This window comes from Hemitrygon akajei, chromosome 8 (assembly GCF_048418815.1).
Source record: "Hemitrygon akajei chromosome 8, sHemAka1.3, whole genome shotgun sequence".
Classification (NCBI taxonomy): Eukaryota; Metazoa; Chordata; class Chondrichthyes; order Myliobatiformes; family Dasyatidae; genus Hemitrygon; species Hemitrygon akajei.
The window spans coordinates 21,570,501-21,714,679 of NC_133131.1; the positions used below are offsets into that span (position 1 = coordinate 21,570,501).

Here is a 144,179-nt window from a genome sequence, read left to right on the forward strand (position 1 = left end):
CATGGTCACAAAAGGAGTATTATCTAAGTCCCTAGTCATGCACAACAAAAACATTTTTCCTTGCTTTCAAAGATATATTTGAACCAACAATGAGAAAGTGATCAATCACATGCACATTTCTGCATTGCAAGAAGCCAATTATTTTATATTCTAGAGGTAATTTTCCACCACTGTGAGCTTCTAATTAAGAAATCATACATTTACTTGGCTGCTTTCTAATTAACCTGGCCATCCGCTTTAGAACAATTAGCTCCTAATTGACTCTGCAATTAGACCTTATGATCTTAGTGGGACACAAAGGTAAACATTGCTTCATTTTTAGAAGATTAATATATTATAAAGTACATGATATGACGACAATTGTCATTAAACGTGATTCTTCAATCCCTGATGACTACACTGCAAGAAGTGCATCTAGCTGTAGCTTCTAATGGACCATGTTAAGGACTTGGAACTGGATGAACTCCAGATCATTTGTGATGCTGAGGTCTTGATAGACAGGACATAGAGATAGGTTATTACACCCAAGGTGCAGGATACAGGTGACTGTCTGGAGTGGGTTAAGGAGATAGGTAGCCAGTACTGAGTACCCCTGTGGCATTTCCCTTCAACAGTAGGTATACCTTTGGATACTATTGGGGGAATGACCTAGCAGAGGAAAGTCACAGTGGTCAAGTCTCTGGCACTGAGTCGGGCTGTGTGGCTCGGAAGGGAAGTGGGGAGAAGGGGAGAGCTGTAGTGATAGGGGATTTGTTGTTTAGGGGTACAGAAAGTTCTGTGGATGAGAACAAAATTCCTGGATGCCAGGGTCAGGGACATCTCAGATCGAGTCCACAGCTTTCTTAAGTGGGAGGGTGAAGGAGAGCAGCCAGAGGTCATGGTCCATGTTGGTACCAATGAATTGGGTAGGAGGAGTGGCAAGCTGCTGCAAAGTAAATTCCAGGAGTTAGGTCCGAAGATAAAGGGCAGGACATCCAGGGCTGTGTTCTCAAGAATGCTACCGATGCCACATGCTAGTGGGGTCAGAAATAGGAGGATCATTCAGTATAACATGTGGCTAAGGAGTTGGTGCAGGAGAGAGGGCTTCAGATTTTTGATCTTTGGGTTCTCTTCCTTAGAAGGTGGGACCTCTACAGAAAAGAAGTTTTGCACCTGAATTGTGGAGAACTAATATCCCAACAAGAAGTTTGCTCGTGCTGCATGGAGAGATTTAAACTAGAGCTGGAGGGCGGTGGGAACCAGCGTACCAGAACAGATGGTGGAGTGGTTGTGGAGAAGTATGTTGTTAAGCCTACATACAAAGTCAGGAATCAAAAAGTTGAGTGTGGTGAGACTGATGTTCTGAGCTGTGTATCATTCAATGCAAGGAGTATTGTGGGAAAGACTGATGAGCTTAATGGCATAGATCAGCACTTGGAATTACAACACTGCAGCCATTAGTGAGACTTGGTTGCAGGAGAAGCTGGACTGGCAGCTCAGTGTTTCATTATTTAAGGTGTGATAGATTGAGAAGGATCAAAGGGCATGACAAATCTGGGAAAATATCACCACAGTACTCAGTCAGGACAGACTGGGGAGCTTGTTTAGTGAGGCTTTATGTGTAGAACTGAGGAATAAGAAAGGTATGACTACATTAATGGGATTATATTATGGACCACCTAACAGTCCATGGGATTTAGAGGAGCAAATTTGTTGAGGGATCACAGACTGTTGTAAGAAACACAAGGTTGGGATAGTAGGTGATTTTAAGTTTCCACATATTGGCTGGGACTCCCATACTGTAAAACGGCTGGATGAGAAAGTTTGTCAAATATGTTCAGAAAAGTTTCCTTAATCATTACACAAGTCCCAACTAAAGAATGTGTGATACTAGATCTCCCATTTGGGAATGAAACAGGGTAGGTTATAAAAGTCTGTGTGGGAGAGCACTTTGCATCTAATGATCATAATCCCCTTGTTTCAAGGTAATAATGGAAAGGGATAGGTCCAGTCCTTGGGTTGACACACTAAATTGAAGAAAGGCCAATTTTGATAGTATTAGAAAATATCTGACATCTGATTTTAAAACCAAACTTAATGCGCCTATTTCATCAGAAGAAATATCTTTTGCAATTTCTGCATTGTCTTCAGGGAAATCTCCTGGAACTGATGGGTTCCCCATAGAATTTTATAAATCATTCTCTTCACTTCTTTCCCCTTAGCTATTCTCAGTATTATCTCACTCGTTTAATTACGGTAAATTGCCACCCTCTTTTAATGAGGCATCTATTATTCTTTTATTAAAAAAGGGTCAAGACCCAACAGAAAGTTCCTCATATAGGCCGATTTCTTTGCTCAATGTTGATGTTAAAATCTTGGCCAAAGTTTTGGCTTGTAGATTAGAAACTATTATCCCCTCTATTATTTCTGATGATCAAACTGGTTTTATTAAAAACCGTCTTCCTTTTTTTAGCATTCGGCATTTATTTAACATTTTATATTCACCTCCAACTGGGATTCGTGAATGTGTTATTTCCCTCGATGCGGAGAAAGCACTTGATCGTATAGAGTGGAACTACCTTTTTGCAGTTTTAGAAAAATTTGACTTTGGTCAAAGTTTTATCTCTTGGATCAAATTGCTGTATTTGTGTCCTACTGCCTCTGTTTTGACTAATTTTCAGAAATCCCAGTTATTTAACTTCAAACGTGGCACCCGCCAGGGATGCCCTTTAAGTCCCTTTCTCTTTGATTTGGCTATAGAACCTTTGGCGATAGCATTTCGAAATTGTCCTGAATTGACCGGGATTTGGAGAGGGGGTGTTGAGCATAGAGTTTCAAGTTTCATGACTTATTACTTTTTCTTTCAAATCCGTCTACATCCTTACCTCCAATGTTTTCACTTCTTGATCAGTTTAGCCAGTTCTCTGGCTATAAACTTAATTTACATAAGAGCGAACTTTTCCCAATTAATAAAGAAGCACAAGAATTAACATTTTGTGATCTCCCTTTTAAAGTAGTTCATAATCAATTTACTTATCTTGGGATTACAGTCACAAGGAAGTTTAAAGATCGCTTTCGTGAAAATTTTGCCAATCTTTCATATACTATTGGTAGGTCGTATCAATGTTGTTAAAATGTATGTTCTCCCTAAACTTTTATATTTATTTCAATCAATCCCAATTTTTATTCCTAAATCTTTTTTTGATTCCTTAGACTATTATTTTGTCATATCTGTGGAAGAATAAGCGCTCTAGAATTAATAAAGTTTATCTCCAAAAATCTAAAAAAGAGGGTGGCATGGCTTTACCTAACCTTTGTTTATATTATTGGGCAGCCAATATACGTTGTGCTACCTTTTGGTCTTTTTTCCATGGCCAACCCGAGTGCCCTAATTGGGTGGCAATGGAGTTGAGTTCCACTAAAGATTTATCTATCCCTGCACTTCTTGGCTCTGTACTCCCTAGTAGTTTGTCCAGATTAATTGTTAATCCTCTTGTTAGACACACTTTGCGTATATGGGCTCAGTTTAGGAAGTTTTATGGTTTCCATGGTTTTTCCTTTTCTAGCCCTATCTTACATAATCACCTTTTTTTACCTACTACGTATGATTCAGCATTCCATGATTGGTATAGGAAGGGCATTAGACATTTTGAAGATCTTTTTATTGATAATCGCTTCGCATCTTTTCAACAGCTCTCTGCTAAGTTCAATCTGCCCAAAGCTCATTTTTTTAGATATCTCCAAATTAGACACTTTATTAATCCTTTAATTCCTAACTTCCCTGAAATGCCTGAGAAAAATGTTATGGATTTCTTTCTTTCTATTAATCCACTAGGTAAAGGTTTAATATAATTTATTCATGATAAATTAGCATCCTTACGGCGTGCCCCTGTGGATAAAATTAGAATGGCTTGGGAGCATGATTTAAATATCTCCTTATCTGATGAGTCTTGGGATTCGATTCTCAAATCAGTTAATTCAACCTCTCTTTGTGCTCGCCATTGCCTTTTACAGTTTAAGATTGTTCATAGAGCCCATATGTCTAAATCTAAACTATCTCGATTTTACCCTAACATTAGTCCTCTCTGTGATAAATGCAAAAGGGGCGAGGCCTCTCTCATTCATATGTACTGGTTTAGTTCTAGCTTGGAGAAATTTTGGAAAGACATCTTCATAACATTATCTTGTATTCTGAATCACCACCTAGAACCTAACCCTTTAATTGCTTTGTTCGGTTTTTTGGGTGAGACAGATTTACGTCTGAGTTCGACGAAGTGTCGAATATTATCTTTTGCTTCTCTCCTGGCTAGACGTTTAATCCTCCTTAGATGAAGGGATGTTGCCCCACCCACGCATGCTCAATGGCTTAATGATATTATGTCCTGCTTAGACCTTAAAAAAATTCATTATTCAGTTCCTAATTCGGATACAAAGTTCCATAAGGTCTGGGGACCTTTTATTGAGTATTTTCATAACCTTCCACTTAACTAAGGTTTTTTTTTCGGTCCCTTGCTTTCAACTCCTTTTTTGTTGGTAGTAGGCATTAATATCTTCTGTTGCTAAGTGTATTTACAGTTTTGGAGGTTTGAATGTCCTGATGTATACTCTCTAGATTGTGTTGTGGTTGGTCTGGAGTTCTTTTTTGTTGCGGGGCTTGGGGAGGATACTAATTTTACATATCTTCAATTTGGGTGCTTTCTCAATTATCTTCTTTTGTATTATATTATTATTGTATGTTTATTTTTGCACTGTATTAATGTTCTTCATTTTGATCTGGTTTTTTTAAATCTGTAGCGATGTAGAAAATGTATTAAAAAATTTTTTAAAAAAAGAAAAGATCTGACAATTCTGAATTGGGATAGATTGTTTTCTGACAAAGGAGTACTTGGTATGTGGGAGGTCTTCAAAAGTGAAATTTTGAGAGTACAGAATTTGTATATTCCTGTCAAAATAAAAGGCAATGATAACAGGTTTAAGGAATGTTGGTTTGGGAGATATTGAGGCCCTGGTTTAGAAATAAGAACTGCATAACAGGTACAGGCAGACAGGAACAATTGAGGTACTCCAATAGTATAAGAAATGCAAGGAGATTGAGAGGGCTTAATGAAGGCATGAGGTTACCCAAGCAGACAAGGTGAATGAGAATCTGAAAGGCTTCTACAAGTATATTCAGAGCAAAAGGATAGCAAGGGACAAAACTGGTCCTTTGGAAGATCAGAGTTGCAATTTACGAGTGGAGCCAAAAGAGATGGGGGAGATTTTAAACTGATTTTTTGCATCCATATGCACTTGGGAGATGGACACAGATTCTATAGATGTGAGGCAATGCAGCAGTGAGGTCATTGACCTTATACAATTACAGAGGAGGTGGTGTTTGCCGTCTTGAGGCAAATTAGGGTGGGTAAATCCCCAGGGCCTGACAGTGTGTTCCCTTGGACTGTGTGTGATGCAAAACCTGAAATTACAGGGACCCTATCAGAGATATTTTAAACATCCTTAGCCATGGGTGAGGTGCTGGAGGATTGAAGGATAGTTAATGTTGTTCCATTGTTTAAGAAAGATTCTAAGAATAAGCCAGGAAATTATAGGCCAGTGACCCACATGGAAAGATAGTAAAGAAGGTTCAATCGCTTGGTAGTAAATTGGATTCGATCTTGGCTCCACAGAACAAACTGAAGAGTGATTGTAGACCTGTGACTAGTGGTTTACCACAGGGGTCGGTGCTGGATCCGTTGTTGTTTGGCATCTGTATCAATGACCTGGATGATAATGTGGTAAACTGAGTCAGTAGATTTGTGGATGACAGCAAGATTGGGGGTGTAGTGGACAGTGAGGAAGACTATCAAAGTTTGCAGTGAGATCTGGACCAACTGGTGAAATGGGCTGAAAAATGGCAATTATTATTTAATGCAGATGAGTGTGAGGTGTACTTTGGGAGGAGCAACAGGATAGGTCCTACACAGTGAGCAATATAGCAATGAGGGTGGTGGTAGAACAGAGGGAACTGGGAATACAGATCCTTAATTCCTTGAAAGTGGCATGACAGATAGGGACATAAAAAAAGCTGTTGGCACATTGGCCTTCATAAATTATATACTGAGTGCAGGAGTTGGGCTGCTATGTTGAAATTGTTATATTGGTGAGTCCTAATTTGGAGTGTTGTGTTCAGTTTTGGACACCTATTTGCTTGGAAAGATGTACAGTAAATAAGATTGAAAGAGTGCAGAGAAAATTTACAAGGGTGTTGCTGGGACTTGAGGACCTGGATTATCAGGAAAGGCTGAATAGGTTGGGACATTATTTATTAGAATGTAGAAGATTGAAGAAGCATTTGATAGAGGTATACAAAATTATGAGGAGTATAAATAGGGTAAATGTAAGCAGGCTTTTACCACTGAGGTTGGGTGAGACTACCAGTACATCTAGAAGTCATGAATTAAGGGTGAGAGGTGAAATGTTTAAGTGGAACATGAGGGAAAACTTCACTCAGAGGGTGGTGAGAGTGCAGAATGAGTTGCCAGTGCAAGTGGTGGATGCAGGGTTGATTTCAACATTTAAGAGAAATTTGGATCGGTACATGGATGGGAAGGGAATGGAGGACTATAGTTCAGGTGCAGACTGATAGGGTTAGGCAGATTAATGGTTCAGCTTGGACTTGATAGGCCAAATGTCCTGTTCTGTGCTGTAGCGGTCTATGGCTATGATTCTATTCATTTGTACACAGCAGGAGGGATGTTCTACTGTAATTATGAACAACTTTGATGAGAATGACCACACCTTCAGTATTGTATGCAGTTTTGAGTCCTCAACTGAGGAGGGATGGTTTTGCTATGAAGGAAGGGGAAAAATTGTTCAGCAGAATAACTGCTACAATGCAGGACTGATTAGTGAAGAGATATGAAATTACCTCAATGAGAATTGAAAACAATGAGAGGGAATTACTGGATACACGAGATGTGGGAAACATGTTCCTGATGGTGATAGAAATCAAGACCAGAAGCCAGAGTCCAGGGATAAATGGTAAACTATTTTTGACTGAACTTAGGGAAAATTTCTTTATTCATAATGTTGTGAACCTGTGAAATCTTCTGCTGGAGAAGGCAATTGGAATTATATCATTAAATCTATTCAAGGAGTTAGTTCCAGTTCTTAAGGCTAAGGTCAAGGGAAAAGTGAATACAGCAGGAATAGCCTGGTGAATTTGGATGATCAGACTTGATTGTGTTGAATAGCTTTTGTTTCGCCTAATTTTATGTTGCTTCCAGTGAGCAATGTTACAGGGGAAATCTGATTTATAAAAAATTCTCTCAGCACATCTTTGACAAGCTATGAGTTTTCCAAATTGATTTACTATAAACAAATGTTAAGGGTGGTCTGAAGAGTTAGTTAATCATAATTGTAGCTCTGCTCTTGCTTATTGAGGGGATCTCATTGAAACCTATTGAATATTCGAAGACCCAGATAGAATGGATGTGGAAGGTATGTTTCCTATAGCGGGAGAGTCTAGGACCAGAGGACACAGTCTCAGAACACAAGGACATCCCTTTTAAAACAGAGATGAAGAGGAATTTCTTTAGCTAGAGGAGGCGAATCTTTGGAATCAGTAATGTGGAAACTAAGTCATAAGACACAGGAGCAGAATTGGGCGATTTGGCTCATCGAGTCTGCTCTGCCATTCTATCATGGCTGATCTTTTTCTCCCATCCTCAGCCCCATTCCACAGCCTTCTCCTGTGGTAACAAGTTCCATAAATTCACCACCCTCTGGCTAAAGAAATTTCTCCACATCTCTGTTATAAATGAACCCCTCTCTATCCTGAGGCTGTGCCCCCTTGTCCTAGACTCACCCACCATGGGAAACACCCTTTCCACATTTACTCTGTCTAGGCCTTTCACCATTCTAAAGGTTTCAATGAGATCTCCCTTCATCCTTATAAATTCCAGTGATTACAGATCCAGAACAATCAAACGTTCCTCATATGATAGCACTTTCATTCCCAAAATCATCATTGTGAACTTCCTCTGAACCCTTTCCAATGCCAGCACATCTTTTCTTAGATGAAGAGCCCAAAATTGTTCACAATACTCAAGGTGAGGCCTCACCAGTGCCTTATAGAGCCTCAGCATCACATCCTTGCTCTTGTATTCTAGACCTCTTGAAATGAATACTATAATTATCCTAGGGCGTTCTGCACAAAAGACTCCCAAGTCCCTTTGCATCTCAGATTTTTGGATTTTCTCCCTACTTATAAAATAGTCTGCACAGTTATTTCTACTACCAAAGTGCATGACCATGCATTTTGAACATTGTATTTCATTTGCCACTTTCTTGTCCACTCTCCTAATCTGTCCTTATGTAGCCTACCTGTTTCCTCAAATTTACCTGCCCCTCCACCAACCTTCATATCTGCAAACTTGGCAACAAAGCCATCTTTCCCATCATCTAAATCATTGAAATAGATCATAAAAAGTTGTCTCAACACTGACCCCTGTGGAACACCACTAGTCACTGGCGCCAACCAGAAAAGGATCCTTTTATTCCCACTCGCTGCCTCCTACCAATCAGCCATTGCTCTAAGTTACATGCTAGTAACTCTTCTGTAATACCATGGGCTCTTCACTTGGTAAGCAGCCTCATGTGTGGCAACATATTAATGGCCTTCTGAAAATCCAAACATACAGCATCCACTGCATTCCTTTTATCTATCCCACATGTAATCTCCTCAAAGATTTCCAATAGGTTTATCAGGCAAGATTTTCCTTCAAGGAAATCATGCTGACTTTGTCCCATCTTGTCCTGTGCCACCGATTACCCAATAACCTCATCCTTAACAATTGCCTCCAACATCTTCCCAACCACTGAGGTCAGGCTAACTGGTCTATAATTTCCTTTCTGCTGCCTTCCTCCTTTCTTAAAGAATGGAGTTAAATTTGCAATTTTCCATTCCTCTGGCCATGCCAGGGACCAATGATTCTTGAAAGATCATTACTAATGCCTCCACAATCTTTACCGCTACTTCTTTCAGAACTCTAGGGTGCAGTTCATCTGGTCTGAGTGACTTGTGTACCCTTAGGTCTTTCAGCTTTTTTGAGCACCTTCTTCCTTGTAATAGTAATTGCACTCACTTCTCTTCCCTCACACACTTCAAAAGTTATATGTAAAAACAGATTGATTAATAAGGGGGTCAAAGATTATGTCAAGGCAGGAGAATGGGGTTGAGAGGGATGATAAATCAGCCACGATGGAATGGCAAAGCAGACTCTCAGGGCTGAAGGAGCAGAATTAGGCCATATGTCTTATGGTCTTAAATCAGAAAAACTGACAATGTAGACTCAACATTTTCTCCTCTGCTTCCTTTGCTGTTTTAGAACAATTGACTTTGCTATCAGAAAATTTAGTAGTTAGATTTTCCATTTTATGGCAAGTTAAAGGAGGTCTGCAAAGGCCTACTGTTCTCTAAAGTATGTACGTCCCCTCCTCCTGAGATCAACTCATGCCAGCTGTCAATTCTACAAGATCTCTGGTGGCCAGCAACCATAATATGATTAAGGTGTCATGGGGGCAATCACATTGAGCAGCAAACAATAATTAATGCAGCAAACTGAGGCAATAAAGAAAGTTCTTAACTAATACCCTAAACATTTTACAGAGGACAGATACAAAGATTGATGTTGAAGCTGAAATACAATGTTAAGGTCCCTTAAGGTTGTTATATCCTGGAGTGGTAATGGGGACAAGCTCCCACTATCTATTAAATGCTTCCAATAGCGTGCATCTCAAATTGCCTCTGACAACCAAGTCTAGCTCCTGGCCTTCACGTGTGGCTTAGCTACTAAGCCCAGCGGAACCATTTCTACTGACAGAAGGGGCAAGGACAGGTGACTAGTGCCTTAAAACCAATCACTTCTGGCAGATGGGGCTCCTCTGCTATGGTTGACAGCTCATCGATGAGAAGGAAAACTCTAATCTTGAATCTGCTGTCTTGCAGCTGTACCCATTCATTGTGAAGGGTTCGGGAGTACATCCTGAGAAAAAAATCTGGAGCTGGAGTCCCTAAGACAGTCCTACATTGATTTTAACACTGATTGGCAACTCCTGTGACATCGCCATTGCTTTGGATTCATCAGTTGTGTGTAGAAGGGGAAGCTGCTACATGAGCAACAATTTGCTCTCCATATCACACTAGCCTGGTTTGTGTATCATGTAGACAGCTAGGGTGCAACATTCATGTTCAATCCTGACTGAAGGCCTCAGAACAATATTAAATATATTTAATTATTTTTTTTAGGTAATTGTATTCCATGTGCAAGAAATGAATTTTAGTAGAGATCGAAGGTTTGCTAAGATCTAGTTATAGCTAGAAATACAAAATATTGTCATGTACACCTTATGAAACATTTTCAGGGTATTTAGAGCAAAACAATTAAGGCAAGGATCACATAAATTCAGCAGATGCAGGAAGTCTTAAGAAACACACACAGAATGCTGGAGGAACTTGGCAGTTCAGGCAGCATCTATGGATAGGACTGATGTAGGGTGTAGGCTCAAAGCACCGAGTTTATTCCTCGCCATAGACGCTGCCTGACCTGTGAGTTCCTTCAGCATTTAGTGTGCATTACTAAAGCAAGGATAAGTAAATGCCTAAATCTCTTCAGATTACCAATATTCTTCTATTATCTTAGAGAAGGATGCAGAACAGCAGCAGCCTACAAGTAGAGCTCTGAATCATTGACAGCAATTTTGGCATCTGACGAAACAATACAAATTAAAACTTAAATTGCTGCCAATTTTACCATGATGACAGTGAAGACTGCAATTGTAATGACAGTGAAACTGTCGAAGTATTGGCCAATTTATAGTTTACAAGTTCCTAAAAATAAGGTAGTTGTCATGCGTTTCCTCCCTTGTTGATAGAATTATCACAGATAAGAAACAAGCTTCATGAATATTTCTGTTTCTAATATGTGACACTAGCAGACACTCTGCAGGTAGTTCATTCACCTTTCACCACTCTGAATATCACAGGGTTACTAAACAGTTCAAGAAATATTGATCTAAAATCTCAAGTTTCCCTGTTAAACATAACACTGGTAAGATGAAGCTCAGCAAGAAACCCAAACATATGGATCTATTGGACCATCATTATGATATTATGTTAAATCCTAACTTTACTTGCAAGGAAAAATTAACTCCCATTATAGTGGTATGCACTGCATGACTAACAGAATATTCTATGGAAGAACAAGAATATTTGACATTACATGCAATTCTCAATATTGCAAAACTGTTCTGACCACTTTTTGCAGAGGCCAAATGTCGTCTTTCAGTACGTTGCTGTCATTGTAAAAAAGTTATTCCCAGTGAACAAGAGCTGTGTCAGCTGTCCACTCTCTTAACTGTGCAACAAGCACTTCAAAGCATCATCTCCAGTGAGTGTTAACCCTCTGCTTCTCCCCTACGGTTCTTCTCTCAGCAGAATGTGACTTTCTGTTGTTTAGGCATCAGGCAGTTTTGAAAAATCTGCATACATCATGGTGAGAGAGAGCTGATAGATCTTCTGTGTTCCCTCTACCCACCACTAATTCTTTACATCACAAATCTTTTGACCTAATGTGGGAGTAGCATTGTTCTATTTCCACCCACCCCCATGCAAATCTTGAAATCCTTTTTCATTGCAACATTGCACATTATCTCTTTCTGGCTGGACTGGATTTGGTTTAAATGACTCATGGAAACTCTTCAACTTGTACCACACCACTTCAGAACCAATGCTACCCCAATTTCAATGCCATATGACGTTTGCTCAAACATGCATTCTGTGGACAAACTCCAATTCAACATTCACTGCCAGGTGGAAGTCTTACATTCTGTATGTGCAAAGTAAGCATTGTTTATAAACCTAGGACCCTTGTACAATAGCATCATCCAAAATTAATTGCCTAGTGCAAGAATATGGGTGACATGGATCATTTAGGAGCCACCTTCCAGCACAACTAAACATTAAAGATGAAATTCCCCATCACCTCCAGTCCCCCTGCACAGCCTTTGACTATCTGAGCTGAAGGGTATATGAATATCAAGATCTCAAACCCTATGCTAAGCTCAGTGTCAATTGGGCAGCAACATCACTGCTTTCCTATGTGCTTCCATGACTTTTGGACTACTTAGAGCTGGCATCTCAAAGCATTGGACAGATATTACCAATGCTGCTTCTGCAAAATCCTCCAAATTCACTCTCAGGCTAAGGAAACCAACATCAACATCCACTCCCAGGCCAACATTCCCAGCTCTGTTAGGAAGGATATTGTAGTGGTTACTTGTAAACAAAGCAAAACCACTGAGAGACTAAGTCAGGGTAACTGATACCGTATGACGCACTCCCAAATAATGAATATAGAAATTGAGATAGGTACATTTGATCGTTTATTATGAAGCCGAAGACAATTGATTTTGCAGTGATGTAAAACAAACAAAAGTAATGGTATAACAATCTAATTAGCAGTCTAATAGCGATATTAGCGATACTAAGCAGTACAATAGTGTAAATACCATAACTAAGTGAAATTAGCATAATTAGCAGTCAACAAGAAAAATCATTAGTTTGCAATTAACTCCCCTTCTTCACTTGACTAAACTGAGACAAAGCGTGAATATGTAACTGTGCTCATTTACTTTTACCGCACCCCCAATCCATGTGACAGATTACCATTATGAAAGTGCCACAAAGTACAATATAGACAGAAAATAGGTAACTGGCTCCTACATGATGTTGCTTGCTTGACCAACATTGAGCCTCCCTAAACAGGTACACTATTCTGAGACTTGTCACAGTAAGAGACTACCAAATGGACAGAGAGGAAAAAGAACTCAAGGGAGTCCTGAAAAACATGCAACGTCCCTACTGATTCAATTGCTCTAGGTGGCAAAGGGATATTTGTCATGGCACAGAGAACCTCAAGTCCATGCACTGGGAGTTCAAGTTTGACATATAAATGCCAGAAAGAGCCCTCCTACCAACAAATATCTTGTGCCTCATTTGTAGCAAAACCTATGGTTCCATGTTGGTCACGGACACCCACTGAATTGGTGTAAAAGGCAAAGCATCCTGATGCTTAGGTATTGCCACCCCAGAAAAGTCAGATAAACAAGATACTAGATGTGGAACCAACAGAAAAGAAACTTAGAGGTCAATTCAAAATATCCAAATGAGAACATAAGAACATAAGAGATAGGAGCAGGAGTAGGCCAATCGGCCCCTCAAGCCTGCTCTGCCATTCAACAAGATCATGGCTGATCCAATCTTAACTCTAATTTTCACCGAATCCCACAAGGCAACAGTGCCAACCAACAGGGCACCATGCCGCCCATTTTATTTTATTATTCATCCCACCCAAATCCATGTGATCACCCGGGGGAAAAAAAACCAAGTTGCCAATTGAGGAGAAAAAGTCTGGAAAATTCCTCTCCGACCCATCCAGGCTATCGAAAACTGGTCCAGGAGATCACATGGCGAATCTAAACCTAGCCTCATGTCCACTTACCTGCTCGCTCACCGTATTCCCTAATGCTATTTTTATCCAGGAAAATGTCTATCTCCGTTTTGAATTTATTGAGTGTAGTAGCTTCCACAGCTCTCTGGGGCAGTAAATTCCACAGCCCCACTACCCTCTGAGTGAAGAAATTTCTCCGCATCTCAATCCTGGAACGGCATCCCCTTATTTTAAGATTATGCCCCCTAGTCCTAGTTTCACCCATCATTGGGAACATTCTCCCCACATCCACCCGATCAAGCCCCTTCACAATCTTATATGTTTCAATAAGATCGCCTCTCATTCTTCGTAACTCCAATGAGTAGAGTCCCAATCTACTCAACCTCTCATCATACATCAAGGAAATTTTCAGAACTAATTCTAACTTTGCTTTGTGTCTGTAACATTAGCTTGTTTAAATTAACACAGGATAAAAAGTTCATCATTTAAAAACAATATAAATTGCTTGTGTGTCTACTACAATGAATTAGAACTGTTTGCCACCCAACAGTGTATTAACTGTTGCCAGACTGAATTAAAAAAAACCTAATACAAACAAATTCCATTTGAGTAGCTGAACTTAATAATATTTGAAACACTATGGCTGACTTACCCAGTGGACTGCTGGTGAATTTTATCAACACATAACACCCGGAAGCCTTGCACCATGCCAACCTTGCATATCCTTTTACTTCAAACAATAAAATACCAATAAATGATAATCAGCTCAATTATCTAATTTATAATGCTGTTTAAATTCCAGCCATTTTGATTTAACCTCTTTAAGTAACTGTTTCTTCTGTGAGATTTCCAGAAAAGAATTACATACACACTCTATTTCCTGATCAGAATTTTTACCTTGCACTGTTATTTTTATTGATAAAATAATTTCTCCATTAAAATTATTATACAAATCTTTATCATTGTCTTAAAGCAAAGATTTTAATGAGAAGCGATTAATTTTGAAAGGAGAAAGATCATAGGATGGTTTCTTCCCAATACAGAGCTCAGAGAGGACTTTTCCAACCACTGGGGCAAGCTTGAAACCATGCCCTAAAAAAAAGCAAAATATGACCCATAATTAAAGATTAAAAAGCTGATAAATAAAATTGACTCTCTTTCAAATTCCAGGACTGCTAAATTATCAGAGTAAATATCAAAAATAAATCTGTTGCCATGCTGCCCAGATTAAATTTATTTAAATCACATAAAATCAATGAAACTGCTCTTCCAGACCAAGTAACTGATGATAATTGTCCTCGAGAGCTGCCATCCCAAATGCAACAAAAGCACTGACAGCATCTCAGTCTCCTCCTTCTCCTGGACCCACTAAAGGAAGTAGAAGCATTATTTCTTCCAGCATTTTGTGTGTGTTGTTTTGGATATCCAGCATCTGCAGACTTTCTTGTGTTTATTATGTGTTTGGATATTCTGACCAGGGAGATCAAGTAATTAGCTGTGAATATTTTACAGAATGACTTAAATAATCTTAAGACATTATATATCATTTTACAACAAATCACTACTCAAATTTAGTCATTTTACAATGTAAGCTTGCTAAAATATTTAACTCATTTCAAACTTCATTTCAAAAGCAATGAATATCTAAACATTCAACTGAGATATTGGTTAAGGGATAATCATCGCCCAGGGCATGGGGAGAATCTTTTTTTTCTAAGATAACAGGTTACTTACTTGTGATGATATTCTCAAAGTCATTGAAGTCTTTGTTTCAATATTCAGATCATACTCAGTTTTGATTAACATCTTTGGACCACAACTATACTTCAACCCAGACCTATATTTCTTTGTCCTGCTCAGAAGATGCAAACAAAATAAAGTTTTTACTTACTTTGTGGGTCCAAAAAAGGCAGGACATTCAGGCAAATATCTTTCAATAATGTCAAGGAAACTTTTAAGTTAACCTTTAGTGGCAGAATAGGACTTGTCTTCAAGTTCCTTCTTAAGAAGAGAACCTCCCTATGGTGCAGCATAAGATGCAGCTGTCACTCAATTCCACATAAAGTATCAGCCCAAATCTCTGCACTGGAATTTGGATTCACAACTTTGATAAAGAGTGTCAAAAAACAGGGCCGTGACAGTTGTGCCCAATTTAATTGGTCATCTGCCTTGTTTACACCACTACAGAGCATCTTTAAATTTTCTAGGCTCAGTCTTGTTCTTTGCTTTTTTCAATGTACTGCCCACACCAAATGCATAAAATAGTATATCAAATTATACAAGCTTAGCAACTTGCAGTAAAGACGTACTTCACAGTACTGAAAAAGAACACAGAATTAGCATGTAATTTGTTTTAAATAGAATAACATTTGGTAGGCAGTGAGTCACAGATTGTAAGAATGAAGTGCGATCATCAAAAAAGAAATCTCTAATCATGTTACTATATCAGGCTTCATTTACACTGTGGCCTAGATGTGCAACTATTATTCAGAGAGTTCAATTTGCAGCCTCCACAACTCTACTCTATTATTCTGTTCTCATCACAAATCAAGCCCTAAATGCCAAGAGGGAGCTCTGTAGTGTGTTTGTTTGTGCTTGATCATGTTCACACGCACATACAACTATGTTTTGAGCCTAAAATGTTTACTAACATTTAATGTTCTCACTGAATGGTCAGAACATTCAAAAGAAGTATTTTGATCCAGTTTATGGAAAGATAAATAAGGAGTATTTTTTAAACCCACCTTATATAATATGTAGTGGGACTCCCCAGGTAGTAAGATGACCAAGCATTTTTCCTTAGTTGATTTATAAAGCCACAAGACATAATAGCAGAATTAAGCATTTGATCCATCGAGTCTGCTCCCCTATTCCATCATGGCTGATCAATTATCTGACTCAACCCCTTTCTCTCACCTTCTCTTCTTAACCTTTAACGCCCTGACTAATCAAGAACCTGTCAAGTTCTGCTTGACTTAGCCTCCACAGCCGCTGATGGCAATGAATTTCCACAGATCCTCCAAACTCTTGCTGAAGAAATTACTACTCATCTCTGTTCTAAATGGATGCCGCTCTATTCTGAAACTGTACCCTGTGGTCCTAGACTCACCCACCATAGGAAATATCCTGTCCACATCCAATCTGTCTCGGCCTTTCAATGTTTGATAGGTTTCAACGAAATCCTCCCTCATTCTTCTAAACTCCAGTGAGTACAAGTCTAGAGCCATTAAATGTTCCTCGTATGTTAACTCTCCCATTCCCAGAATCATTCTCGTAAACCTTCTCCAGACCCTCTCTGTTATTTGGAAACATTTGCATTCTAATTGCAGCTTTTCAACTTATCTCAAGATGTTTATCAGAATTTAATCCAGATTTTTCTTTTTTATTCAGTCAATTGATTTCAACTCTGAGGCAATAAGGCCAAAGGAGAATAAATCCGAAGTCTTAATCACTTGCCAAGGCAGTGTCAGCTAGATCTATTCAGTGGGGAGGCCGGTCAAGATGATGGTGTAGAGGTAGATGGTACAGAAGGACTTATGCTTGGGTAGTTCTCAGAAATACACTCAACAGCCACTTTATAAGGTCCACCTGCTCGCTAATGCAGATATCTAATCAGCCCACAGCAACGCAATGCATAAAAGCACGCAGGCATAATCAAGATGATCAGTTGTTGTTCAGACCAAACATCAGAATGGGGAAGAATTGTCAACTAAGTGACTGACTGTGGAATGACTGTTGGTGCCTGACAGGGTGGTTTGAGAATCTCAGAAATTGCTGATCTCCTGGAATTCTCATGCCCAACAGTTTCTAGAGTTTAGAGAGAATGGTGCAAAAAACATAAAATACCTAGTGAGCGGCAGTTCTGGGAGTGAAAATGCCTTGTAAGTGAGAGAGGTCGGAGGAGAATCAGCAGACTGTTACAAGCTGACAGGAACACAACATAGCTCAAATGACCACGCATTACAACAGTGGTGTGCAGAAGACCACATCTGAATACACAACATGTCGAACCTTGAAGAGGCTTACTGCAGAAGGCCATGAATGTATAAAAACACACTCAGTAGCCACTTTATTATGTGTCTACTGTACCTAATAAAGTGGCCACTAAGTGTACAATACTTCAATATGTTGTAGTGTGATGACAGCATAAAATCATCAGATTACTAAAATGTTGCCAAGATTAGTTATTTTCAGTTTCTCCCACAATGTGTAGGTTTTCCTTGTCACAGATAGAGGGAGCTTGTGCTGCTTTAACCACACACCCTTTATCTCCCACTCTAACCCAAGTCCTGAAGTTCATTCAAATTTGTGTGGAGCAATATTACCATTCCTCAATGACCCAGACAGCTATGTTGATTGAAGTCAGGGCTTTATGATTTTTTGGCTCTCAGTAGGGTCACCCATGCTAAAGGGATCAAATGTTAGAGGCCAGACTAAGAGTGGTTCACTGGTCCTCCAGGTTTGGGGGAGTTCAGCTTAGAGCTAACAAGCCTACCAGTAAAACAAAATAGTTATGGAACTAGCAATGAAGAAGCCTTCTACATCTGAGTGCAACAGTATTCCTGAGTCTCCACCTGGGACTTACATGACAGTAATAAAAACCAAGACGAAGCTATTGACATGATGAAGGAAGCCCGGAAGATTAACAGAGATGGAAGATCTTAATTGCCATCCTAAACGCTAGCAACATAATAGGAAGTAATATTACAATTACTACCAGGCACATTCAATTTGTTTTTCCCCCAAAGGACCACTGATTATTGAAGAATTCATCTCTCTTGCATATTAAGTATTGAAAATTCTACACTTTACCCTCACTTGCTTCCAGCAGACTTGAGTTCTGACAGATTTTGGCCTACAAAATTTTCAGATCCCCATTTCAGTCCAATTGGATCCCTGAGCACTTTTGAAGCTTCCCTTCTCATATTCCATAAGTCTTCCTTCACCCTTAACAGGTTCCAAATTACATTCCATATGCTCCAAATCTTCCAGATTTTAAGATTTCTATCCTTTGTTGTTACGCCCCAAGCATCTAGAAAATTCTCATTTTTTTCCATTTTAGGGGTCCCTTGAGTAATCCCAGACCTTACATGCCCAACTTACTACTCTGGCAGGTAAGACTTATGGAATTTCACTATTTCAGAAATTAAAACTCAGACCAATTAGTTTTTTTTTCAGTAGTTAATGAAAATCGGAATAACTGCAGATACTGGGAATCTAAAACACTGGAAACACTCAGACCAACACAAAACCTCAAAATCCTGGAGAAACTCAACAAATCAGGCAGCATCTATGGGGAGAAATAAACAGTTAACATTTTGGGCCACTCCATTTTGTGTACATTGCTCAAGATTTCCAGCATCTGCAGAATCTCTAATGTGTTGGAAACACTCAGCAGGTCAGGCAATATCTATTGAGAGTTAGCACTTCAAGGAAAGACATATCTGCTCAGCAGCAACGTCTGGAAATCATTTGAAACCATTAAAACAAAAGCTGTGATACAGATTGAAATGGCTACATACAGGTCATGTTGTTCTAAATTATACCAGTAATGTCTCATTGGAATGGAATTTATAGCTGCTCTTTAAGTGCCTATAAAATTTGTCAAAGAAATGGTCACAATTTCTTGAACAATCATTTATTATTTCCCAATGCAATGTAATTTATAAATCCATTAGAGCTGGTTGGTCAGCACAGCAAGAAAATATATTGTTATATACAGTAGCTTTGCTGGACCCAACTGGTAGAGCCCTGATGGGCATTAAAAAAAATAGCCTGGAAGGGAAACCTTCAATCGAAAGTAGCTTTTACATTCATGATGGTTTTACCTTTATTTAAATTATAAATTGGCTGCAGATTGGATTTGTGGCTTGGGGGCTCGTTTTGCATTTGCCCTGACATGGTAACAAATTAGAAATGAACTTCAGGACGAACAATAAGTTACAAACCTACAGTCACTTACTTAGGGATGGTATGTTTAAAAAAAGAGGGCTACTCCATGTAGTGTTAAAGGAAAGTTTTATATAATGAACTAAAGTCAATTTAAATCCTGGCTACTTTTGATAAGTAATCTTTCTGCAACATATTTACTACATACACATCTGGCCTCCAATAAAGTGCTGGACAGAATAATTTATTTGCATCATTACAGAAAGCTTATACCCCACTAATGACTCTTTCCCTTATGTCATTGGTACATATTTTGGGTTTAATTTTGCCTTATTCCTCCATTCCATGCATATCGGACATCAAGTTATTTCTTATATAATTGTGCAAGTTTCATCTTAATCAAGTTCCAAATGATTCTGTAGGAAAAATGCAAAGACCTGCAGGTTATGGAAATTTGGAATAAAAACAGAAATTATCAGAAATTCACATCAAGTCAGGCAACCTTTATGGAGACAGAAAAAATGAGTTAAAGTAATAGCTGTTATGTATTTACTATTTCTATAATATTTGAATAATAGTGTAAATATATTGTTTGATTAAGCCTTGTTTGTTATGTAATTCATTATGGGTTATACGTACAAAGTACGTGAATGGCATATGTCATTACGTCACCACGTCATATGTGCACACTTCACCAATGTAAAACTAAAAATTCCGAGTTATCCCTGGCCTTCGTGTTTTTCTTTCAATTAGTTTTGTGTTTTGGAGTTACAAAACCTAACAGTGGCAATAGGGAAGTTTTAAAACAAATCTGAGACACCTACCTACCTGTTCTTCAGAAGGGGAGAGTAAGATGTTTGAGTTAACGAAAAGCTCAGCACATTTTTCTTTCTTCAGTAAGGAAAAGAGATGATCAAGTTTTAAAAAAGACAGAAAACAGGCAAAATTATGGGTTTTTTGAACAGTGAGTACCGGGTGATTATAATTTTTTTTTAAAGCGGAAATGGCTAGCTACATTGGAAAGACAGGTGTGTTTGATTGCACAACAGATAACTGAACAAATTGAGCAGTATTTTGAAGCAAATGAAATAGCCAATGAGAAACAAATGCCAGTTTTTCTGAGTGCAATATATGCAAGAGCATATAGTTTGCTTAGATAAAACCAGCAGCTATGAGCTTTGCTGATATCACAAAAGTAATGCAGGAAACATTTAGAACAAAACATTGTTGATTGCAGAATACATCAGCAGAATTAAATTGCAGGGGACTCCATTACAACCCATGTGCCTGAATTGAAAAGATTATCTGAGCATTATCAGTTCAGTAATGGGCTTCATGATGCACTGAAAGTTTGTTTACTTTGTGGAATCTTACAAGAAATCATTCAAAAATTGCTCCTAACTGAAGCAAATTCAGGTTTAAAAGAGCAGTTGAAATCACTGTATCAATGGAAACATCAATGCTAAAGTAGCCAGCGAGCTGGTTTGCATGGAGATTGAAGCAACTCTTTCCAAGGCTGAGTGGATCTCATGTGCAGATCCAGTGGTCCCAATAGCCAAGACTGATGGGTCTGTCAGGATCTCTCATGATTTTAAGAACACCATCAACCCAGTATGCCCCGGATAGAGGATATTTTTGCAAACATTTCTGGAGGAAAAGCCTTTGGCAAGTGGACTTAGCTGAAGCCTACCTACAGATGGAGATGGAAGAAGAGTCCAAAGTGTTTCTCACCATAAGGATCCACAAAGGTCTTTGTCACTATAATAGGCTTATTTTTGAAGTAGCACGTGCACCTGCACCCTGGCAGAAAGCTACAGACCAGGTGCTGCAAGGCTACCCAGGCACTATGTTACCTGGATTACATAATTGTTGCTGGTGAGGCTGACAAGAATTACCTCCAAAATCTCAAGACAGTGTTAAAAAAGATTAGGTTATGGACTCAAAGAATGATTCAACAAGTGTCCATTTTCAATTCACAGAAAGATGTTCCACTAACAGCAGCAGCACGAATGCAGAGATGGACTCTGTCTCTTGGAGGACATAATTTCAAGAGGACAACTAATCATGGAAATGCTGATAGATTGTCCAGTTTGCACTTAGAAAAGGAAATACCTGAAAAATTTACAAAAGGGGTCATGCCCGTTAACATATTCTCCCCAATGCAAATCAAAAGTATCTCTTTTACAACAGGGATGATTGAAAGGGAAACCAGAAATGATCCCATACTGTCTCAAGTCTGCATGACCACCCAAAGTAATTGAATAGTATTTTGTAGCAAATTAAATAGCCAATGAAAAAAGTGTACCGATTTTGCTGAGTGTATTGGCTTTAAGGACATACAGTTTGCTCCAACCAAACCAGCCGAAATGAACCAGTTACCTACCGAGCAATCAAATGCGTCTATCTTTCCAATGTCTATCTTTTCGCTTTGTTTTAATTGATTATTATCACTCAGTACTCACTGTTTATGTACCCATGAATTCATCTGTTTACTGTCTTTTTAAAAAAAACTATCATGTCTCCCCTTCCGAAGAAACACATGCTGCACCTCTTTTTCCTTTTAAACTCAAACATCTCACTGCACTTCAACAGGTTAGTAGCCACCTCAGGTTCATTTTTAAAAACCACCGTGTCACCACTGTTATGTTTTGTAACTTTAAAACATTAAAATAATTCAAAGGATAAACAAGAGAGCTGAGGGATTTGAGTTTAACTTCATCTTTTACTTTGAGAGGTGCCGCGTATCACGCGATAGTGTCCTGATGTATAGAATACATATTTTTTACATATAATCATAATGAATTATATAAACAACAAAGAATGATTACTCAAGTGAAACCCCCTGGTTTCCTTGGCTGTGGAAGTCTAGGGAAGACAACCTCTGACCCCATCAAACTCGTGAGACTGAGGTGCTGTCCCTGTTTGTATGGATGCTGTGCAATTTTCTAGCCTGTTCCAAATTAGTGCCACAAAATAACTGTATATGATTAAAAGGTTATATTTATGAATTTTAATTCAACTAAAGGGTTAGAAAAGAACAAAAAAAAGAAAAAGGCCCATTTTAATGGAATAGTCAAATGGGCACAAGTTGGAGCTCAAAGTTTCTCCATAGTCACCAATCCTCAATTGATCTCGCCCCTGGCTTCGTCGAATCACGGTCCTGCTCCGGGTCGAATCCTGCATCTTCCCTCCTCATCTCCTCTTGAACAAAAGCCCCAAGCCCAGCCTTGGTATCCCTCACTTAATTTGACCATCCTAATCGGATGGCACACATTTCTCTTCATCTCTTACCTTCAACAATAACCCAAACAAGCTGAAAACAGAACTGCTAAATGAAATACATACAGCATAACAGTAAAAATATGAACCAGAGCATTACAAAAGCAATATTTCTATAAGGTAGAGATGAGCAGAGACTTAGAGATGAGCAGGCAGGGTTCAGGAAAAAGAGATCATGCATTGACCAGATAGCTACACTTAGAGTCATTGTGGAGCAGACAATAGAATGGCAAACTCCACTATATGTGTGTTTTATTGATTCTGAGAAGGCATTTGACAGCCTGGACAGAAAGTCAATGTGGAGCATCTTACGACACTATGGTGTACCGGAAGAGATGGTGAATATCATCAAGCAGCTTTATGATGGCTTCTCATGCAGGGTCATCCATGATGGGAGACTGTCCAAAGAGTTCCTGGTCACTACTGGAGTCAGACAGGGATGCCTGCTGTCGCCTCTACTTTTTCTTGTGGTACTCGACTGGGCTACAAGAACAGCCTATGCTGGCTCAGAGAGAGGCATCCAGTGGATGTTAACAGGGAAATTGGAAGACCTGGCATTTGCAGATGATCTCGCTCTTCTCTCACACTGGCTTCAAGATATGCAGAAGAAAGTAGATTCCTTGGGAGAGACCTCACAGCGAGTAGGCCTTAAGATCAGTCAGGAGAAGACCAAAGTTCTACGCATTAATAACAAACAAGAGGAGCCATTATGGAATGAAGGACAAATAGTTGAAGATGTAGACAAATTCACCTACCTCGGAAGCAAAATCAGTAAATCAGGAGGTACAGATGAGGACATCAGAGCAAGGATCGGAAAAGCCCAACATGCCTTCACAACCCTGCGACCTGTTTGGAGATCTACGGCCATCTCTGTCAAAACTAAGCTCCATATATTCAGCTCCAATGTGAAAGCCATCCTGCTATATGGATCCGAAACATGGAGAATCACTAACACCAGCTGCAACAAGATCCAGACCTTTCTCAACAAATGCCTCCGGCAGATCCTCCGCCTCAAGTGGTACGACAGAGTGTCAAACCTGGACCTATGGAAGAGAGCAAACCAAGAGCCCACTGTATTCCAGATAAGGAGGAGGAAGTGGAGATGGGTCAGCCACACCTTGAGGAAGAGCCAGTCGAATGTCACTCGACAATCACTCGAATGGAATCCACAAGGGAAGAGAAGAAGAGGTCGCCCAAAGCAAACCTGGAGGCGTAGGCTTTTGGATGAACTGAAAGCCGCCGGCCAAACTTGGGAGACTGCAAAAACATCTGCTAGAGATCGCAGAAAGTGGAGGACTTTTGTTAAGGCCCTATGCTCCATAAGGAGTGAAAAGGATTAAATAATAATAATAATATCTATAAGGTTACTCAAATATTACTTAAATATTAAATACACAACAGAGGGGATTCTAGTTAATTGGGTCATCAGATAATAGAGGCAGCCACTTATTTGAGACAACTCTTAAAGAACAAAAACAAATTGAGAAAATAGCTAAATTCCATTCATTTATTTGGGACACATTGCCACTTAATTGGGACAGTAAACCATTGCGGAACATTTTCTCAGTAGTGTCAGTCACGTGCGTGTCATGTAGCTGTTAGACACTCTACTGTGTTTTGAGCGAACAGTTTTTAAATCGTATCAGCTGCGTGTGTTCTTTGTTCAAAAAGCAGTGAGTTTTGACACTGATAGTTGGGGAGCAATAAACATTAAGTTAATTCAGAACTATTTTGCTCACTGTGGTTTCAAGCATTCAGGCTTCAGATGCCAGAAACGGCCAGCAGTGAAAATTAAATGATTGCACTTATTCAACAAGTTAGGTAAAATGAAGCATGTGAAGGTACTGATAATCATCTTCAATATTACAGTGAAAATGAAGATCTGGAGGATGCAATTTTCAAAAGCACTGCATGAAGGCAGTCCACTATCTAGACTAGGTCTCTCTGATGATTTTGTTCATTTACAGTTAATAAAAATTACACATCAGCATACACTGAATGATTTCCTCTATCAATAACAATTACGATCTAATACACAGTTTTATCGAACTGTAGTAGTTTTGGTAGGATTGTAATTTGTTCTGTGTTTCATTTAAATACATAATTTGTTACTTAGTTAAATGATAGTTTGTCTTTCCATGAAACTTTGGTTAATTGGGCCAAAATGCATTGGTCCTAATATGTCCCAATTAACCAGATTCCACTGTATTCCCAAGACTCCCAAAGCTATCTTGACTACATTTCCTTCCATTCAACATTCCCCTTTTCATTCTCCTGGGTTTGCCTGACTACATCGTTCTTGTTCTGAAGATGCAATTTTCCACACAAGACATTTTATTAACCTAATAATAGCTGCTCTTCACTTAAGGGCTCCCAATCACATCTCACCTGTCCCATTTCCTTCATTCCTGTTCTCAACCCCTCTCCTGAAACACAGGATAAGGATAGGGTCCCATGGTCCTATCCTTCTGCCCCACCAGCCTCCATGGTCAATGGATCATTATCTCCACCACCTTCAAAGCCAAGTCACCACTAGACACAGTTTCACTCTTTTCCCTTTCCCAACAAACAGGACTCTTCAATCAACGCACACTCAACCTCTTCCTCTCACCATCTCCTACATAATATGGGAGGCAATATCTGAACTTTCACCTCTTCTATTCCTTCCATTTAGGGACCCAATTATCCTTCAAGGTGAAACAACAAGTAACCTGTACTTGATCCAATCCAGTGCTCCCAATGTGATGTCTTCTGCACTGTGAAATCCAAATACAGATTTGCAAACACTTTAAAAACAGCTCTGCTCAGTTTTCAAGACCAACCCCAAGTGTCCAGGTGCTCAGCCCTTTAATTCTCCATCGCAATCCTGTTCTGAACTCTTCCTTCAGCCTCACAGTCCATGAGCAATGCCCAACATAAGCCCAAAGAATATTAGCTCATCTTTCAACTCAGTGCACTACAGCGCAAAAGGTTCAACAGTTTCAGATAAACATTTATTGACCTAGCTGGTTCTGATTAAATGCTCATTATTGTACAAGGTTAACCATTTTTCTCACTTCATGGACGCTGCAGACCTGTTGTGCATTTCCAGCATTTTTTAAGATTCAGATTTCTGGCAACAGTATTGTTCAGTGCCTGACAGTTCCAGCTCTCTTATTTTGCTTCTCCTCTCCCTTCATTCCTCATTCAGTTCCTCACTTTACATGAGCTATGATTAACAAGCCTTCACTATTTTCTCTCTCTCTGTGACTCATACGCAGATAAGCACATACACTCGACAATCTGCACTGTTCCTTCTCACTTGATCCTGACACCATCATAGATTCTCTTGCATATTTCTCCAGCCCTCTCCATTCTCAACAGCGTTTAAACGTGCTTGTTTTCCTCACTTTTCCGAGTACTGATGAGAGGTCATCCGGCTGAAACATAAAATGGTTTTACTCTCATGGACGCTGCCCGGGCTGCTGAAATCACTTTGGATGTTGGGTTTGCCTTCATTTAAATTTAACAGTACTTTGTGACTTACCCAGTCAGGATGAAAATAAATCCAGACCACTGAATATTAGTTTCTCCTTCAACCCCACCACACTTTCTGCACATATTTTCCAAATGTATATTTAATGTTCATGAAAATTAAAATCATTTGTTTCTTGGGTGTGCAGCTATTGTTCACTATCTCCGTTTCCCAAGTCCCTTTCACAGAACACTCCTTTTTTTTTTAGAAATGCCTGCAAAATCATCAATTAAAAAAATTCTACCCTTAGACTCTCTGAAGATGTTTGTTTCTCCAAATTAAGGATAAATAATTCTGCTCTGATAGGTACATATTATTTAAAAAGTAACAGAATTAATCCTTTCCATTTTAGTAAGTCCACATTACTGTACAGCAAGAATTCACGTAAGAAATGTACTGAGATCACCACTGTAATAGCACCAACCTGAGAATCCAGTTCCAATAATAATGTTCCTGTGATGGGGGTGATGATCCAGAATGAAATCTAGGTCTGGAGTACTCTGTAAATAAAGAGATGGGATTCACCATGTGAAAAACATAGTTTTGAGTGCTATTTCTCCAGTAGATCCAACCTTGCCCAATGTGTTATCTGATAAAGGAATCAACTTTACTGAAGTTTGAGATTGGAAACTTAAATGCCAAGGTGAATGAGTAAAGTGCCCTTCCCTCCTCAATAAGTGCCTTGTCAAACTTCACTCTGCAGGTTTCAAAAAACTGCCTGATGTCAGATCTCCCTCTGAACCTGGCAAATACGCAAGCTGCCTATGGAAGTGAGATCTTGGGGAACACGATGAACAAGCAACCTCGAACATTTTAATTGTCATCTCCCCTGTTTCTTCCAGACTGTGGGAGTAAGGATACATCACCACCTTGCATAACAAGTTTCATCGAATCCAAGGTTTACATTTCTCACGCTTGCAGTTGGAGATAAATTTCAAAGTCATTTTTCATATACAAGTTTTTATATCAAAGCTATTGTTCTATTGACTTCATTCATAAGAAGCGTAACAAGTCACATTATATTTTTACTTTATGTTGTGAACAAGGACACACTCAGGAATAAGTACTATAACGACACAGTAATCGAAGATCGGAGGGAACATGTCAACCATAAAATGAACTGGTTTAGATGATGGTGGGACAGTGAGGATAGAGGCTACTTTAGGACCTCATCACCTCATCTCTTACCTACACCTGTCCCTACACCTCATCTCTTACCACCATTCAGGGCCCCAAACAGTCCTTCTAGGTGAGGCAACACTTCACTTGTGAGTCTGTTGGGGTAATCTATTGCATTCAGTGCTCCCAGTGCGGCCTACTCTACATCGGCGAGACCCGACGCAGATTGGGGGATTGCTTTGTTGAGCACCTACGCCACAACAGACAGGATCTCCCGGTTGCCACTCACTTCAACTCTCCCTCTCATTCCCATTCGGATATGTCCATACATGGACATATAATGTCTACATATAATCTCTACTGCCATAATGAAGCCAAACTTCGGTTGAAGGAACAACATCTCATATACCGTCTGGGTAGTCTCCAGCCCCTTGGTATGAACATCGAATTCTCCAACTTCCGGTAATTCCCTCCCTCTCCCTTCCCCATCCCACCATCACTCTGTCTCCTCTTCTAGCTGCCTATCACCTCTCATGACTCTGCCTTCTTCTACTACCCATAGTGCTTTCCCCTTAGATTCCTTCTTCACCTCTCCTGCCTATCCCCTCCCTGCTTCCCCTCCCCCAACCCTTGATCTTTCCTCTGATTGGTTTTCCACCCTCCCCCCACCTTCTTTATAGGGCCCCTGCCCCCTCCTTCTTTAGTCCTGATGAAGGGTTTCGACCCGAAACGTTGACTGCTTCTTTCAACAGATGCTGCCCGACCTGCTGAGTTCATCCAGCTTTTTTGTACGTCTTGGCTACTTTAGGATGTTTTTTGGTTTCTTGAGGAGCAATCCTGAATTTTATTCCAATAGCCCCTCTCATAGAGACATTAAAAATATAATAGAGGATATACATCTCAATGACATTCCTGATCCTAGTTCCTATTCCCAGCAACTTGGACTTGGCAGGGAATTACAATGGTTTCCTTGTACATGGCCCAATAATCATCAGAGTGTCACATCCACATAAAAGATTGACTCTTCTGTCTAGCTGCTAGAAAGAGCATGTTTAATGTTGGGACACAATTGAAGACAGCGTGACCAAAGGACAAATTGGGCTATTGTATTTCAGATGCCCACCTGATGCAGAGTGCTAAGTATTTCTCCCCTTTGCTCAGCCCATTCTGCTTACATTGTTTTAACCTAAAAATTTAAACTACTTTCTAAAAATGTTTTTGATATCAAATAGTTGATTCATTTATTCAACCAAAGCATATCAAATCATCAATAAGCTCTGTGAGTCTGAATGGTAGCCAACTTTAAAATATGAACTACTAGACAAAGACTGCTTCTTAGCGAAACAGACAGCAGATTCAGTTTCCAAATTAAGTGATGTTATGAAATGAGAGAGGGTAATAATGGTGGAAAATGGGTCTTCGACATGATTTCCTGGGTGTTTTTCTTAAAATTCATATCTATCATTGCTGTTTGCCAGAGAAATATGTCTATTTGGTTCAAAATATAGCCTCAAGAAACAAAATGTGAGTCTATATGTATTAAATTTGAGTTAGACTCTAAGCTAAGGCTCTGTCTGCTCTCTCGGGTGGACAGATAAGATCCCACAGCAATAAAGCACAGGCAACCTACCCATAGAGTCTTGGCCAGTTCTTCAATCAGTTGCACTAACACTGATTATTTAGTCATTATCTTGTTGTTAGTGAGGCTTCGCTTTGCACAGACTGCCTGCCAAGTTTTCAACAGTGACTATACTGCAGAAATATTTCATTAGCAATAAAGCATGGCAAGGCTGTGAAAGGCAGAAAATAATTACAATTCCTTCTTCCTCAGAAGAAAATAGTACCTCCATGAATCATTATTTTAAGTTTTAAGTTTTCCCTAGTGCTCAAATTGAATAAATATTTCATTGTTCTACAATATCTTGCTTGTGGCACTTGATATGCTGTAAAAATGAAGTGCAGCCATTGAATCAATGCTAGCAAGCATCACCGTGCTGCTATGCAATGGCAATGGTATCAGTAGAAACAACTGATGAGACAGTACTATTTTACAAAACATTCTTCAGAACATCTTTGGAACTCTGAAACTAAATCAGTCTTCTTACTCACCTACTTCCAATTTGTTTTCAGTATATATTTCAAAGGACAACAAAGATAATTATCAGATGTGATGCTAAAATTGTATTATTACGCAGTCTTAGCAAACATTAAGATTACTAGTTCAGGGGAATAATAAGAAGGGAAGCGAGATTTTAGCAGTGCTGTTAGAAATGTAGTCATTAGAATCAGATTCTAATGGGCATAATACTGATCCATGGATAAAAGCAGATATCTATAGTGTAAGTGATACACAGGTTCAAACGAATACTTGCAGTGGCCAGATTATTAAGTACCTCCTGTACCTAATAAACTGTCCATAGCCTTCTGCTGCTGTAGCCCATCCACTTCCATGTTTCAACATGTCATGGATTCAGAGATGCTCTTCTGCACACCACTATTGTTATACTTGGTTATTTGAGTTAAAATCACCTTCCTGTCAGCTTGACCAGTCTGGCCACTCTCCTCCGACTTCTCTCATTAACAATGCATTTTCACCCACAGAACTGCCACTCTCTGGATTTTTTCTTTGGTTTTTGCATCATTCTCTGTAAACCCTAGGGACCATTGTGCATGAAAATCCCAGGAGATCAGCAGTTTCTGAGATCCTCAAACCATCCCATCTAGCACCAACGTGAAAGTCACTTAGATTTCTTTCCCATTGTGATGTTTGGTCTGAACAACATCAATCTCTTGACCATGTCTGCATGCTTTTATGCATTCAGTTGCATAATGAGCAGTTGTACGAGTATACCTAATAAAGTGGCCACTGAGTGCAAGTTCAAATCTGTGGCTCAAATAATTATACTTTAGACAAATATGTGAGGCACAAAGGGCAAAATGAAAATAAATACAGGGACAATTCAATATAGAAGGTAAAACAAGGTCAGTATAATTGAGAACAACATTGCACTTGATGAGATGAGCCATATTTCGTTCCGATCCAAGAGGTATTTCAATTGAAGTCCAACATATGGATATGGAAGTCAAAAGCAAAAATGTTCCCTTCAGTAGTGTCTGCATTAGAAATAAGAGTGTAGACATCATGGGTATTTTAAATAATTACTATGCACCACTATTTGTATAAAATGATCTTAAAGGAATTCATTGAGTGTTCAGCATAACTATTATTTCCCAAAGTTTGATTGATTCAGGATTGGTTTCTTTATTTTAGAAAACAATCCCACTTTCTAAGGAAGGTAACAAGGAATTGCCACTCAGCTAACTTTTCATCTGTTGTCAGGAATTCACTCATGGGTATAATTAAGGACAGATTGACTGCTGGACCTGAAAACCTCTGAAAGATCATAGAGAGCCAGAAATGATTTGTACAGTGTAGTTGTGTCTGATGGGTTTGATGGAATTGTTTAAAGATTGGCTAGAACATGTTTTTAAAATCAATGTTGTTTTTATAGGGAGTATTTCATAAAGCTCCTCAGTTACAGTTGAAGCCTATAAACGCTATGTAAATTATTGTCCTGACCAAGAAATTGGTTGAAAACTCTGAAACTGAGATCAGGAATAAAGAGCAACTAATCAAACAGGTTGAGTGCAACCACTTCTGCATCAGAAGGGGCCATAATCATTCATTATTAATAAACATCTTGAATGGCAGGACTGAAAGGTGCATGTACCCAGGTGTGCCAATGGCACAAAGGTAGATCGCATTTTAAGCATAGTGGGCAAAAGCAATCTATTATAAAGATATTGATAAATTAGTTCAATTGGGCAAAACTATGGCAAATGAATTTCAATTTGGGATGTACAAAACAATTAATTTTTGATTCAAAGACTGAAAAGAACACTTTCTAAACTGGAAATGTGATGGAAACAGTGCAGGTCAGAAGATACATTGGGATCTTAGTACATCATGGGATTCACGATCCACCTGAAGGACAAATTCAGAAAATTATCTGGAACACCACAACGGACATTAGTTATGTAATACAGTCTTGAGTACAGCCACTTTGGGATAATACTCTAGTGGCCATTTTATTAGGTACACCTGCTTGTTAACGCAAATATCTCATCAGATAATCATATAGCATAGACTCAATGCATAAAAGCATGCAAACATGGACAAGGGGTTCAGTTGTTGTTCAGACCAAACATCAGAATGGGGAAGAAATGTGATCTAAGTGACTTTGACTATGGAATGATTGTTTGAGCCAGATAAGGTGCTTTGAATATCTCAGAAACTGATCTCCTGGGATTTTCATACACAACCATCTCTATGGTTTACAGAAATTGGGATGAAAAACGAAAAGCAAGGAAGTTATCCAGGGAGCAGAAGTTCTGTCAGCAAAAATGCCTTGCTCATGAGAGAGGTCAGAGGAGAATGGCCAGACTGGTCCAAGCTTCTCAGATTACCACATGTTACAGCTCTGCAACAGTGGGGTGTAGAAGTGCATCTCTAAATGCACAACATGTCGAACCTTGAAGCAGATGGGCTGCAGGCGCTTTATCTAATAGGTGTGCCTAATAAAATGGCCACTGCGTGTACACTGACCTTGAGGAAGAGAAGATTTACCAGAAAGATACCTGAATTCTAAGAACTAAACTATGAGGGAAGGTTACACAAATCAACATCCTCTTCTCTAATCAAAAATGGTGTTTCAATTATATGTTCATGACATTAAGGAAATGATAACATAGAAGAGAGAAACACTCTCATGTTTAGAAAGCTGAGGGTGAGGAGCCATGGTCTACAAATTAGACCCTTGCCTTTCAGGAATTGGCATGAAACATAGACATATGTAAGTTTGGAACTCCTGCAAAAGGCACGTAATGCTTTTTCAGTTGTTAATTCTGTTGCCGTAAATATTTATTTCTAACCATGTTGGATATACAAAGTTAGGCTATGATCTGGCTAAATGGAGGAACAAGGTCAGAATAAACAACTGCTACTCCTACTCTACTGGAAAGAAGCAATTGATTTTTTTTCCCCAATCATCCTTGTGGACTAATATAAATAAAACGACTGTATTTGCATATTAATTGCAGCTTTAATACAGCATATTGAAAAAAAGGAATTGCATTGTTTTTGAAGAAGTAATAAGGCAGGATGCAGTTCAAAACTTGAAATCAGCAATGATCCAAATGCCAACATTTCATGCGCTGATTTTAGTCATAGATGGAATTTAAAGTTCTTTGATGAAGGCTTCAAAAGAGTCCAAACCACCAGTACCTGGCTTTAGAGAGTAATTTTTACATTAATATTTATAAGGAATTATTCTTGCTTTTGCAATTCAAAGAAATGTAGATTCTTAGAATCACAAAGCAACACAGATGTCTACTTATTTTTTTTTAAAGTCATTCCGGCTACTTATAGTTAAGGAAATGGATACGTTACTGTGTACATGCAGTATTCAATAACAGCAGGCTTGGGATCCAAACCGGGGAACTCTTTAGATAAGAAGTCACTTAAAAGGTTCACATCCTGGGAAGGCAGTCGAAAAGCAATGTCACGTTCATCCGGGTCAGCATCATTTCCATTGTGGTAGCATACCTGAAAAGGAGGATTTTTTTAATAGTCAAGGTTATCTGAAATACTTAATTAGCCTTTGATAAGAACGTGCGTGTGTACAGAGTATATTCCTCATTTTCTCTTTCAAGCCAAACCACCATGATGCCACTTTTTTGGACTAACCGTTGCTCTAAGTCACATGTAGTGTAAATAAGGTACAGTTAATAGCTACACCATCTGAATTCCCTCCGGGCTCTTCAAGCTAACAGATGGCAGCAATTTTTATCCCATGAATGATTGCTGCACTCATGTGTCTGGCCTAGGAATGAGACAATGGCATTCTCATTCTCTGTGCAACCCTGTTTACCGTCAGGAATGATGTCTTCCGAAAGGCAGTAAAAACACAGCTCCGCATCAAAAATGTGTACAATTATCAAGGAAACACACAAGATCCAATTGCAGTCCTCCACCCAACACAATTTGATGGGAGAAGCTATCCATACTGGACTCTCAACTTGTTAAAACTAATGTCACTTAGTGGTTCTTTTGACAGATAGCTGCACAACAAGCGAGCTCAGCTGTCAGATATGAGCAAGGTGAGAAGTCTCACCCAACAACCAGGCTGTAAAAGAACTTCACTCAATCACTGTCGCTGTGGAGACTCCAGCTCATTACCACAGATGCAGAAAACGAATCAGATTCAGGCTGCTATATGTATGGGCAATTTTTCCTGAAACGGGAAGTTTACTGGGAATGTATCCAACCATAGCAGAGGTGGAGCTGCTTTGTATTTTGGCTAAATACAGTATTTGAACATTTCTCTGTCATACAGAAATAGTTACTGCAACGAATTCCAGCAGCAAGGGCAAATGTTCAAGTCGATTTTGATTGCTGATGTAAAATGATGTAATGTGTGATAATCAAATCGACAGAGGAGCTATTAACTCTTCGCATACCAGAGGTTTCAAGCATTCGCAGAATTTATTTTTGAATTAATAATTCTACCTTCCTCATGAAACAGGTTTAGATACCCTTTCATCTTGGGTGCTTCATTGCCAAGTTGCCTCTGTCTATTTTTAGCCTGTGAATTATGTAAAAACATTTATTTTTTACAAGCTATGTGTGAGTATTGAAATGGTTTATAAAGAATGAATGCCTTGGCATGCTTCCTGCAGTCAAGGTGGTATTTCGTTGAACATTTCCTTACCAATATTATACACAGCAAATCTTCTCCAACAAGCCTTAATTCCAACCTCAGAGAAAAGTGTAGAACACTAACACTTTTATTTCCCACACCAATTACATTTATTGCTTTTCTGAGTAAAACAGTCAATTTGGTGTCTCACTGTGGAGAAGAAATCTGTAGTCTGGGTCTACCCCAGCAATGAAATGAGTTGAGGCTTCCCACCCCATTTACATTCAGGCTCCTTTCAGCTCGCAGAACGTGAATCTTCCATCTTATTCATCAGGAATGGATTTAAATATTAATCTCAGAAGAAAGTGTGTTCAAAGCCACTGCCATTAACTCTCTAACGTCCAATGACAATTCATAAATACTTCAAACTTGCTTGCGCAACGTGCTCAACTTGGGCTGGCACGGCAGTGTAACACTATCACAGCGACAATGGCCAGGGTTCAATTCCGCCACTGTCTGCAAGGAGTTCCCACGTACTCCCTGTGACCGTGTGGGTATCCTACAGGTACCTCAGTGTCCTCCCACATTCCAAGGATGTACGGTTTAGTAGGCTAATTGGTCAAATGGGTGTAATTGAGCAGTGCAGGCTCATTGGGCCAGAAGGGCCTGATACTGTGCTGTATCTCTAAACAAGTTAGTAAAATGCTCACACACACAACTACACACTTGATTTCTTGGGGGATTGCATACAGACACCCAAACCAGTAGTCAGTACTGTTTTGCAAAACTGAGGTCAACTGAGATCCTGTTTTCAATAATAACTTTTCTTCTAGTTATCGGAATACTTACTTTTAAACATTTACGGCTAGATTGCAGAATCTGTAGCAATTTAAAAATCAGAGGAAAGCTGGCTGGGGTGAAAAATTCATCAGCAGCAGCATTAGGTGATGCAAAATCAAGTTGCTACAGCACCTCTCTAGCAACAGCTGTACTGAAGCATGAGAGGATCACTGGGGTCTACCATTTCCATTACAAACATGGCCTGAAGAACTGATTGTAGAAAAGCAGTACTGGCAACAATGTGTCATAAGTAATAATTTTGTAAACAACCAAAGATTTTTATTTCTCCCTTTACATGACATACATGATAAGGAAATTAGGTATTGGCAATATAAAAGCTGGATTTTGTTTTTATTTAGTGCGTGTGCACAGATGCGTGCAGGTAGGCGTGAGTGTGCACACACGTGTTTCGTGAATCTCCACATATAATTTTTCAAAAATATCCTAATTTTACTGTATAGGGCGCTGATATCATACGGCTATGACCATCTGGAAGGACAAGAACAGCAGATACCTAGGAACACCACCACTTGAAAATCCCCCTCCAAGTCACTCACCATTCTGAGTTGGAAACATATCACTGTTCCTTCATTGTCACTGGATCAAAATCATGGAATTCCCTCCCTATCAGCACTGTGGGTGTACCTACACCTCAGGGACTGCAGTGGTTCAAGAAGGCAGCTCATCACCACCTTCTCAAGGGCAATAAGGAATGCGCAATAAATGCTGGCACCACCAACATCCTGTAAATGAATAAATTTAAAAAATCCTTCTTCCTTAATATCTACACAATTATATTTAGAGAAAATTTCAATGTATATTCTTTAAAACAAACAAAAACATCAGGAGCATAAGCTGAACATTGGATAGCAATATTCAGTGGAATTATCCTTCCAGCTCTAGATGGTTATACAAGAAGTGGGCAGTGTGGTGGCGTAGTGGTTAGTACAACACTTTGCTGTTCAGGTTCAATTCCCGCTTCTGTCCTGAAAGGAGTTTGTACGTTCTCTCTGTGACTGCATGGGTTTCCCCCGGGTGCTCTGGTTTCCTTCCACAGCCCAAAGACATACTGGTTGGTAGGTTAATTAGTCATTGTACATTGTCCCATAATTAGGCTAGGATTAAATCAGGGGATTGCTGGTCAGTGTGGCTTGAAGGGCTATTCCACATTGTATTGTGACGACCCACTTCCTAGCACACTTGAACTGGCTCACAATTAGCCAGCGTGCAGGCACAAAGGCTAGGTCCGCAACAAAGGGAGAAAAGCCTGCGGGGGTTTGTGAGTACGTATCTCTTGGAGCATCTGCGCCCGGGGGGGTGGGGGGGTGGGATGAGGGAGGCTTTAAAAGAAGGCTGTGAAGTTCGAATAAAATTAACTTTGACTGCAGTTTACCGACTCTGTGTCGTTATTTTAGCGCTGCGTGTAGCACACCGCTATAGTATGTTATTTTAATAAATAAAAAAATAAGACATCTCATTCAAAGATAAGTGTATAACTTTAGAAGATCAGTAGCAAGAACCTCGGATTGTCCCATCTCACATTACCACAATTAAAGACAGTTTACAATTCACAGGCAATGAATGGTCTGTTAAATATCACCACAGGTGATTTAGCTGAGATACTTACACCTCGGACACTGACGGTTGAGGCCAAGATGTTAACAGTAAAGATATAATGGCACAGCATGGGTGAGGTAGCCAGTCAGGAAATGATTGTGTGTTCATATTGTGCAAAACGGGAGTAAGGAGCAGGAGGTCTGAACATCCAAACTGGTTGCATTCTGAAGAACAGACTTAGTTGAACTGAAGACGAAGGAGGCGTTAACGTAGTCAGTCATTTCAAAGCACGTTCTGCCCAATCTATCAGACAGAGCACTACAGTACCAGGCAAATATCTTACTTAAGACACTCTAGATTTGTTTTTACATGGTTTCAGATGGTTTAGCATCCACCTTACCCTGATCTCAACATCTGGGATTACCTGGAGAGACAGAAGCAAGCAAAGAAGAAGAACTATGGCAAGTACTTTATCAGTTTAGTTAAGTATTTGTAATAAAAGTATAGCTTAATGATCTGTAACACTGTTGAGTGTATTCAGAATATTTGTAGAGGGATTAACACTCAAGTTGAACTAAGTTGTCTGGTGGTGGTGGGATCTTAGCCATCTGTCCAATTTTAAACTGTAAAGCCAAACATATATAAAAAGACAATAAAATGGGGGGGAAAAAATCACTTTTTATGTGACATGAACTATTACTCTCAGACTCAAGAAAAAACAATAAAACAGCTTAAGTCTAGGGTAAAATTCTATTTCTATCAAGTACATATTCATCTGTTCTCCATTATAAAGTCAGACGCCAAATAGTAGTCATATCTCCACATTCATCAATCCATTTAGATTTGTGTGTGATTAAGCACTATGTACATATCTATATAGTACTTGTTTCTACTCTTTGCAGACATGCCATTTTTTTCTCTACCGAGGATTTATCAGCTATTTCAGATCTACAGTCAGAGCTGTAATTTCAATGGGCTTCACAGCAAAATGAACAACAATCACCATGTACTAACCTTCATAAGTCCTGGGTATTCATTAGAAGGAAGTCCATAGAAATGATGTTGAAATGAACTGTTGATCATCCTTAAAAAGCATGGAAACCTTTTGGAAATCCCATATGTTCCAGGGACTTTCTCCTTCCAGTAGCAAACAACAATCCTCAGGGTCTAGCAAGATTACAAACATGGTAAATGAGATGGTAAACTCTCAAATGAAACACATGATTTTGCTGCACAACATATTCATGAGAGATCAGTCAGAAACACAGGGTAATACAGAAGCTAGGGAGCAAGTGTGTGCACGTGCGAACATTTGAGGTCTTCCCAGCCCATCCACTTCTTCTTCTCGCTTTCAGCTTGAACCAATGTAGCCATTTTCATCTGAACTCTTTTTGATTAACAAGGCATTCTCACAACAGAACAGCCACTCATTAGATGTTTTCTGTTTCTTGCACCATTCTCTGTAAACTCTAGAGATTGCTGTGCATGAAAATCCCAGGAGATCTGCAGTTTCTGAAATACTCAATGCATCCCATCTAGCACCAATAATCATTCCACGGTAAACATCACTGAGATTACACTCTTTCCCCATTCTGATGTTTAGTCTGAATGACAACTGAACCTCTTGACCATGTGTGCATGTTTTCGTGCACTGATTGCTGCCTCATGATTGGCTGATCAGTTATTTGCATTCATGAGGTGTACAGGTGTGGCAGAGAGCACTTGGTAAACACACTCCTTACACACACACAAGCATTGCTTGTCATTCTGCTGTTGTTTGCTGAGTGTACGCACGTCAATCTCTTCCCTGGTATGTTCTCATAATGGATTCTAAACTGAGTTGATGCGCTTGCGTGGGCTTTATGGTGCCTTTCCCACCATAAATGGCAGAATATTCCATTTCTTTAGTAATGCATACATGTTGCTTTGGTGATATGACGTGTAAGAACGTGATTGGAGAGAGTTCTGAGCAAGTGCAGGAATGATAGAAAGACTGAGAAGAACATGACATTGTAAGCACGTTTTGGCTGTTGTTAAATAAAATTCTATTCTTCCAGAAGATGTTTCTTTATTAGTAACCCACGGTATATATAAATATAAAGAACACAACATGGTGTCAGAAGTTGGTCTGGAAGAATAATACGTTTCCTAACACGGGAGAATCGAAGATAATTTTCTGAAAGAAGAGTTTGAACTTATTTGGTGTTGCTAACAGTTTTACAATGGAAGGTATGCAGCCTCCACTGACACTTCAATTGTCTGGGAATGTAGGTGAGAACTGGAGAAAATTTAAGCAACGTTTTGAATTGTATTTATTGGCGATCGATGCGGATAAAAAAAAGGGAAAAAATGAAAGTTGCGCTTCTACTCCACAATAGGTGATGACGCAATTGAGGTATACAATCATTTTATTTTTCAAAATGGAGATCATTTAAGGTTAAAAATCAATAATGGACAAATTTGAAGCATTTTGTATACTGAAGCATAATGTGGCGTATGAGCGGCACAGATTTTTTACATGTACGCAGAGAGCTGGTGAAACTATTGATCAATATGCTACTAAGTTGAGACACCGGAGTAAAACATGCGAGTTTAGAAAACTGACAGACTCTCTCATTAAAGACAGAATTGTTTATGGCATTCTGGATAATGGTCTGAGAGAAAGACTGTTAAGAGAACAAGACTGAGACTTGGAAAAAGCTTTGATGCTCGCAAAGCTTTGGAAACCGTGACATCACAGGCTAAAGAACTTTTCATTGAGAGCTGCAACGTAGACCAGTGCAGACATATTAGAAAAAATAATAAAACAACAACAAAACCAACGGAGAGCAAGACATCATTTGAGAGAAAAAAGTTATGTGATCGCTGTGGGCGGCAGCATCCGCCAAAACTGTGTCTAGCGTATGGGAAAATGTGCACCGACTGTGGTAAGAGTAATAATTTTTCATGCTGTTGCAGAAGAAGAAAGGAAATAAAACACGTAAATACAGTGCTTGAAAATGAATGTAAGGAGTTTTATATTGATGTGCTTTGTGAAAACAAACAATGTAAGAATGACTGGACTATTCCACTGCAAGTGAACCAAAACATTATTCTGTTTAAACTGGATACTGGAGCACAAGTATCTGTTTTTGCAGAATCTGAGTTTAAGACCAAAGTTACATAAGACAAATATAAAAATGACTGGGTGTTCAGGTGCAGACATTCCGGTTAAAGGAAGATGTGCGGCAAAAGTATCACACAAAAGTATTCTTCACACGCTTTCATTTGTGGTGGTGCCAAAAAATGTAGTCAATACTGGTTTATATGCCTGTGAGAGACTGAATTTGGTGAAAAGAGTCTTAGTCCTGGACAGTGACACACAGTCAGAATACAGTGACTTGATGTAAGAGTATGAGGACTTGTTCAAAGGGCTTGGTTGTCTTCCAGGAGAGCACACGATTAAAATCGACAACACAGTGCCACCCGTAGTACGTCCATGTAGAAAAGTGCCTTTTGCATTACGTCATCATCTGAAAACAGAACTTGACAGAATGGAACAGCTGCAAGTCATAAAAAAAATCGATGAGTAAACTGAATGGGTCAATTCGCTTGTCATTGTTGATAAGAAAAATGGAAAACTGAGGATTTGCTTAGATCCAAGAGACTTGAATCCAGCCATTAAAAGAGAGCATTTCAAATTGCCTACTCATGAAGAAATTATGTCACAGTTTGCTAATGCAAAGTACTTTAGTAAATTAGATGCATCCTCTGGATTCTGGCAACTTAAACTAGATGAACCGAGTTCAAAGTTTTGTACCTTTAACACTCCTTTTGCCTGATATTTTTTCTTCAGCTTCTGTTTGGAATTGCATCAGCTCCTGAAGTGTACCATAAAATCATTCACATGCTACATGCTCACATTGAGGGCGTGGATACTTCCGTGGACGATATTATTGTTTGTGAATCATCTAAACAAGAGCATGACGCCAGACTCAGACAAGCCTTAAAAGCAACACGCAAGGCAAACCTGAAGTTGAATAAAGACGAGGGTCAGCTAGGAGTAACTGAAATTACCTTTGTGGGTGATATCATCAGCAAAGAGGGTGTTCATCCTGATCCATTGAAGGTTTCTGCTATTAACATGGCAAGACCGCAATGTAAAAAGGATGTTCAAAGGTTCATGGGAATGGTCAACTACATGGGAAATCTTTTGGAACAGCTTGCTCCACTGAGGCAGCTAACAGAAAAGAAAAACGAATGGAGCTGGAATCATGGCAAAATCTCAAGAAAGTGCTCACTAAAGAACCTGTGTTGAAATTCTATGATGCTGAGAGACCCACCAAAATCTCATGTGATGCATCTCAAGCAGGCTTAGGGACAGTATTACTCCAGAAACATGATAAGGAATGGCTACCAGTGACATATGCATCTCGTTCATTATCTGACCCAGAAACAAGCTATGCCCAAATTGAAAAAGAATTGCTTAGCATTAATGTTTGCTTGTGAGAGATTTCATCATTTTGTGTCAGGGCAATCTATTGATGTTGAAACTGATCATAAGCCTCTGATTGCATTGTTTAACAAACCTTTAAGCGACTGACCTTTGCGAATTCAGCGAATGATGATCAAATTACAATGACATGCACTGAATGTGTCATACACACCTGGAAAATTCATGTACACGGCTGACACACTTTCCAGAGCTGTGGATCCAACAACAAAAGACAGTCACAGGGACGCTGTTGATGTTCAGGCATTTGTTGATATGATCACAGAGACCGTACCTGTTGCTCCTGAAAAGTTGGAACTGCTGCGTCTTGAGACAGAGAAAGACAAAATTCTCACTCAGGTAATACAAGTGGTGATGGATGGATGGCCAGATAATAAGTATGACTGTACCTCAGAAGTACAAGAATATTGGAACCACAGATCAGAACTTTCTGTTGTGGATGGGATATTGTACAAAGGTAGCAGAATTGTGATTCCTAAAAGTCTCCGAAAAGAAATGCTTGGGAAAATTCACGAAGGCCACCTAGGTATAGAGAAGGGCGCGGGAAGTGATGTTTTGGCCCAGGATGAAGCAAGAAATTGCAGAATTGGTGTCTTCTTGTCAAATATACCTTAAGTACCAACCTAGCAACCCTAAGGAGCCACTGCATCCACATCCTAGTCCTCAGAGACCTTATCAGAAGGTAGGTGTTGATCTTTTTGTAACTGACAACAAAGATTATCTATTAATAACAGATTACTACTCATTGTATCCTGAAGTGTGTGGTCTGAGCAGAATCATGGCAGAGAATGTAATTACATGCATGAAATCAGATTTTTTCAGATATGGTGTACCTGATGAAGTTTTCACAGACAATGGTCCATAATTCAATGGTGAATGCATGAGTAATTTTGCTCATGAATGGGGCTTTGTTTATACAACATCTAGTCCATTTTTCCCTCAGTCCAATGGATTAGTTGAAAAGTTGGTAGGAGTTATCAAGAAACTGATGCATAAAGCAAAATATAGTGGACGTGATTTTTATAAAGCTTCGTTAGTGTATCACAGTACTCCACTTGAATGTGGATTTTCACCTGCTCAGCTCTTGATGGGACGCTGTTTGAGATCCAATCTGCCAATAGATGAGAGCCTTCTGAGAACAGAGGGAGGTGAACAAGTGAAAAGATGGAAAGATGAACACAAAGCAAAGCAGAAAACATACTTTGACAGATGTTCTCGTCCATTCCCTGAACTGCACCAAGGAGATGAAGTGAGGATACAAGACAGAATGAACACATGGACACAGAAAGCTACAGTACTTGGAGAAGTACGACCCAGATCATACATGGTCCAAACAGAAGAAGGAATAGTGTTGAGAAGAAATCGCAAAGACCTCAAGAAAGAGCCAACTCCAGAGTTTCAGTTAACTGATGCAGACCAGACAAATCATGGAAATAACAATGAAACACAAGAACTGTGTGAACCACTTGGGTCTACACGTGTTCGTAAACCCCCAGAGAGACTGATAGAGACATGTTAAATTATGCAGTTGCTCTGGTCAATGTTTTTAATTGTTTTTTCTTTTTAAGGAAAGGAAGATGTGGTGATATGACGTGTAAGAACGTGATTGGAGAGAGTCCTGAGCACACGCAGGAATGATAGAAAGATCGAGAACAAATATGGCATTGTAAGCACGTTGTGGTTGTTAATAAATAGAAGTTCTATTCTTCCAGAAGATGTTTTTTTATTAGTAACCCACGGTATTTATAAATATAAAGAACACAACAGTTGCTTTTATATTGTATGTAAGGTAGATACTTCTATTTTATAATATGATTGTAACTACATTGTGGGGCTTGTCACATTCTAACTCATGTGTAACTCTTAAGTTAACTTTGTTAGTAATTAAAGTTGGTATGTCTGCGTGTGTAACAAAAGGGAAATCATTACCCTTAGTGAGAAAGAGAGAGATAGGGGCTGCCAGGAGTTCACATTGGACTTACAAAGTTTGCAAAGTCTGCAGCTAATATTATGTTTTCTGGTAAATACCTTTTTGTAAATATTGGCAGCTTTCTTTTCACTGTTTTCACTGATTTCTGCAAGTTTGATTTTTGACACACCTATTAAACACCCTTGCACCAAGTGCTAAATGACTCCATCCATTTTTCCTTTGGTCATAACCCATGTACCTAACAACAGGCGAATCTAATAAAGTACATGTGAAAGTCAAAAGCATTCTATAACGTGGCAGCCCTACTAGATTTGTTACACAACATGCCGTAAAAGCACAAATATGCGCATCTCTGGTAAGCGTAGATTGCCTGGTCGGAATGGCTGAACCGAAACAATCTCTCTGAAAATTACCGTGCTTTGAGTAAAATGAAACACTCTGAAGTGTCACTGCAATGAAACCAAGATGAATGGTTACAAGCAGACATTGTCTTGTTCCTCTGCATTTGCAGTATCCCTGTTTTAACGACTAATGCCCACAACTCCCCACTGACACTGTTGCAATTCCTTTGTCAAGGAGAAGGGTGAAACATTCCATACCAAAGCATTTTTTTTTAAACAAACATTGCAGATGGAACTCTCGCCTGTTATTTGTAGCCACAGTTCTCATGGTCTCAACATACAATAAGAACTGACAGCCAGTGGTTCAGAACTTCCATCCCATCTTATCTTCCTTTATCTTTCCCATTGCTGGGACGCTGCACATCCCTAACAACTAAATCTTGCATTTTTTTTTAACTGTAGCAAACTTAGGCACAGTACCCATGAACTAAATGTAAAGAAATGTGGTTTGCACTTTGTTAGATTTCCAGGGAAACATAAAATATAAAAGCAAGAATGTAATGCTGAGCCTTTATAAAGCATTGGTCAGACTGTTCTTGCAGTACTCTGAGCAGTTTTGGGCCCCTTTTCTAAGAAAGGATGTGCTGGCATTGGAGAGGGTCCAGAGGAGGTTCACGAAAATGATCCCAAGACTGAAAGTGTTAATGTATGAGGAATGCTCGATGGCTCTGTGCCTGTATTCACTGCAGTTTAATCAAAAAGAAAAGAATCTTATTGGAAAGCCTAAACAAAGTGGACATGGAGAGGATTTTTCCTATAGCTCAGCCTCAGAATAGGGTGACAGAGATAAGGAAGAATTTCTTTTGCCAGAGGGTAGTGAAACTACGGAATTCATGGCCATTAGTGTCTGTGGAGGCCAAGTCATTAAGTATACCTAAAGTGCAGATTGATAGGTTCTTGATTATGGGAGAAGGCAGCGGAGAATAGGGTTGAATGGATTATAAATCAGCCATGATAGAATGGCAGAGCAGAGTCTATGAACCAAATGGCCAACTTCTGCTCCTATGCCATATGGGAGTTTTCCGATCTAAAATTATGCAGTGAGAGGTCCTGACAATAACATAAGAAATTGGAGCTGGATTAGGTCTGATCCACCAATGAGGAAGATCATTGCCGATCATCACCATTATCCTGTACTTTCTCCATAATCCTTGAGAACATAAACAATGAGGAACTTAAAAGCAGTGAAATAAGGTAAGAGGTGCGGCAAATTCCTCTTGAATAAATGGAGAGCCAAGTAAAATTATGCTCGCTACTCAGACAGCATGGGCGGTCTTTCCACATAACTAACAGCTAAGGCGACAACTCTATTTTGTACGGTTGTCCTTGTCTTCCAAACCTAGATGCATCTGGTGATCACCTAAAGCTAAGAGGAAGATCAGTATTAGTACCGTGGATTAAAAATGTAGTTAATTTTCTCCTCAGGTGCTATGCATGAAATTAGATTATCCTGTACAGGCAGGACTTACTGTTGGAAAATATCTCATTCTGAGTCATCTAGCATCTCCTTGCAGAAACCTTCTACTCAGACTAAGGGAAAAGTGTTTTATATTACTCTGTGATTAATGATGTCAAAACTTTGCCCAAGATGGTAGAAGGGCTGAAGGATCTGTTCCATTTTGTGACTTGTTTTGAAGAGCCATGGTGAGAGTTTTTAAGCTATCGGTATCTTTGAGTGGATGCAGATGAGACAAGGTTATATCATGATTTAAGTTGCTTCAAAAACAAAGAACGAACCTCATCTCAACTGTGTATTGTATAATCTCAGTGGCCACTTTATTAGGCAACCCTGTACACCAGCTCATTAATGCAAATAACGAATCAGACAATCATGTGGCAGCAACTCAACAGATAAAAGCATGCTGACATGGCCAAGAGCTTTAGTTACTGTTCAGACCAAATATCAGAATGCTGAAGAAATGTTATCTGCTGTGTATTCAACACTTCAGTAACATTTGAGTAACATAAATATATTGTTTCATTAAACATTCTTTCTTTGTTTACATTATTCACTTCAGGTTATATGTAAGAAGTATGTAAATGGCATACGTCATTACGGCACCATGTCATATGTGAACACCTCACTAAAGAAAAGGGAAAGAAAAACTAAGGACACAGATATCCCCAGTTCCAGTGCTTCTCTTTGATTATTTTCTAGAGTTACAAAACATAATATCATTTAAGTGACTTTGACCATGGAATGATTGTTGGTGATTTGAGCATCTCAGAAACTGTTGATCTCTACTGGGATTTTCAGGCACAATAGCCTCTGAAGTTTACAGACAAAACAAAGAAACATCCAGTGAGTGGCAGTTCTGTGGGAGAAAAAGACTTGTTAATGAGAGAGGTCAGAGGAGAATGGTCCAAGCCGACAGGAAGGCGACAATAACTCTAAGAACCATGTGTCACAATGGTGTGCAGAAGAGCACAGTACATCAAATCCTGAGGTGGATGGGCTGCAGGAGCAGTAGACCATGAACATACACTCAGCGGCCACTTTATCAGTAACAGTAATATGGAGTGTGTTTGGCTCCCATGCTGAGATGGGTATACTGTAAGTCCTCGCCTTGCCTGAGTCTCAGGGTATTTTGCAAACAGAATTAGCAGCTAAAGAGATAAAAATGGCAACGTTCTCTCATTCTCCATCTGGAAAAGCACCTGTTTTCTGCATTGTGGCTTATCTAATGACGCCTCTCAAACCAAGACTTTATCATTATTAAGGAAACAAATGAGTGTTCTTATGCTTCATTACATAGCATAGTACACCACTATATTAACATACACTGCCAGAAATCTATTATTATTTAACACTCAAAGCCCACATAAAGTAAAAACTTGAAAGTCATTTTGCTTCTGCTCCGAACTTTTAAAGGGTTTCCCCAATTTCTGACACAACGCGGGTGGGGTATGTGCACCAGTGTAGAGCAACCAATGGATAATCTGCAGTTACCAGGAATTGAAAAGTGCACCTATCAGTAATCACAGCCAAAGATTGAACATACATAAGCAACAGCTGCAAGGTCTCATTACTTGAGTGGGAGAGTGATTGGAGACCAAAGAAAATTACTATTGCAGTCCTCTTCCTCAACAGCCACACTATGCTGTTCTTACCATGGGAAGGATATAGTTTGCATGCTGGGGAAGTTGATCACAATTAGGCAACAATAAGATGGTGGGCAATATCAAACAAGAGAAAATCTGCAGATGCTGGAAGTCCAAGTAACACACACAAAAGGCTGGAGGAACTCAGCAGGCCAGGCAGCATCTATGGAAAAGAGTACAGTCGATGTTTTGGGCTGAGACACTTCAGCAGGACCTGCTGAAGGATCTCTGCCCGAAATGTCGACTGTACTCTTCCCATAGATGTTGCTTGGCCTGCTGAGTTCCTCCATCTTTTGGTTGGGAATGTGTTCTTTTATATGGCTTTAACTAACACTGAGTAGAAAATAGAACACCAGGAAACCTTTAATGATCTTGCAGTGTTTCAAGATGCTATTACGAACTTTAGCTGTGAAACTCGAGCATTGAGTATCAGCTGCAGTTCTGTGTAAAAGTCTTAATCATATATTGTACATAGTTAGGGTGCCTAAGACTTTTGGATAGTACTGCAGTAGTTTTATGTATAGCACAGAGCTGCTGCTGCTGCAAAAAATAAATTTTATGAAATCTGTGAGTGGTGATAAATCTGGTTCTGATATGGGTCTCTATTGTGGGAAAGGTGCAGGGAGAGGGGAACAATGGGTAGGAAAAGCGGAAGGGAGAGGGGAGGGAGTAGGAGGCACCAGAGGGACACTCTGTAATGATCAATAAACCAATTGTTTGGAATCAAATTACCTTGCCTGTTGTCTTAGGGCTGGGTGTGGCTGCACCCACACTACACCCACGCTCCAGCACGCCTTTCCTGTCACCAGTCCCACACACCCCCACGGCACTCCGCCCTCGCCATTCCCAACATCCTTTGCTCCTGCCAGATTTACTAACTTGTTTTCTGCTCCATGTTGAGAAATCCAAGTCTTAGGCATATGACTGTATATCCAAGTTAAGACAATAGTCTTGGAGAATCTCCTGTCTTCACCTTACAAAATCTACCTTCTTTATTTTACATACCAGCTTAAAGTCTCTACGTCAGAAGTTGAAAGTTCAAGTGAGGTTTTAATGGGAGTTAAAGAATTACCTGGGGATAATATTTTGATACATTTGTTATGACATTCAAATTATTAACTTTTCACACATTATTGCTATCATTTACTTGTGCAGTACTGAGGGAATAACACAGCCACATTTTCAACAGTAGGATCTTCATTTAAGTGGATAAAGAACAGCTTCATCTGCTTCTGCAGACGGATGGAAAAGATGCCTTTAGATGATTTTGAAGAACAGAATATCAGCTACCGTATCTCCCAGTCAATGTCATCAGAACTATTTATGTTGTCATATAGTTTATGGAGCTCCCCGTGTGTAACTTGGCAGCTGCTCTTCCTAAATCAAAACACTAATATTATAACACTTATTTCATTAGCTGTAAAGAGCAACGGAATAACTTGAGGTTGTGAAAGACACTAAAAAAAATAAAAGGTACTGTGTTCTCCCACTGCATTCAGCCAAAATGTATGCACAAGGAGAGATTTGCAAGGTTTCTCAGCAACAGTATTTATAAAGGTAACTTATTTATTCTAAGGAAGTAGAATATTTTTCTCCCCAGACCTGCCATTCTAAAATGCAGGAATCAATTGAAGGAATTTGTTGGGATCAGTAATGCCAGTGGGAGGTGACCAGGATTCTGTGAACAGCTGATGGAAAGGGCATCAATAGCAAGGATCAATGATTACAAAGCAGCCATTGCTAATTGCTAAGCTTATTCAGTGCTAAATCCCGATTGATTATCAATAGTACAACAATGTCAAGGTATATTAGGTCCAAACAAGATTTCTGGAGTGCGCCATGATCATGTAGCTTTGATTGGACCAATGTATTTGGAGGTCATTTTATATTGAACAGTGTTAAAAGGGTGGAAAGTGGCCAGTGAAGGAGTGGAGATTTGATGCTTTGACTCGAGAGGCTTCGACGAGAAGAGGCTGAGGACGAGCTTCACTCCAAGTGAGGTAAGGCCGGGTAAGTTCCTTTCAAAGGAGAAAGTTTCAAAAGTTGAGGCAAGTATTGGGTAGGTGATGGCAGCTGAGATCAGCCTCGTGGTTTGTTCATCCTGCAGCATGTGGGAAATCAGGGATACTTCCAGTGTCCCTGACGACTATGTGTGCAGGCAGTGTGTCCAACTGCAGCTTCTGGCAGACCGCATTGAATGTCTGGAGCTGCGATTGGATTCATACTGGAGCATCCGCGATGCTGAGAAAGTCATGAATAGCATGTTTAGTGAGTTGGCCACACCGCAGGTAAAGGCTACACAGCAGAAAGGGAAGGGGTGGCCACTAGACAGCGTAGCAGTAGGCAGGTAGTGCAGGAGTCCCCTGAGGTCATCTCCCTCCTAAACAGATATACTGTTTTGGAAACTGTTGGGGGAGATGTCTCATCAGGGGAAGGCAGCAGCAGCCGAGTTCATTGCACCATGGGTGGCTCTGCGGCACAGGAGGGAAGGAAAAGGAGTGGGAGAGCTATAGTTATAGGGGATTCGACTGTAAGGGGAATAGATAGGCGTTTCTGCGGCCACAAACGAGACTCCAGGATGGTATGTTGCCTCCCTGGTGCAAGGGTCAAGGATGTCTCTGAGCGGCTGCAGGACATTCTGGAATGGGAGGGTGAACAGCCAGTGGTTGTGGTGCACATAGGTACCAACGATATAGGTAAAAAATGGGATGAGGTCCTACAAGGTGAATTTAGGGAGTTAGGAGATAAACTAAAAAGTAGGACCACAAAGGTAATAATCTCTGGATTACTACCAGTGCCATGTGCTAGTCAGAGTAGAAATAGGAGGATATTTCAGATTAATACGTGGCTTGAAAAATGGTGCAAGGGGGAGGGATTCAAATTTCTGGGGCATTGGAACCAGTTCTGGGGGAGGTGGGACCGGTATAAACAGGACGGTCTGCACCTGGGCTGGACTGGAACCAATGTCCTAGGGGGAGCGTTTGCTACTGCTGTTCAGGAGGCTTTAAACTAATGTGGCAGGGGGATGGGAACAAGTGCAGAGAGACAGAGGGGTGTAAAATGAGGGTAGAAGCAAAAAGTAGTAAGGTGAAAAGTAAAAGTGGCAGGCAGGCAAATCCAGGGCAAAAAGCAAAAAGAGCCACTTTTCAACATAATTGTATAAGGGCTAAGAGTGTTGTAAAAACAAGCCTGAAGGCTTTGTGTGTCAATGCGAGGAGCATTCGTAACAAGGTGGATGAATTAAATGTGCAGATAGTAATTAATGAATATGATATAGTTGGGATCACAGAGACATGGCTCCAGGGTGACCAAGGATGGGAGCTCAACATCCAGGGATATTCAATATTCAGGAGGGATAGACAGGAAGGAAAAGGAGGTGGGGTAGCATTGCTGGTTAGAGAGGAGATTAACGCAATAGAAAGGAAGGACATTAGCCTGGAGGATGTGGAATCGATATGGGTAGAGCTGCTTAACACTAAGGGGCAGAAAACGCTGGTGGGAGTTGTGTACAGTCCACCTAACAGTAGTAGTGAGGTTGGGGATGGCATTAAATAGGAAATTAGAAATGCGTGCAATAAAGGACCAGTAGTTATAATGGGTGACATCAATCTACATATAGATTGGGTGAACCAAATTGGTAAGGGTGCTGAGGAAGAGGATTTCTTGGAATGTATGCGGGATGGTTTTTTGAACCAACATGTCGAGGAACCAACTAGAGAGCAGGCCATTCTAAATTGGGTATTGAGCAATGAGGAAGGGTTAGTTAGCAATCTTGTCGTGCGAGGCCCCTTGGGTAAGAGTGACCATAATATGGTGGAATTCTTCATTAAGATGGAGAGTGAAATAGTTAATTCAGAAACAAAGGTTTCCTGAAGTTACCTGAAGGGTAACTTTGAAGGTATGAGACGTGAATTAGCTAAGATAGACTGGCAAATGATACTTCAAGGGTTGACGGTGGATATGCAATGGCAAGCATTTAAAGATCGCATGGATGAACTACAACAATGGTTCATCCCAGTTTGGCAAAAGAATAAACCAGGGAAGATAGTGCATCCGTGGCTGACAAGGGAAATTAGGGATAGTATCAAGTCCAAAGAAGAAACATATAAATTAGCAAAAAAAAGCGGCACACCTGAGGACTGGGAGAAATTCAGGGATCAGCAGAGGAGGACAAAGGGCTTAATTAGGAAAGGGGAAAAAGATTACGAGAGAAAGCTGGCAGGGAACATAAAAACTGACTGTAAAAGCTTTTATAGATACGTGAAAAGAAAAAGATTGGTCAAGACAAATGTAGGTCCTTTACAGTCAGAAACAGGTGAATTGATCATAGGGAACAAAGACATGGCAGACCAATTGAATAACTACTTTGGTTCTGTCTTCACTAAGGAGGACATAATAATCTTCCGGAAAAGGTAAGGGACCGATTGTCTAGTGAGATGGAGGAACTGAGGGAAATACATGTTAGTAGGGAAGTGGTGTTAGGTAAATTGAAGGGATTAAAGGCAGATAAATCCCCAGGGCCAGATGGTCTGCATCCCAGAGTGCTTAAGGAAGTAGCCCAAGAAATAGTGGATGCATTAGTGATAATTTTTCAAAATTCCTTAGATTCTGGATTAGTTCCTGAGGATTGGAGGGTGGCTAATGTAACCCCACTTTTTAAAAAAGGAGGAAGAGAGAAACTGGGGAATTATAGACTGGTTAGTCTGACATCGGTGGTGGGGGAAATGCTAGAGTCGGTTACCAAAGATGCGATAACAGCACATTTGGAAAGAGGTGAAATCATCGGACAAAGTCAGCATGGATTTGTGAAAGAAAAATCATGTCTGACGAATCTTATAGATTTTTTTGAAGATGTAACTAGTAGAGTGGATAGGGGAGAGCCAGTGGATGTGGGATATTTAGATTTTCAAAAGGCTTTTGACAAGGTCCCACACAGGAGATTAGTGTGCAAACTTAAAGCACACGGTATTGGGGGTATGGTATTGATGTGGATAGAGAATTGGTTGGCAGACAGGAAGCAAAGAGTGGGAGTAAACGGGACCTTTTCAGAATGGCAGGCAGTGACTAGTGGGGTACCACAAGGCTCAGTGCTGGGACCCCAATTGTTTACAATATATATTAATGATTTAGATGAGGGAATTAAATGCAGCATCTCCAAGTTTGCGGATGACACGAAGCTGGGCGGTGGTGTTAGCTGTGAGGAGGATTCTAAGAGGATGCAGGGTGACTTGGATAGGTTAGGTGAGTGGGCAAATTCATGGCAGATGCAATTTAATGTGGATAAATGTGAGGTTATCCACTTTGGTTGCAAGAACAGGAAAACAGATTATTATCTGAACAGTGGCCGATTAGGAAAAGGGGAGATGCAACGAGACCTGGGTGTCATTGTACACCAGTCATTGAAGGTGGGCATGCAGGTACAGCAGGCGGTGAAAAAGGCAAATGGTATGTTGGCATTCATAGCAAAAGGATTTGAGTACAGGAGCAGGGAGGTTCTACTGCAGTTGTACAAGGCCTTGGTGAGACTGCACCTAGAATATTGTGTGCAGTTTTGGTCCCCTAATCTGAGGAAAGACATTCTTGCCATAGAGGGAGTACAGAGAAGGTTCACCAGATTGATTCCTGGGATGGCAGGACTTTCATATGAAGAAAGACTGGATCGACTAGGCTTATACTCACTGGAATTTAGAAGATTGAGGGGGGATCTTATTGAAACGTATAAAATTCTAAATGGATTGGACAGGCTAGATGCAGGAAGATTGTTTCCGATGTTGGGGAAGTCCAGAACGAGCGGTCACAGTTTAAGGATAAAGGGGAAGCCTTTTAGGACTGAGATGAGGAAAAACTTCTTCACAGAGAGAGTGGTGAATCTGTGGAATTCTCTGCCACAGGAAACAGTTGAGGCTGGTTCATTGGCTATATTTAAGAGGAAGTTAGATATGGCCCTTGTGGCTAAAGGAATCAGGGGGTATGGAGAGAAAGCAGGTACAGGGTTCTGAGTTGGATGATCAGCCATTATCATACTGAATGGCGATGCAGGCTCTAAGGGCCAAATGGCCTACTCCTACACCTATTTTCTATGTTTCTATGTTTCTAAGGGTGATGTTAGCATAGAGTGAAATTAAGATCCATCAAGTACCTTCAGAGGAAGCTGTAGTCCCACAAGGTTCAACAGTTTATTTGTCCAAGGGCCAGCAGTAATCACCAGATTTTTTGTTCTGTAAGTTCCTCTGGTGGTTGTCACGGTAACCATTCTACCAGGCTGTATTTCAACAACTTGCTCACCATCACGAATGGTTCCTCCATATCTTCGGAACAAATCCTGCAAACGGTTCAATTCTCTCTTGTGAAATCATGAAAACTCGTCATTATTTCTAATAATTATTTCTCCATCATCCAGAAAATATATTTATTATATTAATGAACTGAAGAATTTCTCTACCTCATTTAAATTATTGCCTTTTTCTCACATTCGAGATACCTGTTAACCAGTTTCCAGTCTTATATCTCTGTAATCCATTATCTACCCAGCATCCAGGGCAGTTTCAAAAGGTGATGCCTCAAAAAGGTAGGATTCATCAGTAAGGACCCCTCGTCACCCATGACATGCCCTCTTTTCATTGCTAACATCAAGGAAGACACACACTCAACATTTCAGGAACATCTTCTTTCCCTCTGCCATGCCTTTTCTGAATGGACAATGAACCTATGAATACTACCTCAGTATTTTCCCTTTCTATTTTTACACTACTTATTTAATTTAATTTTTTGTATATACTTCTTATTGTAATCTATAGCTTTTATTATAACGCATTGCAATGTACTACTGCAACAAAGCAACAATCTTCATGACATATGATAATGATATGAAACCTAATTATGATTCTGATTCCTTCTAGAGCAGAATTAGATAATAATATGCTATTTATTAATGTATTTCATATCTCTTGCACATCTTGAAACTCTGTAATAGAAATGGAACAGTTATATGAGAAATTGATACTGATATTTAAAGACACTTAAGATCAAATCTAGGATCAAGTATATAAAAATCTAGGCTCCAACATCTTGATGTATTAAGTTTAGGTATTATTCAAGCTCACTGTTCTATATTAAAATGGATAGGCAGATCAAAGCATTCCATTTCAAACCGCATGTCTGCTTTGCCTGAAGGTGGCACTGTGAGGAGGCTTATCAATACTTTTAGCATATGTTAGTGAAGTTCCAGCTGTGAACATACTCCAACTTTACAATTTGGTACCTCTGCCATAATAGGTAATTTTTACCCTTGACTATTCATATGATCAACACAGAACTAACAAAATTTAACCTAGTTGCAAGAAACCGTCAGCAACCTGCTTTGTGGCCACTGGAAGTTTTAAGCACTTCGTGTCACTACAATATTCTCCCCTTTCTTCAAACACAGACCTGCTTGTCTCCAAGGTTCAACATTCAAAGTAAATATATAATCAAAGTAGTAATTTTCTTGCGGGCATTTTCAGAGGAAAAGTACAATAGGATTTACAATAAAGCTATGCATAAACAAAGACTGACATATAATCGAAGTACAAAAGATGACCAGTTGTGCAAATGAACAATAATACCGAGGACATGAGTTGTAAAGAGTCCTTGAAAGTGAGTTTGTAGGTCATAGAATCAGTTCAGATTAATGGTGATTAAAGTTATCCATGCAGGTTCAGGAGCCTGATGGTTGTATGGTAATAAATGTTCCCGAATGTTCTCACTTTTTAACCTACAAAGTGGTTAGAATCTGCCTGAGCCTCTGCCAGAGGCTCTCACACCATTTAAGAAGTCTCGATCTCCTCTCTCCTTCTCTAAGATAGTTTTCATGGCTTCTGTTACCCCCTCCATTTCCCCATCTGCTTTGGCTTCACTGCACTCATTGCATATTACAAGAGCTGTTAGACATAATAATGAACAACCAGTTGGAGGAGTCAATAAGTCGAGCAACATCTGTTGGGAGGAAAAGAACTGTCAAGTTTTCAAGCCAAAATCCTGCAACAGTCCTCAACAAACACTGGTTGACCTTTCGGGTTCTTCCAGCAGTTTATTTGTTGCTTCACATCTGTTGTCTTTTATGTCTCCTGTTATCTTTTCAATCGAGTTCTAAACACAATCAGAAGCAACACTAAATCTGTTTAATGCAGGCCCTGTATTTGCATTACCGTCATGCCTCATTTTCTTTCATATACCCGTACCAAATCCACAGCATGAACATTAATTACTCCTGCTTGGACTCTGCGGACTTGTAAACTTTATTATGAGGCTTATGTATTTTTTGAGCTGATATTTATTGTACATAAAAAAAAACTAACTTTTAAAAAATCAATTATCTTTTCATATATCAGTGCAGGAAAATCCGTATCAACAAATATGCTTGCCATCTTTTTAAACTTACTAACAAGCCTCATGTTGATAGAGGAAAATAGCACTTGGACACCAAAGGTTTTAATTGACAGAAATCTGGCAGCAGTTTCTTCACACCTACTTTTAGATTCTGAGTTAGAGTTCCAGTTTCAGCTTCAGACTGTGGAAGAAGACAGTGCAGTATCCTACAAATCCTTTGATTTTTATTTTTATGAACAGCTGTAAACAGTTATCAGATGGCATGATGGGAAGCTTGGCCAAGTAAGGCTTAAAAAAGTGTGCAGCTTTTCCAAATACCATGCATTTGTTAATATTTTGGTTACCTGTGGTATGAACCTATGCTTTTGTAATACCAGAGAAGTTACTGACCATAAGACATAGGAGCAGATTTGGGTCTGGTCCAGCATTTCACCATGACTGATACATTATCTCTCTCAACCTGATTCTTCTGCCTTCTCCCCGTAACGTTTGATGTCCTGACTAATCAAGAACCTAGCCTTCACTTCAAATGTATCACATAACTTGGCCTCCACAGCTGTATGTGGCAATGAATTCCACAGACTCATCATCCTCTGGCTAAAGAAATTCTTCCTCACCTCTGTTCTAAAGGACCATCCTTCTGTTCTGAGACTGTGCCCTCCGGTCCTAGGCTCCCCCACTCTAGGCAAGATCCTATCCAGAACTGAGAGGAAATTTAAGGTCATCTTTGTTAAAGTGGCCTTTCTCTGCAGTGACCATAAGCACAATCAACTGCCCCCTTGCTAATTAGGAATTTTGCCAACAACAACAGGACGGAACAGAACAGAAGGTGCTTGCCATGATGCTGCAGGATTTGCTCACAAGATCAAAGGTCTACGGGTAGAAAGGGATAAAGTATTTGGGTATGAATGCAACATTGAGCAGAGTCTGGGTATTACAGAACTAAGTAACTGAACTGCCATGCAAATTTCACATTAAAAAGTCAGATTAGTCACCATGGAGGATTGAAACCAAGATTAAATTGGTTTCTTCAGAAGCATTTGAGTAGACAGACTCGAAAGAATGTAAGAATGACAGAAGCAAAGTTCCCTTTAAGATGTGTGCACACATACCTTTCGCTACTAGCGCACAAAGGAACATAAACCACGCACAAAATGTTGTCACCCTCCACCTCATGAAATATAATTCACAATCGTAAACAATCACAGTTCCTTTTCTGGTTTCTGATGGGATGGAGTTGACAACATGGAGTTCGTGATGATTTGTCTGTAGATTTTAATGGCTTATTTATATTGTTTTTATTGAAGAAATTAGTCAGTGCACACATGATGTTGTCACTAGGCAAAAAAAAAATGCACAACACAATATTTTTGTGCACATTGGTCATTACACATTAGAGGGAAGACTGGACAGAAGTGGTATCCTAGAGAAGGTTTAGAATACTGATTTTGGTATGGAGCTTTGCCAAGAACCTGGTGTCACTGTTAACAGCTTTCTTAATAAAACTCAGTTAAACCTGAGTCTTCAATTCTCAGGTCAAAGTCAGGAAGTGCTCCCATGTTTACAAGAGGCAGCCACAAGGTATTTCACACAATCACAACATGGTTTTCATTCAAAAATTAGATATCAGACATTCAGAAAAATACAAAATTATTTCCATGCTGGCACAGAAACTATTTCTATCTGAAACTCTGAAAACCATATTTTAAAGTTGAAATAATGCTATATTATTGAAATACACCATTATTTTAACTTTGTGTTAATTATTGCCCAGCTGATGGCTCTGGGTCTATACTCAATGGAGTTAAAAAAAAGGGGATCTTATGGAAGCCTACCGAATATTGAATGGCCTAGATAGAGTAGATGTGGAGAAGATGTTTCCTATAGTTGGGGTTTATAATACAGAGGGAAGAGTCTCGGAGTAGAGGGACTTTCCTTTAGAACAGAGATGAGAAAGAATTTCTTTGGCCGGAAGGTGGTGAACATGTGGAATTCATTGCCACAGATGGCTGTAGTGGACAAGTCATTGGGGATATCTAAAGTGGAGGTTGATAGGTTCATGGTTAGTAAGGGGGTCAAAGATTACAGGGAGGAGGCAGGGGAATGGGGTTGAGAGCGGTAATAAATGAATGGCAGAGCAGTCTCAATGGGCTGAATGGCCTAATTCTGCTCCTATGACAATGAATTAAGCACACAGATGTTTGTATAGTTAGGAACTGATTCATCAAACTTACTTATAAATATAGGACATGTTGTACAATTTAAAAATTCTGAGCCATTCGTTTACTACCTGCGGTTAGGGTGACACGATTACAGCTTGGGGTATTGGAGTTCAGAGTTCAATTCCAACGCTGCCTGTACGGAGTTTTTAACTTCTCTCCCTGTAAGTGCTTGGATACTCAGGTTTCCTCCCAAATTTCAAAGGCTTACCGGGTAGTAGGCTAATTGGTCATTGTAAACTGCCCCTTGATTGGGCTAGAGTTAAATAGGTGGATTGCTGGGCAGTGCAACGTGTTGGGGTGGAAGGGCCAGTTCTGCACTGTATCTTTAAATAAAAATTAGAAATAAAGTATGGGGTAAAATACAACAAATAATGTTCTTTGATAATTCCAATGAAGGCAAACAAATATAAAACTCCACTGAAGAACAGTTATAGCATGCTTATGCAAACACTAACAGCCTAGAACTTCTGGTGACAGAAACAGTGAGGCTATTAATACCCACTGTTATAATACAGGATGTATGAACGGATGAAGAATGAAGACATGTAGTGAAACACAGAAAACCAGAAGCTGATGCCATTGATTCAATGAGAGTGTTGTTGCCGACTTTCCCATTGTAATGAGCAGAAATTGGTTTACTAATGAAAAATTCAACTACTTACAAAGCAAGTTTGTTCTTAGTGTTACAGCTCACCGAATGAGATAGCTTAACACCCTAAAACACAATTAATGTCCTTAAAGTCTTTACTGCTAACATCTACATCTAGATGATCACTCCCTTGATTAGTTTATAAAAACCACACACCTTGCAAATAAAGTATCTTTATATAGGTGCTTCTGCCTATGTTCATTTCATATGCTGTAAGCTGTTTGCTCAATGTAAGTTGGACAAAATGATAATGAGAATTATTTAATGAGAGTGGTTGAACACCTAGCTTGATGATATCATTGTCACTATGCGTCAGACATCATCTAAATCTGAGTCTGACTGAAACAACTTTCAAGGAAAGGGGAAATTCTCATCAGACTAATCACTTAGTCTTTGGGGATAACTTACTTTGGAGTCGACAGTGAACACAATTTCACGGGTAATTGCAAAATCCATGGCATCAATGTCTCAGGAGAGAAAGGTACCACTCTAAGAAAATGTAAACTAGACATGAGAATACCAATTACTGAAAGAATGTTCTAGTCCTAGCGTCCAAAACAACTCTTTAATGATGAATAAATCAAAACATTGTGCATAAGTTAATCTCATAGTTTAAAGGACAATAACTTATTCAAATAACCCTCCTCTGAGAAAATACATGCCTTCTGTTGAAAATAGCATGGTTTTCCAATAGCAGTGAAGCATTATTTTGTCTGGAAATATATATAGGCTGCAGTCCAATAGAAAATAATGGACATTAACAACCAAAAACACAAGATCCAATTCATACTTAATTATTTAGAGATACAGCCCTTTGAGCTGTGCTGCCCAGCAACCCTTAACAACCCCTGATCTAACCTTAACCTAATCACGGGACAATTTACAATGACCAGTTAACCTACTAAATGGTACACCTTTGGACTGAGGGAGAAAAAGCAGTGCACCTGGAAAAACCCACACATTCCGCAGGGAACATGTACAGACGTCTTACAAAGGATGCTGGAATTGAACTCTGAACACTGACACCCTGAGCTGTATTAGTATGTGCTATCCATTATGTCACCATGGCGCCCAACTGAAAAAGTGGCCTGAATTTAGTAAAGTACCTTATAAATAGATGGTAATCTGAACAATCTTTGAACATATTTGATGGGTGGCTTTGGTGGTGTAGCGTTTAACATAACTGTGTTACAGTGCCCGCATCCCGGGTTCAATTCCATCACTATCTGTAAGGAGTTTGTACATTCTCCCCATGACTGTATTTCATTCCACATTACAAATATGTACGAGCTAGAAGGCTAGTAGGTTACGTGGGTGTAATTAGATAGTGTGAGCTTGTTGGGTCAGAAGGGTTTGTTATCTATTAATACAAAGAAACAGGTCCACAACGTTTTTCTGAGGCATCTCAGGAAAATTTGATATTAAATGGTTAATGAAATGTCTAATTTGAAGGTATCTAAAGAAATGAGTATTAGGTAGGTTAAACTTTATAGATAGTTGTTGAAAAGTTGCAAAACAATTATCTATGAAAAGATCTTCAAAGTGCTGAATGCCCTTTCTATACCAATCATGAAATGTTGAGTGTTGCATAGAAGGTAGGAAAAGATGATAGTGTAAAATAGGACTAGACAGAGAGAAACCATGAAAGCCAATTATATTTTCTAAACTGAGCCCATATTCTCAGAGTGTGTCTAATAAAAGGATTAATAACTAGTCTAGGCAAGTGACAAGGAAGTGCAGATCCAAGAAGTGCAAAAACGGAGAGATCCTTACGAGAGTTCAACTCCATTGCCACCCATTTTGGTTAGTCAGACTGATTATGAAAGAAGGACCAAAAAGTAAGACAATATTGGCTGCCCAATGATATAAACGGAAGTTAGACAAAGCCATACCACCTTCCCTTTTAGGTTTTTGAAGGTGAGCTTTATTAAGTCTAGAACGTTTGCCCTTCCATAGATAGGACAAAATGATAGAATCTAACAAATCAAAAAAAGCTTTAGAGATAAAAATTGGTATAGACTGAAATAAGTATAAAAATTTAGGAAGGATATACATTTTAACAGCATTAATTCAACCTACCAGAAACATGGATAAGGGTGACCACTGTGTCAAACTCTGTTTTGTAGAATTTAAAAGATTAGCAAAATTTTCTCGAAAAAGATTCTTGAAGTTCCTTGTTACTATAATACCAAGGTAAGTAAATTGATTATTAACTACTTTGAAAGGGAGGTTGTGAAATACTAATGCTTGTGCTTCTCTATTAATTGGGAATTGGGTAAAGGCTTAATATCTTCTATTCATGATAAGATAGTGACCTTGAGGCATGCCCCCTTTGATAAAATTAGAACTGCTTGAGAGCATGATTTAAATATTTCTTTATCTGATGCAGTTTGGGATTCAATTCTTAAGTCAGTTAATTCAACCTCTTTATGTGCTTGCCACTGCCTTTTACAGTTTAAGGTTGTACATAGGGCTCATATGTTTAAAAATAAATTATCGCGGTTTTATCCTGACATTAGTCCTGTTTGTGACAATGTAAAAGGGGCGAGGCTTCTCTTATTCATATGTACTGGGCTTGTCCTAGTCTACAGAAATTCTGGAGAGAAGTTTTTTTAATCTTTATCCCATATTCTTAATTGCCACTTAAAACCTAACCCTCTGACTGCCCTTTTTGGTACCTTGGGTGAGACAGACATGCATCTGAGTCTGACTAAACATTGAACACTATCTTTTAGTAAACACAAAGTACACTGCAGATGCTGTGGTCAAATCAACACGTACAAACAAGCTGGATGAACTCAGCAGGTCGGGCAGCATCCGTTGAAAGGAGCAGTCAACGTTTCGGGCCGAGACCCTTTGTCAGGACTGAAGAAGGAGGGGGCAGGGGCCCTATAAAGAAGGTGGGGGGAGGGTGGAATGTGCCAGGTGAAAAACCAATCAGAGGAAAGATCAAGGGGTGGTGGAGGGGAAGCAGGGAGGGGATAGGCCGGAGAGGTGAAGAAAGAATCTAAGGGGAAAGCACTATGGGTAGTAGAAGAAGGCAGAATCATGACAGAGGTGATAGGCAGCTAGAAGAGGAGACAGAGTGAAAGTGGGATGGGGGAAGGGAGAGGGAAGAAATTACCAGAAGTTGGAGAATTCGATGTTCATACCAAGGGGCTGGAGACTACCCAGACGGTATATGAGGTGTTGTTCCTCCAACTGAAGTTTGGCCTCATCACGGCAGTAGAGGAGGCCATGTATGGACATATCCAAATGGGAATGAGAGGCAGAGTTGACGTGGGTGGCAACCGGGAGGTCCTGTCCATTGTGACGGACGGAGCGGAGGTGCTCGACGAAGCGGTCCCCCAATCTGCGTCGGGTCTCGCCGATGTAGAGGAGGCCGCACCGGGAGCACCGGATGCAATAGATTACCCCAACAGACTCACAAGTGAAGTGTTGCCTCACCTGGAAGGACTGTTTGGGGTCCTGAACGGTGGTAAGAGAGGAGGTGTAGGGACAGGTGTAGCACTTACGCTTGCAGGGATAAGTGCCCGCTGGGAGATCTGTGGGGAGGGACGTGTGGACCAGGCAGTCGCAGAGGGAACAATCCCTGTGAAAAGCTGAGAGGGGTAGAGAGGGAAAGATGTACTTAGTGGTGGGGTCCTGTTGAAGGTGGCGGAAGTTGCGGAGGATAATATGCTGGATCCGGAGGCTGGTGGGGTGATAGGTGAGGACAAGGGGGACATGGTCCCTATTGTGGTGACGGGAGGATGGGGTGAGGGCCAAAGTGCGGGAAATGGAGGAGATGCGGGTGAGGGCATCATTGATGACGGCAGAAGGGAAACCACGATTCTTAACGAAAGAGGACATTTGGGATGTCCTGGAACGGAAAGCCTCATCCTGGGAGCAGATGCAGCGGAGACGGAGGAACTGGGAATAGGGGAATAGAGTTTTTGCATTTGGCAGGGTGGGAAGAGGTATAATCAAGGTAGTTATGGGAGTCAATAGGTTCATAGAAGATGTCAGTGGACAGTCTATCTCCAGAGATGGAGACCGAGAGATCGAGAAAGGGGAGAGAAGTATCCGAGATGGACCAAGTGAATTTGAGGGCTGGGTGAAAGTTAGAGGCAAAGTCAATGAAATTGACGAGCTCAGCATGGGTGCAGGAAGCAGCACTAATATAGTCGTCAATGTATCGAAGGATAAGTTGGAGGAAGAAGGAACACTATCTTTTGCCTCTCTTTTGGCTAGACACTTAGTTCTTCTCGGGTGGAGAGATATTGCCCCACCCACTCACTAAGCCATTGAGTGGGGAGAGATGTTGCCCCACCCACTCATGCTCAATGGCTTAGTGATATTATGTCCTGTTTAAACCTTGAAAAGATTCATTAATCACTTTTCAATTTGGACATAAAGTTTCATAAGGTGTGGGGACCTTTTCTTGAATACTTTCATAACTCCTCTTTAGATTAAGTTTATTCTTTTTTTCTGGACCATAGTCCCTTACTTTCAGTATTTTTTCTGTAGGTTTTATGGTTTTTTTATGGGAATTACATTATAGTTTTGGTAGTAGGCATTATACTTTATATATATTTATATATATATATAAAACTATTAAAGTACGGACTAGCTGGAAAAGTGGATTGATGGAATTAAATACAAACAAGTATCAGGTCCGACACTTTGGGAGGACAATCCAAGGTCGGATTCACACAGTGAATGGTAGGGCACTGAGACGAGCAGAATACAAAGAGATCTGGGAATACAAATCTGTGGTAAACTATGTATACCTGTCTGGACATGCCCCTCTGCTGACTGCTCCTGTGGCTCCTCCCACAGACCCTTGTATAAAGGCGATTGGGGCACTGCTCCTCCCTCAGTCTCCGAGATGTAGTGGGCTCCCTTTTTTGCTGCTAATAAAAGCCTATTGTTCACTTCCTGCCTCCGAGAGTTATTGACGGTGCATCAAAATCCACAATTTCATGAAAGTAGTGTCACAGGTAGATGAGGGTCATAAAGACAGATTTTAGCAAATATTCTTTCATAAGTCAAAGCAATGAATACAGGATTCGGGATGTTATGTTGTTTAAAACGTCGGTGAGGTCACATTGTGAGTATTGTGTGCAGTTCTGGTCACTTATAGGAAACGTATCAGTATCTTGAAAGAGTGCAGAGAGAATTCACAAGGATGTTGCTAGGACTTGTGAACCTGACTCATAGGGAAATGTTGAATAGGTTAGGAATTTATTTGAGCACAAAACATAGAACAGTACAGCACAGGAATAGGTCCTTCAACTAATACTGTTGTGCTGAACCAATTCAATAATTCAAACAAAACCTGGATAAAACCTGGATTTAGGGTGAAATGTGAAATATTTATGGGGAACCTGAGGGGGAGGGCTTCCCCACAAAAGGTGGTGGGAGTGTGGAATAAAGAGTCAGTGGAAGTGATGGATGAGGGGTCGATTTCAACACTTTAGAGAAGTTTGGATAGGTACGTGGATGAGAGGGGTATGGAAGTCTATGGTCTGGGTGTGCATAAATGAGACTAGGCAGAGAAAGAGGTTGGCCTGGACTGGATGGGCTGAATGACTTGTTCTGTGTTGTAGTGCTCTACAATGAATCATTATTTGCCCACCTTTTCTTTCCTGACCTGCTGAGTATTTCCTGCATTTCCAGTTTTTATTTTGTATCAACTAAGTTTACTGATGATAAATTGCAATCAGCTGCTATCCAGAATAATTCATAGAGTCTATTCAAGTAATACCCAAATCTTGCTAAAGAGATACTTAACAAACAGACTTAATGAACTTATAAAATTAGAATGATCAAAAGCACAGAGGCACCTTCAACAGAGAGAATATTCAGTTACTGGAACTGCTGAAATTACTGATATGAGCTATCTAAGCTGTAACAATCTAACAATACAACATCAAAGGGTTGCAAGAGGAATAATGCTATCAACAAATTTACGAAACGGTCTCTGGATTAAAATTTACTGAAATAACTACTAGAGCAATGTGGAACCTATATATATATTACGTGATAGTTCCTGGTCAGACAGATCTTTCAGAAGGAACTTAATGATCTGTTGTGGACTTGGGAATACTCCTGTTCTTTCCTTCCAATTCTAAACTCTAACAGAGCACAACTAAGCTGTTGGAAATACTGGCCTGAAACAAAACCCCTTCCCTTATTACTTAAAAAACAAAAACAGTTAAAATGAGGAACATCATTTCTGCAATGGGAAAATTATGTAAAGAATATTTTTTTATTTTTGTTCTCATTTTTGTTTCATTTTAAGAAACCAAATTACCCAAATATTTAAGGGTTCTGTTGCTTCTCAAAGAGTTTTAGCATATGGTCCTATGTTATTTTTTAAATTCCTTCCCCTGTTTCAATTCGCCATTGTTTCCAGGAAAGCTTTTCAAGACCAAAAATGTACAATTATACCAGCTAAAATGTTCCAAGCAAAGGGAGACTTTTAGAGACTTCCTGGTCAAGACAGCGCCAAGCTGCAGTCTCGTTCAAGATTATGTCTCAGATTTAGTTGTTTCTTTTGGTTCGTAGGGATTGTTTTGGGCAAAGAGAGGGGAATGTTCGGGTTTCGGAACAGTGATGTGGGGTGTTAGAAGTCAGAAAGGTGTTTAGGGACAAGGATGAGGAGGAGTTAGTGGTCAAGTCTCCACTCCGTGCTCTGTGTTCAAATCCAGCCACGTGAATGGCCAACGAGGGATATCCAGAGTTGAGGCCTTTGCTCTGCGCTTGATGGCCTGTGAATTGGACATGGGAAAAATGGTATCTGGAGTCTACATCTCCATTCTACACTCCAGGACAGTCAGGATAAGATGTCAGTGGGAGAAGGAGGCACAAGGAGGCATGAGGGCTGGCTAGTTGGCATCCTAGGATGTTCAAGCCTGGAGCTTGAGGTACTGCCATCGACTAGTCTAGGGGACAACACTGAAGATTGTAGCATGAAGGTTAATCAGAAGTCTGAAGTCAAAGTCTGGTGATTGGAGACTGGAGGCTGTCTTAGAGTTGGAGGATTGTCTACGGACATGGGCAGGGGGAGGAAAGGGGCTTGTTTCGCTGCTGTAGCTTTGGTGCTTGTTGTGTTCTGTGCTGTTCTGCCAAGCATTGTAAGCATGCTTATGTTGGCATTGGAATGTGTGATGACACTTGCAGGCTGTCCTCAGCGCATCCTTGGGTGTGTTGGTTGTTAAGACAAATGATGCATTTCACTATATACATGTGATAAATGAATCTGAATCTGACTCAAATACAATCCAGATTGACTGCCTACATCCACTGTGGTTTCCACGATATCTGCTCCTCAGCGACAAACTCAATTTTACAATCCTGGTTAACAACTTCCATAAGATCACTTGTTTAACAAGACAATTTTAAGGAACAAAAGCAATCATGTTAGATCACATACATTTCATGGTGTAACACAGTCTATATCTTGTCATGAATGTTTGCATTTGAGGGCCAGTTCTGAGAACTAGAAGAGCAAACCTTGAAAGACAGATGGAGATGCAAAAGGGCAGTTTCCTCATTTGATATAGTGTACCAAAAAAGCAGCCATGGATAATTGTTTGATAAACTTTGTGGGCATTGAATATTAAACTGCACACAAAATATTCTTTGACTTCTTCATGTTTCAGTTGTTACTGTTTACAGTGACAAATTGAAGTCTATAAAATTCACAGGATTTTGTCATTTGATCTCATGACATTCACCAGATTCAATAGTAAACCTCCGTACATTTAACCTTGCTTGAATCATGAATAATAAAATTCAGAGACACTTACTTAGCTTACTTCAGATCTTGAAAACCTGCACCAGGTGGTTAGACCTGCTGCAAACATCTTCTGCATTTGCAGCTTCATTGCAAAAAAAAATCAATCTGGCTAACTCCTCACTTTCCCAAGCAACAGCCATGAACCCGCAGGAATCTAGTGCTTTTTGACGAACACCGGCTCCTTGTTGACTGACACCTCTGCTTGAAAATTCTCGTCCTTTTATTCAAATCCTTCCATGGTCTTGTTCCCATGTCTGTGACATCACCAACGTCACTGGTGGCCAATGGTTATCCACCAAAGCACAAAGATTCAGAATTCCATCACTAAACCCCTCTGCCACTCTACCTCCTCATTCTTGTCTAAAATCTTCTTTAAAAACCTCTCCCTTTCATCAAGATTTTGTTTATTTGCCCTAATTCATATTTTAATGTTCAGTAATGTTGTTGTGAAGCACATTTTACCTCGTTAGGGATGGCATGTAAATGAAGTCTGCTGTTGTTTAATTTTGTAATAGATTTTATTTCTAATATAAAAAACAGCATCTTATTGCTGAATGGCTGCTACGAATAACAGTTTTGCCCAGACAAGTACAGGCCAATCAATATTATGGCCAAAATGATAAAGACAAAGGATTTGGAAATTTAAGAAATCCAATGCAATACACACAAAATGCTGGAGGAACTCAGCAGGTCAAGCAGCACCTATGGAAGAATAAACAGTAATTCTTTTGGGCCAGTGACTGGTGCAGTCCTGATGAAGAGTCTTGGCCTGATGGGTCAATGGTTTATTCCTCTCCATGGACACTGTCTGATCTGCTGAGTTCCTCCAGCTTTTTCCGTGTGTTACTCTATGACCAACATGAAGCATCTTGTCACTGCAACAAGATACAACCTGGGGCCCTGCTAGTCCTATTGGCATAGTACTATGTTATTAACATAACTCCATGTATTAGGTTAACATACTGAACACCGAAAGGACTTTAACATTGTTTTTCTACCTGGAATACAGCTACAGTTTTCCAAAGTGGAATACCAATTTTAATGCAGCTGACAGAGAAAATTATAATTATGTCAACCAGATTTATTGTGAAATAATACTTTAGATTATTATGACTTTACTGGTTTACTATTCCAAATTTTAAAAATGAATGAAGATCAAAAAATGTTCCAGTGTAGCACCGAAGGAACGTTACACTGTCAAGAGGTGTCATTTTTTAATAAGATGCCAAAATGAGATCCTGTGGCATTATTTTGCAGAATAGAGTTGTCTAGTCCAGAGTTTTTGCTGTTCACAAACTGACAGGGACATCAGAGTATTACAACACTAACTGCACTTTTGGAAGCATCTCATTGGCTTCAAAGCATTTTGAGATTTCCTGCAGTCATGACCACAAGTCCTGGTCCCTTTCTCTTGCATTACCTGCAGAGTTCTCAATGCTCGATCCGCATACAAGATCCCAGCTGTTTCTTCGAGAATGGCTGTAACGTCTTTAGGGAGACTTATAGCTGGGAACCTCTTTGAAAAATCTGCAGATGATAATGTCATCATAGGGACTTTGCTGTCAATCAATGTTGTCTTCATGGCTTGAAACTCTGGGTCCTTTTCTTGGCCTAGAAGCAATAACCCTGTTTGCCTGCAAAGAAGCACAAGGTTAATCACTTTATTATAAAAACATTCTCTTTACTTCTCTTCCCAACAGTTGCTTTCCAGGAGACATCAGAGCTTGCTGGAGACAAGACTATGTGGTAATAATAGAGGAATAAGAGAACACAGATGATAGGAATTGAGTCAGAACACTGTGGATGGACTTGTCGATGTTTCAGGAGAAAACTTGGAACATGATCTCGACCTGAAACATCAACAATCTCTTTCTCCCCAATACGGTGCTCAACCTGCTGCGTTCCTTCGGCAGATTGCCTGTTGTTCCAGTGGCAGCAACTTGGCTCTGTAACTACAAGTGACTGGAAGTTATTCCGCTGGGATAGCAATCTCCAGCCAATAAGATCCAATTCTCACCCAGTGTCCCCTTGCCCTTCCAGCAGAGGTCACGAAACAAGAGGGTGGAGCGGACCATAGCAGAATTTCTCTATCCAATCCAGACACGAATTGCATGATCCCCATTACTGCAAGTCATCACAGTTTAGGTGGAGTGATAGAACCTGGATTCAGTCAAACACAATACATGGCAGATGTTGCAAAATCCAATACAAACCCAGAAAATACCTACATCTATAGAAAAGAGTTAACATTGTAGGTCGTTTACTTAATATCAGAGTTAATAAAAGGTCATTGACCTGAAGTATTAATTTTGTTTAACTTGCCACAGATGCTCCTCATCTTGCTGTCTTTAACTTACTTCTAAACTGCTCAGCCACAGTTTGTATAATTAAGCTACAGAACAGGGAAGCCCAGTGACCTACTCCCAAAGTGGGTCATATACTCTGACCTATTGATCTAGTCACATTTCTCTGAAGTACTTAGACGACAGTAAAAAATATGTCAGGCTGCTGTTTATGAATCACACCATTCAATTATTCAATTCCATTATTGCCTCAGCAATAATCACCAAGCTTCTAAACCTGGGCCTCTGCACTTTCCTCTGAAACAGGATCCTTGATTTCCTTTACAGGAGATCACAGTCAGTATGGGTCAGTGGTAAGATCTCCTCCTCACTGACAATCAGCACAGGCACACCTCAAGGGTGCCTGCCTAGCCCACAACTCTACTCTCCACACTCACGACTACATGGATAAGCACAGCTCAAACGTGATCCATAGACTCGCAGATGTTGTAGGCAGAATCTTAGGTAGCAATGAGAGGCAGACAGGAGCGAGGTAGATCAACTGGATAAGTGGTGTCATGATGACAACTTTGTATTAAATGTCAGCAAGACCAAGAACATGCACAAATCCTTATTGAGGGGTCAGTATGGGAAAGGGTTCCCAGGGTGTCAGCATCTCAGAGGATCTATCTGGGCCCAACATATTGATACAATCAAAAAGACAGCATGGCATCAACTATATACACTGGAGATCATTCTGACTGCTTATATCACAGTCTAGAATGAAGACTCCAATGGACGGGATCACAAGAGTTCACAGAGGGTTGTAGACTCAGGCAGCTCCTCCACATCTTCAAGTGAAGGTGCCTTAAGATGGAGGCAGCCATCATTAAGGACTCTCATCATCCAGCACATGCCTTCTTCTTGTTACTACCATTACAAGAGCCTGAAGACTTACAGTTAATGATCCAGGAACACTTCTCTCCAACCATCATCAGATTTATGAAAGTCCATGTGTACCATCTCTGCACTATTTGTTCTATAATTGATAGTAATTTTATGTATTTGTACCAACTGCTGCCATAAAGCTACAAATTTCATTTCATATAAGACATAAGTATAAACCTGATTCTGATAGAGTTTGAATCGCTGCCTTGTTCAAACAACAACCAATCCACAATAGCGAAACCTCTCTTTGACTCTTGTCTGAATAGCCAATCGCAACAGGATGCTTGATCACAGCAGGCAGGGAAATAAATTTGGATAGCTACCCTGCTCTTTAAGGCAGATTTAGATTGATGGTGGTTTGAGCAATTCTCTGACACGGCATCCATCTCTCTCTCTGTGAAGAGGGCAGAACAGGAACAGGAAGGTGATTATATTTAATATATACACCGTCCAGCCAGCTATTTGGTAGAATGATTCCTGGCCTTGCAAAGTGGGGAGAAACAAAGAGTAGGAGAAGGTGGAAAAAGGTTCATAGAGCAAAGTGTCACGTGAAATGGCCAGAGGCCATGAAATGACAGTTTAGGAAATTTATATGGGAGCTCAGGGTTATTGTTTCAATGACATATCAGACTTACTCCACACTAAGACATTGAACTTGAACATACAATAAATAATCTTAAAGTGGACTTTGAGAAACAAATATTTTGAATTTGGATTATAATAAATTTCAAGTAAGAACAATTTGAAACTTCTGCAACAAATCCATAAAACTATACATTACAACATCCTTTGATTTCCACACTACATTGTTACTTACAGATTAGCTCACATCTGTTGTTTGGACGGGAGAGAAGAAAGACGTGGTGTTGAGTAAAGCATGCTTTAGAATTTTATTTACTTATTCTGCACTGTATCTCTAAATATATAAGTAAAATAGAATTCATAGTCTCAGTTCGGACTTGATTTTTAAATTGAATGAAATTTATGTTTTCTCCCCCACTCTCACTCAAATAAATTCTCAAGCATTCACAATGACCAGCTGTACTCTAGCAAGTAGGTAAATGATTTGCATTGTTTCAGCATGAGTTCTGCTTTGGGTCAATAATTCAGATCCATCTTCAACAACACTAATATAACCAGACTTCCCTGGACTGAAAAATAGTTCCAAGGGATTTTCAACATATTTTCTTAAACTGCACGTTAAAACAGGAGAACTCTACCCATGACAAGTAACTATGTACACTTTTACTCAGGGTCACAGTTCTCTCCAATGACACTGATTAAGGGCTGATAGCAAAAGCTCAAGAGGTTGTTAATAAAATTAGTGTGTTCAAATGGGGCCTAGTTGTTCACACAGTTTATTCCATATTGCAGAATAGGGAGCTACCATTAAACACAAGAGCACCATCCAGAGACAGAGAAGCAGTTTCAGCGACAGGTTACTATCGATGCAATGCTCCTCAGACAGGATGAAGAGGTCAATACTCCCCAATGCCATTAGGCTTTACAATTCTACCGCCAGGACTTAAGAACTTTTTAAAAGCTATTATTAATGCTTTTTGAGATAGTGATTTAGATGCATATCATATTCTTTACTGAGTTAAGTATTGTATGTAATTAGTTTTGCTACAACAAGTGTATGGGACATTGGAAAAAAAGTTGAATTTCCCCATGGGGATGAATAAAGTATCTATCTATCTATCTATCTATCTATCTATCTATCTATCTAAGAGAATCTGCAGATGCTGGAAATCCAGAGCAACCCACACAAGACACGGGAGAAGCTCAGCAGGTCAGGCAGTATCTATGGAAATGAATAAACAGTCAATGTTTTGGGCCAAGATCCTTCTTCAGGACAGAAGAATTAAATTCTTCCATCCAACCATTATTTAAATTCCACCAGCAAAAGCAGCATTTTATAAACTGAGTGGAAATTAGTGAATGGTTTACAGCTGGGAATTGACAAGCTGTCTTAAACATTACCGAAAACACTGGTTCAATCTTACGAGAACAAAGAAGGCCATGAACAGTAGATACAAGGACAGAGTCAAGGCAGAAACTTATGATTTGCAGTTAAAATAGAAAGAACGAGAAAGAAAAATAAAGATTTTTGAGAGGGGCAAAGAAAGAAACAGCTTAATCTCTATTATATCACAGGAAAATGTATTCCCCTTTTCCTGACCCCCCCCCCCTTTATCATATTTATTTTGGAAAACTGGAAATGTGGCTTCACCATTTTGGATTCACACATTCCTCATGAGCAAAGAGGTAATTGCAAAAATAGTAGAAACTTGATTTGGTTTCTATCCCTTTGTATTCTTTCCCTTGGCTAAGCTCGTATATTCACTTCTATAAGATTCTTGTAATTCTACAGATTTCTATTGTGACATCAAGACTAACATACAGGGCATTATCAGACACTTTTTGCTAGCCACATCCACAAGATCAGTTACAATCAGTTACAGTTATCACCCTCTGATAACGAACCATAAAACTCCAGTCAAATGCAATTTGCTCTTTATCCTGAAAAGGCTATGGAATCTTATCTTTGCGATTTGAACAGACATTGATAGCAACAGTTCAACTTACAAAGTGTACAGGAAACACCTCAGCACGGTTTAAAAATGGAACTTAAGTACTGATGAATGGAAAACTGCTGATAATATAAATAAAGACTGGTTGTTGCATTACTGGGGCATGACAGACTGATTCTAATCAGATTGAAATTGAATATTGAACCCGTGGTACAGATTTCCAAGAAAGCGGAATGAAATTTTTTTGGATTCATACTGGTAGAGATGGAAGATGGAAGAGCGTAGGTATAGATAATGAGTACTAATTGGCACTTCTCAAGAGAAGGACAGAAAGAAGGAATTTCCTAAATTAATGGTTCACTAGCAGGGTGAAGGCTAGAAATTCATGGAAGAATCATCAGACACTGTGTGCACTTCACTTTTATTACTGGTATTGATGTGTTATCGTCACATGTACTGAGATATCATGAAAACATTGCTTGCCATACTGTTCATACAGATTAATTCTTTACACAATGCAGCAAGGGAAAACAATATAAAACAATAACAGTGCAGAATTAAGTGTAACTGCTACAGAGAAAGTGCAATGCAGGTAAATAAAAAGGTGGAAGATCATATTGAGGTAAATTGCAAGGTTAAGAGTTCACCTTACCATGCAAGAGCTCTCTTCAGGAGTCTGGTATCAATGGGACAGAAGCTGCTTTTGAGCCTGGTGGTACAGTGTATTCCGGTTAATTGGGACACACCAGGACCAGTACATTTTGGCCCAATTAAGCAACTACCCTAATTAGCCAAAGTTTAATAGAAAGTTAAAAAGGTATAAAAAAAAGACAAACTGTGGCTATGTCCACACTACACCAGATAAGTATGTAACCGAAGCTTTTTCTCTTCGTTTTTACCCTTCCTCCACACTAAAATGTCATTTTCGTCCCACGAAACCGGAGCTTTTCAGAATCGCTTTCCAGGGTGGGTATTTTTGAAAACGCTGTTTGGGCAGATCAGTGTGGACGGGATAACTGGAGATATCTGAAAACACTATCAGACGGCAGCGCGCAATGTCATTGTTTTCTTGAACGCAACCTAACAATTTCAGAACAGACGGCAATGAGACTGAAGCCAGAAGAGTTAGAAATGTACTCACCAAATACTTTGACCCATAACTTACTGAATAAATAAATATCCTCACTTTTTCTGTCCTTGCTTGTATGAAGGTGGTTTACCTATTTATGCAAGTACTTCTCTGACAGTAGATGTGTAATAGCCTAATGTAACATTGTATGGAAATACAAGATAAGACTGATGTAGACATGTTTTATACATTTAACAAGGTGCTTTATTAATGCAACAGAGTTAGTCAGTTTTTCAATGTTCGTCGTCAGCCGGGTCATACTGTCCGTGAACTCCCTGTCGGTTGCCTCCGTACACTCCAGTATTTGTTTTTTTTTACTTTTAAGTTCTCCTGCGTGAAAGCCAACAGCTGTCCATCATTTAAAGTTTTTCTAGTCTGTAACTGCATAAATGCGCACTTTTACGGCGAGTTTCGACACCAAACATGTCGATTGTTTTCGGTAGATGTGTCCTGCGCATGCCCAGTAGGAGGAGATTCGCCAAAATCTCCATTTCAATGTGGATAGAGATATTTTCAAAAATGCATAGTGTGGACGCCTATTGTTTTTACGTGAAACCAGCGTTTTCAAAATTATCCGGTCTAGTGTGGATGTAGCCTGTGTAACAAGTCAGAACGCGTATCAATAGTACAGTACTATAAAACTGTATATTAGTTCACTATAGTTATCAATGGAGGCATTTCTCCAGTGCACGCTGTCGTTTTCTTTTGATTGACTGCAAATGAACAAAATCAGTACAGACACCTAGTGTAAATAATGGACTGCCTTCATACAATCCTTTTGACAATTGCAGCCTCCAAATCTTAATTTTCATTGTAACATTCAAGATGATTGTAAATACCTTCAAATTCGTTGTAGTTCCTAACATGCTGAAGTAGTGAAATCGTTTCATTTTCAATCCTGGCTGTTTCTGACATTTCCAGGCCTGAATGCTTGAAATCACAGTGAGCAAAACAGTTCTGAATTGTCTTACTCCTTATTTCTTGCCAACTATCAATGACAAAAATCATTGCTTTTTTAACCCAAACACATGTAACTGATGCTATTTAAAAACTATTTGCTCTAAGCAATGTGTAGTGTTTAACAGTGACAAAAGTGTCCTTGACTAATGCTGGCTAGAAATTGTTCAACAAGTCTCCTGCCCAAATTAAGCAGCATACTGTCCCAAATAAATGAAGGGCATCACAGCCAATTTCTCAATTATTTTTTGTTCGTTAAGAGTTGGCCTTTGGGAGGAGGTAGGGGGGAAGGGCTCTTTTTCTGGAAGCTGTATTGAGTTCTCAGCCAAATCTGTTGCTTGGTTACCTTATTTCAAGGTTCAATGTCTGGTTTTAATGTACATTCTAGTATGGCCATTATCTTAACCTTTCTTTTAAATAGTATTAAAAATGGATCAAACTACAGGTAGTCCCCGAGTTACGAACATCCAACTTACGGACAACTCGTACTTACGAACCAAGGAAGGAGAATGTCGTCCGCCATTTTAAATTGGATCATGACGCCGTCCGCCATTTTAAGTCCTTGCCGTTGACACCGTGTTGACTGTGTAACTTTGTATTTGGCTTAAATTTTTCTTAGCAAGATTCACCCTGACCCTGCCCCCTCCCCCCGTTCCAGTCGGCTGGTGGGGCAGTGAGATCAATGCCAGGCTGGAGAACAGAGATTCCCGAGTTTGATCCAGTGACAAACTTCTCCCGTGCCAGGTTGATGTCGAGCTCGCAACTCGACATCGTAAAAAAAAAAACACTGCCACCTCCCGTTTAAATTCCCACGCGCAATATTGTGGAGGATCAAATACCCAAACCCAGCACAGTCTCCACTTGTCTCATTTAACCTGTCTCAGTGTGATGGACTTTTGGACCCAGGGAATTTCGTGCAGTGGTCCTTAAGACTCAGTGGACCTTGGGAGTTGGCACAGCTCCGAACCCGCCACCCACAGTGTTTCTGTTCTGTTGATGGCATGCGATTGCGACTGAAAATAAAGTGGAAATAATAAGGCGATCGGAAAGAGGTGAAATGCCATCAGTCATTAGAAAAGCGATAGGCTACAGTCGGTCAACGATCGGAACAATTTTAAAGGATAAATTGAGAATAATGGAGCATGTGAAAGGCCCTGCCCCGATGAAAGCTACAATTATTACTAAGCAACGCAGTGGTTTAATTATTGGAATACATAAATTTCTTAAGTGTTTTATATGCATAGAAAGGTAAAATATATACTATATATTAAAACAAATGTTTGACTAACTGACGCTAAATAATACTGGATGTACTTGTTCCGACTTCTGTACAAATCCAACTTAAAGACGGACTCAGGAACGGAACTCGTTCATAGCCTGGGGACTGCCTGTATTAATTTACTTAGACTTAGTGTGAAAGGGTTAAATCACCCTGTGAAATGGAGTAAGATTTTTGCCTATATTAAAAAACTTAAGGTCCCAATTATGTTTTTACAAGAAACTCATGTATATAAATGTGACAATACATGCCTTTTTAGCAAATGGAAAGGGCTACATTTTCATTCCTCTTTTTAAGCTAAATCTAGGGGGGTTTCAATTTTTACAGATAATACTGTTCCCTTTGTCCAACATAAAGTAGTGTCTGATATTAATGGGAGTTTTGTCATAGTGTCAGGAAAATTAGATAATAAATTTGCTAATCTGTATGCCCCAAATATAGATGATCCAGGATTCTTTGAGCGTTTTTTTTCACTCTTGCCAGATTTGAGTCTTTATTCATTAGTGTTGGGAGGAGACTTTAATTGCTAGTTAGATCCAGTTTTAGACCAGTCATCTTCCAAACCAGCTACCCTTAACAAATCAGCTTTATTTATTCAATCTTTCCTAATGAAATGTGGTATTGTTGATATTTGGCGTTTTTACATCCCAAAGATAGGGAGTACTCATTTTTTTTCTGATATTCACCATATGTATTCCAGGATTGATTATAATTTTTATTGATAGCCAAATGATTCCATTAGTTTGATCCTGTGATTATAAAGAGATTGCTGTTTCAGATCATGCTCTTGGGTTTTTATCTTTAAACCTTCCAAGTCTCCCTCAAATAAATAGATTTTGGTGTTTTAATCTAACTTTGCTATCTGATAAGAATTTTTTAAAGTTTCTGGAGAAACAAATTACTCATTGTTTTCAAGAGAATATAATAGACTTCCAGTCTTTTTATATGGGATGCTTTCAAGGCCTATATTGGTGGGCAAATTATTTTTATACTGCAAGTATCAAGAAAAAAGCTAATAAAGAGAGAATTGATTTAGCTAATCAGTTGAAACAATTAGACCAGAAATATGCTTTGGCTCCAGATCCTGCTTTATATAAAAGATGTGTTGAAATTAAAACTAAATATGATCTTCTTTTAACATATCCAATTGAAAGACAATCCAAGATAAAAGTCAATTCTATATTCATGGAGACAAAACAGGTAAATTATTAGCTAACCAATTAAAAACCTTTATAGCTAAACGGCAAATTAAAGAAATTTGTGAAATTTGTGATAGGACAACTGACCATTTAGAAATAAATGATACCTTTAGAGAATTTTATTCTAAACTCGATAGTTCTGACTCTCCTAAAGATAATATTGTAATGGATAATTTTTAGACCAATTAAACATCCCTGTACTTTCAGTTGATAATTGAAAGCAGTTGGATCAACCTATTTTTTATGAGGAAATTGCTGAGGCTGTGGGTTCATTGCACTCCGGGAAGACTCTGGGTCCTGATGGATTTTCTGGAGAATTTTACAAGACATTTTCCTCACTGCTTATACCTCATTTGTGTTCTGTCTTTTCGGATTCCTTTAAGCTGCGTAGGTTGCCACAATCTTTTTATGGAGCTTCCATTTTGCTTATTCTTAAAAAAAAAGAACCCAACTGAATGCTCTTCATATAGACCAATTTCTTTACTTAATGTTGATACTAAAATTCTATCCAAAGTTTTAGCTTGTAGGCTTGAAAATATTTTACCATCTATCATATCAGATGATCAGAATGGATTTATTAAAAATCACTATTCCTATTTTTATATTTGTCATTTATTGAATGGTATGTATTCTCCTTCTAAGTAGATAGTGGAATGCAGGATCTCTAGACTCTGAGAAGGCTTTTGATGGGGTTGAATGGAATTATTTATTTAAAACCTTCGAAAAATTTAACTTTGGCCCCGATTTCATTCAATGGATTAAATTACTTTATTTATCAACCTCTGCTCATGTTCTTACTAATTTTCAGAATTCTAAACCTTTTGAACTCCAATGTGGAACCAGACAAGGCTTGTCCTTTGAGCCCTTTGCTCTTTCTTCTGGCTTTAGAACCCTTAGCTATTGCTTTTGGAGAATCTAGTGATACCACTGGTATTTTAAAGGTACTACCCACATAGTTTTGCTCTATGCTGATAATCTGTTGCTTTTTATTTCTAATGTTGAGACCTCGTTACCTCCTATGCTTTCTTTACTCTCCTGTTTCAGCAGTTTTCAGGTTATAAATTGAATTTTTCAAAATGAATTAAAGTGAACTTTTCCCCTTGAATAATCCGGTATCAATTACTATTAACCTTCCTTTTTAAATTGTAAAAAATCAATTTACCTATTTGGGTGTAACAATTACTAAGAATTATAAAGACCTACTTAAAGAAAATTTTCTTACCCTATTGAATTAAGTGAAAAGGGCACTATCAAACTGGTCACCCCTCTCTCTATTATTGATTGGTCAAATTAACTCTATTAAAATGAATATCCTGCCTAAATTTATATACCTTTTTCAGGCCTTACCCATTTTTGTTACTAAGTCCTGTTTTGATTCTCTTGATTTAATTCAATTCTATCTTCGTATATATGGAAAAACAAACATTCTCGATGAAATAAAGTTCACTTTCAAAAAGTCAAAAAGAATGGAAATTTAGCTTTACGAAATTTTAGGTTTTATTACTGGGCTGTTAACATATGAAATCTTAGCTTTTGGTCGTATTACATTAACTATGAGGACTGTCCAGTATGGGTTTCTTTAGAAGCTAACTCTGTTAAAAATTTGTCTATTATTTCTCTTCTTGGATCTTCACTTCCTTTATATTTAAATAAACTAACTGACAATTTGGTAATTAAACATACTTTGAGGATCTGGTTACAATTTAGAAAGTACTTTGGTTTATTGAGATTTTCTCTTTCTAGTCCCAATTTTTCTAATTTTTTTTAAACCTTCTATGACCGATGTAGTTTTTAAAGAATGGGATAGATTGGGTATTAAATGCTTTCAGGATCTGTTAGTTGGAGGAAGTCTCTTTTCGTTTGAGCAACTGTCATCTAAATATAGTTTACCAAAAACTCATTTTTTTCTATATCTACAAATTAGAGACTTTCTGCGATCTCAATTACATACATTTCCTATGAGTCCTGATAAGAACTTATTAGATGTAATTTCTAATTTGAAACCTTTTCATAATGGCTCAATATCCAATATTTTTGGTATGTTGTTGGGAATAAGAGAGGCTCCTTTAGACAAAATTAAAAATGCCTGGGAACAAGATTTACAGATTTCAAATTCTGAGGAGACTTGGAATGAAATTTTTAAATTGGTTAACACTTCATCACTATGTGCTTGCCACTCCCTCTTACAATTTAAAGTGGTCCACAGGGCCCACATGTCCAAAGAAAAGCTATCTCATTTTTATCCGGATATATCTCCTTATTGTGATAGATGTAACAATGCAGAGGCTTCAATAATCCATATGTTTTGGACATGTCCGAGTCTTGAAAAATTCTGGAAGGAAGTATTCCAAACATTTTCTGTACTTTTTAAAGTAACTTTTAAGCCTAACCCTTTGACTGCCTTGCTTGGTATTGTTGGAGAAAAAGGCAAAACTTTGGAGACATCTTATTTGCATATATTGTCTTTTATTTCTCTTATAGCAAGGAGGTCAGTGTTGCTTAAATGGAAGGATGCTGCTCCGCCTACTCACGCTCAATGGTTATGTGATGTTATGTCATGCTTAAATGTAGAAAAGATCCGTTGTTCAATTTCTAATTCTAACCAAGATCTGCAAACATTACGGGGACCATTTTTGAACTACTTTCAAAACCTTTGATTTGGTGTTAAAGTACAGATGTTGGCTAATAACACAAATCACTATGTGATAAGGATTTTTTTCCATCTTCCTTTCTTTACCAAACAGCTTCAATGTTGGTAGTGGGTTTAGATTATTTTTTTAATAATAAAATTATTACAATTCGAATTACAATTTAATTAATGTATGTGTTTCATTATGAATATAGGGTACTGCGATTGCAAGTGTGATTGAAATATAATGTATTTGGTACTATTCCATTTTCTTTTGATTCATAATACATATCCTCATGTACTCTGTATTCTTCTATGTGAAAATTAATATAAATACTGAAAAAGAAAAAAAAGAGTTGTCCCAAATAAGTGACTACATAGCCCAATTAACTAACATCCACTGCACATACTTTCAGGCTTTTGTATCTTCTGTCTGATGGGAAAGAGAAAATGTCTGGGGAGGCTAATCATAGCCTATAATCATAGGCTCCCTATAATTATGCTGGCTGCTTTACTGGGGCAGTGAGAAATACAGACAGAGTCCATGATGGAAGACTGGTTTCTGTGAGGTGGTGAGCTGTATCCTCAACTATCTAGAGTTTCTTGTGCTCACATGCACAGCAGTAACCACAGTTACTCATACATTTAGCATTTATACAGTGGTATAAAATGCTCACATAGAGATGACCTACAAACTTTTCTGAATGAAGAAGTCAATGGAATGGAAATTTCAATGTGCAACTCATCCATCAACCCACAATTACACTCATTAGTAAAGGTAAATCAATCCAAAAGCCATGTATTGAATGGTTTCATATCTGAACAAGTCTCCTTTAACTTTGAATAATGGTCCATGTGTTGTCTACAATAATAATGGGGAAATTAACATTCTTCACCTCTGTTATTCAACACTACTGAAGCAACTACTGCGTGGTTTTTGCACATATGCCCTTAACAGAAAAATTCCTTCAATACCTCTTATTACACTGCAACCTTGAATGGTCTTCATGGCTGCCAAAAAATTGCCCCCTCTGGGCACTGTCCTTCACAACACTACTTGATTTGAAGGACAGTGCCCAGAGGAGGCAAGTTCTGATCTTAGAGTAGGTTAAAACACTGGCACAAGACTGTGGGCTGAAGCACCTGTACTGTGGTGTTCTATATTCTATTTACCACGTTCAAGGGCCAATTTACCAGGTACGCCTGCTTGATAATGCAAATATCTAATCAGCCAATCATGTGGCAGCAATTCAATGCATAAAATCATGCAAGCATGACAACATCTACAGCTATCACAATATAGAAGTACTGCAACCCAGCATTCAATACCATCATCCCAAAAAAACTAATCAAAAACCTTCAAGACCTTGGCCTCGATATCTCCTTGTGTAATTGGATCTTTGATCTCCTCACCTGCAGACCCTAGTCAGTTTGGATTGGCAGCACCTCCTTCACAGTCTCCACCAGCATAGGTGCACCATAAGGCTGGGTGCTTGGCCTCCTGCTCTACTTGCTTTACACTTATGTCTGTGTGGCTAAGCGCGGCTCCAATGCCATTTGATGGCACACCACTGTCGTTGACCAAATCATTAGTGGTGATGAATCAGCATATAGGAGAGAGATCAGAAAATTTAGCTGTGTGGAGCTATAGAAACAACCTCACACTCAGTATCAGCATGACCAAGGAGTTGATTATTGACTTCACAAAGCAGCCAGTCCTCATCGGGGGATCAGAGGTGGAGAGGGTCGGCAACTTTAAATTCCTCAGTGTTACTATTTCAGAGGGCCTCGCCCAGACCCAGCATATACCATTAGAGCAATCACAAAGAAAGCCCAGCAGTGCCTCTACTTCCTTGAACTCTTGCAAGGATTCGGTAAGACATCTTTAAATCTGACTAACTTCCATAGATGTCATGGAGAGTATATTGATGAGCTGCATGGTATGGAAGCACTAATATGCTTAAACAGAAAATCCTGCAAAAAGCAGTGGGTACGGCTCAGTCTATCTCGGATAAAGCCCTCCGCACCATTGAGCACATCTACACGGAGCATTGTCGCAGAAAAGCTGCATCCATTATCAAAAATTCTAACACCCAGGTCGTGTCTTCTTCTCACTGCTGCCATCAGAGAGAAGGTACAGGAGCCTCAGGACTCACACCACCAGGTTCAGGAACAGTTATCACCCCTCAACCATCAGACTCCTGAACCAGAGGGCATAACTTCATTCAATTTTACATGCCCCATCACAGTGCTGTTCCAAAAACCATGGATTCACTTTGAAGGACTGTTCATCTCATGTTCTTGATATTTATTGCTTATTTATTTCTGTTAGAGCGTGCACAGTTTGTTGTCTTTTGCACACTGATTGTCCGCTAGGTTAGTGTGGTCTTTCACTGTTTCTATTATGTTTACTGGATTGAGTTTTCCCACAAGAAAATGAATCTCAGGGTTGTATATGGTGACATGTATGTACTTTGATAATAAATTTACTGTGAACATGATCAAAAAGTTCAATTGCTGCTCAGATCAAACACCAGAGTGGTGAAGAAATGTGATCTAAGTGACTTTGACAACTAAATGATTGCTGGTGCCAGACAGGATGGTTTAGGTATCCCAGAAGCTGTTGATCTCCTCGGATCACACACAGCAGTCTCTAGCAGTGACAGAAACTTGTGTGAAAAACAAGAAAACATCCAGTGAGCAGCAACTCTTTGGGTAGAAATGTCTTGTTAAAGTGAGAGGTCACAGGAGATTGTCTCAAGCTGGCAGGAAGGGTGACAGTAACTCTAAAGACCAAACCTCCAAGACGGGTGTGCAGAAGACCATCTCTGAATATACAAAATGTTGAAAATGTTGGGTGGGTTTCAGTTGCAGATGATAAAAGACATACAAAAAACACTTAGTGGCCATTTTATTAGGTACCTCCTGTACCTAATAAAGTGGCCACTGAATGTATACTCTACCCTGCTGACCCCCTGGGAGCACTCTTGGCACAACACACAATCCTTCCATTATTGCAGCAACCATGCACTCAGCACTTCAGTAGTAACAGTCTCCTGCAGCTCAAAAATTATGGCTTCCATTGTGACCAGGGCAGGCTGCATAGATCACACCTGCTGGGCTATCTGCTGAGAACGATTAACGTTTCAAATAGAGAACATCGTGTTGAAACCCACAATGGCTGTTTCAGCACAGATTTCCACAGGAAAGCACAGCATTGCTGCGTTGACTTCACCACTGGAGTCATCCTTCTATGTGACTTTAACAAACAATGTTAAACTAACAACCCCAATGTTGTTTCAATCCCTCCCCCCACCCCCAAAAATGGCATGGAACAATTTCTAGGCAAATAAGCTATAAAATATGAATAGTGTTTATTTTCATATTTTATTTATCACTCTGTACAATGTTAATTAAAAGCTAATTGCAAGTTTCTCTTCTATGTTGGTTTCCATCCATAATGGTTCCTTGGCATGACCAGCTTCTCAGCCAGTTTAGTGTCATCACAGCAGTAAGCATTCAAGGATCCTCATGGACTACTGCACGACAACAACAGGTATTAGAATGGAGACAATATCCTATCTAAGACTGTAAGGAGATTGTTTTTCTGCACTCACCACCACTGGCAAAAAAGTGAAAACGTTTGTCCGAATCGGAACCAGACTCAGGTTTCATATCACCGGCGCATGTCATGAAATTTGTTATATGCAGCAGCGGTACATTACAAAACATAATGATAAAAGACTGCAAATTACAGCAAATATATTCAAATATTCAAAAAGTTAAATTAAGTAGTGGAAAAAAAGCTCATTAAGTAGTGAGATGGTGTTCACAGGTTCAATGGCCATTCAGAAATCCAATGGCAGAGGGGAAGAAGCAGCTCCTGAATCATCAAGTGTGGGCCTTCAGGCTCCTGCACCTCCTCCCTGATGGTAGCAATGAGAAGAGGACATGTCCTGGGTGATGGGCATCCTTAATGCCACCTTTTTGAGGCATTGCTCCTTGAAGATGTCCTGGATGCTGGGGAGGCTAGTGCCCATGATGAAGCAGAGTTCACAACTTTCTGCAGCTTATTTTGATCTTGTGCAGTACCCTCTCCCCATACCAGATGGTGACGCAACCAGTTAGAATGCTCTCCATGGTACATCTGTCGAAATTTGCGAATATCTTTTGTGAAAAACCAAATTTCCTTAAGCTCCTAATGAAGTATAGCTGCTGTTGTGTCTTCTTTATAACTGCATTGAGATGTTAGGCCCAGGATTGATCTTCAGAGATGTTGACACCCAGGAACTTGAAATTGCTCTGACTTTCCACTTCTAATGTCTCAATTAAGACTGGTGTGTGCTCCCTCATCTTACCCTTTTTGAAGTCCACAATCAATTCTTTGACATTGAGTGCAAGGTTCTTGCTGCAACAGCACTCAACCAGCTGATCGATCTCGCTGCTTTACTCCTACTCATCACCATCTGAAATTCTGCCAACCATAGTTGTGTCATCAACAAATTTATAGATGGCATTTGAGCTGTGGCTAGCCACATAGTCATGGGTGTAAAGAGACTTGGGCAGTAGGCTAAGCACATGTCCCTGAAGTACACCAATGTTGATTATCAGTGTGTTGGAGATGCTAATTCCGATCCGCACAGACTGTGGTCTTCCATTGAAGACGATGAGGATCCAGTTGCAGAGAAAGGTACAGAGGCCCAGGTTTTGCAGCTTTAAAAAAAACTGTAGGACTGACTGTGTTACATGTTGAGCTATATTCAATAAATAGCAGCCTGACGTAAGTATTCGTATGGTGTAGGCCACGTGAAGAGCCAATTAGATTGCATCCACTGTAGATCTATTGTGGCAATAGGCAAATTATAGTGGGTCCAGGCTGTGCTTAGGCAGGAGCTAATTCTAGCCATAACCAACCTCTCAAAGAACATTATCATTGTAAATACAAGAACTATTGCGGTCACTATAATCGTTAAAGCAGCGCACCCTGCTCTTCTTGGGCACTAGTATGATTGTTGCTCTTTAAGCAAGTCAGAACTTCCGACTGTAACAACAAGAGTTTGAAAATGTCTTTGAACACACCAGCCAGTTGGCTGGCATAGGCTTTTAGAGGCCTACCAGGTACACTTTTGGGGCCTGTCACCTCGCAAGGGTTCTCCCTCTAGAAAGTTATTCTGATATCAGTGTCCAAGACAGAGATTACAGGATCACTTGATGCTGCAAGTACCCTCATAGTTATGGTTTCATTCCCCCTTTCAAAGCCAGCATAGGAAGCGTTGAGCTCATCTGGTAGTGAAGCAACACTGCCATTCATGATGTTAGGTTTTGCTTTGTAGGATGTAATGGGCTGCAAACACTGCCAGAGTTAATATGATCCATTCTACCTCTAACCTCAATCAGAATTGTTCTTTTACTCTTGAAGTAGCCCTCCACGAGTCACACCTGGCCTTTTTATATAGTTCTGGATCACCCATCTTGAATGCCAGAGAGCTGGCCCTCAGTAAACTACAAATCACTTGGCTCATCCATGGCTTCTGATTTCGGTATGTACAGCATGTTCCCATAGGCAACACACTCATCCACACAGGTCAATGACAAATGTGGCATATTTATTCAAGCTCGAAGATGACCCCCTAAATACTGTCCAGTCCATCAACTCAAATCAGGGGAAATGAAGACTGTTAGTAGCATGAAAGAATTTTATTTTTTTAGTAAAACAGGCAGTCCCCAAGTTACGAATGCCTGCCTTAAGAACAACTCGTACTTACGAATGGAGGGAGGAGAACGCCGTCCGCCATTTTAAATCAGATCACAATGCCATCCGCCATTTTAAGTCGGATCACAATGCCGACCGCCATTTTAAGTTGTTGCCGTTAACACTGTGTTGAGTGTGTAACTTTGTATTTGGCCTAAATATTTCTTAGCAAGATTCACCATGACACCCCCCCTTTTCCAGTCAGCACCATCCCCACTTGTCCCATTTAACCTGTCTCAGTGCGGGTGGACTTCAGGACCCAGGGGAGCAGAGGACCCGCGGCTGCTGCTGAATCTGCAGTTTTCTGTTCTGTTGATGGAATACGATCGCGATTGAAAATGAAGTAGAAATAATAAAGCAATCGGAAAGAGGTGAAACTCCATCAGTCATTGGAAAAGTGTTAGGCTACAGTCGGTCAACGATCAGAACAATTTTAAAGGATACAGGTAAAGGATAAAGTGAGAATAATGGAGCATGTAAAAGGCCCTGCCCTGATGAAAGCTACAATTATTACTAAGCAACGCAGTGGTTTAATTACTGAAATGCATCGGTTTCTTAAGTGTTTTATATGCACAGAAAGGTTAAATATATACTATATACTAAGATAAACCTTTGACTAACTGATGCTAAATAATACCGGATGTACCTGTTCCGACTTATGTACAAATCCAACTTAAAGACGGACTCAGGAACGGAACTCGTTCGTAACCCAGGGACTGGGTTTCTAGCTCCGGATATCACTGCCTTCCTGTAGCAGATGTTAGTGAACATCCTGAGTGAAATTTTAATGCATCTGTGCATTTCCCCATGTATTCTCCTCCCCAGACGTCTATTTCCATTACTGATGAGTAGCAGCTGGCAACAGAAATACTAAACAACATTACTCTTCCTAAAATAGACATTGCGGAACACAATAAACACAGCCTACAAAACAGGGATTGGCCAAAACGTCACAATCCAACTCGAGGCGGAACTCCAGGATGTTGATACTCCTGCAGCTGATGAGTCATGTGAGTCCAGGGATATTTTAATATAAAAAAATTCAAAACAAATACAGTATCAATAAAGTGAAAATCCAGATGGACTTTCAACCAATTAAACCCTCACCTCAGCTGTTGACTTAATAGAAAATGTATTCTTATCAAGAATTGAGATCTGGTACAAGATTAATGTTCAGCTGAAGATCTGTTGTGTTGTAAATTATGAATGTTGTAAGAATAACAAGGCTCAGGCATTGATTCTACGTTGCAACTGTATGAAGTCTGTAGCTGGATGGGTGGTGACCCTAAAGTTTCTCTGGAAAACCCACAGAATTTGTCACACACAAACCACTACAACTGCACAGCTTGCAGAGCTAATGTTAGGAGGCGATAGCTTGGGGTCAGTCCAAAACTAGACAGGGTCAAGGAAGATCATGAAGCAGAAGAATTCCTGCTTTTCCCAACTTGGCTAAAGAAATTTCTTTAAAGATAGTTCTGATTTACCAGAGACAGGAAACCTTCTTGGATGGTCTTAGAATAGAATGTGGCCACCAATGCAATTGGGTGGCAAGTTAAATTAGGCATTCTCCTCTCTTGCTTGGGTGGCTTTTTTTTTGTGACTAGTTCTTGTTTATGTATTGCAAAATGGTAGGGAAGCTTGGTCCAAATCAACTCTTATTTTAAGAAACAGATCCACTTCATACTAAATGAATTATTTAGTAATTATTTAGTAAAGCTAGCAGTCTTTCAAGAATATTATGGAACTGAAGTATTTCTTTTTAAAACCCCTTACGAACCAAGATGGGCATTTGACTGCCAACATCCAAGGAACTGTCTTCCAAATGGATTAGGACAGCTAGATGGTGGGGCTCCAGAGCTTAATGAAGGCTACTGCAACCTTACATTGGACAACTTGGTAAATCAGTAGGATTTTAGTTGTAATCCTTTATTTGGGGATGAAAAACTGTATTTCAGAGTTTAACAAATAAAATTCAAGTCAGCCAGATCAATGTTAAGGCCCTCACATTTCTCTGTGCTCATTAACCCAAACTGCTTCAGCCATAGAAAATTTGCAAAGGGAAAAACTGAACTGTCGGATAGAAAGAAAACTTAATTAACTGGGGGAAACCGAACAATGGTCATGTTGCAGCTCCAAACCAAGACAATAGCAAGTTACTTTTGAAACATTCTTGCAACATCAGCAATTATTACAAGTTGTCTTCCATTGGTATCAGTGCAAGGGTACCTGTTGCTGAGGGAGTTCACAGCTGATGGAACGAGCATTCTGGGATACAGTGAAGTTACATCACTTGAAGAGCTAATCTCCAACTGAGTCTTGTGAAAGTCATTCTTTAAATGAGAAAGCCACTGAATAAACACAAACGCAAACATCAATAAACTATTGAAGTGTTTCTTCAAATTGATTCTCATCCAATTAAATATTAGCCCTATCTGTTAGAAAGTATTTATTTCTTTGCAGGCATTGATATGTGGCAATTGATTAATACTTTCAATTGCAGATCAGCTACAATGGGACCTCTGACTGTACGCAGCTATTTGAGAAAGAGCAATCAAGTGACGTTGACTAAAGATGAATGAATTTACAATCTGTAACCAACCTAAGTTTTTCCAAGGGATTTAGTTCAACCGGAACTGCGGCACACACTAGTCAATAAGAGACATTGGCACAAAATGGTTTGAGACATTCCATGCATTTTACAGAAATATTTCTATTGACTGCATTGTTTAAGATGTTCTATAGATAGAGCAAGGTAAATAACTCATAGAAACAGAACAATAACAAATAGCTTGGACCAAACAGTGGAGTCTATCTCAACAGGGATGACAGGAATCTACCCAGACTAATGCAATCTACGTATATTCCTCAGGGGAAATGGAACTAACTTTAAAACAAGTTCCAGCAGATCAGACTGCTCGCTAACATCACAGAAGAGGCTGCTGCTGAAAGCATTATACCAACTGAATACATTTTACTTGGTTGTACCTTCTTTATGACTCCTTGTCAAGAGCGACTATGTTTTAAGTAGCAGACTTATTTTAGCGAAACTGATAACTTTTCTGTTTTGAAAAGAAGGTTTTTTTTTCTTCCTGCTTGAGTCAAAGAAAGCAACTGGCTCTAGCAATCTGAGCCCAGCATTCTGAAATAGCTTCGGTTCTCAAAATGGTTGGGCACTGTTTCAGCACATGGCAAAAAATGCCCAATTTCTTTTTATTTCCTCTATCTCTCTACTCACAGTCAATCACCCCCTACCCACATAAAATCCACAACATTGCCCTGTTAGATACTCTATCCATTGACGGGAAAATTTCAGTCTATCTCAGCAGGCCAGGGCAGCATCTATGGGAAAAAAGTACAGTTGACATTTCGGGCCAGGACTCTTCATCAGGACTGGCACAAAAGGTGAGTCAAAGTAAGAAAGAGGAAGGGGGGGGGGGGGGGGTGTTGATGAGGAAGACACACAAGGGATCAGTGAAACTGGGAGTGGGGGGTTTGTGCAAAGGGGAGACATGGGGGACCACTTCGCTGAGCTTATGCTCCATCTGCCAAAGTAGGATCTCCCAGTAACCACCCATTTTAATTCCACTTCCCATTCCCATTCTAACATGTCAAACCGTGGCCTCCTCTAATGTCACGATGAGGCCACACTCAAGTTGGAGGAGCAACATCTTATATTCCATCTGGGTAGCCTCCAACCTGATGGTATGAACAGCAATTTCTCAAACTTCCGGTAACATCCCCCACTTTCACCATTCCCCATTCCCGTTTCCCTCTCTCACCTCACCTCCTTACCTGCCCATCACCTCCATCTGGTGCTCCTCCCCTTCGCTTTCTTCCATGGCCTTCTGTATTCTATTAGATTCCCCCTTCTCCAGCCCTGTATCTCTTTCACCAATCAACTTCCCAGCTCTTTACTTCACCACTCCACCCCCCCACTCCCGATTTTAACTATCACTTGTGGTTCTTCCTCCCCCCTCCCCCTTTCTTATGCTAACTCCTCATCTTTTTTTCCAGTCCTGATGAAGGGTCTCCCAGCCCAAAACATCGACTGTACTCTTTTCCATAGATGCTGCCTGGCCTGCTGAGTTCCTCCTGCATTTTGTGCGTGGTGCTTGGATTTCCAGCATCTGCAGATTTTCTCTTATTTCAGTTATCTGTTGGAACTCACAAAGTGCTGAGGTGACCATACAGTAATGTGGGACAACCTAGTCGGTGACAAGGCTCGACCACATGTACATTATAAACATTGCATAGCAGATGCTAAGAGGTTGCTGACAACCCACTGCCATTTAGATCACATTTGTTCAGCTGAGGCACAACAATCCTACAAAAGAAAGATGTGTGAAATTGGAATTGGATTTAAACATTGAATACATCAGCTTTTATTGAATTAAGGGCAAAATCGTTATTGTAAGTAAATCCAAAATAGAAACTGGATACTGGAAGCACACATGCTAGTTCTTTCATTATATAATTACTATGCTTTGGTGTATTTTGAAACTAGCTCTCACTTTCCTTGTTGATCGTAGCCAGAGACTTCAAAGAGAATCCCTTATCTGGGATACATGGGTGCAAATTTTACCTGAAGAGCTCAATGTTGGCCTCAGCTTCCAGTTGCTTCCAGAGCTGGAAACATTCAGTCATCATGTGTGTATAACAAGCCTTGGAATAAGCTTTCCGAATAATTCGCGTCTGCCCATGAGAACTTCCACGGGAATGAGGCAAGGCAAACTGAAAACGTATAGGAAAAAAAAATGAAGATTAGCATTAAAAAGGTGTCAGAAAGGAGAAAATAGACATCTCTTACTAAATTTGACAGTGATTCAGTCACATGTGAAATTAGTTGATGTCTTAATCCATCATTTGTTGGATATAGACTCCACACAGGCTACAGAGAATTAAATAGAAGCTGCTGTTTGCTTAGTCAAGCATGAAAGTGATGTTAACTTATTGACTTATTTTGAAAACAGGGCAGGTAGAACAAAACTGTCTATGTTACACGGTCACTCTCCAAGGACCTCTATCTGCAAATTAAATTGACAAATATTGTCTTACTAGATTTGTGGCTACCAATTAGTAGGATATCCAATCATTTTGAAGAGGATACACAAGGTAATGAGCACGTGTTTGTCGGATTGCCAAACATTTATTTCAACCCCTTAAATAGAAAAGCAAGGAGCTTTTTAAAAATGAGACAGATTGAAAAAAAAACTGGTGGCATCCCCGTCCATGAATCACTGAAACTTAACATGCAGGTCATACAAACAGTTCAGAAGGCAAGTGGAGTACTGGCTGTTCCTGTCAAGAGGATTTGAGTATAAATGTATAGGCATCTTAGTCTAATTAAATAGACGCTTAGTGAGATCACATCTGGAAAATGGCACTTCAGCCTGCCTATGAGAGTATATGCTTGCCATCAAGGAATGCAATGAAGGCTCACCAGCTTGTCCTAAGAGGAGAAATTAAGCATACATGGCCTACGCACTCCTGAGTTTACAAGAATGAGAGATCATCCCTTTGAAAAATAAAATTCTTCTGCGGTTGATTGGGTAGATGTGCTGTTGACATTTCCCCTTGCTGGGGTTTCTGGAAATAGAGGTCATTGTCTCAAAATAAGAGGCCAATCATTTGGAGCAAAGAAGAAATTTCTTCACGCATCAGCTAAAAGTATCTTTGGAATTCTTCACTTAAGGAGCCACCAAGTACACTCAAGACATATATTAATAGATTTTAAAGATTTCATGGGAATCAAAGGATCAGAGATTAATGCAAGAAGGCACATGATCTGCCATGATCTGACTGAATAGTGGTGCTTACTTCTCCTAATCTTCTGCAATGTAATAAAACCAATAATCTACCATCCGTCTGTTTGGAAGTTCCAGTGGTACAGAATGTGTTCAGCAGGTAATGCTTGCTTCGCTCCGTGTCCACTCACTGGGGTCCTAGTTCCTACATTCATCTGGTTCTGAGAGAGGAAGCAGAGGAGAGTTGTGGAGGCAATTGTAATGATCGTTCAAGAATCAGCGGAGTCAAAAAGGGTCCCAGGAAAATCGTAAATATAACAGCACCATTTAAGAAGGGGGTAGGCAATAAACAGAATATTATAGCCAGTTAGCCTGATAGAGATAGGGAAGAACTTAGAGCACGATATTAAGAATTAAGTTTAGATGTATTTAGAAATACACAATGAAGTGGGGTGAAGTCAGCATAGTTTTATTAAGGGGAGATCTTGCCTGTCAAATCTGTGGGAACTCTTTGAGGTGGTAGCAAGCTGTTTAAACAAAGGAGAGTCAGTGAATGCTATTTACTTGATTTTCAGAAGGCCTTTAACAAATGTGCCATACACAAGGCTGCAAAGCAAGATAAAAACACATGGTGTTAGAGACCATGTACTAAGATGGATAGAAAATGGACTGACAGGCAGAAATTAGTGTCCCTGAACTGGCAATAAACTGGTAACTTTAAACAGTGACCATGGTCCTTTTCAGGACAGCAGCTGGTGACTAGTGGAGTTCTGCAGTAGTCCACATTAATTACTGGATGAAGGAAGCTGATGGTGTTGAGACCAAGCTTGCATGTGACAGGTGGAGAGCGTCTGCAGGAGGACTTGGGCAGGTTAGAAGAGTGGGCAAACGCTATGCACTTTGGTAGGAAGAATAAGTGGGGAAAGAGTTTAGAAATCAGAGGTACAGAGGAGTTTGGGAGTCCTGGTTCAGAATGAGTCAGTAGTAATGAAAGCAAATGCAATGCTAGCATTTATTTTGAGAGGGCTAGAACATAAAAACAAAGATGTACTGTTGATACTTTATAAGGTGTCAGTCTGACTGTACTTGGAATATTGTGAGCAATTATGGGCCCTATATCCAAGAAAATATATCCACCTGGTCCAGAGGAGGTTCATGAGAATGATCCCAGAAATGAAAGGCCTGACATACATGGAGCATTTGACGGCTCACGGTCTGTACACAATGGGGTTCAGAAGGGTAAGGATCTCACTGAATAATGAAAGGCCTGGAAAGAGTGAACGTGGAGAGGATGCTTCCAGTACTGTGAGAGTCTAGGATCCGAGATCACAGCTTTAGAATAAAGGAACAACCTTTTTGAACTAAAGCAGGGAGGAATTTCTTCAGCCAGAGCATGGTGAATGTACGGAATTTGCTGCCGCAGAGGGTTGTGAAAGCCAAATCATTGTGTGTATTTAAAGATTGATAGTTTCCTGATTGGTAAGGGGGTGAAGGGTTATGCGAAGATTGGAGAACATGCTGAGAACAAACAAAGCAGCTATGATTGAATGGCAGAGCAGAGTCAGTGGGCCATTTGGCCTAATTCCGCTTCTACATCTCATGGTTCTGTTGGCCATATGCCCTTGAAAGCCACTAGGTTCACTGGGAAAAAAAAAATTACCTTAATAAAAATAGCATCCAGTAGTCTGGGAAAACTGCTAGTCCAGCAGCAAAATCTGGAGCATGCTGGATTAACAGAGTTTATTAAACTATTTGGGGCTTGCCTTTTTGCAAGTGCTGACAGTATTCAATAACTGCAGTACCTTTGGTTTTTAAATATTACCATGGTTCTTCAAGTAAGCCTAACGGCCTCATTTCCAGTTACAGAAACAGCAAATATGTGACATGATAAGAATGTAACATCTGTCCACTTCTCTTTAAGCAGGTTAAAAAGTGTAACATAATTCAGAGGACATGCTCTTTTTTTGCATCTATGAGCTTAACATGACAAAGTAGTCAGGAATTTGCAGACTACCCTGTGCCTGCTCAGTCTCCTTAAAAGCAAAGAATCCATCTGTAGTTTCCAGATGGACTCCTCCATGTGACCAGATCAAAATATTCTGGAGACACAATTTGATTTTAGGCTTGATTCTCCTGATTCTCATGCAATGAGATTAACCTGACAGCAGATTGAGATCTTTGACAAGAACCTTATGAAAAATACAATGGTTTGTGAGAATTCAGTAATATATAGCTAAGAGCTGTTTTATTTAACGAAGCTGATCGCTGTGTACATGAAAAGTAATATTCCTCTAAGTCTCAGTTCTAAACAAAAGTAGGCAGATTAAACATCCTGGCATTAGAGAACCTGACAAAGACTAAATTTGGATTTGGGAGCAGCATTTAAGATGGTAATAACAATTTAAAATAAAATCTAATGAGTAACAAGTTTGCATCAACAGCCAATGTCATCACAGGTGCTGTTGTCTTTATGTGAAATTGAAAAATGAATTACTATTTTCGGTGCACTAAACATTAATTATTCAGTGGGAGAGTCATCATATTTCAAAAGCAGTTTGAAATGCATAAATATTTTCAGAGACAACATGGAAAGATATTTTGTTTTGCAGTGTTGAGGAAATCAGTTGTGGTAACTCCAGACTGTGGACTGTGAGGCCATGGTTATGCAAGTGGTGGGTCCAAGTATTAGCTGTGCTTTTGTGTGGGATCTGCTGAGACAAATAATGAGTCACCTGGAGACATCTGCCCCACTTTAATAACTGGGGATGGTCTGACACTGACAGATGTCAGTAAACAGGCAAACTGCCTGCTAGCTCTGGTCTTCATTGGGAATGTTTTATATGCAAGCTAAAAAAAAATCTGACAAACATTTCAGTTGAGCAAATTTAGGAGATTAAAAGGTATTAATCCTTTAAGTGCTTTTACAAGCAAATCCAATGATCCTGTGGACGTTTCACTACATTCAATGATAGAACCCAGTAAAAAGCTAATTAGAGCACTCAGTTGAATTGTGCACCTTAATTGATTCTGAAAATACTATTCTAGTGTAAGAAATTGTAATACTTATGATTTGCCATCAAACTTTTTTTTTCCCTGTGCTCATTAATCAAGACTATTGCTGGAAATGGTGTCCATTTCTATCAAAGTTTGGAGCAGTCCAGGAACACTACCTCACTTTTGCACTATTTATTTACTTATTATTGTAACTTACAGAATTTTTTAATGTCTAGTATTGGCTGCCACAAGCAACAAATTTCATGACATACTATCACTATATGTGCTGTGTCGTATGACATAGGTGAACATGTTGTATGACCATCATTGTTCTTTGGCAAATTTTCTACAGAAGTGGTTTGCTATTACCTTCTGAGAAGACAGGTGACCCCATCCAATATCAATATTCTTCAGAGATTATCTGCCTGGCGTCAGTAGTCACATAACCAGGGCTTGTGACAATCACCAGCTGCTCATACGACCATCCACCACCTGATCCCATGGCTTCACATGACCCTGCTCAGGGGGTAAGCAGATGCTACACCTTGCCCAAGGGTGACCTGCAGGCTAACAGAGGGAAGAAGCACCTTACATCTCCTTTGGTAGAGATGCATCTCCAGCCCACCACCCGTTCATGACATATGTCAATGATAATAGACGTGATTCTGATTCTACAGGATTAGAAGTAAGAGGATAAATGTTACAGCCACGCAAAGAAACAACATTTACAAAGCAAAGGTTTTGAAAAACTGACATCTAACACGAAAGCAATAAGGGTACCACTGCCTAGCACTTGAAATCATGACCTTATTTGGGCAACTAGAGATACAACAGTTAGGGGGGCTGAATACAGCATCCTGGACAATTATGCGTTAGGCAGCCTGGACTAATTCAGATCAGTAGGACACCACTAAGTTCCTGAGGGAAGCAATGATCCAAATGTTAGCCACCTGGAAATCCAATCAGATGGACATTCCACAACCACCAGGAATTGTGCAGATGCTGGACATCCAAAACAACACACACACAAAATGCTGGAGGAGCTCAGCAGGTCAAGAGGTGTCTATGGAAATGAGTGAAAAGTCAACTTCTCGGGGCCCTTTCTTGCAACCTTGTTTTCTCCTTACCAATACATTCACTACAGAATCATAATGATGACAAAGAGCTGATACTAATATACTCTGCTTCACTGCAGCTCGGTGGCAGCAATCCATACCTTCCTCATTAACATTGCAAGCAAGGTGATAAATCTTAAGCTGAAAACAGAAAACATTAGAAAAGCACATTAGGTCATGCCATGCCTGATAAAATCAAAGGTGGTACAAATGTTTTAAGGTCAATGACTTCTGACTCCACATGTTGTCTGACCTACTGAGTGTTTCTCATGTTTTCTGCTCCCATTTCAAATATTATTATGACTTTGCCCTGACAATGAGGCTCCTGAGCCAAGGCCCGGACTTCTCTCCCATGATTAGTTGTATTTATAGATGCATCATACCCTGGGAGTTTTACAGCCTACAAAAGCCTGCTGTGAATCTCAGTGAACACAACCATGGACATGCTTCAACTCCTTGAAATAGATTAATACCATCAAAGCCAAGAAGGGTATTTTAAAGAGATCTTGTGATGTATTAGTTAAATAGACAGCTCTTTACAAAGGGACTAGAAAATGTGAGAGCCCTTTGACCAAGAGATTTCATAATGCCCCATAGAAAAAGCACTGTTTACAGTGACCAATTTACATAAATGTACTGTAGACACATCACCAGAAGGGGAACACATTCCCAGACTCCTATGGGATATATCTCAATCTAACCCACTGAATCATATAAAAGTGCCCCAAATCATTGTGTAAGACTTTCCCCAAAACTTGCCAACAGTAAGGCACAACTTATCTAAACAGTTTAAACACTTGATCATACACGGTGGCAAATATTCCAACGGTTCATACGTATAACACAAGTGCAGGAACTAATGAAACTTTGCGCCCGGCTGCGTGACGCTGAAGGACAATACGAGGTTACTTCCATCGAGAAGAGCTGGTTTTGACGTTAAGAATGATGATAAACACCGTCATCTCCGCGTGTCGGTCTCTGACACAGGACTGTGCCAACACAGACGCATTTCCAGCTGATCTCAAAATGGTTGAGTCTAATTAAAACGGATGGAATTTCACACTTTTACAAGCAACTTGAATACACATACCTGATCTATTAACAGCGTCTTGCTATTTCTGGAGAGATGATAGGCTGTGTAAGATCCCTGGACTCCTGCTCCAATAACTATCGCATCAAAGTCACTCATCTTGTTGTTTAGTGAAAGTTGTAAATCGGTTTTGGATCACGTGCCTTCCAAAGGTCACCTTGTTAGAAAGCTGGATGTACTGGCCCGGGTCAGATAGGAGTTTTCATGCAATATTGAAATAGCCTGCTGCGGAAAGTGTTCGCAAATTCACAGTGGGCGAAACTCTGGGATTAGAAGTTTTAGCAGGAACTGAACTACTGGCTCGGTCCTGTCGTGGATTATCGAGACCGACGAGAAACAGTTAGACAGGAAGGTGCCTTGGGGCTTTTCACTGTTCTTCACGCACTCCGCCAGACTCTTAACACGAAGTTTCTGCAGAGTAGCGGGAGAAAGTTTAGAATTGGCTCTTCAGCGTTAATTCTGCGAAAACTGGAAATTTCTACAGTTCATTTCAAGCGTTGGCCGCATTTTCTACATTTCATATCTCTGGTTATATTCCAACAGCTCTGGCGTTCATTTAGTTTAAAATCTCTTAACGAAGTCTCAAAACATTTGCCATTCCGAGGACTTTTTTTTCCTAAAGTAATTAACTTTATGATCCAATTTCTACAGTGTTGTTTGAACTTTAATAAAGGGAGGTTCACACTGGGGATCTGGAGCAGTCATGTCGGTATTGTTAATTTAAAAAAATGTGTTACTGGCATTGGAACCTCTTGAATAAACCAAAGAGAAAATTCTGCCTTGGAAGCTCCTGCATTCCTAACCTCTGACTGGGGTTTCAGAGGCTCTTGCAGTTTTCTTCCCTGGAATATACCGTAAACCTCTGGATTTTATTTCATTCTTAAATAATCAAACTGTCAAGTCTGAATAAATTCCTTTACTCAGTTTACTGTATTTGCCAATTTCTCCTTTGCTCTGTCAGCATGGCCTACCTCGATTTCAAAGCTACTGATAGAGTCTGAGAACTATTCCCAATGCACCTTCTGCTTTATATTCAGAAGGGACATCTGAATGAAGGTCACCTTTTTTACGATGAGGATCACTGGAAAACAGGTCACAACGTTAACCTGGTGACCAAATGATTAATGTGCAGATTTAAATATGATGCCAAGGTTTAATGTATGGTTTATCCCCTAATTTGGCCTTGTCAGTTCAAGTTACAAGTGTTTGATAATAAAAGAATCAAAATAATTGACCGACTTGGAAACAAGATAACAGATTCAACTGATTTTTGTATATTTGTTTAGTCTCCCATTCAATGAATGTGGTGACTTGATTATGATCTTAAATTAAACCAAGGATCTAACATCTGACAATATATATATATTTTTAAAACCCTCAATAGAAACAAGAACATATTATCAGGCTCCTCAAGTTGACCCCATGCCTCAACTCTTCATTTGTGCCAGTTCCTCATGGTCCTCGCCTTCCAAAAATTATCCCCCTTTAAACAAAGTGGTTGGAATTTGAAATATCCATAATGGGGCATAAAATGCAGGTTACTGGGACTGATGGGATAGATCTGCTGGGAGCCACTGGACAGCATGCTTTCCTGTCTTGTTATAATTGCTCCACAACTTAAAAAAGAATTGGCATGTACAGGAAAGGGGAAGATGTCTGAATAAGAAGTTGGTGATGGGGAGGGGAGGGAAAAGCGTACAAGCTGGAAGGTGATTGGTGAAGCTAGGTGGGTGGGGGAGAAGGGAATGAAGTAAGAAATTGGGAGGTGAAAGGTGGAAAAGGTAAATGGCTGGAGAAGAAGGAATCTGATAGAGGAGATGGACCATGGAAAAAAGGAAGAAGGAGGTGCAACAGGGGAAGGTTATATGAGGAGAAGCGGTAAGGGAGGGCCAAAGTGGGGAAATGAAGAAGAGGAAAAGGGGAGGGATAAAGTTACCAGAAGTTGGAGTAATCAATACATTCCTCCCCACCCCCACCCCACACTCTGCTTTCCACAGGGATCACTTCCTTCATGATCACCTTGTCCATTCGTCCCTCCCAACTAATTTCCCTCCTGGTACTGGCAAGTGGAAAAAGTGCTACACTTGCCCATTCACCTCCTTCCTCACCTCCATCCAGGGCTCCAAACAGACCTTCCAGGTGAGGCAACCCTTCACTTGTGAACCTGTTGGTGTCATCTACTGTATCTGGTGCTCCTGATTCCGCCTCATCTGTATTGGTGAGACCCAAAGTAGATCGGGAGAGCACACTCACTAAAACTATGACCAAATATTTCAATTCCAATTCCCATTCCAACATGTCGATCCATTGCCTCCTCTTCTGCCACGGCGAGGCCCCGCTCAGGCTGGAGGAATACCTTAAATTTCATCTAGGTAGCCTCCAACCTGATGGTATGAAATTCAGTTTCTCCACTGGTAATTTTTGCTCCCTCTCTGTTCCATCTTCTTCAATTCTCCACTCTGCCCCCCCCCCCCTTACTTCCACCTTCCTTTTTTACCATGGTCCACTCTTCTCCTATCAGATTCCTCCTTCTCCAGTTCTTTACCATTTCCACCTATTACCACCCAACTTCCTACTTCATAACTCCTCCCGCACTTGGCTTCATCTCTCACCTTCTAGGCTGTACTCCTCCCTCTCCCGCCCCACCACCACCTTCTTATCTGGCATCTTCCCCCTTCCCTTGAAATCCTGTTGAAGGGTTTTGGCCTGAAACATTGATGGCTTATTCATTTCCATAGATGCTGTCTGGCCTGCTAAGTTCCTCCATCATATTGTGTGAGTTGCTCTGGATTTCCGGCATCCGTAGAATCGCTGGTGTTTAAGGCCTGCACAGGGTTCAATTTAATTCTGTTTGCGGCTGTGGAATTGCTGAATGTTTGCTGACAAATATACAGTAACAGGAGAGTTACGTGTCACTTATCAATGTCAGCTTCCGATACACTCTCACTAATTTGTTCAGATTAGGAAACTAATTATTTTAAGTGATATTGCAGACTTGGAGTATGATCCATTATGAAGGAACAGGTTGGTTTATTCTTCTAATCTAAAGGTAGTGATTGATTTATATATTCAATAATCATGACAGAATAAGTTACTTTGTTGCCATGTTTTCACTTTCTTTTCTAATTCTGTTGGTACAGTGTTATCTTCTTGTGGATTCCTAATTATTTTATACAGTCTATATTCCAAACCCCTTTTCATTGCATATATATGATTCATTAAAGTTGACATAGCTGGGGAGGTAGTGGGGATAAGCTCCCACTACCTATTAAATGTTCCCAATGGCATGCATCTCAAATAGCCTCTGACAACCAAGTACAGCTCCTGGCCTTCACGTGTGGCTTAGCTATTAAACCTGGCAGAACTGTTTCTACTGGCAGAAAAAGGGGCAAAGATGGGTTATTGGCACCTTAAATCAGTCAGAAGGGGCTCGTCAGCCGTGGTTATCAGCTCATCTAGGAGAAGGAAAACTCTGGTCTCCAACGTCCAAACGAGAAAATCTGCAGATGCTGGAAATCCAAGCAACACACGCAAAATACTGGGGGAACTCAGCAGGCCAGGCAGCATCTATGAAAAAGGGTACAGTCGACATTTCGGGCCAAAACCCTTCAGCAGGAATAGAGAAGAAAAGATGAGGAGTCAGAGCTAGAAGGTGGGGGGGAGAGGAGGAAGATACATAAGGTGATAGGTGAAACGGGGAGTGGGAAAGGGTGAAGTCAAGAGCTGGGAATTTGATTGGTGAAAGAGATACAGGGCTGGAGAAGGGGTAATCTAATAGGAAAGGACAGCCGGCTATGGAAGAAAGAAAAAGGGGCAGGAGCACTAAAGGGAGGTGATGGACAGGTAAGGAGATAAGGTAAGAGAGGGAAAAAGGGATGAGGAATAGAGAAGGGGGGCATTACCGGAAGTTCGAGAAATCGATGTACATGCCATCAGATTGGAGGCTACCCAGACAGAATATAAAGTGTTGCTCCTCCAACCTGAGTGTGGCCTCATCGCGACAGTAGAGGAGGCCATGGATGAATGTGTCGGAATGGGAATGGCAAGTGGAATTAAACGGGTGGCCACTAGGAGATGCTGCTTTTTCTGGTGGATGGAGCATAGGTCTCCAACCTGCGCTGCTTTGCTGCTATGCCCACTCATGGGGAAGGCTTTGCGAGTAAGCCCCGTGAAAAGATCTGGAACTGGAGTCCCAAAGGCAGTCCGATGTTGAGCTCAACACAGACTGGCAACTCCTGTGATGCCACGGGTGCTGAAATGTAATGGTCTCTGCCATTCCTTTGAATTCATCAGCAGTGTGGAGAAGGGAGCCTACAGCATGGGGAACAGCTCGCTTTTCATATCGTATTGCCTTGGCTTGTGTATCACATATGCATCTAGAACGCGATATGTATGGTTGACATTGACCAATAGAGGGCCCCAAAATTGATTTCCATATGTCAACTTTTAGCTTGTCATGTCTTGGTTCCTTTGGATCTTTGGTTAACGAACCTCCTTTCTCAGAATTTTATTGCTAACCCATCAGTTGACGCTATCGTAATCAAGCAGGAATCCAATCCCCAACTCTTTACGATATCTCTGCAATTTTGACTTCTTCAAGTATGTCTCCATATCCATTAAAATGATATACTTTTGAAACAAATTTCCACCAACCTTTCCGCCTGTATATTTCAAACCTGAACTTGCCATTTTTACAGATGGACATTTTTCACATATTTCCAGCTGGGTATGGAAACACCAATACCCTTGAATGGAGAATCCTCCAAAACATGGTGGATACAGCCCAGTCCATCAAGAGTAAAGCCCTCCCCTCCATTGAGGACACCTCCACAGACTGTTGTTGCTGGAAAATGCGATCTATTACCAGGGATTTCCATCATCCAGGTCATGTTTTCTTCTCACTCCTGCCATTAGAGAGAAGGTACAGGAGCTTCAAAACTCAGATAACCAGATTGATTCAGGAATAGTCATTACTCCTCAACCATCAGGCTCTTGAACTTAAGGGGACAACTTCAGTCAAATTCACGTGCCCTATGACTGAAATGTTACCACAACCTATGGACTTACTTTCAAGGACTCCTCATTTCATGATCTCTATATTTAATCCTTATTTAGTTATTATTATTATTCTTTCTGTCTTTTTGTATTTGCACAGTTTGTTACACTGTTTTGTTACACTTTTTGTATTTGCACAGTTTGTTACACTGTTTTGTTACACTTTTTGTATTTGCACAGTTTGCACACTGGTTGAACATTCAGCTGATGTGGTCTTTTATTGATTCTATTATAGTTGCTAATCTATTGTGGATTTATTGAGAATTCCCACAAGAAAATGAACTTCAGGGTTGTATATGGTGATACCTTTGTAATCTCTAATGTTTGTCATTAAATTATTAGTATGCATTATGTTTACCAATGATTCAAATATGAACAAATAGTTCAGGAACTTCTGTCTTTCCTGTAAATTTCACATCTTAATGGGAACTTGCTGCAAATTGTGATATTATTCAAATCTCTGCAATGAGCAAAATTTGGGTTAATTAATTCTTGGTATAAACTGAAGGGTGAATTTCAATGGAAATGTTAAAGATTCATCTCAGGCAAATATTTAAAATTGTTTGCAAATAGATCTGCAAGACTTGTGGTTCTTTTGGAGATGTTATGCCCATCAGTGAGGAAGAAGGTAGATTGGGGTAAGAACGCATTGAATTACATGGCGGTGTAAAATGGATTCAGTGGATGATCTCACTTCCTTTTACGTAGAGACAGAAAATTGCATATTGTGGAAATAGACCTATAGGTCCACAGTTCTGTCCAGTTTTAATTCACCATTAGTTGGCACAATAAAAGAACATTGTGGCATAACCTATGAGGATTACATCCACAAAGGCGTTTTACACCTTGACCCTGTAGTGACAATATTTCATTTGACTGCATTCATGAGTATTCACATGTGGTTGAATGACAATTAAACTTGAATTGAATTGTATTGAAAACCAGCATAATGTTCAAAAATACAGCTCTACATTATTTTTTAAAATCTTGCACGATCTTAAGCACTATTATTTCCCTAAAGTATGGTTAAAAACAAAAAAATACGATTGTTAAGATGACATTCAAGAAGTAAATGTCAGTTTTCTGGTAATACTGAAAATGATGACATCCTAATTCAGGTGCATTAGATGGTTCTTTTGTCTGGTAGGCTTGTGAAGATTAATTGAAGGAAATGGAAGTGGAATGGCTGAAAATTGGCACTCACTGTAGGTTTAAAAATAACATGAAGGTAAGGTGAAGTGGCATTTTTGTGAAGAAACATATGCAAAGTCTGGGACTTAATCAAATATTCTCACACCAATTTGTATTAAGGTGAGAATAATTAAAGTTATTGGTGCCAGGAGTATGCTTCTTCAACTATTTGTACATTTACTGAGTGCAATTTTTAAAAAATAATTTTAGAAAAAGGAAAAAAAAAGAAAAGAGAAAGTAATTTTGTTGATGCAGTCTGGACTTCACCTTCAGCATTAGCTTTCAGACTGCTGAACGGATGCTGATAGGAGCCATAGTTAATGCTGAGAGCTCAGTTCATTAGAAGGTATTAGGGAAGATCAGTGATTAAATTTGCCCTGAATACACTGATGTTCAATTCCAAAGGTGATCTACCATACATTTCTTGTACGATAATCTTAACCTCTCGGTAAGCACTTGCAGTATTCATTTTATCAATCGGAAACATGATTCAGGCCTTTAGTAAGTAAGAATTTGAACCCTGAAAGCAAAGAGAGATAAAGTTAAAAGTTTTTACCATCGGCTTCTATTTACAACTGCAATGAGCAGTTTTCCTTTTAATTTGTTATCACACGTAGCAACTTCCAGAACTTGTCTTTGACTGGAATATTTCAACAGCACGTATTCATAGCATTAAACCTTATCCATTTATCAATTAAATTATTGACTGCTATCACCAGTGACCGGCTTTGTGGCTAATGAAGTGAAGATTTAATGAATAAAAGACTAAATACTATCCACTGTTACTTGAATGATTGCACTCAGCACTTAAGTTAACAAGAATTACTTGTATTTTTGTATAATTTACTCTATTTTACTTAAGTTTTCCATCTGTGACAATTACTTATCTGCTATTCCTGATCAGATTTAATCATAATTAGTCCAAAGTTGAAAATTATGCTAAGCATGCCAAAACAAAACATAAACTCTGTGCTAACAAATCTGTTTCTATTTTACACAGTAACTGTTTTTACCTTCCAAATTTAGGGAATCAACTTAACATATAAGCTTTAGAGAAGCTAATTTGGCTTCAGGAGGAACTAGCAAGTGAAGGCTTTGCCCTTCTGGTCCAAAGGCAATTTTGTAAACCGGATGTCAATGTACGAGTGACATTACTTCCACTTGGGAGGGTCATAACTGTTCCTTATCACTAAACCTGACATTGGAAGCCACATCAAGGCATGATGTTGCTGTTTTTCTGTGTCTTGTTTCCTCATAAAGATGACAAATTTAGTTAAGGTTAGTGTATTCAGGTTTAAATTGCCCAACCATTTATGTATTGTGTGCTGCAAACCCATAGGTCATTTCCCCAGTACCTACATTTAGCTTGTTAGTAGAACAGTTAAAAAACAAATTCCGAGAGACTGTTCCCTATAGGATCACAAGTACTCAAGAATTTTTATAGGGCTTGATACAAACTCTTTGATCAATAGACATGATGGTAATTCTTCACCCAGTAGAAGCTTTCGATAAATTATCTGCTAATCCATTGTGAGGTTCTTCTGAAAAGACTTGTGTGACAGACTAATAGTCTGTCAAAATATCTGAGAGAGCATACACTGTGCCTTTTTATGGAGCTCCAGCCTGGCAAATGGGTGAGAACCTAGCTAATTGTGTTCAAAGTAGGTAAGTATAAGGTCAAGCATTTCAGTAACAGGATTATTATTAAAATGTGTTATGAGAATAGGTTGAGTTCTCCTTGGAGCAACAGAGGATGAGAGGTGACCTGATAGAGGTGTATAAGATGATGAGAGGCATTAATCGTGTGAATAGCCAGAAGCTTTTTTCCCAGGGCTGAAATGGCTAACACAAGGTGCTTGGAAATAGGTACAGAGGGGATGTCAGGGGTAAGTTTTTCACACAGAGAGTGGTGGGTGCATGGGATGTACTGCCAACAGTGGTGGAGGCGGATACAAAGGGACTATTAAGAGTATCTTAGGTAGGTACATGGAGCTTCGAAAAATAGAGTGCTATGTGCTAGGGAACTTCTAGGCAGTTTCTAGATGAGGTTATATGGTTGGCACAATATTGTGGGCTGAAGGGCCTGTAATGTGCTGATGATTTATATGTTCTATGGAGAGTCTACAAATGAGAGAAGTTCAGAGAGTGTTGTAGTATTCAGTGCACAAATAAAATGTTAAGAGGCAGGTCCAACAAGTCGTTAAGAAGGCAAACATCATTTGGGGCTTTATTGCAAAGGGCTTGAAGTTTATGAACAGACTTTTGCTAAAGTTGTAGAGAATGCTGGCAATGGCTCAGCTGGAATAGTGCACACAGTTAGGTCTCATTACCTAAGAAAGGATAACGTAGTCTTGGGAACATTTCAAAGGAGATTCACCTGCTAATTCTTGGAATGAGAGTGTTTAGCAGACAGGAAAAATCATTACGGAAACTATCCACCTTGCAAACTGCCTTTCCAAAAGTGCTATAGGTTCAAAGTTCGAAGTACATTTATTATCAAAGTATGTATACGTTTAACAACCTTGAGATCTGTCTGCTTACAAGCTGCCACAAAACAAAGAATCCCAAAAGAACCCACGTGAAAAGAAGATCGTCAAACACCTAATGTGTGTAGAGAGGAAAAAAAAGACAAATTGTGCAAACAATGAAAACAAGCAAATAGCATTCAGAACGTAGACTTGTAGCCTGGAGCAGGCCTTGCCCTCAGCCTCACTTCAGCACAGAGCCAAGTAAGCATTGCAAAGGCCACAGACCCAAGCCCGTAAACTTCACACCATCTTAAAAGTTTCTTTCCCTGGCAGTGAATCTAATCAACCGTTCTTTTTAGCCCCACCCCTCCAGAGAAATACATACAACATGCATTCTGAACTACTTCTTCTTCTTCACAGACACCCATGAAACAGAGAGTTCCCCAAAAATGTGAGACAGTTAAAATGTCAGAACCCCAAAACCCCCTACACCCCACCTTTACCCACTTTCACAAAGAAGCAAGAGCCTGGATGAGATGAATGCAATACATAGTAATAGAGGGAGAAAAAACTGTGAATTACTGTGCAAAAAATAGAAATAAAAAAAGTAGTGAGGTAGTATTCATGGGTACAATGTCCATTCAGAAATTGGATGGCAGATGGGAAGAAGCTGTTCCTGAATTGTTGAGTGTTTGCCTTCAGGATCCTTTTCCTCCTTGCTGATGGTAAAAATGAGAACCGGGCACGTCCAGGGTGATGGGTATCCTTAATGATTGATGCTGCCTTTCTGAGGCATCACTCCTTAAAGGTGTCTGGATACTGTGGAGGCTGGTGTCCATGATGGAGCTGACTAGGTTTACAACTCTCTGAAGCTTACTTCGATTCTGTGTAGTAACCTTTCCTCCCCATGCCAGACGGTGATGCAGCTAGTTAGAATGCTCTCCACGGTACATCTGTAGAAATTTTGCGAGTGTTTTTGTTGACACACAGTGTGACATTCTCCTCAAACTCCTAATGAAACATAGCTGCTGTCTTGCCTTCTTTATGGCTGCATCTATATGTTGGGTCACTGCCTGCATGTTCTCCTTCAAGTCACAGATGATCATAGTTGAGGTCTTGTCATTCCTTTATCATCCTTGGGTGAGGATTCAGGAGCTGTCAATTAAACAACACTGACTGCAGTGTTTTATCATCACCTGTCAGGACAAGCATGAAGACGAAACTGACCATGCCTCCCTCGTCCACATGCAGCAACAGAGGACTCTTCACTATCCAGTTACTTTCCATAGTCATTTGCAAGGTGATAAATACGTACTCCATGCTCTCCCATTGCACTCACTACTGTCCATTTGCACCACAACTGTGGTTGTCCAAGGACATTACTCTCTATATCCTCAAGACTGTGCATTTCATCTATGAACAGAGCATATTGATTTGTGCTCTTGCAGATATTGATCTTCTAGATCCACTTGGAACTGAGTGGACTTCCCTAGCCCCAAAGAGAATCAGGGCTTACTTGAATAGTTACCTGGAGCATAGTTTCTGTGAGGAACATGGCCTAGGAAAAGTGGCCCATATTTCTGCAAATCATATTCATTATGTACCTTCAAATACATGTGAATATTTGTAATTCCCCATGACCATGCGTTTTAGGAAGACATGGGAAACTGCAGCTGCTGAAATCTGGAGCGAGAAAATCAAGAAGCTGGAGGAACTCAACAGGTCAAAGGTTCATTTATTATCGAAGTACCCAACTTTGAAATACTTCTTCTCTGGGTAGCTGTGAAACCAAGAAAGAAAAGAAGAAAAAAGGCAAATCAACCCCCAAATCCCTCCTCCCCCACAAGATAAAACAAACAAAACGGAACAGACACATCAATGTCTAAAAATCCCCCCCCCCCCCCCGCTCCCACATACATAAAAAATGAGAAAGATCAGAATTAGGTTTATTATCACTGGCATGTGACATGAAATTTGTTAACTTAACAGCAGCAGTTCGATGCAATACATAATATAGAAGAAAAAAACAAACAAAATAAAATAATAATAATAATAAATAAGTAAATCAATTACAGTATACAAATATTGAATATGTAACCCTCAGGTTCAGTCAGTGGCGTTAGTTTAGGGGAAGACAGCCTCCGGCCTGGCCAAACTTGAGAAATCTTATTTGTGTGGATGCTGCGTGATGTGTTCCCCTGTTACAAATCAGTACCATGAAATAACAAACAGTACACAATATGCAATTAAATGATTGAGATTTATAATTCTTAATTTGACTACAGGGTTAGTAAAGAAAACGAAAAGGAAAGGGACCCGTTTTCATGAAACAGCCTAATGCGCATGTTGGAGCTCGCTGTTTTCCCGGTCTGTTTGTTCTCCATCGATTTCCCCCCCGCCGTCATTGACTTCCGACCCCATTTCATGTCCACTTGGTCCTGCAGTCTATGACTTCCCCATTCTGGCATCTTCTCTCTCCATCTTCTCCCGAACAAAAGCCTATGAATCCCTTGCTCTCAGGCACACAAGAAAGAAAACCACTCCCCTCATGGGATACCGCACGCTCCAAAGCCCCGTTATCTCTAGTCATAACCCAAATACAATGCTGCTGCAGAGAAACCATTACATTAGCAGTGAAAACTTTCCCAGGGTGTTACAAATAAATAAAAAATCATGCAAAAAGCAGAAATAATATATATTAAGAAGTGAGGTAGTGTCCAAGGGTTCAATGCCCATTAAGGATCTGTATCTTCTACCTGATGGTAACAGTGAGAACAGGGCATGCCCATGGTGCTGGAGGTCCTTAATAATGGACGCTACTTTTCTGAGACACCGGTCCTTGAAGATGTCCTGGGTACTTTGTAGGTTAGTACCCAAGATGGAGCTGGCTAGATTTACCCTCTGCAACTTCTTGGGGTCCTCTGCAGTAGCACCCCCCCCCCCCCCCATACCAGACAGTGATGCAGCCTGTCAGAATGCTCTCCATGGTACATCTATAGAAGTTTTTGAGTGTATTTGTGAAACATACCAAATCTCTTCAAACTCCCTAATGAAGTATAGCTGCTGTCTTGCCTTCTTTATTACTGCATCAATATGTTGGGACCTGGTTAGATCCTCAGAGATCTTGACACCCAGGAACTTGAAACTGCTCACTTTCTCCACTTCTGATCCCTCTATGAGGATTGGTATGTGTTCCTTCGTCTTACCCTTCCTGAAGTCCACAATCAGTTTTTTCGTCTTACTGACGTTGAGTGCCAGGTTGTTGCTGCTGCACCACTCCACTAGTTGGCATATCTCACTCCTGTATGCCCTCTCATCACCACTTGAGATTCTATCAACAATAGTTGTATCATCAGCAAATTTATAGATGGTGTTTGAGCTATGCCTAGCCACACAATCATGGGTATATAGAGAGCAGAGCAGTGGGCTAGGGCTAAGCAAACACTGCTGAGATGCACTAGTGTTGATCATCAGAGAGGAGGAGATGTTATCACCAATCTGCACAGATTGTGGTCTTCTGGTTAGAAAGTCGAGGATCCAATTACAAAGGGAGGTACAGAGGCCCAGGTCCTGCAACTTGTTGGAAATCTGCAGGATTGTGGGAACGATGGTATTAAATGCTGAGCTATAGTCGATGAACTACATCCTGACGTAGGTGTTTGTGTTGTCCAAGTGGTCTAAAGCCATTGAGATTGTATTTGCCATTGATCTATTGCAGCAATAGGCAAATTGCAATGGGTCCAGGTCCTTGCTGAGGCAGGAGTTCAGTCTAGTCATAACCAACCTCTCAAAGCATTTCATCACTGTCGATGTGAATGCTACTGGGCGACAGTCATTAAGGCAGCCCACATTATTCTTCTTAGGCACTGGTATAATTGTTGCCTTTTTGAAGCAAGTGGGAACTTGCGCCCATAGCAGTGAGAGGTTTAAAATGTCCTTGAAAACTCCCGCCAGTTGGTTGGCACAGGTTCTCAGAGCCTCACCAGGTACTCCATTGAGACCTTCCACTTTGCAAAGCTTCACTCTCTTTAACACTAACCTCTAAGACGGAGATCACAGGGTCATCAGGTGCAACAGATTGGGCAAAAAACACAGGATACAAAAAGTACTGTAAGACCATAAAAAAAAACTCAATAGTTCAAGTCCATATCCAAAATGTAGAAAACTTGGGCATAATTCTCCGGCAGGCTCTCCCCTCTCTAGTATTGTAGCAGATCAAAAGGCAGTAATCAGAACACATTCGTGGAAGGAAATGGAGAGTCAATGTTTTCGGTCAAGTCACTTCATCTGGACTATGTACTTTAGTTGTGAATGCCTCAATTTCTTGATCTAAACTTTTCAATCATGTTTCAAAAGGCTGATTGTTGACCACAACACCTATGGACTCGGATTATCAAAAGATAAGTGCAGTGATTACCAAGCTGACTTTATAATTGCAGGAAGATATATGTTAATCAGACATCACACTATGTTCACTATTCTTCAAAAACATGAACCATAGAAAAATTGAAGTAACTTGGGCGGTCACTCATTTTTTTGTGTGTGTATGGGTCAGTATGTGTGCGGTACCATGTTTGACCTCTTGATGGCCCACTTCTTCCAGTCAGTCCTGAGCAGAGCCATTATCGGGGCTGCTATCTGCTTTGTGCTCAGGAGCTCCAGGGCCTTGCTGTTCAGATGACAACACATTTAAAAGCGCTGAAGCATGAAAAATTAGTGTGTAATTATGTGAAAGTATAAAAATTTCTGAGGGGGCTCATCAAATCTACTTTGTAATTAGCACAATGGGTGAGAGAAACTGAAAATTCTTCCACTGTAGTTCTTATTTGTATCAGTATAATTACGAAGTGAAGCTGTGAGAGGGAAGATTTAGAAGAGTACTCATTTGGATAAGTGTGTTCCAAGTACCAGGATTCTATGATTATTATTTAGTTCTTATGCTAGTTGAAGGGTCATTCAAAGAGCGTACTGATTCAGAAGAGCTAGTAAAGGGTTAATCTCCTGTAAGCGGGCAAGGGAAAACCTGGGAAATTAATCCAACGATAGCCTCTGCCTTCATATCTGGAAGATTATTGTGAGGACTGATGAGTTGGGCAAGCTGATTAAAATTTTTATTCCATGCAGTGATTCTGTTGCAGGGATCTAAACTTCCACATAAGCGTATCAAAATATAGTTTACAATTAGGCCATAGCTTGGATACTTCAAAAGAGATTGGATGATTATGTGTAACGGTTTCCTTACAACGTGATTAAGGACAGACAAAATTACTGAGCCAAACATGGTAGGAAATGGTTACAGAAAGAAGAGAATAAGCAGTGAGTGAAGCTGACAAAGGAGTTAGATTCTTCAAGTGCAGAATATCATTAATATTGAAAGTGGTCTGATTTAATTATGAAACCAAGGACAAATGCAGCAAGTTGTGCTGCAGTTTTTTTGATTGTGTGTTTAAAAGATCTTCCTTCTTTGATTAAGTTCTGTGCGACTGTGCTAATATAAAAAACACACACTCCACCGGCTGCATCTACCTTCAAATACTGGATCTGTGATCCTCCAGGTTACAATTGTTTAAAAACTCATCCAAATACTTTATAAACTTGCTGCGAGGTTATGCCCCTACACCCTTTATAGCAGTGAGTCCAGACCCCTAACACAACTGTTGAAATAATATCTTATCATCTCCCATTGACTAATCACATTAAATCTATGCCTCTAGGTTTTAGCCTTTTTTTGCTAAATGCCCGGTGTATCATCAGCACCTGCCTGCCTGTCATCAAACACCCACTGTATATAGAGAAAGGTGCCAAAAGGAGGCCAGCAATATCATGAAGGATCCTACCCTCCCTGCTCATGGAGTGTTTGTCCCACTCCCATCAGGGAGGAGGCTACATAGCATCTACACCAGGACCATCAGAATCAAAAACAACTACTTTCCTCAAACAGTGAGGCCGATCAAAACCCCAACTCTCCACTCTCCCACCCCCACTACTTTATCATTTCCAGTCAGTCACCTTACGCACAGACACTCCTGTACCTAACGTTACTTTATGTACATACATAAGTATATAGCTATCAGACGTATATATTACATTTCTTTTATTATTATGTTCTTTATTTCACTGTGTTTTTTGGTGCTGCATCGGATCTGGAGTGATACTCATTTCGTTCTCCTTTACATTTGTGCACTGGAAATAGTGGAAAACGATTTAGAATCTTGAAGAAAAGGATCAGATTCTTCTAATCTATTTTGTCCAGGTTAATTGTAATTTTATACACTTCAATTAAGTCTCCCTTTAGTCTCCTCTGTTCCAAAGGGAACAACACAACCTTATTTAATCTCTCCTCTTAGCTACGCTTTTGCAGCCCTGGAAACATCATGCAAATCTCCTCTGTCCCTTCTTTAGTACAATCACACCATTGCTGTAACATGGTGACCTGAGTGATACACAATTCACAAGATGCAACACCACAAGTGTAGCAGACTATGTTCTAACATAACTTGCTCCTCTTGTATTCCGTTCTTGGCTGTTTAATGAAAATGGCCCATTTGCCTTTCTGACCCTCATTGATATCCTTCTAGCTGTGAATATATGTGGAGGTACACTCCCAGGACTGTCCCTACCGTTGCACGACTCGAAAGCATCTCATTTATTGGAGCTCCCTCGGATTTGATCACCTCAGATGCTTCATATTTCTTTGGATTAAATGACATTTGCCATTTTTCCATGTAACTAACCAGACTATCCATATCTTCCCACTGTCTAAACCTTATCTTGTCACAACCACATAATATATTTTTTATCATCAGAAAACTTCTTTATCATGTAGTAGTTAAAAATTATTTTAATTCGGAGGATCTGACAGAATGCATTGGTAACATACTTCGATAACAAAAACTCCCTTTGTTGCCTCCTACTGATCTAGTTTTGGATCAAATTAGTTTTTCTCCTTTGGATCCTGTGGGAATTTTGCTTTTTCTAAACAGCCTGCTCTGACGGACTTCATCAAAAGCCTTGTCTAAATCCATGCAGGCTACATTAAATGCATAGTCACAAGCCAGACGTGAATTTCTCTGAAGAAGTATATACTGATTGTTGCCAAACTTTCTAAACTTTTGTCTCACTTGGACAAGTTTGCAGTCCCTTTGCACAAACAGGAAACTTGACCCCTTGACACTCAGAACATGGGGTGTAACTAATATCCATGGAGTAGCGCAGTGTTTGTGAGGAACGAATCAATGACAACCAATAGGTAATAAACTACGGAAGGAACAGATTGCTGGAATCCGGAGCTTTTTTTGTTGTTCCCAAATCCAGCATCTGAAATCCTTAAAGTTGCTGCCTGGCATGCCAAGTTCCTCTGACATCATGTTTGATGCTCCAGGTAATAAACTTTGGCTTAAGTCTTGTGGAGAAACATCACGCAAGGATTAAAGGTTAGTGAGCTGAAGTTGTACTTCAAGTAAAGCATTCCATGTAATCTGAGATGATTCACTTTGGGATTTGAAATGAGCTTCATCATGGAATTTATGTGTGAGTATTAAATGTAGGAGCAGAGAAAGGGAAAACAGAGGCTGACCACCCAAACATAAACTAAGTCATTAACTCTGGTTACCAGAAATAGTTATCTTGAGTAAATAAAGTACCTTCTGGAATGAATATGATATTGGGTGTAGTATTACCACAGTTGTATTACTGGATTAGAAAGCAAGATACCGGACTCAATAATTCAGAGAGTTTAAATTCATATTTCTGCTCTGGCAGTTTCAAATTTGAGCTCAGTTCTAAATTTCATTTAAAAATGAAAACCTAGCAGGGCAAAACCCACCAGAAAATGCCGGAAACATTCAGCAAGACACGCATCATCGATGTGACGAGAAACGGTTAACATTTCAGGTCTAAGGCCGTTTGTCAGAACCAGGGAGGAGAGCATATGCGTTAGTTTTCAGTGGCAGGGAAGGTAGGGAGCAGTTGTTGGAATGTGTCAGTGGACTTTCAGGAAAGCATTTGATTTACATCATAGTTCTGCACTAAACATGGAAGAAAAGTTTGCCTTCGAAGTTCAAGGTGAAAGTAAATTTATTATCAAAGTATGCATATTTCACCAAGCACCACCTTGAGATTCATTTTCTTGCAGGTTTTGATGTAGGTTAATATGTCCTGTTGAACGGGATGGAGGAGCTTCTCGCGTGCTGCATGTGACAAAGGAGCTCGCAGAGGCTGCTTATAATAGATAAATGTTCTGTTTTCCTGAACTGCCACCCCTCACCTACACTAAAGAAAATGGATATTAAAATCACATTAGGGAATATTTAAGTCACCTCCCCACCAGATGCTTCTGATATGAGCTATGACAGTTGCCAGGAAATTTGGCTAGTTGGTTGAAACTTGACCACTTACCAACACGCAGATAGCTATTACAGGCTGGAAAAACTAATATTTATATTGGTAAAGGAATGTGTCCTTTAGCTGTGCTGACCTCCCTCTTGGAAGCAGGAAGCGGGCTAAGGTACATTGATTAATTGCTACCATGCAAATGCATTTATATTAATTTGCATACACCATTGATTGTAACCTTCTAGCAATATACATAGAGAGAGTTCCTTCTTTTCCAAGCATGAAGCGTATGCAATAAGATGAGCTTTTTGGGGGTCCTTTCACTTCATGTTTTATTCTTTTCATCAATAGCTGCTTAAAGTGAAAATGATTATTGACCTGCATCTCTCTGTGTTCATTTAATGATCCAGTTAGTTGCTAAATTTAATTCATAGTGTAAGTATAAATATCAATCAGTGCAGGCAGCTTTGAGTGTAAATGAACTATTTGTTTAGCCTCCCCTGTTCACATTTCAATGGCTAGGATTTATTTTTAAAAAATCCCTAGTAAGTATCATTCTGAGCACATCCTTTATATTCACTTCGGGAGGCAATGAATATCAGCAGTACTTTAGTGAGTGACAGAATGACAAAATTGACATTCCGCTCAGGTGATTTTTTTTTATACATAAACCTCCCCACTTGTGCAGATTTGTTACATTTATTTGAAAATTACCTTGCACATATTGGAGGCAGTATTTATACAGTGATTGGCAGTTCATCTGAAAATGGACAGAGTTCTGGAGCAAATGGTGCAGAAGCCATAAAATGGAGCTTGAACAATGGTTCACTTCGTGCCGGCAGAGATTTGTGAGAAATCCATCAACTGCGCCATTATGACAAAATAACACATTTGCATCAAATGCATCAGACAGATTTTCGGATTTACATAAACTGCACTTTCTATTTTGATTGGTGTACCAGCTGCTCGCTCATCAGAAGCAATGGATTAATGAGTAAAGTAAATAAGGAAATTTTACAAAATGGGAATTGTTTTGAAGTTTGCTCTTTTATCAGTATGCATGATCCCAAGATTCCACTTACTATGCTTCCTTATGCTTGGATCTCTGCATATATCTTATGTAACCTTGGAAGTATGAAATTTAATATGATTTGCCTAGTTAAATCGGGGTGGGATTTTTTTTTGTAGAAAGGTGGTCTTGCCCCGTTAGAAGTGAGCATATAACTTTTCTTCTTCCTCCTACTTTCTAATTAGAATGTTCCACAAACTCTTTCTCTCTGGGTTCAGTCAAGATTCTTTCGGTTGTTTTTCTGAGTCATTTCCTCGAAACTGGAGCCCTCTTGTTCTTTTTTTGCTTTATTCTTTGGCCCTGCAAGTCTTTACTTACCAGCTTACATCATCTAGTAGCTATATTTTGATTTAACCTAACTTTCCTTCCTCGCATTTACATCCTTAGGGGTGAGCACACCATATTTTTTTTCACTTTCTTTTGAAATACCTCTACTTAAAAAGTATCACCCTAGATTGAAAATTCTTCAAGATATTAGAAGCAACACAGCAAAAGGAAACTGCTGGATGTTTTTAAGGTAGGGAGTGACAATCTAATCCAGATAGCTTGCAAACTATTATGCTTGTTAAACTTGTGAAATCATTCACTCATACAGATAATCGTGCATTAAGCCCACAGTGTAAATCATAGTGACACGGGGAAGAATTTTAAAGTGACTTTTTTTTCACTCCATTATTGGAACAAATCACTGAAACTAAACAATCAAATATTTGCTAGGGAGGAATTTATACTGGGATCAAAATAACAGCTGCATTCTGGTGAAAGCCAGTCTGCTGTTAAGATTTACTAAAAGCGTCATCAATCACATAAGATAGCTGAGGTAAATTGGACAGAATAGAATAGAAGTAATGCAGGCTTTATAAGCATTGGTCAGACTACACTTGGGTATTGTGAGCAGTTTTGGGCCCCTTATTTAAGAAAGGATACGCTAGCATTGGAGAGGATTCAGAGGAGATTCTTAAGAATGAGCCCAGGAATGAAAGGGTTAACATTTGATGTCTCTGGGTGTGTACTCATTGGGGTTTAGAAGAACAAGGGGGATCTCATTGAATCTGACTGAAGATTGAAATAACTAGATGGAGTGGATGTGGAGAAGATGTCTCCGATAGTGAGGGAATCTAGGGCAGAGCCTCAGATTAAAAGGACATTGCTTTAGAGTAGAGATGAGAAGGAACAGGGAGTGATGAATCTGTGAACTTCATTGTCACAGGCGGCTGTGGAGGCCAAGTCATTGGGTATATTTAAAGTGGAGACTGATTGCTTCTTGATTAGTAAAAGTGTCAAAGGTTACAGGGAGAAGGCAGGAGAATGACGGTGAGGGGTTAATAAATCAGCCATGATGGAATGGTAGGGCAGACATGATGGCCTTAATGCCCTAATTATTTTCCTATGTCTTGTGGTCTTATGGAAGCTTCTGCTCTGAGAAAAGAGGGGGTGAGATCAGATGATGAGATGTTTACTTTGCCTGGAGAGAAATCACTCTTCAAAACAAGATTCTAAAAGTAGTAAAGTTAACTTATTCTTCATATCCTTCAATTATACGCTTGACAAGTTTTTTTAGAAAACAAGTTGATTCTGACAAATGTAGAGTCTTATTAATTATTTTTCAAAATAGGGATGAAGGATTAATAAGGATTAATGTCATCAGCTCATGGAAATGTGAGGATAACAATAGGATCTCTGGGGTTTGACACACCTGAAAGACTTGTAAACTAATTTTTATCCTCATATAATTTTAGTGATTTGCACATGAAACCATTTGTCAATGGGAATATTTAACTGCATTGTTAATGGTTCAGATCTCGTTGACCTGGTCCCAATACCCTGAATCACCGTCCTCCATCTTTACATCCCCTTGCTTATCTGTTCCAGATGTAGAAAGAATATTCACTTTGGGGATCTGGATGTCACTGGCAAGGCCCACATTTATTCCTCATCCCTAGGTGGTGGCGAACTGCCTACTTGAAGTCCTTCTGGTGAAGGTACAATGTTGTCAGGGAGCATTTAGCACCAGACATGCTGATGACATGTCTTCAAGTCAGAATGGTGCAAGGCTTGAAGGGGAACTTGCAAATGGTGGTGTTGCCACATGTCTGCTGCTCTCATCCTTCTTGCTGGGAGAGGGCCAGAGTTTGGGATGACTGAATCCTGGGCTGAGGTGTTTTTTTTTGTAGATGGAACACATTGAAACCACTGTGGGGCAATGGTAGAGGGAATCAGTATTTAGGGTGCTAGATGGAGTGATGGAAGTGTTTTGTCAGTCTTTGATGGTGTTAAGCTTCTTGAAGTTGCTTGTGTGGCACAAAAGGCTTTCATAAAACCATAATACCATAAGATATAGGAGCAGAAGTAGGCCACTCGGCCCATCGAGTCTACTCCACCATTCAATCATGGACTGATCCAATTCTTCCAGTCATCCCCACTTCCCTGCCTTCTCCCCATACCCTTTGATGCCCTGGCTAATCAAGAACCTATCTATCTCTGCCTTATATACACCCAATGACTTGGCCTCCACAGCCGCTTGTGGCAACAAGTTCCACAGATTTACCACCCTCTGAATTAAGTAACTTCTCTGCATCTCTGTTCTAAATGCATGTCATTCAATCCTGAAGTCATACCCTCTTGCCCTAGACTCCCCTACCATGGGAAATAACTTTGCCATATCTAATCTGCTCGGACCTTTTAACATTTGGAATGTTTCTATGAGACACCCCCTCCTTCTCCTGAACTCTAGGGAATACAGCCCAAGAGCTGCCAGATGTTCCTCATACGGTAACCCTTTCATTCCTGGAATCATTCTTGTGAATCTTCTCTGAACCCTCTCCAATGTCAGTATATCCTTTCTAAAATAAGGGCCCAAAACTGCACACAATACTCCAAGTGTGGTTTCACGAGTGCCTTATAGAGCCTCAACATCACATCCCTGCTCTTATATGCTATACCTCTAGAAATGAATGCCAACATTACATTCACCTACTTCACCACTGACTCAACCTGGAGATTAACCTTTCGGGTATCATGCACAAGGACTCCCAGGTCCCTTTGCATCTCTGCATTTTGAATTCTCTCCCCATCTAAATAATAGTCTGTCCGTTTATTTCTTTTACCAAAATGCATGACCATACACTTTCCAACATTGTATTTCATTTGCCACTTCTTTGCCCATTCCCCTAAACTATCTAAGTCTCTGCAGACTTTCTGTTTCCTCAACACTACCCACTCCTCCACCTAACTTTGTATCATTGACAAATTTAGCCACAAATTCATTAATCCTGTAGTCCAAATCATTGACATACGTCATAAAAAGCTGCGGTCCCAACACCAGACCCTGGGGAACTCCAGTGGTAACTGGCAGCCAGCCAGAATAGGATCCCTTTATTCCCACTCTCTGTTTTCTGGTGATCAGCCAGTGCTCCACCCATGCTAGCAACTCCCCTGTAATTCCATGGGCTCTTATCTTGCTAAGCACCCTCATGTGCGGCACCTTGTCAAGGGCCTTCTGAAAATCCAAGTGCACCACATCTACTGCATCTCCTTTGTCGACCCTGCTTGTAATTTCCTCAAAAAATTGCAATAGGTTAGCCAGGCAGGATTTTCCTTTCAGGAAACCGTATCGGCTTTGGCCTATCTTGTCATGTGCCTCCAGGTATTCTATAATCTCATCCCTAACAATCGATTCAACAACTTCCCAACCACTGATGTCAGGATAACAGGTCTATAGTTTCCGTTCTGCTGCCTCCCACCCATCTTAAATAGCAGAGTAACATTTGCAACTTTCCAGTCATCTGGTACAATGCCAGAATCTATCGTTTCTTGAAAGATCATCATTAATGCCGCTGCAATCTCTCTGGCTACTTCCTTCAGAACCTGAGGGTGCATTCCATCAGGTCCAGGAGATTTATCCACCCCCAGACCATTAAACATCCTGAGCACCTTCTCAGTCATAATTTTCACTGCACATATTTCACTTCCCTGACACTCTTGAATATCCAGTATACTGCAGATGTCTTCCACTGTGAAGACTAATGCAAAATACGCATTCAGTTCCTCTACCATCCCTGAGTCTCTCATAACAATATCTCCAGTGTCATTCTCTATTAGTACTATATCTACCCTCAACTCTCTTTTACCCTTTATATACTTAAAAAAGCTTTTAGTATCCTTCTTGATGTTACTCACCAGCTTCATAGAAACATAGAAATCCTACAGCACAATACAGGCCCTTTGGCCCACAAAGTTGTGCCGAACATGTACTTACCTTAGAAATTACTAGGCTTACTCATAGCCCTCTATTTTTCTAAGCTCCATGTACCTATCCAAAAGTCTCTTAAAAGACTCTATCGTATCCGCCTCCACCACCATTGCCGGCAGCCCATTCCACACACTCACCACTCTCTGAATAAAAAAAACTTACCCCTGACCTCTCCTCTGTACCTACTCCCCAGCACATTAAACCTGTGTCGTCTTGTGGCAACTATTTCAGCCCTGGGAAAAAGCCTCTGACCATCCACACTATCAATACCTCTCATAATTCATCTTTTCCTTCCTAATGACCTTAGTTTCCTTTTGCAAGTTCTTAAAAGCTTCCCCATTCTCTATCTTCCCACTAACTTTGGCTTCCTTGTATGCCCTCTCTTGTGCTTTTACTTTGGCTCTGACTTCACTTGTCAGCCACAGTATTGTCCTTCCATTTGAAATTTTTTTTCTTATTTGGAATATATCTATCTTGCACTTCCCTCATTTTTTGCAGAAACTCCAGCCATTGCTGCTCTGCTGTCCTTCCTGCTAGTGTCCCTTTCCAGTCAACCTTGGCCAGTTCCCCTCTCATGCCATTGTAATTTCCTTTATTCCACTGAAATACTGACACATTGGAATATAGTTTCTCCTTCTCAAATTTCAAAGTGAACTCGATCATATTGTGATCACTGTTCCCCAAAGGTTCCTTAACCTTAAGCTCTCTTATCACCTCCCGATCATTGCACAGCACCCAATCCAGCACAGTCGATCCCCTAGTGAGCTCAACAACAAGCTGTTCTAAAAAGCCATCCCTTAGACGTTCTACAAATTCTCTCTCTTGAGGTCCAGTAGTATCCTGGTTTTCCCAATCCACTTCCATGTTAAAATCCCCAACGATTATCATGACATTGCCCTTCTGACATGCCTTTTCTATCTCCTGCTGTAATTTGTAATCCATACCCCCGCTGCTATTTGGAGGCCTGTATATGACTGCCATTAGGGTCCTTTTATCCTTAACATTTCTTAATTCAACCCATACTGACTCTACACCTTCTGATCCTATGTCATCCCTTCTAATGATTTAATATTATTTCTTTTGTGTAGGGCCACACCACCTCCTCTGCATACTGACCTATCTTTCTGATACATGTATATCCTTGTAGATCCAATGGCAGCCATCCTTTAGCCAAGTTTCAGAGATGGCCACAACATCATACTTGCCAATCTGTAGCTGAATTTCAAGATTGTCCATTTTGTTTCTTATGCTGCATGGATTCAAATATAACACTTCCAGTCCAGTGTTTGTTGCTTTCTGTCTTAACTGCACCACACCTCTATTGCCCTGTAATTCCTCCCACTGGCTGTATTTAGGCCTCATCTCCTGCCTGTCCTTTCTATCATCCAGAAGATGCCCCAATGATCCAGGAACCCAAAGCCCTGGCCCCTACACCCCTCTCAGCCATGCATTAATATGCCTGATCATGCTATTCTTGCACTTGTTAGCATGTGGCACAGGCAGCAATCCTGAGATTACTACCCTGGAGATCCTGCTTTTCAGCTTCCTACCCAACTCCCTGAATTCTATCTTCAGGACCTCCTCCCTTTTTCTACCTATGTCATTGGTACCAATGTGTACCAAGACTTCTGGCTGTTTACCCTCTGCCTTCAGAATACTCTGCACCCAATCTGAGTCATCCCATACCTTGGCACCTGGGAGGCAACACACCATGTGGGTATCTCTATCAGGCTGATAGAACCTCCTGTCTGTTCCCCTTACTATGGAATCATATGTGAGGATATCAGTCATTTTCAGTAGGATAGTCAGTTTCTGACCTGATGTGAACATGGTGTCGATGTCACTACTTCAGATGACATTCTGGTCAATGCTGTCCACTCAGATGCTGATTGGGGGGGGGGGGGGGACTCAGAGGTAATAGTACCATTAAATGTCATCAGCTTATGCCTGAATGAGGTGTAGGTCTTGCTGCACGCAGGCATGGGCTGCTTCATTTGCTGAGGAGTTTCTAAAGGGAAATGAACATTCATCTTTCAATGTAGAACATCCTCTGAGGGAAGGAAGAAGATTGATAAACAGCACTTGCTGAACCAGAGCTTAGGGCTCTGGGGGAAGGGGTGGTCTGAACAGAGGCTAGATCTCCAGCAGTACAGAGGTGAAACCACTCCTGGAAGCCCTGATAGATGGCAAAATCCACCCTAGTTTTAGTAGCTGCAGAGTTTCTGATTCATTTTAATACTCTTTTAATATCCCTGACACTAGACATTTAAAAAAATTGAAGCAAGAAAACAATTCAGTAACTAAATGCATTTAAAAAATTTAGAAAGCTTTGACTAAAACACGTAAAGACATTTAAGTACATAATTTTTTAAAAATCAAACCAAAGTGAAATTGTTAAAGTATGCCATGTCCAACTTCCTGTCAAGATGGCACTGAGCTGTGGGCTCTATTGAGGGTAGTGGCTCAGACTTAGTTGTTTCTTTAGGTTTGTAGGGATGGTCTTGAGATAGAGAGTTGAATTTTGGGTTACGTTACCATTTAAGGTCAGGGATGTGGGGAAATTCGAGGTCAGGCAGAGTCTATGCCTTCACTCCACTGTCTACTGGAGGCTAGTGGCCAGACAACGGCCTGTACTTGGTTAGAGAAGTGTGTGTGTGTGTGTGTGTGTGTGTGTGTGTGTGTGTGTGTGTGTGTGTGTGTGTGTGTGTGTGTGTGTGTGTGTGTGTGTGTGTGTGTGTGTGTGTGTGTGTGTGTGTGTGTGTGTGTGTGTGTGTGTGTGTGTGTGTGTTAGACTTGTTTTGCTGTTGTTCTGCAGTTGTTTGTTGTACTCTTCGAACATCCATGGTGGGCATGTCATATAGGTGCTGGGATGTGTGACGATACTTGCAGCCTGCCTTGAGCACATGCTTAGGCTGTGTTGGTTGTTAATGTGAATGGGGCACTTCACTATATGTTTTGATGTCCATGTGATAAATAAATAAATGAATCTGAATCTGAAGTAAGGTTTCATTTCCTTTACTACATGATCCACAGGCCTACAATCCCCCAGGAAAGGCAGAGGCATCTTCCATTCTGTGTCACGTTCCAGAGAAAAGCTGATGAATCCAAACAAGACTGAGATTTTTACCTGGAATTGCTGGATTACCTTGAAGACAATAAAGCAAAACTGATAATTTTTCTTAAAAATCACAGATCGGGACTTCTCCTTTTGTACCAAAGTAAAGATGTTTTTTTAAGGATTTTGAGGTAACTCACTTGTAAAATTTCAGAAGTCACTCTAGCTCATGTTCACTGCCAGTTGCATTCGAACAAGGTGTGGTCACCAGACACACTGATGTCATCAGAAGCAGTGAAGACATCAAGAAAGATGAGCTGCCTATTAGAATGAAGAATTCCCACAGGCCACAACCCTGAGGAAAAAATAAAGTTCTATTTTTAAAATATCTTTAGAAACTATTTACAGAGAACAAAATAATTTTTGAGACACGCATAAAAAGGTCAAATAATTTCTGTTTTTAAGAACATAAGAAATGGGGGCAGGAGTAGGCCATCCGGCCCATCGAGCCTGCCCCACCATTCAATAAGATCATGGCTGATCTGTCCGTAAACTCAGCTCCTTTTACCTGCCTTTTCCCTATGATCCTTAATTTCCTTACTATGTAAAAAATCTAACTGTTCCTTAAATATATTTAGTGAGGAAGCCTCAACTGCTTCCCTGGGCAGAGAATTCCACAGATTCACCACTCTCTGGGAAAAACAGTTTCTCCTCATCTCCGTCCTAAATCTTCTCCCCTGAATCTTGAGGCAATGTCCCCTAATTCTAGTCTCATCTACCAATGGAAACAACTTTCCACTTCTATCTTATATATCCCTTTCAAAATTTTGTATGTTTCTATAAGATCCATGCTCATTCTTCTGAACTCCAGAGTGTATAGTCCCGGGCAACTCAATCTCTCCTCATAGATTAAGCCCTTTGTCCCTGGAATCAACCTGGTGAACCTCCTCTGCATTGCCTCCAAAGCCAGTATATCCTTCCTCAGGTATGGAGACCAGAACTGCACACAGTACTCCAGGTGCGGACTCACCAGTACCCTGTATAGTTGCAGCATTACCTCCCTGCTCTTGAATTCAATCCCTGTAGCAATGAAGGCCAACATTCCATTTGCCTTCTTAATAACCTGTTGTACCTGCAAGCCAACTTTTTGCGATTCATGAACAAGCACCCCTAAGTCCCTCTGTAAAACAGCATGCTGCAATCTTTCACCATTTAAATAATAATGTTCTCTTCTACTATTCCTTCCAAAGTGGATGATCTTGCATTTACCAACGTTGTATTCCATCTGCCAGACCTTGGCTCACTCACTTAACCTATCTATATCCCTCTGCAGACTCTCCACATCCTCTGTACAATTTGCTTTTCCACTCAGTTTAGTGTCATCAGCAAATTTTGCTACGCTACACTCGGTCCCCTCTTCCAAATCATCAATGTAAATAGTAAACAGCTGCGGGCCCAGCACCGACCCTTGTGGCACCCCACTGCCAACTGGAGAAACACCCATTTATATCAACTCTCTGCCTTCTGTTGGTTAACCAATCCACCATCCATGCCAATACATTGCCTTCGACTCCATGCATCCATATTTTATTTATAAGTCTCTTGTGTGGTACCCTATCAAACGCCTTCTGGAAATCCAAGTGTACAACATCCACCTGTTCCCTCTATCCACTGCACCCATTATGTCCTCAAAGAACTCCAGTGAGTTTGTCAAACAGGACCTGCCCTTTCAGAATCCATGCTGCGTCTGTCTAATGGAACCACTCCTTTCTAAGTGTTTCGCTATTTCTTCCTTAATGACAGCTTCAAGCATTTTCCGAACTACAGACATTAAGCTAACTGGTCTATAGAAATCCAAGAATTTTTAAAAAGCTCATTCTTCTGAGGTAATAACCAACCATATATAGAATTAAATATCTGGTTTGAGGGTTTTCTTTCAGCAGATATTATACCATTAAAAAACTCAGTTATACTTCACTCATCAAGGCATTACTTATTCCTTTTTACAGTAAGGATAATTCATAATTTTTATGTTCTCTTCAATTTGCTACAGTTACACTGATCAGTTGGCTGAAAACTGCAGGAGTGCATTTTACAGTGGTTTGGCAATTAGCGACAATGTTACTGAATGTCACATTTAACTGCGCAAGTGCATACTCAAACTTGCAGGCAGATTACCATTTTATAATGGTGTTTGTAGGTATCTCTACATGCCTTTTCCAAAAGGTCCCTTCTGGCAAACATTATAAGGCTATTAAACTAACACCTCATGCCATCTTAAAAGTTTCTGCCCGCAGGCAGTTAATCTGATCAACCATTCTAGTTAGACCTCCGCCACCCCCTCTATGTATTACCCCCATTACTGCATTGTACTCTAAACACTGCTATCCACAGTTATCTAAATAATGCTATCCACATTGTAAATACATGCCGGTATTTATGTATTTATGCACATTGTATTCTAAATCCATATTTAACCTCAACATTATTTTCTATAATTCTTTATTTTTTATAATTGTGAAATGTTGTTGCTTTTTGTTGCATGTCACAACCTGACCAACACACCACAGTAAATTCCTAATCTATGTAAACGTAAATAGTGAATAAAGTTGATCCTTGATCCTCAATCCTTGTTAATTATATAAATATTAAGTATTACATGCCTATTGCTTTACCATTTAACATTGCTATGTTCATTATCAGCTCTTAGTTACAGTATCTTTTAAATTAGAGTCTTAGAGTCATAGAACATTATGGCACAGAAAGAGGCTCTTCAGCCCATCTAGTTTGTGCTGAACCATTAAGCTGTCTAGTCCCATCAACCTGCACCTGGACCATAGCCCTCCATACCTCTCCCATCCATGTACCTATCCAAATTTTTCTTAAATGTTGAAATCGACCCTCGTATCCAGCACTTGAGCTTTCAGCTCGTTTCACACTCTCACCATCCTCTGAGTGAAGAAGTTCCCTCTCATGTTCCCCTTAAACATCTCATGTTCTGCTCTTAACCCATGAACTCTTGTTCCAGTCTCACCCAACCTCAGTGGAAGAAAGCCTGCTTGCATTTACCCTATCCAAACCCCTCATAATTTTGCACATACCTCTATCAAATCTCCCCTCATTTTCCTATGCTTCAGGCAATAAAGTTCTAATCTATTCAAGCTTTCCTTGTAACTCAGGTCCTCAAGTCTTGGCAACATCCTTGTAAATTTTCCCTGCACGCTTTCCATCTTATTTACATCTTTCCTGTAGGTAGGTGACCAAAACTGGACATGATACTCCAAATTAGTTTAACAAACTTTTAGATGGCTAGCAAATTGCGATGTTATGAATTCATTTTCAATCTTGCCCTACCCTCCTCTCTTCCATTACCATATACTTCTAACTTTGGATGGATACAACTAAACAGGCATATACAGTGTGTAGCGATGTACTACATACAGAGCTAGAGACAATGGCACGCAGTCGGTAAGTCGTTTTGAGACTAGTTTATTCAAACTTCGCGGCGCTGGCATTTAATCCCTCGCGCCCGCCCTCTCCAGGCGGAAATGACGTCAGAGGTGCATTACCAAAGTGTCTCCCCGTGCGCTGGCTATTTGTGAGCTGGTTCGCCTGCGCAGAAAGTGGGTCGCCACAAGTGCTCCATTCTGAGCATAGTACGGTCAATGTAATTGTGCATTGTGGCGGATGGTGTAAGGTGGTGTGTTTCCTCCTGAAGTCCAATCCATTTTTCTAAAGATGCTTTTTTTTTAGTGGTGATACTATGCTCTGCCCAATGGGTTTCTTTGCTAATCGTGAAAGCTGAGTTCTTTACACAGATTAATACCAAATGCACAAGGACTAGCTGTCTTTGAATGTAGTCAGCTTCATTATTTCACTGATGAGGAAGCCTGATTCCAATCTACCCTTGATATTAATCTGCAGTGTAGCTTGCAGTCTGTCAATCTCGACTCAGTGGCAGCAGTCAGGCCTCTGAGTCTGAATGCTTTGACTTCAACCCTTCTGAAGATCCGAGGAAAATGCAGGCCAACACTTCACTGCCGAGCTGAGTGAGACGGTCGAGGAGACACGCTCCTTCACACGGATGTTAAAATGAGTTCCGATTTGTTGCCTCACAGGGACATAACAACTCTTTGGCATCATTTGAAGAAAAAGAAGAAGGCATATCTTTGTTGTCGACACCTACGTTTATCCCTCAACTAAACCCGCTTAAAAAAGATCATTTGATCATTCATGTATTTCTGTTTGTTAGACCATACCTTGGACAATAGCAACTACCACCTTACCCTGCATCACAGTAATAACGCTTCCAAAATACTTCAGTAGTACAATAGTTCCATTTAATACCAGAGAATGTATAAAATATACAGCCTGAATTTCTTGTTCTTCACAGACATCCATGAAAACAGAAGAGTGTCCCATAGAATGAGTGACTGGAAAAACTTTAGAACCCAAAGCTCCTTCTACTCCCCCCCTCCCATACACAAACAGCAGCAAAGCATCGACCCTCCCCTCCTCCACTAACTGCAGCAAAAAAAAGCATCAGTTCACACCAGCCACCAAGCAAGCAGTAGAAAACCCCCAAGGAGAGACCATGATTTGCAGTACAATGAAAAATCTCCGCCATCAATGAGAGAAAGAGAGAAAGAGCATCTGAGTTTAGAACCCTCGACAGCTAATCAGATGTTCCTGATATTCCGTTGTTTTCCCGCAGTGCTTCAGTCAGTAGCTCATTCCCAGGGCTACAAAACCTTGGAGCCCTGAAGGTGCACTTGTTCTCTAGGCCTCACCCGTAGGATATGGACAAATGGCCAGATGGTGAGCCTCGGGAGCAAGAACCAAGATCATAAAGAATCAAAGTTTGAGTGCAGCTCTAGGTCAGGGTCTTCAACAGAACTCCATCCACCTTGAAAGCCCCAACAAAAGAGACAATAAAGGTAGAAATTAAGATGTTTCCACAGATGAGCTCAAAGAAGTCACTCTCTAGTACTATTGTAACTCTGCCCTCATACCTGTAAAGCACATTGGAATGTTCAAAGGTCATGAAAGATGCTGTAAAAGTGTTAGTTATGTAGCCCTTATCCAACTGAAGGAACAGCTTGGAGTAACTTAAGTAGTTGAAGTAACATAGTTGGCTGGATTGATCAGACCCAATACTCAATCAAGATTTAAACCTGTTTGCTTCTAGAATGAAAGCGTTAGCACATTAGGGACACAATTTCAACTGCCCAGAATATTTGATAAAAGATGAATCTGCCATAATAGAACTGGTCCTGAAGTGGAACGATGCTCTATTGAAAACTTATTAAATTAAACCAGCTGGAAAATGAACTTCGTGAGACAGAACCACTAAATACGTAAGATTTATAGCACACAACTTCTTTAGTTAATTAATGAAACAGGACTAAATATTGTACCTTTTCTTTGCCATTATTCTTTGTGGGTTTGATGAAATTTGTTCAATTTTCTCTGTTTCACTGTACCCTGGTTAAGATTTAAGACAATGTAAGTTACCTTCATTATGTTTTCAATATATGATCCTTTTCTTTCATTGTTTGATGGTGAAAATTTTAACAGGGATTGCAGTGAAGTATGAATCATGATCTCTGTTGTCGAGGCCTTGAGATTGGAGCAGAGCTCATCTGAGTGCAGTCCAGACACATTGGATTTTGCACATGCATACAGGACAAATGCCAGACTGTGGAAAACTGGTCAACAATGAACTGCTGTGTGTTTCACAAGCAAACTTCAGATGCCAGTCACTGCCTTGGAGACAGCTCATCAGTCTCTGAGGTGCTGAAGAGATGCTGGGTAGAAGTATGCTGTTTTAATGTGGAATCAGGAGAGCAATCCCATTACTTAGAGCATCTCTGGCACAGTGCTTAAGAACCATCGGCTTGTCTGCTACGATCCTGAGGATGCTTCCTTGTAAACTGTGCTATGCTAGGAGCCATTTTGAAAAACTGGGCCTGAAGCAGACCCTTGAATCACATAGACAAAAGACCCATCACATACTTTACATGATCACCCTGGAGACTACAGGGCTCCTGAACAAACTGGCTTTGTGCTGACTGAATAACAACATCCCATGCACTAAACTGAAGCTTACAGATATCCCTTCCTTGCCACAAAACTTTATTTCCAGTCTGATACATCTATTGGCTTTCAGTTTGAAAACTGATTTCTTCAGACATGAATATTTATTCTTTTCACTGGGTTTGCTGTTCCCCATTGGGTATCTTCCTGCATCAGATTTGCCTTGAACACCCTAGTCAGTGTGAGACATTCTTTATATGTTGGCTGCAGAAATAGTTTCACTTTCGGTGATGGTTTCGACCTGATGCTCAAATCGCAAATGCTGATGTTACTTTTCGAATGGCTGGATTGTGTAGCATTGCATCTGTAAAAAGATCTATTGCTTGGTCTTTGCCTTTTGCAGGGCACCTCCTGACCTATCTTGGTTCGAGAATAATAAGCTTCAGTGTCTCAGTGGTTTTTTTTATTGCATTGACTCACGTCATTCTGACGCCATGCAAATATTTGCTCAGAACAGTGGCACTATGAGCTGGATCTTAAAACAAAACTTCATGCCATCTTAAAAATTACTTCCCCCAGGCAGTTAATCTGATCAACCATTCTAGTTAACCCCCTTCCTCTACAAAGTCATAAAATCATAGAAAAGTAAGCACAGAAACAGGCCCTTTGGCCCATCTGACCCATGCTGAACTACATAAACTGCCGACTCCCGTCGATCTGCCCCGGGGCCATTGCAACTGATTGCATTGTAAAAACTTTAAAGCACTTCTTACAATGCCGTTTACATTGTAGATTCATGCAGGTATTTATTACTTATGCACATTTTATTCCATATCTGTACTTAAACCTTTAACTTTTTCTTTATTCTTTGTAATTGTTGAATGAGTGATATTTTTTGTTTCATGGCAAGACAACACACCATGGCAAGTTCTGAATACAAGAAGACCATAAGATATAGGGGCAGAATTAGGCATTTCGGCCCATCGAGAATGTTCCACCATTCCATCATGGCTGGATTATTATTCCACTCAAGCCCATTCTCCCGCCCTCTCCCTGTAACCCTGAATATGATGAATAATGTTGACTCTTGATCCTTGAGCAATGAATTGCGTCATCACTCACAAGCACAGTGCACACTGAAGTAGACTGATGAAAAGTACCGTGGCCAGAATCAAAAGCCTAGAGTTTTAGAATGTAATTATAACGGCTTTACCATTAACCTGTGTTTACTGAATAGTGTGTGGTAACGCACAATGGTATATGTATATCCCTGGCCACAGGACACACAGACTGGGAAATCAGGACTGATTTCAGGCAGTGCAGCTACTTGTTACCTTGCAGATTCTCAAAAACGAATAGATCTGGAAGTTCCCATAATCAGTGCAGCTGTGCAAGGTTCGGGTTTGTTCGAAACAAAATGCCAGAATAATCAATCCCTGGTGTCTTTAAACAAATCCGTCGCTTAAAATTCATAGCTGCAGTTAGCGTCACAGCTTCAGATAAAATAACAGCTATTAGTAAGATGATTCTAGGTCAGCATTCAGCTCCTAACAGAATTAATTGGAAAACATCTTCACTGAGGTGAAAGTCAAAGAACTATTGCTCCAATGTCAATGCCAAGTACTTTACTCAGGTCTACTAGATAACAGAGAAAGGAGAGTCAGCCTCATGTCAGAGTCTCCTTCGTTCCCCCCCTCTCTGTTCCTTCGTTTACTCCCTGCCACTGTGAAGCACTGACGGTCAAAGTGAATATACTTCTCATTTAAATCATGACTAATGTCAGGGCCGGTGGTAAAGGAGCCTCTTTGTCCTCATGCCATTCAGTTGTGAAATATCACGTAGGATTTGTCACAAAATGATGCCAGCTATACTTTTCCAACGAGAGATTAGCTAGCCTATATTTGTCACATGCGTGGCGCCAATTTAGTTGGCATGGACTCAAAGACTGAAGATTAAAGATTTTCTTTATTTGTCATATGTACGTCAAAACATTGAAACATATGGTGAAATTGGGCTGGCACTGTAGCATGGTGGTTAGCACAGCACTTTAAAGTGCCAGCAACCCAGGTTTAATTCTTGCCGCTGTCTATAAGGAGTTTTGTATGTTCTCCCTGTGACCACATGGGTTTGCACTGGGTGCTCCAGATCCCCCCACAATCTGAAGACGTACCTTCTGATAGGTCAATTGGTCATTGTAAAAATTCTGCTGTGATTAGGCCAGGATTAAGTCGGGTTTGCTGGGCATCGTGGGCTGGCGGGGCCGACTACATGCTGTAGCTCAATAAGTAATTAATAATGCGTCATGTGCATCAAATCAGATCAGAGAAGATTGTGCTGAGCAGCCCACAAGTATTGACAGACTTCCAATTCCAACATAGCATTCCCGCAGCTCCCTAATCCTAAACGGTACATCTCTGGAATATGGGATGAAACCAGAACACCTGGAGGAAACCCATATGGTCATGGGGAGAACTCCTGACAGACAACGGCAGAGGTGAACCATCGTTTTACAGCTTGCACTGTAAAGCTTTGGGTTAACTATAATACTTTGAACCCTTTGATTTGGTTGGATTTGCTCACCTATCGATTAATATTTTATGCAAAACAAAATATTTTGTGTTCAATGCTAAAGGTAGAAAGAATTGGGCATGGAGAATTCAGTCCACGTAGCCAACCAATCTATTTTTTTTCTAAATTCACTGACTTTGTGCCTTTAAATCTCTTGCTCACTTAAAAATGCAGAATGCAGTGGTAGTAGTGCCAGTAGGGTGACCAAAATAAATTATTGCTTGACAGATATTTGTGGGCATTGAAGTTGTCTGATAGCAGTAAGTATTATTTAGCATATAATGGCTTGAGCTCGTATTGAGTACGTGTCAAGACAGGGGGTAGAAGCAGAAATGATAACAGTGCTTCAGAGGCAATTAGATGGACACCTGAACCGGCAGTGAATAGATGGAAATAGACCACATGCAGGAAGATGGGATTAATTTTGATTGTTATAAACGTTTGGCACAGCATGGTGGGCCTGTTCCTGTGCTAAACTGTTCTACATTCCAAATACTATAATGCATAAATTTCCACGAAATTATATCACATTACATGGGGAGGTTGTGAATGTGCTAAATCTGACAAGATTCCTGCAATTCATTGTCCCACAAAATATAGTCAGAACTTTGGACTGCTCTTCAAGGAAAACTCTCAAAACCATGAAAATAAAACAAAACTGCGGATGGTGGCCATCTGAAATAAGAGCAGAAAACGTTGATAGCAAAAATTGTGACAAAAGATCTTGAAGTGAACCGTTAACTCTATTTCAGATCCCAGATGCTACCTGGCCTGCTGAATGTTCTCAAAGTCATTTCTCCTGATCTCTCAATCCTGAAAATAAGCAACCACATCTAATTGTGAGTCTTCCTGCATTGTTTCTGTGCAAAAAAAAATCCTTGGCATCCCAACTTAGTAGCATTCCTTCAGCGTACCAAGGGAATAAACACCAGCGGTTCTGCAGATGCTGGAAATCTAGAGTGGCACATACAAAATGTTGGAGGAACCCAGCAGGTCAGGCAGCATCAATAGAAAGGAATAAACAGCTGCTGTTTTGGGCTGAGACCCTTCATCAGGACTCTTCCACTTGAATGACAGCAACAGCTTAAGGAAGTGGCTAAAAGACAGGTACTGGAGTAATAAATCTTGGCTACAGCTACAATGCCAACATCCCATGAGTGACTCAACAAAATTGATTTTGTTAAAACAGTTTTCGATATGCCATATGTAAACAAATTGCCATCCAATTTTACACTTCATCAAACAAGATCCTGACAGGTAAGGAAATCTGAGGTCTTGATGGTTGTGCACTGAAATAGTGTAGCGTTTTAATTTAAAACCGTGAGGCAAAAGAGTGCAAGGAGGATTTTAAATTTTAAATAGTCATTTTAATATAAATTTATTGCTTGTACTTTAATATTCTCTCTTAATTTGCCGGATGAAAGTGATTCTTCAAATTTTCAAATAAGTAGGCACACTAATGTTCTGTATTCAGTGCAGACACAATCCTGAACTGCTTGTGTTAGTCACAGAGGCACACAGCACAGAATTGGGCCCTATGGCCCTTCAAATCATGTCAACCATCAATCATCCATTGACACTAATCCTACACTAATCCCGTTTTATGCTTTCATACAATAAAAGTAGAGACGAACTGTCAGTGTGCTGAGGTAGCTCAGCATCCATCTTGTCTCCAGTTCCTTTTCGTCATCCTCATTGGGTGGTACAGAGGCACAACAGATTGGGTTACCACTTCACAGCTCAGAGGCCTGGTTTTCATCGTGATCACCGGTGTTGTCTGTGTGGAGTTTGCATGTGCTTGTGACAGTGTGTTTCCCCTGGGTGCTTGGAGCGTCTCCCATATTTTAAAGACATGCTGGTTGGTAGTTTGAGTGGCTACTGTAAATTACCCTTGCTGTTGGTGGGTGATAAATTAATCTAGTAGGCAGGTGAGAGAGATTAAACCACTAGGGAATACGAGCAATGTTGGGATTGCTCTCTGAGTTGACATATTGAGAAATCAGACCCTTTTCACGCTGTTAAAAATATTTTTCAATTTATGATTTCTTTTGAAATCTACCTGAAGAATGCCTGTGCCGAGGTTAATTACCTAGGTGGAAATGTGACAGGCAGGGAGGGAAACCAGGAGGGGCGTCAAGTGTGTGGTCTCTGACAACCCCTCCTCTACACTGGAGAGAGGGTTTTCACACTTGAGGTGTGGGGGCTGCTGGGGAAAGGGCAGGACTGAAGTCACGGCAATTGTCCGAACCACACCTCATGGCAGCTGGTTGTCAAAATGCTGGCACCTTTGAGCAGAGAGAAACCTGCCAGAGGTTTTTGGAAGTTAATCCTAGAGGGAGATGCATTGAAGAGAGAAATTTTAATCAAGTGCCTCATTCTTCTGGAACTGCAAGTTTACACTCATATGCACTTCACTTCCACTACTACAATGATAATCAGAAATTTAATTTAATGAAAAGGAATGTGTTGAACTATTAAGACTTTTCCTCTGTTATTGCCAAAATTGGAGCAGTTTAGCAAAATATTGCTTAAGTGTAGTTTATCCAACGAGGGAGCAACATTTTGATTATTTTAACAAAATTATCATCCCTCTCATGGTTTGTCTGTGGTGTTGTCATGACAGACAGGGAGGTGATGACAGGAGTACATTGTGGAAATGGCAGAGCTGCTGGTTGCCTGTGGCATTGTTCACTGGTAATCTGGCAGGTGTTCATAATGTTTGACTGCTAGGTTGAGATAGATGAACCTATTCCTTTAAAGGCACCATTCAGTTATTCCATGTGGGAGATGGTCTAATTAGTCAAATTCCGGGGTCAGATTTACGCTAATTATCTTTGTAGATTGGCAAGTAGTGGACTCGCCCAGCACCTGCCCAGGGAAAAAGCTAAGAACCTCAGACATTGAAGTACCTAAGGAAAAATGATTGCGATTCATTTTTGTCTGTGTCTATGTTTGATTTTCTCTAAAAACTATGTTAATACAAGGTTTATAGCTCCTGCCAGTTTCATTTTTCCATTTCAAACTCCACTTCCTGATTTATAATGGAAACTGCCTATGCAAACTTGTCATGCTCTAATTACACCCCTCAGCAGTGGCCAAAATGCAACACAGCATGTAGAAGAAGCTTATCATTGAGCAGAGGCCAAGGAACTTGCTGTTGTCAAAGGTTACCAAAAGGTTGCAAAGTATCCGTGTCTGATTTAACAGTGGTCACTTTATTAGGTTCACCTGTACATCTGCTCATTAATGCAAATATCTAATCAGCCAATCATGTGGCAGCAGCTAAATGCATAAAAGCACGCAGACATGGTCATGAGGTTCAATTGTTGTTCAGACCAAGCATCAGAAAGAGGAAAAAATGTGATCTGAGTGACTTTGACTGTGGGATGATTGCTGGTGCCAGATGGATTAGTTTGAGTATCTCAGAAACTGCTGATCTCCCGGGATTTTCATGCTCAACAGTCTCTAGAGTTTGCAAGGTATGGTGCAAAAAAAGACAACAATATACATCCAGTGAGCAGCAGTTCAGTGGGGGAGAATGCCTTGTCAATGGGAGAGGTCAGAGGGAAAATGCCAGACTGGCTCAAACTGACAGGGAGTTGACAGTAACTCAGATCACCCCATATTACAACAGTGATGTGCAGAAGAGTGTCTCAGACTGCACAACATGTCAAACCTTGAAGTGGATAGGTTACAGCAGCAGGAGATCACAAAGATACACTAAGTGTCAACTTCATTAGGTACAGGAGGTAACTAATAAAGTGGCCACTGAGTGTATAAGCATTTATGTTATTTCTGACCAATCACTATTCTAGCTATCTATTCAAAGTAATTTTTATTATCAAAATACATATATGTCACCATATACAACCCTGAGATTCATTTTCTTGTGGGCATACTCAATAATTCTATAGAATAGTAACCATAATAGAATTAATGAAACACCAGCCAACTAGGGTGTTCAACTAGAGTGCAGAAGACAACAAACTGTGCAAAAACAGAAAGAAGTAATAAACAATAAATATCGAGAATATATAATGAAGATTCCTTTGGTTGTGGGAACATTTCACTGATGCGCCAAGTGAAGTTGAGTGAAGTATTACAAACATGAAGAAATCTACAGATGCTGGAAATCCAAAGCAACACGCACAAAATGCTGGAGGGACTCGGCAGACCAGGCAGCATCTATGGAAAAGAGTAAACAGTCAATATTTTGGGCCAAGACCCTTCATCAGGACAAACACGGTCAGGCCCAGATGAAGGGTCTCGGCCCGAAATGTCAACGGTTTACTCTTTTCCATAGATGCTGCCTTGCCTGCTGAGTCCCTCCGGCATTTTGTGTGTGTGGCCTTGAGTGAAGTATTCATGTTTTTCTTTGGCGTGTAGTTGAGCTGCACATGTGAAAACAGTTCTGATCCACAATATAATGCTGTACAAGGACTGTTATTTAGCCTCAACATCACTGTTACTCACCAGTCAGACTTACCTGTCCTTCCATATATGGAAACAAGCACACGGCCTACCATAAAGAAACAGCTCGGGCTCTGAGCATCAGAAAGCCTTTAGTTAGCGGGTCCCACCACACTGTCCCAGTAACCTCAGACAGCTTGCCTCTGCCAAAGGCTTTTGATTATATATTCTGATCAGTTGAGTCTACTTAAGTAGGGTTTAAATGGTCCTGACAGGTGGAAACGTTTAAAATTGTTCAAAAGGATATGAGCTTATATACACTTCAAGTTGCTGACAATTTGCTGTTCTTCCCAGAAGCCCTTCTTCTCAGTATGTTCACACACAAAATGCTAGAGGAACTCAGCAAGTCATGCAACATCTATGGAGAGAAATGAGAGATGATGTTTCGAGCTGAGACCCTTCATCAGGGCAAAACACACAACATGCGGGAGGAACTCAGCAAGTCAGGCAGCATCTATGGAGAGGAATAAGCTGTTGATGCTTTGGATCAAGGCCCTTAATCAGGACAAAACACACAAAATGTTGGAGGAACTCAGTAAATGAGGCAGCATCTATATAAGGGGGAAAATAGTCGATGATTTGGGCTGAGGCCCTTCACCTGGACTCAACAGATGAAGGGTCGTGCTGCTTTATAAGGTTTGAGTTAGGCCTGATTTCCAACCTGAGCTGCAACACACCTTCATCATCAGTGGGCCACAGAGAATATGGATCATCTGTGTACAAACTACTGGTGGTGGAACCTGAAATCAGACATCTAAGCAACTGTCAGAGATCGGTTTCATTTTGTTCTTCTCCCCAGCAGACAGGAAAACAGTCTACTTGCTTATGCTTAAGTGTCTGAAACTGAAAACTCAGTAGCTTCAAGGATCAAATTGTTCTTTTATCCTCTGTAGTGATGTTTAATTGGCTCTGCCTCGATATGTGAACATAGACATCATAATTTGTCTGCAGCTTCTTATGAGATCAATGCTTATCCAAATCTGTAGAGAAGCAAGAATTATTTTAAATTGCTTGACCAAATAAGGATTCTTTCTATTAAAATATATATCTTAGTTAAAACAACCTCTCAAGTGTCCTTTAGCAAAGTATACTCTTTGCTAATGAAAATTTTAACTAAGATAATTCCTTTAATAGCACTTGATAATCCCTTGAAACAGTTTTACAGCTCTCTAATACAATGTAATTAATTGGATCTATCATATATGATGCATTAAAAATTGGTTTTCAAATATTTGGTCCTCTTTGTAGAATCCAACTACAGCACTAAATGTTCTTTATCAATCTTTTGCATTGCCATTCTTCTGCATACTCAAATACTGAAGAATTGTATCTGTGTTGCCAGACTCATCATAACACTGTGATTACTAACAAGAGTGTTTCAAGACTTTTGGGAAATTTAGGTTTCATTCCATAATATTGGATAAAATGGTAGCTGTCTGGCTTATTGAGTTCTTGGAAGAACTCAAATATTCCATGGATAGGGGGGGATCACTAGATGTAGTATACTTAGATTTTTCAAAGGATTTGTTTTTGAGATGCTGAATCAAAGGTTTTTACCAAAAATGCAAGCCCATTGTGTAGGAGGTAACATACTGAGTTCCATCAATTGGCTAACGGGAAAGAAAGCTTTTGTAAATTGTTTGTTTTCTCATTGGAAAGATGTAATGAAGTACAGGGAGATAATTTTTAATGCATATGTGCCTTGGATGGAAGGACCAAAGAAATTTTGGCATAACGATGGACAGTGAAGTAAGCTGTGAAGGGAAAATTAAGGAGGTTTCAAAGGAATATATGAATGAATGAACTGACAAAAACATGTCAAATGAAGCATAGCATGGGAAAGTCCGCAATCTTGGCAGAAGAATTAATCATCTTATCTAACTGGTGAGAGACTGGAGAATTCTTAGGTGTAGATTCACATACGATTAAACACAAGAGACCCTGCAGATGCTGGCGATCCGGAGCAACACACACGAAATGCTCTCAGGAACTCAGCAGGTCAGGCAGCATCTATGAAGAGAAATAAACAGTCGATGTTTCAGCCTCAGACCCTTCATCAGGTAGTTGGCAGGAACATCAAGTAATTAGAAAAGATAGCAGAATGTTTGTGTTTACACCCAAGGGAAATTAGTATAAATGTAGGAAGGTTATAGTTCAGTTATGTAGGACAAAGTTGAAACTTATTCCATGGTCCATATTTAAAGTGTTTCAGGTCAACGTTCTGCTCCCTGATGCTTTGTCCTACTGAGTGTATCTATCACTTTATATTTAATGTCAGATTTCCAGCGTCTGCAGATTGTTAAACATTTTCATTTATTAATCTAATGGTTATGTCTTAAGAGGAAAGATTGGACAGGCTAGGCTTATATCTGCTGAAGTTCAGAGGACTTGATTGACAGGTCTAACAACCTGCAGTGGGAGTCTTGTTGGTGTAAAGAATAGATTCTGTGACTTGCTGAGTTCTTCCAGTATTCTGTGTGTGTTGCTCAAGATCTCCAGCATCTGCAGAATCTTTTGTGTCTATGGTTCCATAGAATTATACATTTACAATGGGAGCACATCTAATGTGACAAGACCAACTTGGAATATTCAAACTTCTTTGTTGAGACAAGGTATTCAAAGTGGTATTCTAAATGTTTCTGAGGACGAAAGTGACATATACAAGATGTCCTTCATTTACCTCAAGGTAGTGAGGTTAGGTACTCTGAATACACAACAACCCCTGTACTAACTGACTGAACAAATATAATTGTGACCATGTTTGAGATGCAAAGTAGCAAACTAGCCAGCCTGGAACCTCTTCTGATGGTATTCTTGGGTCAGAGACCCCCCGTTATCTTGCAGGCGGATGCTGCACTTCTCTCTCAGTATAGTTGTGGCTGAGATTTCAATGCAATCCAAGTAACACAGCTCTTCTGTATTTACATTTGACCTATGCATACGAGAATGTCTCACAGTCAGATCACATTAGCTTTGCCTGAACATTAATCAGCTGTCTTATGCACCTATCTGTTGAGAGATCAAGCATTATCTTGTGAGTTTTCAAAACATATCCCTTTAAATGGCCTCTCACTGTGAACCAGCAGTCTGTTCCATTCAGGAATAATGGTGATCATGAACATGGCTGTCCCTGTAATTTAAAAATGACCTACTGCTTGTAAATTATGCTTGAAGGTAGTATGAAGCCTGGTATTAAGAAAAACAGTGATACCATCTAACACTACTCCCTAACATGTACATACTCACATTTCTGGTACGTGTGTAAATCTTCTTGTCCTCACCAGTGCTTTCATCTCCTTTGTATAACTGTGTGGCTAAACCTTGAATTGATACGTGTTTACTATAATCTCACTCCTTTGAAGTCCTATCACTAAGGAAATAAACTCTTGCGGTTAGTTTACATCTTCATGATCTTGGTATCCTGTGGCATAACTTTTAATCATTGTGTTTCAAGATCATTTTATTCCTCTGCATCACCTTCCAAGCAATAAGTCTTCTCCCTATTCTACCTGTACTAGTGTACAAATGTACTTCCGGACTTAATGTTGTGGACTGTATAAAATAATGAAAACGTTCCGGCAAGCCCCTCGGCAAAAGCACCAGTGGATTAGCGAAAGACTGCTCGGAAAGCACAGTGCGAACAGTTGCAAACTTCAGAAAGTATCTTCACAAAATTCCCTATGAGCAGGACGCTTCATTTAGCTTGAGGCAAAATCTCTCAAAACAAAAGTGAGTGACCTTGCATGCCTATGAAGATAAAGAAATTGGCAGATATCCAAACTGGAGTTACAACCTTCCCAAAGCCAATCTTTTCTTTCACTTTGTCAGTCCAGTTGCTTTAGTCAGGGTACATCGTCATACACATGCACCATCATTGATGAAACAGATGATTAATAACTTAATACAATCTTATTGTCTTCAGTTAATCCCTTGGAAGCTGAATAAACAAATCATTCATATTAATATTTTTCTTCCCCTGGCAAAACTAGTTTTATGCAAATTAATGTTTAGTTAATGTCTTTGCTTTAGTGGACATCACTATTATAGTTTTTTTGTTAAGTACGTGGTTCCTTAAGGTTGTTATAGCTGGGGCGGGGGGTGGTGGTAATGGGGACAAGCCCCCACTACCTATTAAATGCTTCCAATGGCGTGTGCCTCAAATAGCCTCTGATATCTAAGTCCTGCTCCTGGCTTTCACATGTGGCTTAGTTACTAGGCCTGGCAGAGCCATTTCTACTAGCAGGAGAATGGCAAAGGCGGGTTACTAGTACATTAAAACCAGTCACTTTAGGCAGATGAGACTCAACAGCTGTGGTTGGCAGCTCATCTGGAGGGGGAAAACTCAAACCTCAGCTGCCTTGCGGTTATATCCACTCATGGGGAAGGCTTCGGGAGTAAATCCCGAGGGAAAAGTCCGAAGCTGGAGTCCCTAAGGTAGTCCTACGTTGAGTTCAACACTGACTGGCAACTCCTACGACTCTGCTGGTACCAAACTGTATTGGTCTCTGCTGTTCCTTTGGGTTCATTAGATACATGGAGAGGGATAGTTTGCTACATGGGCAACGGTTTGCTCTCCATATCCTACTTCCCAGGCTTGCGTATCTAGGCAGCTAGGATGCAATATCCATTTTCGACCCTAATCGATGGTGGCTACACTCACTCATTCATATGGGGTAATATTTTTGTTGAAACTGACACACACACATGCACAAACATACAGACATCCATCTCTTTCCATTCATTCTTGAACATCCAGGAGCACCTTCCAAAGTGTCCAGGCTGAATTTATTCAAAATTAATATTATACTTCCCTTCTGTGAAAGGATACAATATGTTATCAAGGTACTACATAAGAACCCAATGACTAACAAAAATATGATTTGTAAGTATATTTAGGAAATCAAGTGGTTGCCATTGTCTTTGTTTGATGGATCTTCTTCTTTCTTTCTTATGTCAAGTCAGGCCTAGGGGGCCGGTGTTGGGCATGATGACGGACTCTCTACCCCTCCCTCTCCCTCATCAGTGTGTTCAGTTCAGTGTGTGATGGATCTCCCTGATTTCCTAACATTACTAATGAACTAATAGCAAAATACTGCAGTTATTGGAAATCTGAAATAAAAACAAACCATGTTGGAAATACGAGTTAGATTGGGCAGCATCTGTGAAGAAAGAAACAGAATTAACATTTCAGGCTAATGACCTTTCACTGTACTGGAAAAGTTAAAAACCAAAAATCTTTTAAGCTGGAAGGGAACATCTGTGATATAGCAGAGTCCAGATTCAGTAACAAAGTGATGGTATACAAGTTAAGAGTACTCCTCTCTTTACCTTCTATCCCATCTGCCATCATCCCACCCGCCATCTTATTTGAAGGTTTGCCCTCCATATTCTCTGATATCTCTGGCATGGTACAGCCATCACAGAGACATAAATCCTTCCCTCTACCTCTAGCATTCTTGCATTGTTTCAACTTCACCAAAATTCTCCTTCTCACAGCACCTTCTCATTGCCACCAGATGTAACATTTGCCCCTTTGCCTCCTCCCCTCTTTTTATTCAGGGACACAACTGTTCCTTCTAATCTAATACTGTATATTGCACTCAATGGTCATTATATAATCTTTGCATTGTGAACACTCAGCACAGATAGGGTGACTGACCTAGTGTATAACAAAGGTGGCCCTGGGCTTTTAGTTATTTTCATGTTTCATTCACCAAGATGCTGACCTCATTGTTCCTGTAGATTTCAACATGAGCTTGAGGACCTGCTCTTCATCCTCTGAATAGATTTATTGCAGCCTTTCAGTGTTGTCTGTTTTAAGTGTTCGGCCTTTTCAGTGCTCGTTTTTCTCCCTTCTCTTCTGTTACTTTCAAATTTCTTTTGTTATCTTCTATCTGCCTCTCCATTTATATATGTCTATCGTTTGCCAGCTGTCATTACCCTTTTTCAATTGGCACCTCGTGAACTGTGTCATTTAATTTCACCAGGTCTTTACCCTAAGACACATCTTTATTTCCCTCTCCACCTTTACAATCTCTCTCCGTTGTTTTTATTTGTAACTTTTCACAGTTCTGATCAAAAATCGTGGACTGGAAAAGTCAACTGTGTGCCCTGCCTGCTGGTATTTCCAGTATTTTTCCATTGCGTTTTTTTTTCACAAACATGTTGCCTGGTGCAGAGGAAGGGGTTGGAGAGATTGTGTACTGCCACTGTTTGTGTAGCTATTACTAAAACCAGTGAGGTCACAATACTCTTCACTGCTCCAATCAGTTGGGAAAAAATATGAACCAACTCCTATTTTTCATGTGAATGATGAGAATGTGTGTTCAATTAAGCTCAATTAGCTAGACCATTACCTAATTGAATCTGATGGGCACTTAGCATGTATCATTTTAATTTTACTGCATTGTTCAAATAGGAAATGCAGCTCACTATTAAATATGCATAACAAAGTATTTTGGTGGCTATGTTTACTCATGCGGATCTGCAGTTTAATCTACTTCTTTCATATCAAAATAAATATGAAGTATGTCCTTGTGGTAACTCTTATGGACGATACAAAGAATAGGATCAAAGAAAGATCAGAGTGAATACCCTTCTGACATAAAAACTAGATAATATCAGGCAAGCTATATATCTTCCTAAAAGTTGATTTAGCTCACTGAGAAATTTGTTATCCATTCTCTGAAATGTATTTTCACACTGACGCCTAAGTAGATTCCCTCCGCCCCCATTTTCACAGTAGCTGACTTCAGTAATTCAACTGAAGTGTACCGGTGAACAGAACCTGCAAAAGACATCATGAGAAGTGCAATACTTTGCCCACGTGTGAAATCAGAAACAGTCGCTGTCAGCTTTGTGAGTGGCTCAAAGTGTATCGAGTAAATTTTTAAAGACAAAATAACATGGTTTCTAACCTGACGTTGCTGCTTCGGAGAAACATCAGAATTTTAAGTTGGAATTCACAGCAGTCAAAGTTCAAAAGTTCAAAGTTCAAAGTAAATGTATTATCAAATTATATATATGCCACTATATATAACTCTGAGATTAATTTTCTTGTGGCATACTCAATAAACTATTGAATAACCATAACAGAATCAATGAATGACCACCCAGCTTAGGCATTCAACCCGAGTGGAGAAGACACCATACTGTGAAAATGCAAAAAGAAAGAAAGAATAATAAATAAATAAGGAGTTAATATTGAGTGCATGAGATGAAGAATCCTTGAAAGTGACTCTGCTAGTTGTGGGACCATTTCAATAATGGGGCAAGTGAAGCTGAGTGATGTTGTCCCCTTTGGGTCAAGATCCTGATGGTTGAGTGGTAATGACTGTTCCTGAATCTGGTGGTGTGAGTTCTGAAGCTCCTGTCCCTCTTCCCTAATGGCAGAAGTGAGAAGAGAACATGACCTAGGTGATGGGGGTCTTTGATGACGGGTGCTGTTTTCCGGCAACACTGCTCCATGAGGATGTCCTCAATGGAGAGGAGGCCTTTACCCATCATGGACAGGGCTGTATCCACTACTTTTTGTAGGATTTTTTCCTCAAGAGTGTTGGTGTTTCCATACTAAGCTGTGATGTAGCCAGTCAGTTTACTCTCCAGCACACATCTACAGAAATCTGTGGAAGTTTTAGTTGTCATACCAACAGATGTCAACACAACCTTCATTCTGCCTTATTGCTGGATTCCTCATGGAGTCGTGAGTGGAGGCCGGGTTTGCTAGGATTCGCCAACATTGGGTGAATTTCAATCCTAGATCAGCCAAACTGGCATAAGATCAAAGCTCCCATTCAGTTGTACGGCCTGCAAAGTAGAAAGAAAGAACACAGGATTTAGTTTTTACTTACACCCAGTGGCCACCTTCTGTACCTCGAGTTCATGATCTTCTGCTGGTGTGGCCTATCCATTTTGAGGTTCGATATGTTATATGTTCAGAGGTGGGGACTCTGTGGTTTGATGTTTAATGTCCTTAGCACTGAATGTGTTCCATGGCTGTGGCTCACTTTGGGGACTCTGCAATTCATATTCCATGTGTTTTTCTTTACTCCTTTTAACTATTTGCATGATTTCATCGAGGCACTTCAGTGTGGTACTGACCTTGTGGCTGTGGCCTGCAGCCACTGACAGAGTGCTAAACTGGCCGACTCTGCAGATGTGGCCATCAGCTTCTGTACGGTCTTCACTCACCTTGGCGACTTATGGATGTGGACTCACGTTCAGGGACTCTGCGGTTTGATGTTTAATGTTCTCAGCTGTTATTTGTTGTTGTTGGAGGGATTTGTTCTTTTTATTTCTGCACGTTGGGGGTTTGATGGTTTTGTTACATGGGGTTTTTCTTTAAGCGGGTTCTATTTCTTTGTGGCTGCCTGGGGGAAGTCAAATCTCAAGGTTGTATACTGTATCTATGTTTTGACAATAAATGTACTTTGAAACTTTGAGATACTCTTCTGCACTCCACTGTTATAATGTGTGGTTACTTGAGTTACTGTTGCTTTCCCATCTGCTTGAACCAGTCTGGCCATTTTCTTTGACTTCTCTCATTAACAAGATGTTTTTGCCCTCAGACCTGCTTCTCACTGGATGCTTTGTGTTTCTTGCACCATTCTCTGTAAACTCTGGAGAATCTTGTGTGTGAAAATCCCAGGAAGTCAGCAGGTTCCAAGATACTCAAACCACCCTGCCTGACATTAACATTTATTCCAAGGTCAAATCACTTAGATCACATTTCTTCTCCCTTCTGATGTTAGGTCTGAACAACAACTGAACCTCTTGACCATGTCTGCATGCTTTAAAGCATTGATTTGCTGTCACATGATTGGCTGATTAGATATTTGCATTAACAAGCACATGCACAGGTGACTAAAAATGTGGCCACTGTGTGTATTTTACCTCTGATTTTAATTATTGCTTTGCATTTTAAGCGTAAAAGATTCAGCAGGTGCTAGAAATCCAGAGCACACATGCAAAATGCTGGAGGAATTCATCAGTTCAGGCAGATACTCCTGTATCTATCGTCACCTTATTAAATACAATCAGTCTATGTATATAAGCTAATCTTATGCATTTATATTTTTATGTTATTTTTGCTTGTTGTGCTTTTTTATGCTGCATTGAATCTGGAGTAACAATCATTTTGTTCTGCTGTACTCTTGTGTACAGATGAATGACAATAAGCAATCTTGAATCTGTGCAGAGGAATAAACAGTTGACGTTTCAGGCCAAGACCCTTCATCAGGACTGTTTAAATGTATTTTGATTTTTATAATTATTTATTTTAATCACCTACATTCTATTGTAATAATTAGTAAATATCTCTAAATATCAGAAACACTTAAAAGGTTTGGCTGTGTAGTGAAGCTAAACATGTTTAGCCACCACCTCTCACTCCACTGCAGAGTCCACACCTGGAGCAGGTGAGCATGGGAAGGTGGAGGACAAGAAGTGGCTTTAGCTGTCATCCAGCTCCAGCAAGATCCAATGCATTGTAAGTGCAGTGGATGCAGTGAAGTTCACTTAATTAAAAAAAATCCAAAATTTGTCCCAAAGATTACTGAAAGTGTGAAGAACACTCAGTCAAGACAACTGAAAAGGTGAGTGCAATTACACACTAACCAGAAGTAAAAATGTTTGCACGGGGAAAGGAAAACAACTTACTGAGAAAGATGATGTGACACATTTAAGTTGAATCATTACGTCAGCTGACGAACGATAAGAAAGACTGTTGATAATTGCAAAGGTTTTATGCATATCATGATGGATTTAAAATAATATGCGTGGATTGTCACTTGCATGCAGGTCACAGTGTGTAATGATTTACAATGTTGTGCAGTTCCTATCTTTGCAAAACTGCACCTGTCATGTGTGGATGGCATACAATATCTGAAGAAGGACTAAACTAAAGGATTGAACACACCTGGGCCTTGCCAGGGAGCTCAATGTGTCCACCTTTTTGCAGGCCTCATGGGTGTTGTCTACCCTGACACTACCCTTATCATCTTTGCCAATGTTCTTAAACCCTTCATCCTGATCATTTCTACAAGTAAATGTTCATTTGTTTGATCTCTAAAGCTAAATGGGTTAATGTATGAGGAGTATTTGATGGCCCTGGACCTGTATGCGCTGGAATTTAGAAGAATGAGGGGGGAAGCTTATTGAAATTGATTGAATATTGAAAGGTCGAGATAGAGTAAACATGGACAGGATGTTGTTGCGTCTGCGCACAACTACATATCAATTAAATAAAAGCACGCATGTGGGAGATGGCTTTAGTTCTTGTGTTCACATTGCAGTGAGAGAGAAAACAAAGGGTATACGACGACAACAGCTGCAGTCTCTAACGATCTTGCAATGGTCAATGGCTGTTCAAAGGTTAGGTCTGTTTTGGATAGTAGCTTTCTTTGAGTGCTTTGACTATGCATGCCACAAACAAGCCTGTCCCTTAATGCATCAGGAAGTCCATCTCTGAATTCACAGTATTGGGAAAATTTGTGCAGTTCTGCAATGTATTCAGAAATGCTTTCATCTTTTGACTGGTTCCTTTTGTAAAAGCTAAATCTCTCAGCTATTACCAGTGGTTTGGGGCTCACATGATCTGGTAAATTATAACATTGTCTTGCTTGCTGGCTTTGCAGGGGTTACTAAGTTGTGTAAGAGACTATTCGTTCTTGGGCCCATTAAGATAAGAAGTGTAGGAGTTTTCTTTTGCTCCTCCA

General features: G+C 40.0%; 1 protein-coding gene across 1 annotated transcript; it reads right to left on the reverse strand.

Moving 5' to 3' along the window:
- Positions 1-12,385: 12,385 nt before the first annotated feature.
- pipox (pipecolic acid oxidase) lies at positions 12,386-95,332 on the reverse strand. Its single transcript, XM_073053430.1, has 8 exons — positions 94,967-95,332; positions 88,606-88,754; positions 66,735-66,948; positions 52,430-52,612; positions 37,380-37,532; positions 32,720-32,875; positions 26,576-26,651; positions 12,386-14,561 (listed from the first exon to the last, which is right to left on the reverse strand). Exons 1-8 carry the CDS (start codon positions 95,063-95,065, stop codon positions 14,437-14,439), a joined length of 1,155 nt encoding a protein of 384 aa, XP_072909531.1. The 5' UTR covers positions 95,066-95,332; the 3' UTR covers positions 12,386-14,436.
- Positions 95,333-144,179: the final 48,847 nt, after the last annotated feature.

Bases quoted from the DNA above. Each gene is read 5' to 3' on its own strand.
- pipox (XM_073053430.1), bottom strand. From the start codon at position 95,065: ATGAGTGACTTTGATGCGATAGTTATTGGAGCAGGAGTCCAGGGATCT. The intron at 66,949-88,605 runs GTAAAATTTGCA...GCTTCTTTGCAG, and splicing joins GCCAACATTGAGCTCTTCAG to GCAAACAGGGTTATTGCTTC. The intron at 37,533-52,429 runs GTACTTGATGGA...TAATCTTGCTAG, and splicing joins GACTACAGCTTCCTCTGAAG to ACCCTGAGGATTGTTGTTTG.